General features: G+C 33.1%; 10 protein-coding genes across 17 annotated transcripts; 3 read left to right on the forward strand and 7 right to left on the reverse strand.

Annotated features, from left to right (window-relative positions):
* Positions 1-3,117: 3,117 nt before the first annotated feature.
* AHG2 (Polynucleotidyl transferase, ribonuclease H-like superfamily protein) lies at positions 3,118-7,184 on the reverse strand. Of its 3 annotated transcripts, XM_068639009.2 has the most exons (7): positions 6,689-7,184; positions 6,416-6,546; positions 5,605-5,924; positions 5,322-5,435; positions 4,756-4,882; positions 4,404-4,674; positions 3,118-4,263 (listed from the first exon to the last, which is right to left on the reverse strand). In XM_068639009.2, exons 1-7 carry the CDS (start codon positions 7,036-7,038, stop codon positions 3,438-3,440), a joined length of 2,139 nt encoding a protein of 712 aa, XP_068495110.1. In that variant the 5' UTR covers positions 7,039-7,184; the 3' UTR covers positions 3,118-3,437. The 3 variants fall into 3 exon arrangements, with proteins under 3 accessions (XP_068495110.1, XP_068495112.1, XP_068495111.1); XM_068639011.2 differs by lacking the exon at positions 5,605-5,924 and having other exon boundaries at positions 6,689-7,036; XM_068639010.2 differs by lacking the exon at positions 6,689-7,184 and having other exon boundaries at positions 5,605-5,905.
* A 5,629-nt stretch (positions 7,185-12,813) lies between these two features.
* LOC137831367 (protein NOI4) lies at positions 12,814-15,994 on the forward strand. The gene is made up of 3 exons (XM_068639016.1): positions 12,814-13,026; positions 14,704-14,892; positions 15,620-15,994. The coding sequence occupies exons 1-3, from the start codon at positions 13,021-13,023 to the stop codon at positions 15,656-15,658; spliced, it is 234 nt and encodes a 77-aa protein (XP_068495117.1). The 5' UTR covers positions 12,814-13,020; the 3' UTR covers positions 15,659-15,994.
* Positions 15,995-16,521: 527 nt separating this feature from the next.
* Positions 16,522-19,209, reverse strand: LOC150027302 (transmembrane emp24 domain-containing protein p24beta2-like). 2 transcript variants are annotated; one of them, XM_068639013.2, is made up of 5 exons: positions 19,002-19,209; positions 18,388-18,603; positions 17,771-17,957; positions 17,545-17,652; positions 16,522-16,777 (listed from the first exon to the last, which is right to left on the reverse strand). In XM_068639013.2, the coding sequence occupies exons 2-5, from the start codon at positions 18,589-18,591 to the stop codon at positions 16,653-16,655; spliced, it is 624 nt and encodes a 207-aa protein (XP_068495114.1). In that variant the 5' UTR covers positions 18,592-18,603; positions 19,002-19,209; the 3' UTR covers positions 16,522-16,652. The 2 variants fall into 2 exon arrangements, with proteins under 2 accessions (XP_068495114.1, XP_090159910.1); XM_090303784.1 differs by lacking the exon at positions 19,002-19,209 and having other exon boundaries at positions 18,388-18,609.
* Positions 19,210-20,065: 856 nt separating this feature from the next.
* Positions 20,066-25,132, reverse strand: LOC137831366 (cellulose synthase-like protein E1). Of its 2 annotated transcripts, none has more exons than XR_016521569.1 (8): positions 24,475-24,989; positions 24,026-24,347; positions 23,306-23,446; positions 22,959-23,090; positions 22,655-22,867; positions 22,304-22,534; positions 21,696-21,981; positions 20,066-20,791 (listed from the first exon to the last, which is right to left on the reverse strand). XR_016521569.1 is itself a non-coding variant. In XM_068639014.2 (8 exons), exons 1-8 carry the CDS (start codon positions 24,744-24,746, stop codon positions 20,234-20,236), a joined length of 2,217 nt encoding a protein of 738 aa, XP_068495115.2. In that variant the 5' UTR covers positions 24,747-25,132; the 3' UTR covers positions 20,066-20,233. The 2 variants fall into 2 exon arrangements, 1 of the variants encoding a protein (XP_068495115.2); XM_068639014.2 differs by having other exon boundaries at positions 21,696-22,043; positions 24,475-25,132.
* A 14,877-nt stretch (positions 25,133-40,009) lies between these two features.
* Positions 40,010-49,890, reverse strand: LOC137831365 (cellulose synthase-like protein E1). Its single transcript, XM_068639012.2, has 8 exons — positions 49,304-49,890; positions 48,855-49,176; positions 42,970-43,110; positions 42,583-42,714; positions 42,281-42,493; positions 41,966-42,160; positions 41,356-41,703; positions 40,010-40,770 (listed from the first exon to the last, which is right to left on the reverse strand). Exons 1-8 carry the CDS (start codon positions 49,567-49,569, stop codon positions 40,213-40,215), a joined length of 2,175 nt encoding a protein of 724 aa, XP_068495113.1. The 5' UTR covers positions 49,570-49,890; the 3' UTR covers positions 40,010-40,212.
* A 2,875-nt stretch (positions 49,891-52,765) lies between these two features.
* LOC137831368 (cellulose synthase-like protein E1) lies at positions 52,766-57,947 on the reverse strand. 3 transcript variants are annotated; one of them, XM_068639018.2, is made up of 9 exons: positions 57,624-57,947; positions 56,885-57,405; positions 56,078-56,405; positions 55,425-55,565; positions 55,167-55,301; positions 54,845-55,057; positions 54,344-54,571; positions 53,674-54,021; positions 52,766-53,454 (listed from the first exon to the last, which is right to left on the reverse strand). In XM_068639018.2, the coding sequence occupies exons 2-9, from the start codon at positions 57,157-57,159 to the stop codon at positions 52,864-52,866; spliced, it is 2,259 nt and encodes a 752-aa protein (XP_068495119.1). In that variant the 5' UTR covers positions 57,160-57,405; positions 57,624-57,947; the 3' UTR covers positions 52,766-52,863. The 3 variants fall into 3 exon arrangements, with proteins under 3 accessions (XP_068495119.1, XP_068495118.1, XP_090159801.1); XM_068639017.2 differs by lacking the exon at positions 57,624-57,947 and having other exon boundaries at positions 56,885-57,026; positions 57,095-57,377; XM_090303675.1 differs by lacking the exons at positions 56,885-57,405; positions 57,624-57,947 and having other exon boundaries at positions 55,425-55,587; positions 56,078-56,134.
* A 3,039-nt stretch (positions 57,948-60,986) lies between these two features.
* LOC137831373 (WEB family protein At5g55860) lies at positions 60,987-66,310 on the forward strand. 2 transcript variants are annotated; one of them, XM_068639025.1, is made up of 3 exons: positions 60,987-61,433; positions 62,525-62,735; positions 64,310-66,310. In XM_068639025.1, the coding sequence occupies exons 2-3, from the start codon at positions 62,559-62,561 to the stop codon at positions 66,092-66,094; spliced, it is 1,962 nt and encodes a 653-aa protein (XP_068495126.1). In that variant the 5' UTR covers positions 60,987-61,433; positions 62,525-62,558; the 3' UTR covers positions 66,095-66,310. The 2 variants fall into 2 exon arrangements, with proteins under 2 accessions (XP_068495126.1, XP_068495125.1); XM_068639024.1 differs by having other exon boundaries at positions 60,997-61,428.
* A 6,501-nt stretch (positions 66,311-72,811) lies between these two features.
* Positions 72,812-76,408, forward strand: LOC137831369 (altered inheritance of mitochondria protein 32). Its single transcript, XM_068639020.2, has 5 exons — positions 72,812-73,276; positions 74,209-74,294; positions 74,406-74,711; positions 74,868-74,951; positions 75,664-76,408. The coding sequence occupies exons 1-5, from the start codon at positions 73,103-73,105 to the stop codon at positions 76,034-76,036; spliced, it is 1,023 nt and encodes a 340-aa protein (XP_068495121.1). The 5' UTR covers positions 72,812-73,102; the 3' UTR covers positions 76,037-76,408.
* A 2,908-nt stretch (positions 76,409-79,316) lies between these two features.
* LOC137831370 (ER membrane protein complex subunit-like protein (Protein of unknown function DUF106, transmembrane)) lies at positions 79,317-82,599 on the reverse strand. The gene is made up of 9 exons (XM_068639021.2): positions 82,318-82,599; positions 82,032-82,202; positions 81,856-81,949; positions 81,430-81,549; positions 81,253-81,301; positions 80,533-80,632; positions 80,397-80,458; positions 80,169-80,227; positions 79,317-79,649 (listed from the first exon to the last, which is right to left on the reverse strand). Exons 2-9 carry the CDS (start codon positions 82,181-82,183, stop codon positions 79,545-79,547), a joined length of 741 nt encoding a protein of 246 aa, XP_068495122.1. The 5' UTR covers positions 82,184-82,202; positions 82,318-82,599; the 3' UTR covers positions 79,317-79,544.
* Positions 82,600-95,361: 12,762 nt separating this feature from the next.
* On the reverse strand, positions 95,362-100,834 carry LOC137831371 (SEC14 cytosolic factor). The gene is made up of 12 exons (XM_068639022.2): positions 100,545-100,834; positions 100,332-100,407; positions 100,204-100,232; positions 99,595-99,678; positions 99,402-99,455; positions 98,479-98,553; positions 98,222-98,275; positions 97,202-97,261; positions 97,029-97,124; positions 96,838-96,939; positions 96,629-96,709; positions 95,362-95,907 (listed from the first exon to the last, which is right to left on the reverse strand). Exons 2-12 carry the CDS (start codon positions 100,384-100,386, stop codon positions 95,566-95,568), a joined length of 1,032 nt encoding a protein of 343 aa, XP_068495123.1. The 5' UTR covers positions 100,387-100,407; positions 100,545-100,834; the 3' UTR covers positions 95,362-95,565.
* Positions 100,835-111,206: the final 10,372 nt, after the last annotated feature.

The following is a 111,206-nucleotide window of genomic DNA, read 5'->3' on the forward strand; positions in this document are numbered from 1 at the left end:
TTAGGACAAACAAATAAAGTCTCTTATATTAATTATTTTTAAGATTGAAATACGGTTAACTACAAAAAAAATTATACTGAAATAATTAGTAAAGAAGAATTTTAGTCACATAGATAGTTTAAAAGATAAATTTATTAACATCAATCAATTTTAATCTAATGAATTAGGTATTTGTGTTTCATATATAAGAATGGATGGAATAGTAATTCTACAGAGTTACAAGATAATGTTTTGTGTATAATAATTTTGAGAAAATATTTATTACTTTTTAATTGAAAATGAACAATTTTTTAGCTAATAATATAGAAAAATATAAAACGAAAGTGTAATAAAGGTAGGAAGTATTCAATATGATGTACAAAATTTGATATTAAAATAGTAAAATTTTAGTGTATTAGTTGGACAATACGAAAATGATAAAAAGAAAATAATGTGTATGGTTACTGTATATGAAATATATAGAAATTTCTCTCTTCAAATTACAATCTAAATCAAATTACAATCTAAATCATGAAATTCTATCATTATTAAATTAATTGCGTACAATATCGTACAATATTGCATACAATAATTACATATAATTTGATAATTATTATTTCTTTAATACATATGGACAGAACAAAAATAGACAATATTGAACTTTAGTTCTTATTCAAACTTGAAATGGAAGCTAATATATTTCTTTGCATTGAAACTTGAAAAATTACACAATTACACTGAGTTGGCTTTCACATCCATTTCATCATAATCGAAGTTTTTCTCTGGCTTTCCTTCCTCTATTTCACCTTATGTCGTCTGTGCCAAAGGTCATATAAACAACAAAAGTTATTAGAGTTTCATCAACACAGAAGGAAACCAATTTTTACAAAAAAAAAATCAAGTTAAAAAAATACAAGAACCCATAATCTTGCCAGAAATAGGCAAGAAGGTAGCCAATAACTACAATTAAAACGTAGCAAAATACTGTATAGTAATAGAAGTGTCATTTCTTTGGCAGCAAAATGTGAATAAACCTTTGGAAGGCAATCTGTCCAGATGCATGAAGTACGACCCTGACAAGAACGGATTTTTGCTTTACTGAAATTGCGATGCAGAAACCTATTATCCATCCTTTGGGAGATTCCATCTTCCATCTCCTTAACCGCTTGAGCGGAGTGTTGAATCTGCCATGGAAAGTAATGGAAGGTCCTCACTAATTGAATAAATGATAAAATCCTAATAAAATCCTAACTAATTAAATCTTAACAACCCAACAATAATATTAATCAAATCCCAAAACTTTAGGATATAACCATGCCCTTCCCTCAACAACATTCTTGCCCTCAAGAATAGAACAATGGGTACTTCGTCTTTAAATGAAATTATCCTTCTTAAGAATATCAGGGTGTAACAATGACGTCATACCCACGGACAAATCTATAATATCCAGCTAAGCCCAAAAACCCTCTTAACTGTTTTTAAGGTTTGTGGTAGAGCCCAGCTTACCATGACATTCAAATGGGCAATCGTATCAATTATGCACCCATATTTTTTTATCCATTTGGGTATCTAAGAAATTATGAGTGCTGCCACTATTAATGAGAATATGTAAAGGTCGTTTTTTATGATATCCAACTATTCTCATGGTTCTAAACCCAACCACTATGGTTAATGCGTTGACTGAGATTTGTGGCTCCTTCCTTTGCAATAATTCAGTCACATCACTGGGAGGACTATCATATGAGTCATCTTCCTTTGTCTCCATGACGTGAAGCTGTAATTTCTTGTGTATCCTACTATGCTCCATTGAGTAGGGTTCAACACAAAAATAACGAAGGTCAGGTCTTTGGTCCTACGTTCTGCTATGAACTCCGGTGGGAAGTGGTGTGTTGGTTTGGGTTTAGGGGCCACATTGATTGAAGCAGACGACGATATAGGCATTGGTGTTGGACCCAAGACTCCCCTGTGGAATTTGGCCATCGAATTGCTTGAATTAGCTCCTTTATACGTCCTGGCCAAGGTAAACGCATGTTGTAGAGACTGAGGTCGGAACATCCTTACCATCATCTGGATTTCTTTCTTTAATCCACCAAGGAAGCACCTTAGAATATGATCATCAGATAACTTCAATCTTGTAATGATTGAATTGAACTCTTCATGATAGGCATCAACTGAAGTCTTTTGTCGTATACGCAACAACTCAACCATGGGATCATCGCCAATTGCACCAAACCCCATGTTGTCATTGGAGAGGCCATGGGGTCCTTCTCCTTGAGATTGAGTAAGTAATGTCTTTTATAGAAAGAGTCAAGGTTTCCTTCAACGTATTCGCGAGTTCCAGAAACCTATTATCCATCCTTTGGGAAATTGATACCAATTGATAAGAAAAATAACGATGTGATCAACATAGAAGATTTGTAAAACAAGCCGCCTTTTGGAAGACAATCTGTCCGGATGCATGAAGTACGACGTGACAAGAACGGATTCTTGCTTTATTGAAATTGCGATGGATAAGAAAAATAACGATGTGATCAACATAGAAGATTTGTAAAACAAGCCGTAATGTACACACTGTAATGAAGGTCAAGTATCCCACGTATTCCTTCATTATGTAAGTAGAAAACGAAAAAGTTAAAATGCGGATTGGAGTTACATCTACTTATATCAAACTCGGGTTCACCGTTCGAGTTTACGAGATTTCAAGTCCTTTTGCTTTTCGGTAATATATTTCTTTGCATTAAAAGTTAACACAACAGGATATTTTGATATGCATTTCACAAGCATTTCAAAGCCATGTGATTGGATGACTCTAGTTTAGTTAAGTAGCATATTATAAGTTGCATTAACAATGTAAAATTAATCCTATATGACATTAGTAAAAGAAATTAATAAAAATAAGTTTATAGAAAAATAAAAATTACATTGGAATTCTTATACAAACTACTTATCAAACTAATTACCAGCATGAGAATATTTTTAACTAGCCATTTTCTTAGGGTGAAAAATTGTGCTAGAAATTGTTAAGCTTGATACTTTGACAACATTTATGAATAGGGGTGGTGACTGTATTAGAACAATTGTACTTGTTGAAAACAAAAATGAACATATGACGGGGATATTATACCTAGTTTTGAAAAATTTAAGTTAGAAAAAAATCATTTCTTTATAATTTGATGTTATTACGGACAAATTTAATGACTCTGAGACATGGGAGTCACCCTTCATTCGACAGAATAAGACCACTGACTACATTTATCCATCCAAGACACTGATGTGGAAATCTGAGGTGGAAATCTAAGCTGGGTTAAGGTATGGAATTTTCATCCTATGACTATCAATTTGTTAAATTTTCTGGTGATACAACACCAGTCCAAAGTATAGGTTGCTTTGTAAAAATTTAATTCGATATAATATTATATCTTCATTCTGACCTTGTACAAGAAGTCATTAGCCAGAAATCACAAGTTGGCTTCTGCAACACAAGAATCTTCAACCTCATGTGTGGAGACTTGTCTCCGAAATGGAGCATTTCTCAATTGATCAATTGTGTTTGGCTTGGTCATTTTCACAGTCTCCATAGCAATATTTACATTACCTACACTTGGATTTTCATGTTCTTCAACCCCCAATGCTATCTTGAATTCTGGCAATTTGGTCTTCCACTTTATACCAACTGCTTTTACCTGATCAGCAAACAGGCATTCTGATAAGGGTGAACCACAAATTTCTTTGTAAGTACCATAATTAGCAGCACATGTATTTCCACCTTCCAAAAGTTTTGACAGTGGATGCAAAACCAAGAGTGCACCATCACTTCCCTCTAAGGTGTTTTTCAATGAAAGAAAATCAGAAACTAGTTCTGTTTTGCTAAACTGAACGAATACTGCAGTTGCATCCAGGTGGAAGACAGAAACTACAGAAGTTGGTCCAAATACTTTAGATATGCACTCTCTTACTTCATTTGCCTTCAGCTTAGAAGGAAATCCCCAAATAATAACAATATTTTCAAACAAAATTTTTGGGTACCGCTTCCTGAGGCTATAGCTGGGTGAAGAATCTCCAACCTTATTACCAGTACTTAGATCAATAATGTCCCCATGCATCCAACTAAGATATAGACGATTAACATAATTCTGCAGTTTCTCATCAAGGGCTAATTGTTTTGAAGAATCGTGGAGTTTGTAATCGATACCTAAATCACTGCATAACTGGGCAAAGATGCATCCAGTCATGAAGGCATCATATCCTGCCTCATGCTTGCCTCCAGGGTTCCAGCTGGATGATCTGCAAATACACATCTAATGTTGGTATTGGAAGTACCTTTTATCTAAAGAGACAGGTCGGAGAACATATGAAATGCAAGAGAACAATACTTAAATCGCAATAACCAGGCCAGGACATATAAAAAGGGAACAGCGACAAACCTCACATCATCAACTTCAACTTCCACTTTCACATGTGAGAGTGAACCTGGATAACTGCTTGTGGAGCCAGCTGCAATTTGTGGGCAAAATGACGTGAATGCAGCTGCCAGTGATTTTCTGGATCTTTTCATTTTTTCGTGGAGCATAAAATTAGTGTTAAGAAGTATCTTGGTGTCAACAATGTGCGGAAAGCACTTGTTAACAGAGGTAACAAACTCTTCAGGAGTATCAGGAAGGGGGCCTATAAATTTGCTGTAGACATGAGCAAGATCTGTACCATGGAATGGTAAATAACATCTTAGGGTCGTGTGAAATTAAATAGCTTTTCAAGGATTCAGAATGTCGCTGTTACCTAGAAAACAATTGTGACCAACAATCAACTTCTGCTCCGATGAAAGGAGATCAATAACATGGCGAAGTCCCACAGCAGCTTGGATTTTCATTTTTTCTGCCCCATGATTTTCTTCTTTCACTTTTTTCTGTGAGATTAATTGAAAAGAATACTACAACTAAGAATTTAATGAGGTGGCTGTGGTATCAATGAAACTCTGCTACCACATTATATTTTAGTTCCTCTAATGTTAGATATAAACATAACATACCAAATTATATGCTAACAAAGCATAAACATTATATTTTAATATACATTAGCATAAACATATCATCTTTTAATATTAATTGTGTCCAATATCACTATAATTAGGGTTAAGCTTTGTTTTAAGAGAATGCTAAGCAAATTACAGTCAGAACTAGAAATGATGATAATATTAGGTCCATTCTTTCAATGGTAAACAAAAGACATAGATCACCACCATCATCATTTCTAAAGTGCAGAAGGAACAATTATATTCAATAAACTATTTCCAATGTAAAATCACACGTCACAATTTAAAGGGAAAAAATATCAAGATTTAGTACCAGAAGTGAGTTTAATTCATCCTTTGAGTCTGTATACACAACCAATTGCTGTAAATTAGAAGCCTCGCTATTCACACTGACATAAGAAAGATCTTTGAAGTGTTTTCTGATGACCTGAAAGTATTTAAGCTTATGGTGAGCAAAACTCAGTACAAACTCAATAGATGTAAAGTACTGCTATGTCTTGAGGCAAAGGATACTGATAAATTACACAATCAAATACCAACGAGAAGAAACAAAAACGTGAACATATCAGTTAGGGCACAAAATATATAAGCATTACCAACTGAATCAATTTAAGCTGGTGAGAGGTGAATCCATTAAGCCTAAGAGCAGGATGCATCTCAAAAAACATCTCTTGAAATTTTGAGTCTCCAGTATCTCCTTGAATTTGGTCTTCTAGATTTTGCTCATGTAATAACCCATCACGCCATTCACGGAATTTGTTTTTCATTCGTGCAGTAAACAAAATGTCTGCTGCACTGAGCAATGGCATGTCCCTAACATCTTTTAATTTACAAATGTCAGACCACTCACTATCATACGTAGAATTCAAACTCCTTAATGCTTTCCTTTCTTGTTCTCTGGATAAATAAGATATTCCTGACATTATCAAGGGTGAAAATTCTCAAACCACATAAACTATAAAAGTCAAGATGAGGTTACACGTGCAGTCAAATACCTATCCTAAGAGTCAGTGACCAAAATGGAACATCAACCAACACCAAAATGTCACCAGCAATTCAAACTATGGCTACTGGTTAAGGATCATAGGCCTTCAGCATCTTTGATGATCCCATAGTTCTATAATTTCCTATAACTCTATAAGCCATATATATATATATAGAGAGAGAGAGAGAGCGCCCTTCCAGTTTACAAATAAGCTAAAAAGTAAAATACACAGAGCTTTGTATATTACCTCTTTTTCCATTGAACTGCTAAACATCTAAGTTATATACCTAGAAGTGAAACATAGATATCTTACTTTTTGCATGTATAGAAATAAAACATGAAAAGGCCAAACTCCTTTCTTCTATTAGCTTAACAGTTAGAATAAAATGCAGTGGCAAGAAATAAAAGGAAAAGTAAGCAACCTTCGTGTATGCAAGCATTAAAATCAAACTGGTATTTAGCCAAGAAATCCATCGAAGTGGTCTGCCAGAGAAATTCATCGCACGGACCCAGACCTGCATGCTCCTGTCGAGGAAAAACATAGAAACTGTGCCTGCCACGGAGCAATTCTCTATTCAAACCAGCCTTAAAAATAATGTACAAATATACTTAGCCTAAAAATAATCCAAGAATCAACAACGGAACCGATAGTATAAACTATTCACAGTCCAAGTAGAATAAATGAAAGAACATACGGATACGCGACGAAGGAGTTGTTAGAGGAATCCCAACGGAAGGGGCAAACGCCAAATTGAACGACGGCGAACTTGGTGGCGGAGTCTCGGACCTTGAGGTAGCGCACGTCGGAGCGGTCGAACTCGAGTGACTCGCGCCAGGGAGCGCTGGTGATGCCGCTCATCTCGAGGTCGATGGCCACGAAGTCCGACGACCGGACGTGGCGCCGGAGCTCCGCCAGCGACGGTTCGAAGTTCGCGGTGGTGACCGTCTTCGAAGGAAACGCTGAATCACATTGCGTGGTGGTGGCGGGGCATAGGGCACGTGCGACCGCACGTGATAATGACGGAGTGGGAAGTTTGTGCTTCATTTTTTTGGTCAGAGGTTTAGAAGAGGGATAACGAGAAAGAATAGAGCCAGGCGCGGATCTAATAGGCGTTCGTTATTCTGTGTTACGATTTTGGGCTGCTTCTTCCTGCACCCCTAGGCTCATGCGGTAATTGAAATTGTGCAATTACCTTTTTGTTTTTCAGTTAAAAATAAATGATGAAATATGTGTTTCTTTTATGTACTTTCACTCAAAATTGATTTTCGTCTCTAATTTAAATTTTAGACCTCTTAGATACTTGTATTAAGAAAATTATTAGAATGGATCTTTGTTAGTTTTCTTTTACATAACAAACAGATTTTCAGTGTATTATATAATTATAACATTCACAACAACGATTAGTCAATATGAAAATATCTTCACATCCTAGTCCATATGAAATTTTGTATCTTGTTAATGTAAAAAAACATATTGGTAAGGATTCATTCCAATAGTTTTCTTACTACAAGTATCTAGAACATTTAAAGTTTGGACTGTGAACAAAAACTAATTTCATGTTAGAGTATACGACCCATTGATGGGGACCGAGACATGGTATCGGTCGATCCATTGATGAGGAGACGTATGGTCAGTGTACGAATCTCACCGGTACACTTGCTCCCTAAACTCGAGAATGGTTAATCCGAAGAGTCTTTGTTTAAGACTGATGTGACTGTCGGGCTTCCCGAGACCTAACGTGGCGGTTAGGTTTCTCGAGGTCTGACGTAACGTTTGGCAGCGCTTGTACGCATGACCTGACATGTATTGATGAGGGTTTTTTTGTGTCATTTGATGAGGGTCGTTGGATCTTGGGTGATCTAACGATTGAGACGACCCCAAGTGCCGAGGAGCAAGAGATTTATTCTCTTTTTGACCAACTCCCAAGAAAACTCCCTACACAAAAGTTGTAGGTCGTGTACACGTCATCACTCGGCCCCCCAAGGCAAAAGTAAGAAAAGACCGAGGGAGAAGGGTAACATAGCCACTACCAAAGTTATCAAACTTTAGGGTTAACTCGTAAACCCTTACGAGTTTAAGAGTGAGGTGAAGGTTGACGAGTCGAATCGGGAGTAAACTCATTTTTGAGTAAACTCGGAGTTGACTTGGTCAAACTCGCGAGTCGAAGGTCAGGTCAACGAGTTACAGAAAAAGGCTCCAAAACAGTGCGTTCCATTGTGATTAGGTTAGATTTTAGGGTTTCTTTACCTAGTTTCATTCTTCACACTCACGATGCCACCTTCTTCACTGCCGCTCATAGAACTGCACTGCGTCGCTCGTCGCACCACAACACTTCGCTCGTCGCACCATACCGCTGCTCGTTGCACCTCGCCTCGCATCCTCGTGGCACCGCTTTTCCTCACCGTCGGCCATTCGCGATGTTAGCATGCAATCTGAAAATCTTAGCATGCAATCTGAAAATAATGTTCATGATGTACTTGATAATACTGTTGAAAATAATGTTGACATAATGTTACTGCTTCTCCTAAAAGGTCAACTCGCAACAGAAGAATGCCTACTTATGACTTTGATGTATCCAATATCAGTAACAACAGTAAGTACTAAATACCCAATTCATTATTTTTTAAATTACAATTCTTTGTTTGATAGTTTCAAACATACAATCATGTTGATTTCTTTTGTTGAGGAACCTCAAAATTTTGAGGAAGTTGTTATGCACCCATCTCGAGTCCAAACAATGAAGGAAGAACTTAAGGCACTTGAAGACAACAAAACTTGGTCCATAACCGAGCTTCTTATAGGGAAAACTTCTATTGGATGTCGTTGGGTGTATAAAGTTAAACATAAAGTAGATGACTCTATTGAACATTACAAAGTCTGTTTGGTAGCAAAGGGTTACACTAAAATGAAGGACTTGATTTTTTGGATACTTTTGTTCCTGTAGCAAAGTTAACCACTCTATGGTTACTTCTTGCCTTGACAACAACTCAGAATTGGACACTGTAGCAACTTGATGTTAACAATGTTTTTTTGCATAGGGAATTAGATGAAGAAGTATACATGGTTTTGCCTCCAAGACTTCACTTTTCATCCACAAATATAGTTTTTCGTCTAAAAAAGTCGCTCTATGGCCTCAAATAAGTAGAAAAGCAATGGTATGCTAGCTTTCAAACTTTCTGCTTTCTCATAAATATAATATTTCCACTGTTGACAATTCTTTGTTTTTGAAACATGATGGCAATCACACCACAACAATTCTGGCATGTGTGGATGACATTGTCCTCATTGGGAACAACATCACAGAGATATCCAATATAACAGATTTGTTGAATAATTTCTTTTATATAAAAAAGCCTTGGTGATTTAACCTATTTTCTAGACATTGAAGTAGCACGCAATGCCACTGTGATGTGAGTTTATTTTAAGATTGCACATTTTATGGGTTGCATTTTGTTTATGATTTTTTTTAATTAAGTAGAATAAGGTGAGACTCAATGAAGATTTTCACTGAACACAAACTTAACCAAGTGGTTAAGTAAGTGTAAAAGTTCTCTTTAAGAGAACAAAAATAAAAACACAATATAAGGTGAAGATGACGATGAGATGTAGTATTTAAAGAACATAAAAGATGGAATGAAGCAATACGAAACCGAAATAAGGAAGAGATAAAGAACACCAATGAAAATGGAATAATGGAAAGGTGCAAATGAAGAAAAGGAAAAGATGAAGAGAAATGAAAACTTATGGATATGGAGCAAGGAATCACACCACTTGAAAGTGGTGAGGAATTCTAATATGAGTGTGAGGAGCTGCCACTTGAAGTGTACCACACTCAAGATAAGACCCAAAATAAGAGAGTTCTCAAGACTCATTAATCACTCAAGCAAAGTTCTTTTTTCTATATTCAAATTCAAGTGATTTACAAAAGGGGAGACACCCTATTTATAGATATGAGTGCCTTGGATAGGAAAAAAGGAAGGGTAGGGGGTGTAAATGACTACAAGCTTCTAGAAATTAGGTCAAATGTGAGCACATGGAGGAGTCTTCTAGAATCTAGGTCAAAGGTTAACACATGGATGAGTTTCTAGAAGCTAGGTTAAGGTGGGCTTTGACACAAGCCCAATTTACTAAGTACACCCTCTTCAAGCTTATTTTTCTAATTGAAGCTCAAAGGGAGTCCAATTTATTTACTTAACTTGTCTTGTAAGAAGACTAAAAGGAAGAACACCTGATATTCTGGTTCATGTCCGATTCTCCCTCTACTGAGGCTATTTTGAGATTTGGTGGGACATTGTCTTGTAAGTTGAGATGACTGACCTAGTTGTGAAGAGTCTATGATGTCCTTAGTCATTTGCTTGTCGAGTTGGTTTGTATCACACTAACATCCACTTAAGTCAAAGGAAGTACGCCTTGGATCTACTCAAAGACATTGGAATGCTTGGTTGTGCTCCTGTGCCTACACATATGCTTCACATCAAAACTACCAGCAACCAAAGGTGTCCCTCTTTGTGACAAGGAAGTCACTGCATATAGGCGTCTCATTGGACGTCTTATCTATCTAACAAATACTCGGCTTGACATATCTTTCTCTGTAAATCACCTCAGTCAGTTCGTCTCCAAACCTACAAGTGAGCATCATCAAGTAGCCATGCATGTTCTTCGATATCTGAAGAATGCTCTTGGAATTGGTATAATTTTTTATAGCCAAACTCCTATTCAATTAAAAGCCTATAGTGTTTCTGATTGGACAACTTGTCCTGAAACTAGAAAATCTACAACTGAATTTTTGTTTATTTGGAAGAATCTCTTATGTCTCGGAAATCCAAGAAACAACAAATATCAAGAATTTCATCTGAAGCTAAGTATCGTGCCTTAGCTGCCACTACCTGCGAAATCCAATGGATCACATATCTGCTAGCTAATCTTCACATCAAACATCTGCAACCAACCTTACTCTACTGTGATAATCAAGTTGCGATTCAAATTGCAAACAACCAAGTGTTTCACGAAAGGACAAAACATATTGAAATTGACTGTCACGTGGTGAGGGATAAACTCAACACTAGGCTTCTCAAACTTCTTCCAATATCATCCTCTCTTCAAGCTGCAAATTTCTTCACCAAACATCTTCCTACAACTCAATTCAACATTCCGCTTTTCAAGTTGGGAATGAGAAACACTTACTCCCAGCTTGAGGAAAGTTGATAAAATATTTACTTTTTCCCTTTCTATTATGTTACATCTTTGTTATATTTTTTGTTGGGTATATAATCAGTTTTGATTCATAGACTTAGTTATTTTCGTTTTCTCTTTCTTTACACCATTGAATAATATTCAGTTTTTCACACGAATGTTTTTTTTTCCCCTCTTCTCTATTCCTTTATTTTCTTTACACCATTAAATAATATTCAGTTTTTCACATGAATGTTTTCCTTTCCCTATTCTCTATTCCTCTATGCTTCCATGCTTCTTTCAAAATCATCAAAGATTTTTTTCTCTGCTTCTATAAATGCCACTCATACATGATGATTAAAACCTATTTGCTGTTCTATAATAATAGCCACACTATTTTTTTTATTATAAAAATATTAGTTTCTATATCAATTAATTTTATAGCTAACTTAAGAAAAGTAAGCAAAGAAAACAATTCTCATATAAACTAAATTTTTGGGAATTCTATAATCGTGACCGTCAAAATAATTTTATTACAGGAATATCTAATTTCACCAGTCGAGTACAAATATGATTTTTTTTTTCAAGGAAAAGTTTTGTGTAGCATTTTCAACATAATATTTTATTTCCCTTATTACTATATAACTTTGTTTCTTTAACTTGCTATAAATTTATTCGACAATTTTGATTGTACAATTTTCTTTTCATTGTATTTGCATAGTCAGGGGAAATCATGTAACTAGGACATAATTAATTGTCTATATTTTGTTTTATTGTATTTCTGTAATTAAAATAAATAAGAAATTGTGAATGCGGATCTTAATTACATTCTAACTAATTATTAGAAGTAATATTTAACTCTCTATATTTCAAGTATATAAGTTTAGATCCATTAACTTGTTTTAAGGCCTAAATATAAAGTACGGAAAAAATGTTTTCATTAGATAATTAAGTTTCACATATTTACCTTTTTTACACACGAATTTCACACACTTAAGAAGAAAGAAACACCTAAGATATATAATCTTACATTATAAACTACTACATCTAGAAATAGAATTCAAAATTTGATCATACTTAAAGTAATATATGCTTCAACAAGTAACATATAATAATTTAAATTTCCATTACATTTAATATTTAATTATATTTCAACTAAGATTTTCTTAATAAATCATAGACGTGAGAAACCCTCATAACATCCAAATAAAAAAGGCTGGCTTAATTATAAGAAAAATGAAATAAAACTACATAGGATGTATCTAATAATTATGATTAAAATGATCACATTTTCTTAAATTCAAATGCACTCATGAACATTAATGAAGCATAATGCATTAATTTTTTTTATACAAATAAATTTGCTTAATTGAAAAGGTATCTTTATACTATCATCATCAAAAAAGTGACCAACTCAGAACCAAGTCGCTCCCTTCCAAGAAAGAAACGCATCGAAAAAAAGAGAAGCCAACGGCACCTCACGCCGTCACCGTTTGCCAGCTCACTCTTCCGTCCCTTTCCCCACGCCACGTCACCACTGACGCTTATTCTAACGGCATTTGTTCTGTCCCCGCGGAACACGTAACGACGTTCCACCAATGCCGTTACGAACTCCGTAAGGCCCACTTTTCGGCCCAACCCCAAGTCACAACAAGGTCTTCTTCTTCTTCTACTGCTGTAGCTTCTTTCTCTCTTCTTCATCGTCATCGCGCACTTTCTCTCTCTAACGCTCTTTCTTTCTCTCTCTCATTCTCCTTTTCTCTCTCAGAATTTTCTTCTCTCTTCGATTCCTCTCATTAGTTCAACTTTTCTCGCTCCTTTACTCTTCCCTCAAAACACTTCCTCTTCGTATTGATGTCGGTACGTGTTGTTCTTTCTCTATTTTTGTTTTTTTGGTTGGTTTTACAATGATTTGTGTTTTCTCAATTGATTTGGTTTTCTCTCTGATCATTGTATTGAGCTGTTGTATGCGATTCTCCAGTCGTTGATTCGCGTTTCCGATTTTGTTTTTTTTTTTTTGTTAATTTTACCCCTTTTTCGCAATAGTTTTATTATTTATTCTCTCCTTTTTGTTTTACATTTCCGGATTTTGATGCTGTGATCCTTCTTCGATTATTTTAGTTTCGGTTTCGTGTCTTTGATTTATTCCGATTAGCAGGCTTTTGTTCTTTAGTGGAGCCTGTGTGCCTTTCTGATTTCGATCCTCGTCGGTTGTCTAAAAGAATTGAATAGTCTTGGGATGTTGCTGTTGTGTGGTGGTTAAGTAAATAATTTAGATGTTTTAATTTATGTTTTGGTTTTGCCTTAAATTGTGTGGTTAATCGAAGTTTGTTTAAATATGCCGTTTAACTGTTGTATTCTTTCTATATTTGGATCAACGCGTGCCTTGTTTGATTGGATTGTTACTGTTTGGAGTTTTGTTTGTTTTCAACTAACTTCTCAATTGTGAAGGCTGTTGTTGCTTATTATCAGTATAGGAATTGTTCGTAGATCGGATATGTTATAATTTCTAGTTGATTTCCTTTCTTCTTTTTGTGTGGGGGTGAAGTTATGTATTTTCAGTTGTTTTGTTCTGGTACAACATGGCCTTTTCTGAATTACTGACTCATGGTTTGTTGTATTTTTTCCCTTTTGTTTTATTCGTGAATTACGACATGTGAACTCTGTTATTGTTGCTTAAACAACTTGGCCAGGGGACTTTTTTTCCCTTTTCTTTTAGATTGAATTTTATTAGAAAGGGCGATAGGGAAGTTTATCACTTAAAAACAAGTAATCCGAGTAAAGAAAATCAGAGTGCTAAAAAACTAATCATAAAAAAGTGAAAATGAGCTAGGGAAAACTAGACAAATAACTAACAGATTGTACAATGTCATAGACCTCTATCCTGTTTGATGTCCCCATAATATTTGAGAAGGTATAGGTTATAGAAGTTGTTCCATTTTCCTAACTAGCAGGACAAATCCAATATTGTCCATAGATGCCGAGTGTGTAAACCATAGATATTAAATCAGTGGGCAGTGTGGGAGTGAATGACTGTTAGTAAGGGAATGGAAAAACCAGAAAGTCGAGGGAACATTGTGTGGTTTGTGGACGAGCTGAAAATCACATGTAATTAGTTATAGCAAAAAAGCTGTCCAAACTCAAAATGATGACTTGACCTTTGTGGGAATGGTATATCATGGATAAGCAAAAAAGGGTATTGTAATTAGAACCAAGCCTCTTTCTAGAGATTGAATAAGAATTCGGAAGAACAATTTGCACGAATAGACCTTAGAATTATCCACATGGCTTGTCTAGCATTTAGTTAAATTTCTCTGTTTTTATGTGTTATGTTTGGTCTTCGTTCTTCTATTCTTAATAGTCACCCATATAATCTATACTAGTATTCACGTCAAGCTTAAAGAGTATGTAGAAATCTTATTATATTATTAGCTTTCTGCCTAGAGCTTATAATTATCAAGTCCAAAAGAATCTTAAGGAATTAATTTAATTTATTTTAGTCTTTATTTTGCATTGGCTAATCTAATTATCACACAGGAAAAGGGTCGGCCACTACCAAAATTTGGTGAATGGGATGTCAATGATCCAGCCTCGGCTGAGGGGTTCACAGTGATATTTAATAAGGCCAGGGATGAAAAAAAGACAGGTGGCAATCCTGAGTCACCAGCAAAGACTGCCGCTGATCCTCATAGCAAACCTGCAGTAGATCCCGGCAAAACTCAGACTGTAAGATGTTGTTTACTAAACCTCTCTCATTAAACTGACACAAACTAGTTTTCTTATTCATAATCTAAACATGGCATATCTTTGCCCATCTACAAAAGTAAGTTTAAGCTTGCAAAAAAATGTTGATCGTGATGTGTGTGTACCATGAGTTAGACGTATGCTTCTTGTGTTTTTTGCATGAATTGAGAAAGTATTGGATGACATTTTAAGTAACTTAATATGTATGTTGACAAGATATGCTAGACTAAGAAAACAAAAAGCTCTGGCCTACTAAATCCAAGATGTATTGAAACCATGATTTTTTGTTTGAGTTATAACCTTGGCTGAGTTTTCTGCCCCCCTCTTTGTGGAATCAATCTCTGTCATTACTAGTATTTTATTCTTGCTTAAAATATATTTGATCCTTATATCAAACTGTGATTAAGATGAAGTTAAAAGGATTAGAGTGTCGAAATCCAAAACAAAAGAGGAAAAGATCCGCTTATATTCTATTTGATTTTATTTGGACTAATAATTTGTCCATGGTTGGCCAGCCTAGCACTGATTATTTGTGAACCTTTGAAATGAAGTATGTTTGAGCAGATTGCTCAGAAATTGATTTGCATTAGATTGTGGTAAGTTTATATTGTCATATTGAGATGTGATTAAGATGTGGAGCAGTAATATTCATCCAGTCAGTTTATATAGTTGTCATTTTCTTCTCATGAATGATTTTACGTGGTTTCAGAAAAAATGGTTTTGCTGCATGCAACCTTCTGCGGAATGATGCATAGTGGTTGCTCCTGTGAAAAGCCTGAACAGAAGAACAATGTTTATGTGTAACTAGCTTCACAGTATTTTCTCAAAGATAAGAGCTGTAGAGCCATAAGCGAATTCTACGGAATTTATATTATGTGCTGTAAAAGTGAGCTGCAATGGGGGAAAGAGAAGAAGACAGACTATTATTTGTGTGTGTGTATTAGTGTTGTGGTTTATTATTAGGAGCCGGGGTTGCTTCCTGTTTTGCCTTGTCTTGCGCTATGAGCTAGAGCGTTGCTTGTCACATTGTATTGCTTGTATTATCAAACAATTCCTATTTTATGAACTCATTTTATTCCTTTCATTTCGTTGCTCCCATTAAGTTTTTCAATTTCGCATGTCTTGCTATTTGTTCTTTTCCAGTGCGAACTCTTCTTCCAAGCTGGGAAAGACGAAATAAAAAATAAAAATGAATAAGACAAATCTGTGCCCATGAGACATGACATGTTCCTGCGTGCATGTTTATATTACATCCGAAGTTCCATATGCATTTGTTTTTAACGTTACTTTTATCTGTACTCTTTTTATGTTTTTTTGTTGTAAAAAAGATACAAAAAATGTTAGTATATTCTAAAATAGATTGCCAATAAGGAACCTGATCACCAAATGACAAATTACACGTAAAAAGTTGAGCATTATTTGTAGTTCAAACTTTTACAGAAATTCTTTTCAAAGAATTCAGCTGACTATTATTTATGATTTATTTGGTCCTCTTTTGATGCGAAAATGTGAAGAGGACTGGACTAACTAGTAAGGTCGGAGGCAGGAACGTCAACATGACTGTGTGCGGCATTAGTGGGACATGATTTCAAAGCATGCCCATGTGCCTAAATAGAAGAGCCAAGCTACTAAATAATCTTCAATTAGGTGGTTCTGTTCCAGCTTCCGATGCATGAAATGTAATTGTTGCCTATATAAAGGCCAAAAAATTTGATTATATTATTGGCAGTTCATACTTGATTCTATACTGTAAGCTTTCGTTCAAAGAGGCGACGAAGAAGATAAACTTGGAGAAAGCTGGCACCCATTAGTGCTGCTGATTCAAGTAGGGCCTTGTGAATTGTTCTCGTGCTCATTGCACTGCTTACTGTAATTGCAAATGAACAAATAAATTAAAATCTTAGATATGTTTTGTATCTTAGGTATTTTATATGAAACCTGTCACTCTGTAAAGGATATTCTTGGTGACATGAGTGAGCAAAAAATATTATCAACACATTGTTGGGAATACTTTATTCTAATCATCAAATCTGAAATGCCATGCTTAAAATACAATACCTGTTTTTGTGAGAAGATAGCATTACGACAGGTAAGATTATCTATTAAATAAATTCTGCACGAAGAAAAAAATGCTAAAGTTGTTTTAATTTCCTTTAAACCAAGTCCCACCTACAGGGTTTTATTCTCTTGCTAAGCAGCAAGACGCAAGGAGGCCATAAAGTCAAAATGAATGTCAGTTTCTGTGGAAATTTGAATGTTTCCAAAACCTAACTAGACTATTTGAGTTGAACATGAACATGAATGAATATTAGTTCAACCACACTCGGGTCAAGTTTAAAACAGTTTTTTCTAACATATAGTTCAAAGCTTTGAACTAACAATTGTTTTTTGCTTTTTCACAAATATCTTCCTTAAAACTCAATCCCCTTTAAAACTTGAATACTTGTTGGACAAAGTTAAAGTTCTAATCTTGATTACTAAGATTAATCCCTTCTATTAGACTCAATCCCGTCAGTAACTATATCAATTTATCACTATGCTTCCACACTTTTATTCAACTGTAAAAATTTGGAGTTCTTAGACAAGAATCCAAGAAATTAAAGCAATAGAACCTCATTATGATATGTGATGTACCTATTGCCTGGCGTTCTGTCTGAGCCTCAAGCCAATGCTGTTCATACTGAATGTTGAAAAGAGCATGTTCTAACTTTACTATCTGTTCTAACAAAGGAGTTACATGCTCTGCAAAGATGAACAACATGTAAACATTAACTCACCAATTCAGGAGGGTTCACAGTTGCAAAAAATGTACCAACATGGACTAAACTGTATGAAATTCATCAGTTCATGAATATCTCACCATCTTTTGCATGCTGCTCAGAAAAATCAACGTGGTCAGCATGGATATCAAAATCAATTGTTTCATGATAGGGAGACCTGTTGGTGAAGCAGAAGCGATAGGGTCCTGAGCTTCGAGCCACAAATTCGAATATTTCACTTGCCATGTCAACAAAATCTCGAATTGGTTCACCAGAAGGTCCCCTCACCTAAAGATCCAACAAAAACTATTCAGTCAATAGTTGATTTCTCAAGAACTATAATGTAACAAGACATGTAATAATTTCTTCTGACTTATAACTTTATTCTCACATGAAAAGCAACTTTAAAAAACATGTTACAATCCCACAAGAGTTTAACAATTTCTATGTGCTGTTCTGTGAAAGATTTTACCACCTTTTTACACCTTATATATACAGTTCTAGGCACCATTAGACAACTTAAGACTTGAAATTTTTAAACTTGGTTTATGGAGTAATACACAACATTCAAACATTATTCCTAGTCAAAGTGATGTTTGAGTTTTTCAAAATCATATATGATCCGAACAGTTGATTTTTGAAAAATGAGGAATTAATCTGTATGATCAGAAAATCAATTTCACACAAAAGGGTCCGAAATATCTTTCACAGTGCTTACCTCAAGGTCTACCCCATCATTAGTATATTGCCAAGATGTGTCAATCTTGATGACAACAAATGAAGCATGAACCTTATCTCCTTCGTACTCAACAAAATGAGAGAAGCAGTCATGTCTGTCAATCACAAATCTGATCCCAAGCACTGCATTCAGGCTGGAAAAGATTACCAATGCAGTGGCAAAATTTGACAGTCCTAGCTTCATCTCTATCACTACCTTCATTGACACATTCAACAAGACTCATGTGAGTATGCTTAAAACTTAAAGTGCTTTATGAGTTCTCCAATCCCATCAATTATATGTGCACCATTTTCCATCATGATTTTCCTTAACAATTCTTACAGTGCATGACCTTGATCCATTAGTTTTATAAGCTACATGATTTGATATGATAAAATGGTCCTTTGATTTCCATGGCTTTCACATTCAACATAGAGACTTTTAAAACACAAAACAAAACGTTAATTGCAAATATCAGACTGATTATAACTGGATTAAAGTATATCAAAATGAATTCCAAATTGAGAATTTAACCATTCAATGAACGGATCGCATAAGAATGAATCAACATGATTAGAAGCATACATGCAATAATGAAATTTGAAGAATGCTACCTTTTTTTATCAATATTTTGCTCCAAAACCAATTCGAAAATGAAAATGGAAAGGGTAGGATTCCACGAGGAAAAACTACAGAGGAACGTAAGATGGGTTTGTTTTGTGGAGCAGTTGTGGAAGTTTGAGGTATGTGAATCATGTGATCCACTGCTATTCGAATTTAGGACAACACGTGTTGGATCTATGATGTCTCAAATTGGTTTCTAAAAAAAATAAATATTCATTTACACTTTTTATCTGTTTTTAATTAACTATATAAACAAATTGTGTCAATAAGAATGAATCGTTTTCACAACTTAAATATTAAAGTTGAAATTACATTAAAATTGTGTTAGTGACATGATCTTATTTTTTTTAAAATTAATTAACATTATATTAAAGTCATGTCAACATACAGTAATTTCATTTTCGTGAAATAAAATTGTGCTAAGATAACACATTTTTTTACAATGAAACTATGTTACCAAGACAAAATTTACCTATTTGGATAGTTTTTGAAAAACCTATCTATTTTAATAACAAATATAAAAAATTATACCAACTTAAAATTAAAAGCTATTATCCATTTGACATACTAAAATAAAAGAAATAGGAGATAGTAAATTGTTGATATATGGTAAGAAAAAAAGAAAAATAGTGAATGTTAATATTTGGAGTGGAGATTGGTGGCATATTATTACTTGTTTTCAAAATTTAAATTATTTAGTAAATAATATTTGAAATGTACCGATAATAATATTTGATTAACAAGTGATCATCAATCTCTCTTTATCTATAATAATGAGTAAATTATGTTAAAATAAAATAAACGATACAAATTAAAAGTAACTCTTGTATCATTAATTTTGGAATAACTTTTATTATTGCTATAAAATTTTATGAGTTTCCATTATTATGTAATCTAATGGCTTTTTTTTTGTTTGACTACATTAATATCCCTCATAAATAAAATTAAATGGTGCAATATTTTCAAACAATTAAAGTAATGATTGGTAGGGTTTTTTAAACAATTAGGGTAAATATTGGGGAAAAAAGAAAATTTTGTATTTTCTAACACTGAATGACAAATACAAATACAAAAGGTAAAATTATTCAGCACTTTAATAAAAACACCACACTGTGGGTGAATTGTGATGATTAGGGTACACATTTTCTATATTATTTCACTAAAGAGTAGAACTTTGTAAAAATCAAGAACATTTAAACCAAAACTGAAAGTATAAAACATCTTAACTTATGGAAATAAAGAGTAAACATGCAGTTAGAGCTAATGCTGTGGATTTAGCTGCAACAGATATTGGTAATCTTCCTTTGTCTTTTCTTAGGAAGAGTCCTTGGTACACAGGTACGTTGATGAGAACCAAAACCCCACTTAGTAGAACTTGCAATGCCATTGTATCAAAGATTCTGAGACCATCTTCATTGATGAACACTTGCTTTAGGAGCATGCCAAGAAGGCAAAACAAATTGAGCAATGCAAGTGTTGCTAGCAAAGTGAGCATTGGGGATGAGTTTCCAAACTCCATGATTTCTTTCTCATATCGTTGGGAAACTTTTTCTTCAGCTACCTTTGAAGATACTATAAAGGTTGATTCTGAAAACCCAAAAAACTTGAAGATGGTATCAACAAATGCAAAAAGGTAAGAGGTTGTTCTTTTGTATAGGCATAACCGTAGGTCATTCCACCAACCCTTTACTGTGCCTCCTGACCACAAAAACTCCATCAGGCAGTAAGAGGAATCGCCAAGCATCACATATGCAAAAGGTATGAACCATGGACTTGACATCTGATGAATGCAACAGGGTGGTAAAAGTTAGAAGTTCCGAAGTAGATACTAAACAATTGAAACCAAATCACATGTTACATTTACTGTCTTCTTCCCCACTCCTCCAAAGTAATTAAAGCACATAATTTTGGTACAACTCCTTAGATGATTTTGGTGTTTTTTTTTTAACTAGGATCAGTATGTTGGTATAACACAAACATTGAAACCAATACTGATCATCAAAGTGAAATTCTAATTCTGATTGAAAAACACTATAAAAAAATACATGAGAAACTAATATAAGCTTTGTCTAATAAAAAGCAATTTCAACGAAAACTTTTCAAGTATAGGAAGAGTCTTACCTTCTTTTTTCAAGTTTTGTCATCTTTTAATTGGAGAGCAAATGGAAACAAGTAATTTCAATCTAAAATAGATCCCAAGTGGTAATAAACAAACTCTTAGTGCAATATATTTGTGTTTGGAAAAAAAGGGTGGTGTGCCACTTATAATTAACCAAGATGCTAAAGCACTGATATGGCCAATGGTAAGGGTAAAAAAAGGTTAAAGTATTTATCTTTTTGTTATGTCCCTGTATTAAACTGCCATGTGGTTGAAGAACAAAGATTGACTAAGTTTTTTGTTGTGTAATGACGACACTGAGCATCTTAAGCAATTTCCCCAATCATACCACTAGAATGACTTCTACTGGATTGAAACTTAATTAAGAATAATGACATGAATGATCAAACAACAAATAATAGAAAGAAAGAACTCAGAAGCATTGAAGTCATCAAATTTTTTATAGCATGTCAAAAAACTAAAAACACAAACATTCACATGATTTTATCTGATAGCTTAAAAGAGAGATTCAGTTCTTCTTGACAACCATACTTGTGTAGTGCTGACAAGAAGGTCAACTTCATACCTGAGGAAACAAGGGAATGCCTTTGAGGAGATAGAGTGAAGGGATGATGCAGCAATATAGAGTTGGCCAGGAAAGAAACACCCATAGGTTATAGTAACAATATGCCATTTGGAGGCCTGGACTGATGAATCCATAAGCATACCATGCAGGACTGTGCTTAGAAAGCAAAACTTGAAAGCCTCCTTCAGACCATCTCTTATGTTGAACTAGTGCTTGTGGCAAGGTGTTTGGAGCTACACCTAAGAAAGCTTTCCTTTGAGGATTATAGTACACTGATTTCCATCCTCTGCATTTAATAGACAATCCTGTTATAACATCCTCTACTGAACAACCATATTGCAGTCCCATCTGCAATCAAATATTCATATAGCTTCAATAGATTAGCCACTATACTATTATAATCACTTTTTTATTATTGTGAAAAAAAAACTATATATCTAAGTCATATCATCATACATGGAATATTAAAATTAAAAGCCAATTATTGATTGCATGACCACTTAAAGAAATTGCTTTCATTTATCTATTAATCTTGATCGTTTAAATATGACACAATCACTATCACAATAACAAGAGATGGAGAGAGGGACAATGAGAAAATTTGTGACCTCTTTCCCCCATAAAGTGTTTTTCTCAAAGGTACAACTAGCAAGAGCCTTTGATTTTTCTTCTAGTTCATGCAAGCTTGCTTCTTTCAAAAGACCAGTATTCTTGTATTCATTCCAATCTTTCTTGTATTGGTCATTGAACTTTTTTCCACACAGTATCTCTCTTCTGTGAAAACAGCCAGTTCCAATATACAAAGGCCCACCAAGTGAATCCAAACCAGGGAAATCCACCTTCACATGTTCAAAATTCAAACCATCACAAACTTTAATTAACGTAATCTATAAAGCAAAGTGCCTAATTAATCACGAACAACTTTGGTTTGATAAGAAAAAAATCATGAACTAATTTACCTCATAAATTACTTGTAGCGAACCACCATATAGATCATTCTTCGTGATATTCTCAAAACACTGTGGAGTCTGCACAAAAGCAATCTCTTGACCCTTATCTTCATCCATGAAGAAGCAAAGTGCATCCCTTAGAGATTGAGAATTGTTTGAGTACATATCACAATCTACATTAAGAATAATATCCCCATTGCTAATCATTGATGACACTCTTATCTGCATTTAGGACCAAGAATACATAAAACAACCAGTATGATTAATTTCACAACAACAAGCACAAACGTTATCATAAATGTATACACAATACCAATGAATTCATGGCTCCAGCTTTGAAGTTATGTGCAACATGAGGTCTCTTCTCACGAGCCAAATATACCAATATGGGCATAACATTCCCATCTACATCTTTGGCACTCGAGTCCTTTCCATCAAGTAATATCTATAAAGAAAATAATACATACTATATTAGGCATAAGTATAGCAATAAAAAGGAAAAAAAGAAAAGTAAAGTATCATGTTAGCCTCTATAAAGAAAAATTGAATATTACTTAATGAGAATAATGTGGAACTTTATTAAAAAAAAATATTGTTATTACATTAATCATCAGAATAGCTTGTTAATAAACCAAAAGGGCTTAGGAGAAAGTGTCATACTTGAATAATTGTGTCATGGTCTGATCGAGAAGAGTATGAATCCCACTGTGAAAACCCTTTATGCTTTGAGTGTACTTCTTCTGGGACTCTGCCCATATTGGCTGCATTTTCTATTCTACTTTCCATATCTTGGTACAATTTCTGCACTTTAATTCCATACATTAATGATTCATTTTATGGTGATATGACAAGGACAGAAACAATTGCAATCAATAATTAAACCAAAAGTGGATAAGGCTTATGGATGCCACAAGCTTTGGGATTCAATCTCACATGCATAGGTGTACAAATTATGGGCTTTTTCCTTTATTTGGTTTGAAGCATTGCTCAAAATTTATTCATCTATGAAAATTTCTTGCCATTCTTTAATCAAAAAATGATATTTTTTCAAACTTTCATGTATATTACTTATATAACTCAATAAAGTTGACCCAGTGATGAGGTAATAGCAATAGATTTAAAACTCACCATTAAAAAAAGTTGATATTATAAAAAGTATTTCCATATTTCATTTTTAGTATAAAAAAATATGTGTTTAATTATCTTAATTAAAGTAGTCAAAACAAAATTAACAAAATCTCTTACAAAGACAATAATTTTTTTTATTGTTTTTGAAAGATAATAACTTTTTTTATTGTTTTAGAAACAAAATGTGTGAACAGTAGCTGTATTCAACCGACTAAGATAAATTAGCAAATAAAATAGCAGATAAGAAGTGACCTTGATGGTGTGAAATTCTTTGGCAGGAGCATTTGGATGAGTGGATGAGACAATAGTTTTGAAATAAGCAGCTGGTGAGGTGGGGTCGACCTTGAATTTCCTGCAGAATGGAAGCCATTGTTTGGCAAAGATGGAAGCCTCTAAGAGAGCATAGAAGGTAATATCTGATGCAGCATCATCTGAAAGATACACACTCAGTTTCTCTGTTGGATACTCATAAGCCATAACTGATAGCACTGTGTTAATAACCATCACTGCTGGTTCAATTCCTGGATCTGCTGTACACACAAAGATGTCCACCTTTGGTAACACCTTCTCATATCTGTTTCAAAATCATACACTCATGTCATGAAGTTTGGATCTGTTTTGATAGTAGAGAAGTAAAAAAAGGTGCAGAAGAAGTGAGTGAATGAATGAAAGAAGAAAGTGATAAGATGAGTGCATGGTACCTTTGAGATAGTCTATGTCTGAAAGGTTCTCTGAAGAGGGGGTTCCATCTGAAGGGGTGTCTGAGGAGCCAGTAAAGACCAAACCATAGTTCAGCACAAAGCAAACCAATCCAACCCCATTTCCCATCTTCACTTTCTCTTGGTATATGACTCACTCTGAAAACCCAGATGAAGCAAATCGCCACAAACAATGACAAAGAAAACACCTTGTAAAACAACCTTCCTTTGGCTCTCTTTGTCTCAAACAATGGTGCACACTTCTCCTCTGCCATATCTTCTGCTACTTTCTTCTCTCTACTTTACTAATTCTTCTACTATTTATGTACAATACATAACACTCTGTTATGGTGAAGAAGAGCTGTGGTTGAGATTCAACTGCATAATATTCCTGTGTTGTTGATATTCATATACTGTATATAGTCAAATCAAAACAATTCTACACTTCATTCACCTCAAAAATGTCTCTTCCTAGCTAATGAGAGGACATCATCAAAGTTTGTATCCTTTTGATAAATGATAACAATGCTTGGTCCAAGAAAGAGATAAAAAAATCACTGGTGACCATTTTTATGAATATTTCCCTTTAATTCTCCTATTGTAAACATTCTCACTTGTTTGTTTTTTTCATTAATATTAGCAAAGGCTTAATCTTGTATATGTTTGTTTCTACTTTGTTATGTTTCTAATATAACACAATCTGGACCTACAAAAGGAAAAACGGCTACTGACAATGACATATTTGAAATTTTTAAATTTAGATATAAATTAGATTTATCAATGTATTTAATTCTTAAAATTTTAGAAAATGTAATTTTTTATTCAAAATTGAAAAATCAAACATTTTATTCCCTCAAACATTAAAATATTTATTAAGATGTTATTAATTAATGAAAATGGTTATGTGAGGTTGGAAAGTAAATAAACGTGTAATACAAGAACTTATCTGCATTTTTCCACACGACACTGCTGAGATAAGCACTTATTTTTCTACATAAGACCATTTTTTATTGGTTCTCATGCACCACCAGGTATACCAATTTCTAGGACTGGTTATGGTTAGTGCTTAGAGTCTTATTCAAACAATTCTTCTCATTACTTCAAAAATAACTTCAGATATTTTTAGACAATTATGCTCACAATTTTTTATTTTAAATAAATTATTTAAAAACAAGTCTTTGAAATATAAAATCAAATAAAAATGTCATTTTAAATAACAATTCAAATAAAATTGCATATTAAAATATTAGTACAAATAAATTTAATTTTTCTAAAAAAAATTAAATAAATTATACCAAAGTAAAAGTTTTAAAGAATTAATCTTTCAAAAACAACTTTAATTTCATAAATTTAAATAAAAATTATAAATATATAAAATTAAATTCTAATTTTTTTCAATGATTAATATTTATCAAATTAGTAAATTTATTTTAATCACTTAATTTAAAAAATATCTAAATATGATTAATTAATAATTACTAAGTTTTAAGTATTTATATCCTTGTCGTGAGTAATTAAAATATCTCTATCTATTTTACACAAGTATTCATTAAAAAATATCTATTTACTATCTATTACTATGGAAGATCAACTAATAAAGAATTATAAATATGTAACTTAAATTCAAATTCGTAAGTTATTTTGATAATAACTTTCAAGGATGTGTATGTGAGGTGAATGATTCAATTAATCTAAACTCCATTTCATTGGATGGATAGATAGACTTTCAAATGTGGTAATCCAAATCATATCCTACCATTGATTATTTTAGTATTTAGATTGCAGACTTTTTAGTTCAAAATCTATTCAAATCATTTCAAATTAAGACAAAGTGAACACTAGCACACTAATTGTCAGCTAATTTTTTTTTATTAATTAAGTTTAATTAAATATTGCCAAAAAATATTGTGGAAATATAGCATTTTTAATCATTCAAATAAATTCACATTAGAAAAACAGGGAACTCATATCAAAAGTGTCATGATTTTCTTACTAATATTTTTAAAAGAAAACAAAATTGTTTGGGTGAATTATTTGGTGGAAGCCAAATTACACTTCTGTGCAACCACTTTGCATGGTCTATTAGCAAAATTTAAAGTGTGATACCCTAACTTACAATATATAACTTTTTTTTTATGTAATGCATTGTATGAAATTGACATGTGATTCTCTTTTAATATTAATTATTATTATGAAGTAGATTATAAAATTAGCTTACAAGTGAGGTTTGTACTCATTAATATACTACGAAATGTTCTAATTTCTAGTTGATGTGAGTTATTCAACTCATCCTCATACCGAGGTTATCAACTCATGCATAAGACTATATATTTATGGGTGATTCAATAGCGACTCGATAGCGGGTGACCTGATAAGCCCAACAAACTCTCGATAAGATAGATTCTACATGACTGATATCATATTAAGAAATGAACTTTAAATCAATTTTATAAGGTTGAATTAGACTTAAAGTTCACTTTCTTAATAGTTATCTCAATCTATTTTCTATGAATTAGTAGGATAATAGCAATGATAGTAATAGTATGAATTAGTGGGATAATAACAATGATAGTAATAGTAATAATAGTTATAATGATGATAATAATAAAAGTGGTAATATTAATAAAAATAATAATGAAAATAGTAAATGTGATAATAGATTAATTAAATATTTGTAAAATTTATAATAATAATAATAATCTTTGGATGACAATTTAATGAATACTTTTGTCTTTTAAATATTTAGAAACAAAATTGCTTAATGATTTATTTAGTAATAATAAATTAAGTTTTTATATTTTTCTGAATGTGTAAGTGTACCGCCCGGGACTTTCTCGGGCCTATGGCCTAACAGACCGATCCAAAAAGTAGTCCGATAAACACTTGTATTATGGCCCTGACACGAAGGTCTGTCTCGGACCAGTATATGGTTGAACGAGGACTGTTTCTTCCTGCACCTCCATATCTTCTTCTGGCACCTCCATAAACAACATGAAAATACAATTTTATCCTTCTTCCGCCACCCCCATAAAATAGCTTCCGGATTATGTAATCCAGACACGCATTTGAAAAAAGACTTCCGGATTACATAATCCGGAAGTTAAAAAAAACTTCTGGATTATGTAATCCGGAAAGTAATCATGCATATGAAAAAAGACTTCCGGATTATATAATCCGGAAGCTAATTACAAATTTGAAAAATGACTTCCGGATTATGTAATCCGGAATCTTACAGAAGGGTATTTTAGGAAATACGAAAATGTATGGAGGTGAGAGAAGAATATGGAGGTGTAGGAAGAAGCAGCCTTGAACGAGCCCAAATACAGTAAGTTGTGTTTAAGCCCAATTTGCCAATTTGTCCAAGAAAAAAGGAAGAATACAAAAAATAATGATAAAACCAAACGTGGTATCTAGTAACTAAAATCTTTTCAAGACACAATTAACATTCTATTAACAAGGGCAATTAAAGTGATTTTATCTGCGTAATATCTCTTATTATATTACATAAATGTTTTGATTTATTTGCGCATTATCCCTTATTATATTACATAAATGTTTTGATTATATTATGAAATACTCCGATTTATATATAAAACCTGGAGAAACCAGTGTCAAAGATCCAAGCCCATAAAAACTTATAAATAGATAATCACTTAGATGGAGTAATCTCAACGCATATCTTGCACTATACTCACTACATATACAAAATTTTATGTACTTTAGTCGAAGTACTTTAGTGGAGCCCCCCTCATTCTTTAGAAGTTGAATCATTGGAGCTTGAAGGAAGATCACTCGAAACTCATTCGAATTCTAACCGATCTCATCTTGGTGAGAACCGTACATAGAAACGCTAAGTGTGGTAATGTAAAATTAAAGGAGATTACTACAAATAATACTTAGACATCTCTTTTATATATATATATATATTTATATATATTTATATATATTTTTTGATTTTACGAACGCTTTAAGAATATTTTATTAACAAGCTCCTTATACACTTTCCTATTTCAATTCAAAATTTAAATTTGTTCTTTCTACAAATTATATCCAAATTTTGGTTTTGAAATTCTTCTTGAAAATATTAATAATATCACTAGCTATTTTTAATTTCTCAATTTAAAGATTCATACATATTGTTTCAAGGTTAAATATTAGTGGAAAAAGAATGTTTAAGTGTATAACGTTCCAAAGTGAAAGCTTATAAATTTTCCAATTTATAGTTTGCTAAAGAAATTCAAACTAAGATGTAATGAATTAGACACAGTATATATCTCTATACTAATCTAAGCGTCTACTTATATAAGTTGTAGGGAGAGTCTACTGGTTTATGTATTTTATAAAGGAGAACGTCTAATGTATCATTTACTAAATATTAACAACAAAAATCAAATTTTAACTTTAGTAAACAATAACATTGGATGTTTGAAGAAATTAAAAGAATTTTAAGTATAATTTCCAACAAATAAATGCTCGAAAGAGGTTTAAAATTGACTGAGATATATTAGAAATATCAAATTGATAGAAAACTAAGACTACAAGAAAATCATGAAATAGAAACCAATTTTTAGAGACCAAAATAATTAGTTGCAATAGTAACTAAATTATAAACCATTTTAGAAACTAACAAAAAATTGATTTCTAAATTAGTTTCTATTATTGTTAAATAGTTTTTAAATTGGTATCTAATTAGCAACCAATGTTTTTGCTACCAAATTTAGAAACTAAATAATATCAACAAGATGTAAATGACAAACACTTATTAATGGTGTCACCAAAGATATGTACACACAATTGTGCATCACCTCCAACATTTATATACTTTACATCCGGACAATATCTAGATGATCATTTTGAAAATCTATTAATAGGTGTCTTTTGCTCTTCTATGTCTTTAAGATATAACCTAATAAATAATATTCCCTCTAATTCTATTTTGACTAGAAGATCACCAAATTGAAAATATTCATGGTAGAAATCATACATGTTTTTGTGTAAAATAGGTACTCCTTCAATATTCAAAGCATTATCAATATTGTATATAATATCCCTTAAAACTTCCAACATAAAAAAAGAAATTTTCGGTTGAAACTCAACTATAAAAATACAAAATAAGTTAAATATGAATGAAGTGTGGATGGAATAAGCACCAACTCAAGTCTAATAAAGCTTCTTCATATAAACACAACCTTGTATGTAATATTCTTAAACTCTTTCGTACTCATCAACCTCGTACATGCAAAAATCATCATTGGCTAAACCTTCAAGTTAAGATGAAATAAGCCCAATTAATGTCGATATAAGTTGAGTTGGACCCATGTTGGTCAGGTCGGGTAAAGTTTAGGAAAGGTTTAGTCAGGAAAAGCCTAAGTATGCCTGAGTCAGTTCTACGATGGTATGAGTAAGGTGTGACCCACCACTATAAGAAAATCTCCAATTACATACAAATATTTACATACGGATTTTATTCCATACGTAAATAGATATTACATACGAAAAAAATCGTATGTAACTTTGGCGCCATGAAGCGGGAATAATTACATACGGATAAATCCTCATATAACACGATTAATGTTAAAAGAAAACTACAATAGACAAGATTCAAAGCCAAATTCCTTCAATGACCAGAGAAGCATTAACCAATACTTATTATTATTATTAATAATATAAATAATATTAATATTATTAATAATATAAATAATATTAATATTATTAATAATATAAATAATATTAATATTTTTATATTACTATTATTACTAATAATATTAATATTATTATTGTTAATAATATTAATATTATTAATATCATTTATCTTATTTAAATTATTAACATTATTAATATTATTAGATATTTAAAATATTATAAATATTTTTAAACAATTTTTAATATTATTAACATTCTTAATATTATGAATATTATTAAATATTGTTAATGTTATTTAGTATAGTTAATAAATTTATTTATATTTAGCACAATAATATTTTCTATTATATTTTTTCATTTTTTTAATTGTTTTTACTTATATTTTTATGAATAATATTAATATTATTTATATTATTTATGTTATTTATATTATTTATATTGTTTATATTGTTTATATTATTTATATTAGTTATATTATTTATATTGTTTATATTAGTTATATTATTTATATTATTTATATTGTTTATATTAGTTATATTATTTATATTATTTATATTATTTATATTATTTATATTATTTATATTATTTATATTATTTATATTATTTATATTATTTATATTATTTATATTATTTATATTATTTATATTATTTATATTATTTATATTATTTATATTATTTATATTATTTATATTATTTATATTATTTATATTATTTATATTATTTATATTATTTATATTATTTATATTATTTATATTATTTATATTATTTATATTATTTATATTATTTATATTATTTATATTATTTATATTATTTATATTATTTATATTATTTATATTATTTATATTATTTATATTATTTATATTATTTATATTATTTATATTATTTATATTATTTATATTATTTATATTATTTATATTATTTATATTATTTATATTATTTATATTATTTATACGATTTATACTATTTATACTATTTATATTATTTATACGATTTATATTATTTATATTATTTATAAGATTTATACTATTTATATTATTTATAAGATTTATAATATTTATATTATTTATATTATTTATATTATTTATATTATTTATATTATTTATATTATTTATATTATTTATATTATTTATATTATTTATATTATTTATATTATTTATATTATTTATATTATTTATATTATTTATATTATTTATATTATTTATATTATTTATATTATTTATATTATTTATACTATTTATACTATTTATACTATTTATACTATTTATACTATTTATATTATTTATACGATTTATATTATTTATAAGATTTATACTATTTATATTATTTATAAGATTTATAAGATTTATAATATTTATATTATTTATATTATTTATATTATTTATATTATTTATATTATTTATATTATTTATATTATTTATATTATTTATATTATTTATATTATTTATATTATTTATATTATTTATATTATTTATATTATTTATATTATTTATATTATTTATATTATTTATATTATTTATATTATTTATATTATTTATATTATTTATATTATTTATATTATTTATATTATTTATATTATTTATATTATTTATATTATTTATATTATTTATATTATTTATATTATTTATATTATTTATATTATTTATATTATTTATATTATTTATATTATTTATACTATTTATATTATTTATACTATTTATACTATTTATACTATTTATACTATTTATATTATTTATATTATTTATATTATTTATATTATTTATATTATTTATATTATTTATATTATTTATATTATTTATATTATTTATATTATTTATATTATTTATATTATTTATATTATTTATATTATTTATATTATTTATACTATTTATACTATTTATACTATTTATAATTTATAATATTTATATTATTTATATTATTTATATTATTTATAATATTTATATTATTTATATTATTTATATTATTTATATTATTTATATTATTTATATTATTTATATTATTTATATTATTTATATTATTTATATTATTTATATTATTTATATTATTTATATTATTTATATTATTTATATTATTTATATTATTTATATTATTTATATTATTTATATTATTTATATTATTTATATTATTTCTATTATTTATATTATTTCTATTATTTATATTATTTATATTATTTATATTATTTATATTATTTATATTATTTATATTATTTATATTATTTATATTATTTATATTATTTATATTATTTATATTATTTATATTATTTATATTATTTATATTATTTATATTATTTATATTATTTATATTATTTATATTATTTATATTATTTATATTATTTATATTATTTATATTATTTATATTATTTATATTATTTATATTATTTATATTATTTATATTATTTATATTATTTATATTATTTATATTATTTATATTATTTATTATATTTATATTATTTATATTATTTATATTATTAATATTATTTATTATATTTATATTATTAATATTATTTATTATATTTATATTATTTATATTATTTATATTATTTATATTAATAATAATAATAAGTATATTAAAAATCAATATTAGAAAAATAATAATAAAGTTACGAAGTGTCAAATTATTTAACCCTATGAAATAATAATAAATTATAAAATATAAATTATTTTATGTTATTATATTTGATAAAATATAATTTGAATTAAATATATACTAATAGAATCGCTTAAATATAATTTAAAGATTTTTTTATTTTTATTATTCTTTAAAATGAATTTGATTGGATAAAATATGATTTGATAAGATATTTCATTAAATATAATCGAATCAAATATAACTGATTAAATTTAATAATAAAAATAATATAAAATTTGAATATCGGTTATTCTGTGTTATCAATGACATCTCTATAAATAAACTATTTAGTTGTATATCTTTTATGTCTACCATTTTCTATTTCCTAAATACCATCTACCTTGAAAACCTATCTTCTTAGGTCTTGAAAACCTATTTTCTTGGGTGGTAATCAAAAGGGAATAAAAGTGTCCTAAAAACGGTATGTTTTTAATCAAGAGTATCAAGTTTTATTATACAAAAATATAATATTTAAGTTTCAAATTCATATGAATGATTTACATTACAAGATATATGATTATTTTGATTACTTTTTTTAAATTTCACTCACAAATATTAATTTTTGTTTTCTATTATTTTTTTTATACATTTTCATTCTTTGAAAGGAAATATTATTTTGTTCTTTTACCAATTTTGTAATGACTTTTTAAAAAAAAAATTATGAAATACAACAAATATTTTCATTTTAGAAAGATGGTAATTTTACTTCATTTTCAAATTTAAATATCAAGATTTTTAAGTTATGGTGCTTACTTAAAATTTAAATTTATTTGTAGTTTACTCTTCTTCATTTGTTGAGATTTTTTTTAAAAAAATCCTTTAAATTTTTTGAGAAATTTTTACAAAATTATAGTGTAGAGACTAATTTTCTCTGTATTTATTTTGTGTTATCTTGGATTTAAGGTTGTGACAATGATGGAACTAGTTAGCAGAAATGAAACAATACCAACTTATCAGTATTGGTTAAATGATGGATGTAATAGACATCATCAAAGGTTTCCTTATAGCAAGACATCCAAAACGAGTGTTGTTAAGACTTGTTTGAAATCATCAATTACATGTAAATATTGGAAAAATGGGAACTGCATGTATGGTGATCAGTGTCGAAATTTACATTCATGGTCTGTTTCAGAGAAAACTTCTATTGGCATGAAAAACACTGTGAAGGTACATGATTTACCTTGTTATTATGAAGTATCATTTAACTCTTTTAAGTTATTAATTTATATTAAAATGTAAAAAATTTGATAGGAGAAAAATATAAGACCTTCAAGATTAATTTGGTGGAGACCACCTTTTGAAGGATTTGTCAAGATTAATTGTGATGGAGCATTTACAATGCACGGAAACAAAGCAGGCGCAGGAGGGGTTGTGAGAGATTGGAGAGGAAATTTTATCTTTGGTTTCTCTAGTGGTTTGGCAAATTGTTCAGTACTAACGGCTGAATTAGAGGCAATCAAGATTGGAATTGAAACAACAATCTCCAAGGGATACAAGAACTTGATGGTTGAAAGTGATTCTAAAGTTGCCGTCGATATCATTACTAGCTTGGTAGCCCAACAAAGCAATGACGATACAAGACAAAGTCAAGATGTTATCTCTTCAATTATGGAGATATGTAAGACGGCTAACATGATTTATTTGAATCATGTGTTCAGGGAGGTAAACGCAGCAGCTGATGGTCTTGCCAAACATGGGTTGTCATTGTGTCCCGAGCAAGGTGTTAAAGTTTTTGAAGATCCTCCCTATTTCATTGAGAGTCATTTGTATCTAGATAGAACTGGAAAAATATATCGTCGATGATATATTAATTGAATTTTGATGTATCTTACTTACAAAATAATAATAAAAAATCATGTGTTTAAAGAGTAATTCAATCAAATAATCATGTATCCTATTGATTTTGATGTTGCTTTATGTTGTTATTATTATATTATTTTATTTTCAATGATTAAAAAAATATAATAACTTTTTTTAATTTTTATATTTGTCGATAAAATTTGTTAATAATTATTGATGTACATAAATTTATCAGTAACATCTAAGTACTAACATACACAAATCTATCAATCAATATATTTTATAAAATAATATTCAATTATTCATGAAGAAAATTTGTTAACGAAACCAATTCATTATGTGAATTGTTTACATGGTTTATATTTCAATAGCTTATATTGGATAATAACATATTAAGTACAAGTAAAAATGTTTTCATGTTGAATTTTTTACTTAACCTTCCCATGCACTCTGAGATGTTAAAGTGAATTATTTTGTTTCTAAATTCACGAGTTGATCTCCGGAAAAAATAATTGGAATGATAGAAAATATAAAATATTTTTATATTAAGAAATTTTAATACATATAACATTATGATATAAAAGATGAAAATCTTAATATATTTTAGTTTCAACTCAATCAAAATTTATATTCTAAGATCAAAATTTAAAAGAATTTATAATGAGAATTTTGTAAGTGGAAGGGTATAATTCAAGGTTTTCAAAATAGAACTAAGTTTATTAATGGATGAAATTTGATTAACTTTAAAAATTGATTGAATTAATTAACTTTTCAAAGTGTGAAAACAAAGTTAAATAATTCAATAGTTATTGGAAGAAGTTATCAAAAACTAAAAACCACCTTATATTATAATTTAAAATGTAAAATAAATATAAAATAGAAATTTTTTATATAATATTATTTATTAATATGTGTATTATAGAAATATAATATTTATTATATAAAAAATAAACATTTTTTCTCATTAAGTATATAGATGTATCCTTCAAAATCGATCTATTGTTTTTTTTAAGTGATGATGAAATTATCTTTTTTTCAAAAACAATAAAAAAATTAAGAAAATTATTTTTAAGTGAAACATGCTATGCTTTTTCTCACTATAGAAATTATTTTAAATATGTTTAATTATTATAAAACAATGATAATAGGTGGAACAAAGTAGGGATGATAATGTAGAGCAGGTTATGTAGGCTGACCCGATGACCGCTACCAAAAAGCATGAGACGGGTTCACTAATCTAACTCGTTGATTCGCTTAGGTTCGTCCCGCATAACCTGAAGCATACATGGACCAACAATGGGGTGGGATAGTTTGACCTGCTGACCCGCATAAATATAAAAAAAAATTATTTTTTTAAATCAAAATCATACCACATTCATTCATTATTGTCATGTGACATTTATTTTATTTTAAAGAGTTTCTCTCTACAAATTACAAGTTAATAATGTAATAATCCACTAATTATGAGATTCTATGTTTATTTAATTAATTGCGTACAATAATTACGTATGTTGAAGCTCAACATTGTAGGAACTAATTGAAGAAAAGAAGAAAAGACAAAAGGTTATAGCAACTGATTAAACGTAATTGCATAAAATTGCAAAACTGATCTTATTCATTTTGATTCACTCAATCATATATATATATATAATAATTACAATTACTGGAAGCTATAAACTAGGAATATTAACAGACCTGTAAATTGACCATTAATGCAATATAACGGTAAAATAGTTTAAGGGTAATAAAATCTGAATTAATAATAATAAAATCTGAATTAATAACCAACATCCTCCTTTAATTCTGATTTGGAACAATCTTCCCAATTTGAGTCATGATATTGTTTTTCTCAATCGCCATCAATTCTTCATTCATAGCCTTTTGCCATTTGGGGTGTTGAATGGCATTGACAAGTCTCACAGGTTCTGAATTAGCAAGAAAAGCAAAGTGAACCAAATCTCCATTGTCATCAACTTCATCATCAAGATTTACTTCGCAATCTTGAAGATGTACAGGTTATCGTTGCTACCTTCTTGGTCGCTCCATCATAGTTGCAATTGGAGTTGCAATTTCAGGTTGAATTACATCTTCAGGTTGAACTGCAGGTGCTTCAGAAGTGACTCCATCTTCCACATCATTATTCAAAACATAAATATATCGTTTTTTTGAATCCATTTCAGTTGCTGCATTCCATTGTCATTCCTCATCTTCGGCAAATGTAACATCACGACTGATAATCACTTTCTTTGTCATTGGATTGTACAATTTGTATCCCCTATGCTTATATCCAATGAAAATGGTCTTCACTGCCTTATCATCCAACTTTGATCTTGTCCTCATCCTTGCTTTTCAATACATAAATCTAGGTTTTCCTTGAAAAATCATCAATAAAGGTTAAAAACTACTTATTACCTCCAACTAATGATATGTTCATCGGGCCACAAACATCTGTATGAACAAGCTCCAAAGGAAATTTTGCACGCCAAGGCTCCTTAACAAATGGTATCCTGTGATTCTTTCCAAAAATGCAAGTCTCACACAATTGATCAGGGTGATGAATATGGGGTAAACCATTCACTAAATTTCTTTTGGAAAGATTTTCCAAACTCTGAAAATTTAAGTGCCCAAAGCGTAAATGCCATAACCACGATTCATTATTCACTATTGCATTCAAGCACTTGAAATCACCCATATGAATATCTACTGGAAACATGCGGTTTTTTGATAAAAAAGGATTTAAGAATCAAACTACCTTTTTTTATCAAAAATTGATAATTTATTTTCAACTATGTGCATCACATAACCCTTCTCGGCCAGTTGCCCCATACTCAACAAATTACTTTTCATATCAGGTACATAGAAAACATCATAGATGTAACTGTGATCACCATTCTTCAATGTGATAAGAATTCGCCCTTTTTCAGTCACCGGAACGAACCTGCCATCACCGAATTTCACTTTTGTGCGAAATGAGTCATCCAAATCTGCAAACAACTCCTTCTTACCACACATGTGATTTGTGCAACCTGTATCCAAATACCAAGTATGATTGTTTGGAGTTTCATTTGATGTGGCTGCCATTAGTACTGCATGATCCTCTTCATCTTGTTCATGATTACTGTCTTCTTGAGCACAATTGGCAGCATGATTATCACCTTTTGATCTGCACTCATTTGCATAATGGTCACCTTTATGGCAATTATAACACTCAACATTTGATTTATTATAAATGCCTCCTCGTCCTCCGCGTCCACGTTCACCACACCAAGAGTTATTTGAACTTGGATTGTGATTGGAACCAATGTTGTTTTGCTCAGCGCCTCCATGATTCTGGTCACCACGACCTTTACTACAATAAGTACCATGTTTATGATAGGATCTACCAATTGAGACTTGTGCTTGTAAAGCCTGTTCAATTGGTTTTTCAATTTTATTGTCATTCATCCGCTGCTCATGCGCTCGTAGGGAACCAGACCATAACCTTACTGTCATTTTTGAAATGTCATTGGCCTTTTCAATTGCGACAACAACATGTTCAAATCTGGGAGTTAAAGATCTCAAAATCTTTTCCACCTTTGCCTGCTCCGAATGTGTTTCACCATTGCTCTTCATCTTATTTGTCAAGGCAAGAACTTTGTTTATATAGACATCAATAGTCTCTCTGTGGTTTCCATCTGCAGCAATTCATATTGGCATCTTAGGGTTTAAAGACGCACCCTCTTGATCTTATCATCACCTTTATAATTGGTTGACAAAATTGTCCAAGCCTCACTAGCAGTTGTTGCTCCTTCTATCTGTTCAAACGTCTCGTCATTCATCCCTTGATGGATGAGATACAAAGCCTTATTGTCTTTTTTCTTTTGATCACGATGCGCTACTCGTTGCGCCTCAGTTGCATTACCAACTAATGCAGATACTCCACTCTCAACGACATCCCATAACTCATGATAATCAAACAAAACTCTCATTTGCACACACCACCGATTGTAATTTTTTCCATCAAGGATAGAGACTGATAATTGGGTAGAGTTCATGATAACAACCTAGCTCTTGATACCAGTTGTAGGAACTAATTGAAAGAAATAAGAAAAGACAAAAGGTTATAGCAACTGATTAAACGTAATTGCATAAAATTGCAAAACTGATCTTATTCATTTTGATTCACTCAATCATAAATATAATAATTACAATTACTTGGAAACTATAAACTAGGAAATACTAACAGGCCCGGTAAATTGACCATTAATGCAATATAATGGTAAAATAGTTTAAGGGTAATAAAATCTGAATTAATAACCAACAAACATTTGTTAGATAAACGTGTACCATATGAACACTATGGAAAAAAAACTTGGAAATTCAGTACAGGGAAAGGCATACCAAATAACTATGATATTTATCAGTGTGTATGGCTCTACAAAGATATATTTATAAATGGTTTTCAAGCGTAGTCTCAGGACAAACACCCGACTATAAATATTATAATTTGAATAACTTTGTTCACCATTTGTTCAGCATGAAAATAAACCCCTTAATTCATTTCAAGCATTCGAATGGAAATTTTTCTTAATTTTTTTCTTGTCCCCAACCCTCTATGTCTTAATATTTTTTAAGAAAATAAGAAACAATTATCTTAAATGATGTATATTTTCCTATTCCAATTATACAAAACAGGAAATAACCACAAAAATGAACTTAGTTCCTAAAAACAAACTTCCATGTGAATGAAAAACATTTTCAATATAATTTGTGAATGAAAAACATTTTCGATATTTGTTTTAAATTTTTTTTTAATACAACAATTCTATTAGAATTAGATTTAAGATTATATTTTTTAATACACAGTGTTCAATGATATTTATTTTGTTCCATAAATTATCAAGGGACTTAAATACGTGAGTAAATTCGAAAGCTAAAATTTACATTTTCAACGTCAAATAGGCTATTACTATTTTGTTTAACTATACTTTTCAAATCAACTACCTCTTTTTATTCTATAGAAGACAATAACAAGTAAACTTAAATTTCATTCTTTAAAGTCTCATTTTCTGAATTGGTGGTTGTTTTTAGAAAATTCTCAGAATTGGGAAAATACTACTGATTTTATTTATTTATTTTTGAACAATTTAAAAGGACTTGATTGGAAAATAACGCGTACATACCTAAGGTCACATCTAATTATTACAAAGGACAATCTAAAGGACAATCTGAACATATCTTATTTGTAATTATAGATTGATTGGTGGTAGTTGAAACAACCAAATAATTATCTAGAGAGGGGATTGACAATGTCAATTATTTGACACAATCATTAGAAATGAATGAATTACGTCTGAATCATATAGTACATTTAAAGTCTTTCCTGTAATGTAATAAAACATGTACCTTGAATCAGATCATGATTCTGAGTGGTCTGTGGCCTTGTTTTGAGTGCAAAAGGATTGAATTGTGATTTATGCCATCCACACTCGGAAAAAAATAAAATTATGTATTTTCTAACAGAATGACAAATACAAATAAAAAAGGTGAAATTATTCAGCACTTGAATAAAAAGCACAATAGTGTTGGTGAATTGTGATGATTAGGGTACACATTTTCTAAATTATTACACTAAAGAGTAGAACTTTGTAAAAATAAAGAACATTTAAACTAAAACTAAAAATGAAAAACATCTTAACTTGTAGAAATAAAGAGGAAACATGCAGATAGAGCTAATGCTGTGGATTTAGCTGCAACAGATATTGGTAATCTTCCCTTGTCTTTTCTTAGGAAGAGTCCTTGGTACACAGGTACATTGATCAGAACCAAAACCCCACTTAGTAGAACTTGCAATGTCATTGTATAAAAAATTCTGAGACCCTCTTGATTGATGAACACTTGCTTTAGGAGCATGCCAAGAAGGCAAAACAAATTGAGCAATGCAAGTGTTGCTAGCAAAGTGAGCATTGGGGATGAGTTTCCAAACTCCATGATTTCTTTCTCATATCGTTGGGAAACTTTTTCTTCAGCTACCTTTGCAGATACTATAAAGGTTGATTCTGAAAACCCAAAAAACTTGAAGATGGTATCAACAAAAGCAAAGAGATAAGAGGTTGTTCTCTTGTATAGGCATAACCGTAGGTCATTCCACCAACCCTTTACTGTGCCTCCTGACCACAAAAACTCCATCAGGCAGTAAGAGGAATCGCCAAGCATCACATATGCAAAAGGGATGAACCATGGACTTGACATCTGATGAATGCAGCAGGGTGGTAAAAGTTAGAAGTTTAGAAGTAGATACCAAACAATTGAAATCAAATCACATGTTTTATTTACTGTCTTCTTCCCTACTCCTTTAACTTAATTAAAGCACATAATTTTCGTACAACTCTTTAGGTGATTTTGGTGTTGTTTTTTTAACTTGGATTGGATCAGTATGTTGGTATAATGCAAACATTAAAAATCAACATTGCTCATGAAAGTGAAATTCTAATTCTGATTGAAAAACACTATAAAAAAAATACACGAGAGACTAATATAAGTTTTGTCTAATAAAAAGAAATTTCAGCAAAATCTTTTCAAGTAGAGGAAGAGACATACATTTTTTTGCAATGTGTCACCTTTAATTGGAGAGCAAATGGAAATAAGTAATTTCAATCTAAAATAGCTCCCAAGTGGTAAGAGTTGAAGCATTGAAGTCATTCAAATTTTGATACCATGTCAAAAACTAAAAACACAAACATTCACATGATTTTATCTAATAGCTTAAAAGAGAGATTCAGTCCTTCATGACAACCATACTTGTTTTGTGTTGCCAAGAATGTCTCACATTCATACCTGAGGAAACAAGGGAATGCCTTTGAGAAGATAGAGTGAAGGGATAATGCAGTAATATAGAGTTGGCCAGGAAAGAAACACCCATAGGTTATAGTAACAATATGCCATTTGGAGGCCTGGACTGATGAATCCATAAGCATACCAAGCAGGACTATGCTTAGAAAGAAAAATTTGAAAGCATCCTTCAGACCATCTCTTATGTTGAACTAGTGCTTGTGGCAGAGTGTTTGGAGCTACACCTAAGAAAGCTTTCCTTTGAGGATTATAGTACACTGATTTCCATCCTTTGCATTTAATAGACAATCCTGTCATAACATCCTCCAGTGAACAACCATATTGCAGTCCCATCTGTAATCAAATATTCATATAGCTTCAACAAATTAGCCACTACACTATTATAGATAACTTTTTTAATATTGTGAAAAAAAAAGCTATATATCTAAGTCATATAATCATAGATGGAAGATTAAAATTAAAAGTCAGTTACTGATTACATGACCAGTTAAAGAAATTACTTTCATTTATCTATTAAACTTGATCGTTTAAATATGACACAATCACTATCACAATAACAAGAGCTCAAGATATGGACAATGAGAAAAATTGTGACCTCTTTTCCCCATAAAGTGTTTTTCTCAAAGGTACAACTAGCAAGAGCCTTTGATTTTTCTTCCAGTTCATGCAAGCTTGCTTCTTTCTTGATTTGGTCATTGAACTTTCTTCCACACAGTATCTCTCTTCTGTGAAAGCAACCAGTTCCAATATACAAAGGCCCACCAAGTGAATCCATACCATGGAAATCCATCTTCACATGTTTAAAATTCAAACCATCACAAACTTTAATTAAGGTAATCTACATAGCAGAGTGCCTAATTAATGATGAACAACTTTGGTTTGATAAGAAAAAGATCATCAACTAATTTACCTCAAAAATTACTCGTAGAGAACCAGCATATAGATCATTCTTCGTGATATTCTCAAAACACTGTGGAGTCTGCACAAAAGCAATTTCATGGCCCTTATCTTCATCCATGAAGAAGCAAAGTGCATCCCTTAGAGATTGAGAATTGTTTGAGTACATGTCACAATCTACATTAAGGATAATATCCCCATTGCTAATCATTGATGACACTCTTATCTGCATTTAGGACCAGGAATACGTAAGAAAACCGATGATTAATTTCACAGCAACATGCACAAACCTTATCATAAATGCATACACAATACCAACGAATTCATGGCTCCAGCTTTGAAGTTATGTGCGACATGAGGTCTCTTCTCACGAGCCAAATATACTAATATGGGCATAACATTCCCATCTACATCTTTGGCACTCGAGTCCTTTCCATCAAGTAATATCTATACAGAAAATAATACATATTATATTAGGCATGAGTATAGCAGTAAAAAGAAAAAAAAAGATTAATATTCAAACATTAGTTTTAATATTAGAACATTAAGTAAAGTATCATGTTAGCCTCTATAAAGAAAAAATGAATATTACTTAATGAGACTAGTGTGGTACTTTATTGAAAAAAATATTGTTAAAATTATACATTAATCATCAGAATAGCTTGTTAATAAACCAAAAGTGCTTAGGAGAAAGTGTCTTACTTGAAGAATTGTGTCATGGTCTGTTCGAGAAGAGTATGAATCCCACTGAGAAAACCCTTTATGCTTTGAGTGTACTTCTTCTGGGACTCTACCCATATTGGCTGCATTTTCTATTCTACTTTCCATATCTTGGTACAATTTCTGCACTTTAATTACATACATTAATGATTCGTTTAATGGTAATTTTTTTTGCATAGGACATGATTTTTTTAAAAATCTAAATCCTTAACTATTTCTTCAAGATTAATATATTATCATTATTTTTTTTAATAAAGATAAGTGACAATTACTAAACATAAAATGTGTATTCAATTATCTTAATCATTAAGGTAGTGAAAACAAAATTAATATAGTTAAAGTTTTTTTTAGAAAGATTGTTCTAAAAACCAAATATGTATTGATGTTAACATATTTATTTTTCCATTTTAAATTATTGGGCTTTGTTTGTTTGGCCCAACCTTCCTTTTCTGTTTCAGCTAAGTCTTAATCTTTCTCTTATATATACACCATGTATTTTACTCTATAATACACAAGTGAATAAAAGTTTATTTTATATTTAGTTTTCTCTACAATTAGGATTTATCAAAACCTTTTTTTTTTCTCCATTACGACTACGTGCGATTACGTTCGTTATATTAAAGCATCACATCAGGCAAGGAATATTCATCTTCATTTACTGTAATATGGTATCAGAGTCATTTCAAGCCTATCCTAGCGAGTGTTTGTGTTGGGCCTATCGTGCCACCCGCTATCGGGCCGCTATCGGATCACCCATAATATATAGTCCCACGCACGAGCTTCTATCTATCACTCTCGGCGTGAGGGGTGTGTTGGAGATCCCACATCGACTAGAGATGAGAGCCTTTCATAGTATATAAGTGGGTGCAGACCTCAACCTTATGAGCCGGTTTTATGGGGTTGAGTTAGGCTTAAAATCCACTTCGTAATAGGGTATCAGAGCTCTTCATTCGATGAAGAGCTCTGCTGCGCTTCTCTCTAATTTTTATTTCCCTCTTTGTTGTTCTTGGTTATTTTTTTTTTCTTTCTTTAAAACCTTGTAGGCGATGGCTGATGAAATCCCCACACCGACTTCCTCTTCAAATGGAAACCCTACACCGATGACCCTTTTGGAACAGCCGATGAACAACTTTCTATACTTACACCCAAGCGAGAACCCTGCAACCTCGTTGGTGTCACCTGTTCTTGATTCAACAAACTACCATTCGTGGAGTCGGTCCTTCATCACTGCTCTTAGTGCCAAGAACAAAGTGGAATTCATACTTGGCTCACACCCATGCCCACAAAGGAATGATCCCACTTTCTCGTCTTGGACACGCTGTAACAACATGGTTGTCTCTTGGTTAGTACACTCTGTTTCAATCCCTATTAGGCAAAGCATTGTTTGGATGGACATAGCCTTTGACATCTGGAATGATTTAAAAGTTAGATATTCACAAGGGGATTTATCTCGCATTTCTGATTTGCAATTTGAGGCTATTTCTTTAAACCAGGGGATATGTCTGTCACAGAGTATTTTACAAAATTGCGTATTATTTGGGATGAATTAGAGAATTTTAGACCTAATCCTATGTGCACATGCCCAGTAAAATGTTCTTGTTCTGTCATTTCTATTATAAATCAAAGAAAGTGTGAGGATCGTGCTATGCAATTTTTAAGAGGATTAAATGATCAGTATAAAAATATTTGTTCTCATGTTTTGCTCATGGATCCCATTCCTACCATATCCAAAAAAATTTCCTTGGTTGTTCAACAAGAGAGACAATTATCCACTGTTGTTCCTGCCCCTAGTCTTCATAGTCTTAACAGTAGTCGCACTACTACATGCAATTTTTGTGGTAAGTACGGTCATACTGAAGCTGTTTGTTTTCGAAAGGTGGGTTTTCCTTCTAATGATGTTAAAACCTCAAAGTTTTCTTCTACTAGAAAAATTTGCACTTTTTGTAACCGTCTTGGCCACACTGTCGACACCACTGTCGACACCTGTTATAAAAAACATGGGTTTCCTCCTGGCTACAAATCCATCAATAGGACATCCCAAGCCAACAATATGTTTACTACTAACCCTTCTTTTGAGTCTTTTTCTAAAGAGCAGGATGTAAAGGGGATTCAACTTACACCACAACAGTGTCAATTCCTGACCAACATTTTGCGTCAGCAAAACCTTGAGGATCCTGCCCCTCACGCTCAAATTAATCAAGTCAGAACCTTCTCGGCAGATAAAATCACCAATACCGAGCAATCTTCAACGGGTAAGTTTTTCTCTTCATTATCTGCTATAAAAGAATCTTGGCTTGTTGATTCTGGTGCCACTGATCATGTTTGCCACAATCTGAGCGCTTTTACTACTTGGACTAAAATCAAACCTGTCTTAATTAGTCTCCCAAATGGTCAAACTGTTTATGCCACATATTCTGGTTTAGTACATTTTTCGGCCAAGTTTTATTTGTCTGATGTGTTATATGTGCCTCATTTTCAATTAAACTTAATATCTGTTTCTAAACTCACACACCAACTTAAATGCACTTTAACTTTCACTTTAACTCACTGCATTATACAGGACAATCTCACCCAAGAGAGGATTGGTACAGTTGAAGCCACTGGTGGCTTGTACCCTGTCACTACCTTGCCTGCTTCTAATCGCTCTAAACCACATAATTTTGCTCCTCTTATTAATTGTAATATCACGGACAAAACATTGTGGCACTATAGACTGGGGCACCCTTCACATGAAAGATTACATGTCTTACGCAAACAATACCCTTTTATTACTATTGATACTCATCATGTATGTGACACTTGTAGTCGTGCAAAACAGAAGAAACTTCCTTTCACTTTAAGTACTACTGCTACCTCTGCTATTTTTGATCTTGTACACTTTGATATTTGGGGACCCTGTTCCATAACTTCTATGCAAGGTTTTCGTTATTTCTTAACTATTGTTGATGATTACTCGCGCTATACTTGGGTTATTTTGTTGCATAATAAATCTGAAGTGCGTCCGCACATCATTAACTTCACTCTTTTTGTTCAAAATCATTTTCAAACTAATATCAAAATGATTCGTACTGACAATGGTGTTGAGTTTGCTATGTCAAGTTTTTATGCTTCAAAGGGAATTATACATCAAACATCTTGTGTTGAAACACCACAACAAAATAGCATTGTGGAACGTAAACATCAACACATACTAAATGTAACCAGGGTCTTACTTTTTCAAGCAAATCTTCCTTCTATCTTTTGGGAATTTGCTGTAAATCATGTTGTTTTCTTAATAAATTCTATTCCTACTCCATTACTTAATAACATCACTCCTCATGAACAATTGTTTGGAAAACCGTATGACATTTCTTTTTTAAAAGTGTTTGATTGCCTATGCTATGCTAGTACCATTACTGCACATAGGAAGAAATTAGATGATAGATCTATCAAAGGTATTTTTCTTGGTTTCCCGCAAAATACAAAAGGTTATATTGTCTTAAATTTAAAGTTTCATCGCATAGAGATATCAAGACATGTAATCTTTCATGAAACCCATTTTCCATATAAATTGGACAGTGGCTTGCCTAGGGACCCCAACACTTTATCTCTCCCTATTTCTAACGCATATAATTCTGCTCTTGATTTTTTTTCTGATACTGCACCTCCTGCCGAGCCGTGTGCCTCTACTCCTGCACCTTCTGCCGAGCCGTGTGCCTTTACTCCTGCACCCAATACTGCCCCTCCACCAGCCTTATTATCCTCTGATTTTCCGGCAAATAATGTCTCTGCTCCTGCATCCAACACTGCACCTCCACCAGCATCATCACCTCCTGCACCTCCAGGAAGCACCTCACCCCAATTTCCAAGAAGATCAACTTGTCCTCACTGACAACCTGCCTATCTTGCCGATTTCCACACAGCAACCAACACTGTAAGTAGTCGATATCCTATTCATAATTACTTGTCTTACAATTCCTTATCTTCTAATTTTAGAAATATTATTTCCTCTATCAACTCTCATCCTGAACCTCGCACCTATACTGAAGCCTCCAAACATGCTTCTTGGCAATCTGCCATGCAAGCTGAGCTTCAAGCTCTTGCTGCTAACAATACTTGGCAACTTACCCCTCTCCCTCCAGGAAAGAAAACTATTGGTTGTAAATGGGTATATAAAATTAAATATCATTCTGATGGCACTGTTGAGCGCCACAAAGCTAGAGTTGTTGCCAAAGGGTTCACCCAACTTGAAGGACTTGATTTCTTAGACACTTTTGCACCTGTTGCTAAACTCACTACCGTCCGCCTTCTCCTTGCTGTTGCCACTACCAAAAATTGGGTTTTAAAACAACTTGATGTCAATAATGCCTTTCTTCACGGTGATCTCCATGAAGAGGTATACATGACCCCCCCACCTGGTCTCTCTCTTCCTTCTCCCCAGCATGTCTGCAAGCTTCAACGGTCTTTGTATGGTCTTCGTCAAGCTGGTCGTCAATGGTACGCAAAACTTTCTACTTTTCTTTTATCAAATAATTACTCTATCTCTGTTGCTGACCATTCTCTTTTTCTTAAATATAATAATGATAAACTCACTGTTATTCTTGTTTATGTTGATGACTTGCTCTTAACTGGTGATGACACGGAGGAAATCAATACAATTACTGCATCCCTCCACCATCACTTCAAGATAAAAAAATTTAGGTAATCTCACCTACTTTTTGGGACTGGAAATTGCTCGCAATAGTACTGGTCTTCATTTAAGTCAACGCAAGTATACTCTTGATCTCCTTCAAAAAACTGGCATGCTTGACTCTGCACCTGTGGCCACTCCTATGACTCACACCTCCCGTCTCTCTCCCGACCAAGGCTCACCTCTCGATGCTGATGCCACTTCCCAATACAGAAGACTCCTTGGACGTCTCATTTACTTAATCAACACGCGACCAGACATCACCTTCGCTGTTCACAATTTAAGCCAATTCATATCTGCACCCACAACTCATCATCAGCAAGCTGTCTCCCGTCTTTTGCGTTACCTCAAGGGCACCCCTGGTGAAGGACTATATTTTTCTCACACTAGTTCAGTTTTAGTGACTATGACTGGGCAACATGCCCTACCACACGCAAATCTGTCACTGGATATTCCATCTACTTAGGCGACTCCCTAATATCATGGAAATCAAAAAAGCAGCCAACTATCTCCCGCAGCTCCTCTCTGAAGCCGAGTATAGAGCACTTGCCACCACCACATGTGTCCTACCTCCTTCAGGATTTACATCTTCCTCTCTCCCAGCCTGCAAACCTATATTGTGACAACAAATCTGCCCTTCAAATAGCTTCCAATCAAGTTTTTCATGAACGAACCAAGCACATCGAAATTGATTGTCACCTAGTTCGTGAAAAACTTAACTCTGGTCTCCTCAAATTGCTGCCCATTACTTCTGCAATGCAAGTTGCTGACATATTCACCAAGCCCCTTGCTTCCGCACAGTTTTCTACTCTCAAATCCAAGCTGGGCCTGACAAATATCTACTCCCCAGCTTGAGGGGTGTTAACATATTTATTTTTCCATTTTAAATTATTGGGCTTTGTTTGTTTGACCCAACCTTCCTTTTCTGTTTCAGCTAGGTCTTAATCTTTCTCTTATATATACACCATGTATTTTACTCTATAATACACAAGTGAATAAAAGTTTATTTTATATTTAGTTTTCTCTACAATTAGGGTTTATCAAAACCTTTTTTTTTTCTCCATTACGACTACGTGCGATTACGTTCGTTATATTAAAGCATCACATCAGGCAAGGAATATTCATCTTCGTAATAATTGAAACAACTATTTAACAATGAAGATAAAATGAGCAAATAAAATAGCAGATAAGAAGTGACCTTGATGGTGACAAAGTCTGTGCCAGGAGCATTTGGAGGAGTGGATGAGACAATAGTTTTGAAATAAGCAGCTGGTGAGGTGGGGTCGACCTTGAATTTCCTGCAGAATGGAAGCCATTGTTTGGCAAAGATGGAAGCCTCTAAGAGAGCATAGAAGGTAATATCTGATGCAGCATCATCTGAAAGATACACACTCAGTTTCTCTGTTGGATAATCATAAGCCATAACTGATAGCACTGTGTTAATAACCATCACTGCTGGCTCAATTCCTGGATCTGCTGTACACACAAAGATGTCCACCTTTGGTAGCACCTTCTCATATCTGTTTCAAAATCATACACTCATGTCATGAAGTTTGGATCTGTTTTGATAGTAGAGAAGTGAAAAAAGGTGCAGAAGAAGTGAGTGAATGAATGAAAGAAGAAAGTGATAAGATGAGTGCATGGTACCTTTGAGATAGTCTATGTCTGAAAGGTTGTCTGAAGAGAGGGTTCCATCTGAAGGGGTGTCTGAGGAGCCAGTAAAGACCAAACCATAGTTCAGCACAAAGCAAACCAATCCAACCCCATTTCCCATCTTCTCTTGGTATATGACTCACTCTGAAAACCCAGATGAAGCAAATCCCCACAAACAATGACAAAGAAAACACCTTGTAAAACAACCTTCCTTTGGCTCTCTTTGTCTCAAACAATGGTGCACACTTCTCCTCTGCCATATCTTCTGCTACTTTCTTCTCTCTACTTTACTAATTCTTCTACTATTTATATACAATACATAACACTCTGTTATGGTGAACAGTTAAAGTAATTCTTCTACTATTTATGTACAATACATAACAGTGTTATGGTGAACAGTAGTGGTTGAGATTTAAATGATAACAAAGTTTGGTCCAAGAAAGATAACAAAAAAATCACTGATGACCATTTTTATGAATATTTCTTCTTTAATTTTCTCCTATAGTTAACACCCTTACTTGTCTACTTTTTGTCATTAATACTTTTTTTTGGCTTAATCTTGTATATTTCTACTTTTTGATGTTTCTAATATAACATAATCTGGACCTATTAAAGGAAAAAGGCTACTGACAATGACATATTTGAGATTTTTAAATTTTAGATATAAATTAGATTTATCTATATGTACTTAACTCTTAAAATTTTAGACAAATGTAATTTTTCATTCAAAATTGAAAAGTCAAACATTTTATTCCCTCAAACATTAAAATCTTTATTAAGATGTTATTAATTAATGAAAATAGTTATGTGAGGTTGGAAAGTAAATAAACTAATACATAAAAATTTTAAATAGACAAAAAGTAGAAAGTTTAAATTTACTCTTTATTTTATTAAAAAAGTTATTCCTAAACTCTAGTTTCTCTGAACTTGTTTGAAATATAATGGTAATCTAAATAGTGTTGTACTGAGAGACAATACATAATAAGATAAAGTACTTATTAGATCATTGATATGGTGATAAATTTGATTAAATTCTTCTTAGTGATGATACCTTTTATGATGGTATGTTTGGTTTGGTCAATAGAGTACAACTTGAAGAACTTATCTGCATTTCCACACGACACTGCTACCACTCATTATTTGCACAGAAGATTCTTCAAGGATTTGTATGTGAGGTGAATGATTCAATTAATCTAAACTCCATTTCAGTGGAAGGATAGACTTTCAAATGTACTAATCCAAATCATATCCTACCATTCATTATTTTAATATATTAGATTGCAGACTTTTTAGTTCAAAATCATTCCAAATTAAGACAAAGTGAACACTAGCACACTAATTGTCAGCTAATTTTTTTTAATTAATTAAGTTTAATTAAATATTGCCAAACAGTATTGTGAAAATATAGTTTTTTTAATCATTCAAATAAATTTACAGTACTTATTGAGATAAATTATACATTTCGAGGTGTGGGTGTAAGTAAATATCATAAAAATCTTTGAATTATTTGTATTTATAAAAAATTCTCCGACCACCAAATCAATAAGAATAAAGGTAATTTCGTAGGCGAGTAAATGAATAATAAAATAAATCTACAAATGAAGATATTTAAAATTCTTATCAAAAGTGTCACGATTTTCTTTCTGATATTCCCATTACTTGGGTGAATTATTTGGTGGAAGCCAAATTGCACTTCTCTTCAACCACTTTGCATGGTCCCATTAGCAAAATTTAAAGTTGTGCATGTGATACCTACTTTTGATGTAATACATAGGACGAAATTGACTGTGATACTTACTTTTGATGTAATACATAGTACGAAAATGAGAAATACTCTTTTAATATTAGTTATCTCAATCTATTCTATACTCTTTTAATATTAGTTATCTCAATCTATTCTATATGAATCAATTGGATAATTCACTATTAAAAAATCATCACATAAAAATTTTAAATACTAAAATAATTAGTTGTTATAATAATTAAATAAATAAAAAAATTAGTTTCTAAATTAGTTTTTATTATTGTTAAATAATTTTTAAATTAGTATTTAATTAGCTATCAATGTTTTAACTACCATTTTTTTTTAATTTTTAAAATGATATCTGATTTAGTAATTATAACAACTAATTATTTTTTTCTCTAAAATTGGTTTCTATTCATATTTTTCTGCTAGTGATTGTAATGATAGTAATAATAATAATTATAATAATGACAATAATAAAAATGGTTTACTAATAAAAAAATAATAATGAAAATAGTAAATGTGATAAAATAATAATAATAATAATAATAATAATAATAATCTTTGGATGACAATTTAATGAAAATACTTTTGTTTTTTAAATATTTATATTTGAAAACAATATCATGATTGATTTAGTAATAACAAATTAAGTTTTTACATTTTTTTCCTCTTCATTTTTTTTTAAAATTAAAGATAGGATAATTATTTCTTCTTCTTTTTTAGTTCAATGTTTCTTTAGCAAATCAAACAAACATGTAAACTAGAAATAGATATATAAACTAGAAACAGAGTATAAGTAGTGAGGGAACTTCATCTCATAAATTTGTTTTGTAGATGAAGTTAAATACAACTAAAAAAGAGTTTAAACATATTAAAGAGAGATGAAAGTTATCAAGTCAATTCTTTGCAAATGAATGTTGATGAGGAAAAGAATACTTACATTGTTACATGGATTTGCTGCTAATCATCTTATAAGCAAGAATTTCTTTCTCCTAACAAAATTTTGGAATAGTCGACAAATCCAATAGAATCTGTAAAAGGAAAATCACGTGATCATGTAAAGTTAATGCTGTGATTGTTTTTAGGTATGTGGAGGAAAGAGAGAATGTGTTTCTTATGTTTGTTTTCGTGGTTTGTGAGGAAGTGGGTAGGAGAGAGAGTGAGAATGTGAAAGTACTTTTTTAATTTTTCATACTGAAGATATTTGTACTCATTTCATTTACAAATAATGTATTTTAACAAAATACCTTATTTTATTATAATATACAATATATAAATTAAATATTACATAAATTTATTTAATAATTTTAAAACTATTTATTATCCTATTACTAATAACAACATATAATTATAAATAATTAAAATAATAAAATAAAATTACAAATATCAAAACACGTAAATTGTTATGTAGAATAACAAATGTATATAATAATAAATATTATTTTTATAATTTTTAATATATTTAATAAATTTATTTCAATTTAACACAAATATTTTCTATTATATTTTTAATTTTTTTATTAAAAAATACAAATAATTATGGATATTATATATTAAAAAAAATTAATTAATTCAAATCTACAAAAAAAATATCATAATACATCATTTAAATATTTTTAATAACAAATATTTTTAATAACAAAGATAAATATATAAGTTTACATTTTATATCTTTCAAATAATTTTTAAATTTTCTTTCAACTATCACATCACAAATTTCAAATTTTAATATTTCATTCTCGCAAATCCACTCTATCATCATTCAATCAAAAACACATCTTCAATATTCTCTATAAATCTCACAAATCTACTTTGTCCTGTACCCACAAATCCCCCCCTCCCAATCCAAATAGAGGCTAAAGGAGATGAATACACATAGTGCTAGTAATATTGATTTGATGGCAACAGAACCAGGCAATCTTCCATTGTCCTTCCTTAAGAAAAGTCCTTGGTATATAGGTAAATTGATGATAACCAAAAATCCACACAATAGAAATTGCAAGGCCATTGTCTCACAAATTTCAAAGCCACCTTCCCTTAGGGCTGCATCCTTCAACACACTCAGAAAACAGAACAAATTGAGCAATGCAAAAGTTGCTAATAAAGTGAGCATTGGAGAGGAGGTTCCAAACTCCATTATTTCCTTCTCATGGCGTTTGGAAGCTTCTTCTTCAGTAACCTTAGTTGTGATTATAAAAGTTGAATCTGAGAATCCAAAATGCTTCAAGATGGTGTCAATGCAGGCAAATAAGTAAGAGCTTGTTCTCTTGTACAGCCATATCCGTTGGTCATTCCACCAACCTTGGAATGTGCCCCCACAGAAGAAAAACTCCAACAAACTATAGGTGCCTTCCCCAACAATGATATATGCAAAAGGTATGAACCATGGACTTGACATCTGATAAATCCACCAACAATTAGTTAAGCACATGCATGCTCAATTATGATGATGTATTTGTTTAGAAAAAGGACATGCATAATCACAAATGGCATGTTTTTCCATTTTTGTTTTGCATTTTCTATTCCCAAAAGGCCAAAGTAAGCATATTGATATCCCAAAGTGTGAAAAAAATGAAATGAAATGAATTTATATGTAACAAGGACTATTGTTTGTTACCTTTGGAAACAAGGGAATGCCTTTAAGGAGGTACAATGAAGGGATGATAGAATAATATAGTGTTGCAAAACAGTTAGGTGCCCATAAGCAATAAACACTATATCCCATTTGTTGTGCCAAACTAATCCTTCCAAAACCATACCATGCAGGGCTATACTTAGAAAGCAAAATTTGCAAGTCTCCTTCAGACCATCTCTTGTGTTGAACAAGTGTTTGAGGCAAGGTTGTTGGAGCTAAACCTAAGAAAGCCTTCCTTGGTGGATTATAGTACACTGATTTCCATCCTTGGCACTGAATAGCCAATCCTGTTATCACATCCTCTACTGGACACCCATACCTTAAACCCATCTGCAATTGAAGAAACAACAATATATAGGGTCTCTTCAGAGAAATCCTCCACAAACACTTTTACAAGAGAAAGCTAAAACAGAATGTAAAATACATCAATTAGAACTTATATTTTGAAGAAGCTGGTAGGAAATAGTTTCTATAACTACTTCATGCATAAACAAAGTTATGTTTATAAAGAAGTTAATCTTACCATTTATTCTTATTTTTCTCTGCTGAAAATATTTATGAAAAGTTTCTCCAAATATATCTTATTCTTGACATCTCTCAAGTAACATTATAAGAAGTGTATATGTTTGTGTGAGTGAGAGAGGGAGAGAACCTCTTTTCCCCATAGTGTATTTTCCTCATAGGTGCAACTTGCAAGAGCCTTTGATTCTTCTTCCAGTTCCTTCAGGCTTGCTTCTTTAAACTGATAATCTTCACTGGTATTCCAGTCATTCCTATATTGATCACTGAACTTCAATCCACAAAGAGACTCTCTCTTGTGAAAGCAGCCACTTCCTATATACAAAGGACCACCACAACCGTCTGCACCAGGGAACTCCACCTATTTTTGCATAAGAAAATTAATTGTGCATACAAAGGGTGCATAACTAATTGATCATCATCAATAATAGCTTAAAATTAGGCTCTGCAGTAGTTTTATGTGAGATACATTTGTCTTTTGAAACAAAATTGAATACAAATAAGAAAAAATAAGTAGTTGCTTTCACTAGAACAAAATTATATGTAGATGTTAAAACATAACATGACAGAATAAACGTCACTTAAAACTGTTTTAATAAAAGATAATATCTTAATCAATCCACAAGATACTCACCTCAGATATTGCTAGTAGACTACTCCCATATAAATCATTCTTAGTGACATTCTCAAAAATCTGAGGGAACTGCACATAAGCAATTTTGTGACCTTTTTCTTCATCCATGAAAAAGCAGAGAGCGTCTCTCACAGACTGTGAATGGTTTGAGTACATGTCACAGTCTACATTTAGAACGATTTTCCCATTACTGATATTCGAAGACACCCTTAACTGCATGCATTCATACCAAAGAATTATATAAATTTACACAAGTATACAGATGAAAGATTGACCAAAATACATAAACTAACACCATGCAAGAATTGTATATATTTTATACCAATGAATTCATAGCTCCAGCTTTGAAGTTGTGGAAGTATTGGGGTCTCTTCTCGCGAGCCAAATACACTAGAGTTGGTAAAAGGAATCCATCTACATCTTTTGAATTCTCAGGATCCCTTTTATGAACCAGTATCTATTAAGAAAAACAAAACTTGAGCAATAAGGGGTGTGTGATGATGACAAATGTCAAAAGCTAATGCACTCAATTATTTGAACTCGTCATGGTTAAGAAATAAATTGATGTTAATTAACTTACTTCAAGAATTGTGCCATGATCACGTCGAGAAGAATATGAATCCCACTGAGAAAATCCCTTGTGCTTTAGACGTACTTCTTTGGGTACTTCACCAAACTTGGTTGCATCTTCAATATGTCTTTTCATTTCGTGGTACAATTTCTACATCATTAAATTTAGGGGACTATAACAGTAATACCAAAAAAAAAAAAATTATATCTTATTCATACAGCAAAAGTTTTCAGAAAATAAACTTCTTTTAAGAGATCAACCTATAAGAAACTAATCAAACTAATTCATATTGTGAATCAAACTCTGAAAATCATAACCATTAATGACTATGACTGTGGCCTCTTTAAATGGATCAATGATTCATGTTGAATTTTCACCTATGAAAATTTTGTGACTATTTCCTTCCTCGAAAATTTTAAATAAGTGAGATCTATGTATATTCAAGAAGAGAGGAATAAATACAAATATTTTACAATGTATGATCATATAAAAATTAAATAAGACCAGACACATAATCAATTGATTAGTGGTCACATTAAGGATGTCTAACTCAATTTGGTTCAAGAGTTTACATGACCTGTGACTTGAGATAAATACTTTATATCTGTATTAAATTGCTATGTATTAAATAATTGAGATGGAATACTCAACTAATTTTGTACCTTGATAGTTGTTAGCTCTTTGACTTGATCAGAATCACTAGAGTAACCTGATGAGTCTATACTCTTAAAATATGCAGCAGGTGACCTTGGCTCCACTTTGAATCTTTTGCTAAATGGAATCCAATATTTTGCAAAGTTTGATGCTTCCAATAGAGCATAGAACGTGATTTGAGATCCAGCATCATCAGAGAGATACACATTCAATTTCTCAGTTGGATAGTCATAAGACATAACAGATAGCACTGTATTAATCACCATCATTGGTGGCTCAATATCAGGGTCTGCTGTGCACACAAATATGTCCACTCCTGGCAACTTTTTCTCATATCTGTTCCAAAAAAACACACAAATTTTCCAATTGTGTTGCATATCAATGTAAAACTTTGCCATACCTATTACCCAGATAGATTTTAGTATATTTCAATGCAAGAAAGCTAAAAAGGTAAATGAGAGTAATATAGCATAACATTAATATATGGTTTATATGAAGTATATATATGAGCAAAAAAACGTTACCAAACATATTCTGTCTTTTCATTTTTGAACAACATATAAGTTCTAAGAATTGATGAGCCTTAAACCAATCCTTAAGTATAAATTCATCCATCTACTAACTGATCAATAGCACTGTTAGTTCATTCTTAACTCATAACTTGCTATCATCATAAGATAAACTCTCATGTTGATGTCACTAACAGTGAGTGGATCTAGATTGTTTAATTAGTTTGATCAACATAGAATCTCAACCAGAAACATTTATAAAAATAGAAAGTGATGGAAAATAAATAAAATAAAAGTAGGTGGCACCTCTGAGTGAGTCTGTTTCTGAATGGTTGTCTGAACACAAGGTTCCATCTGAAGGCCTGAGTGAGAAGCCAGTAAAAGCCAAACCACAATTCAGCACCAAGCATACCAAGCCATGCCCATTTGCCATCTTCACCCTTTGAATCTATTATATGGCTAAATCTGTAAATCCATATGAAGCATATGCACACAGATAATGAAACTGCAAAGGACCTGTAGAGGAGTCTTCCTCTGCCCTTTTTTGTATCAAACAGTGGAGTTTGCTCAATGATTTCCATAACTCTGATGATTCTGTATCTCTTGTTCTACTCTTTGTTCTCCGTACTATATATGAATTGCATTGCACGTTTACACTGCATTCACACTTTACAACCATTGTCAATGAATTAAAATTTGGATGTTGAAAGTTGGTACATTATTGACTTGTTGTCGCGCGGGCCATATTTTTTAAGGATAAATTTGATGCAGGAGTCGAAGTGGCGGCTGGAATGACCATAAAATGAGCTTGCATCATCAAGAATGACCTGATCAATACTGAAGAATTAATTTTGATATTTAATTTAGTTTTATTCATGATAATTAAATATTAAATACAAGATAGGACGTGTAGCTGAGATGTTAAAATCATCAGCACTAAGATATCATACGCATATCTAAACTATATAATCTTATTTAAATGAGAAAAGAATGGTAGTGGAATAAGAAAAAAGTGGATCTAGTTGAAAAAGAAAGTGGTTCCCACATGTAAATGGTTGGCACAGAGTGTGTATTGAAATGAGGAATTTCCGTAAACAAAAGCTGCATGCAAACAATATAGTAGTGCCAAAAGAGTCTCAAAGCTCAACATTAAAGCAGATGCAGTAACAGAACACGTTGGGAGCAAAGGTGAGGGATCTTGCTGGTGGCGACTGTTGTGGAAGGTGGAGGAGACTCGTGTCGGTGGAGAGAGTGACCGGAGATGATGATGGCAGAGGAGTAAGAAGAGGTTGGCGGCGGTTATGATGGTGATGGCGTTGTCGGAGTGGTGGCAGGTGAGAGAGTGATGGAAGTGAGGATGGTTGTGCTGGCGACGTGTGTCGTGTGTACGTGTTGACTGGATGTGTTTTGTTCGGCCAGGTGTTAAGATATCATCATCATTTTCCAACTCTGATGATACCTTCATACTGCATGCAATAAAAATACACTTTTAATAAACAAATAAATTAACATTTTAATTATGTTCATTTTAATTTTAAATATTATAAATTGTTGTTGAATAGGATTATTTATTGTGTACAGTTTTAATAAAAATATTATATTTAAAATAAAAATAAAAAATAATAATAATAATATATTTGATTATGAATATAATTAATTTATCATTACTTTTACTCTCTTTTAATAGTTTAAGTGTATAATTCTACAATAATAATATAATAATATTTTTAATTAAAATAATATATATATATATATATATATAATTAAAACAATAATTTATTAGGTTGTGAAATAATGTGTTTTAATTTGTAGGGTGTTAAATCATCACCGCCATTTTTTTTTCTTGTTATGATTAAGCCTTAAATTTATTTATTTATTTAAAAAAAAATAATAATAAAAATATAACATACTGTTTTTTATTAAAAAGAAACAAAAAAATATTATTCTTCTGATTTCAAAATATTTATCAAAACGATTTTATTATTTAAAGATTTTTATATTTAATTTTTCTAAATTTTCATTTTTTTGATTTAATTTATTTGTAAAACATTATTTCCATTTTTATTTTTCTTAAATTAATTAAACACATTTTTTAATTTTATTTAATACAGATTTTATTTATCGGATAAATTAAGTGTTGAAAATAATATATTAATTATTAATTATGTTGTGGCAAAGTCAAATCACAGAACACGCAAATTGACTTGAGGAACTTATCAAATTTGGTGACAATCACCATAAAATCATTTTTTATATCCACAAGAACTCGAAAGAAAACACTTACATAGTTTTCTTATTTAGAAATAATTTTGAACCGTGCATGTATTCAAAATTAGCAATGAATTTATATGGTCCATAATTTTTCATTGGTTTAATATTATTTTTTTCTAATATTTTTAACAAATTCTTATATAGTCTCAATTTTGTTTAAATAACTTAATTTGATTATTTTATAATTATAGAGTGATCCATGACACGGTATGTGATAAGTTGAGGTGAATATTGTGTGACTTCAGTTATTTTTTGAGTTGGAAAGTACATTATTTTTTTGAAGATTGAAGACAAAAAAAACATAGTAAGGTTTTTCTTGGTCCAATGTTTATGAGATTTGGAGACAGGATTATTGTAGTTTATTGGTGTTAACAAAAGTGATTACTACACTACAATTGTAGTTTTGACCTTGATTTGTTCAGTTGCGATTTTTCATCTAGTTCCTAAAAGTGAGAGTTAATATTGTCATATTTGGTTTATGATTTTACGGTGGAATTAAAATATTGTTTTGTTTTGTTTTAGTTGTTTTATACACTTAATTATATAGTGTTTTTTTTTTAAATTTTATTGCACTTTGTAATTTATCAGGTTTAGGGTCTCACCACAAGTAAATGTTTGCTTCATGCGATCCACCGTTTCTTTGCACATGTGAACCAATCCATAGTGACTCCTTTAAGAGATGTTGAAAACATTAGACATATAAATTATTTCATTTTTCATTGTGTACAAGGTGTTATGGTACCTATCAATATGAGGTTTTTCTAATTTATTGGGATTAATGTTTTGGAAATTTTTATTTTAAAAATAATATATTTTATTTTATTTTATTTAAGATAATTCATATATATATATATATATATATATATATATATATATATAATGCAAGAATGAGTAGAACATTGTTTCCCAAAAATACCTTTTCGAGACAACCAAACGAAGAATATGCGAAGCTATGCTATTGAGCATAGCTCAATCTGAAGATATGCTTGGCTGTTATTAATGAGGATAACTGAATATGTTATTGAGCTTTTTTTTTATGTGAGGTTGTTTGAATATATATTTATTTTTTGTTTTTACATACTTCATCGAGGTGCACGAAAAAAATCATGGAAGTGCAAAAAGCAATTATCTTTTGTAAATATCTTAAAGTCCATATCATGAATTGGGCTTACTAATCAACCCACGTGTTGACCCACGACTTTAGACGTTGAATTAAGGTGTAATATGTGAATACTTCAAAACAAAGTCATTCTCAAGATATATTAAAATGTACTATTATTGATCTTAAAAAAAAGCCTTGAGTCTCGTGTACGAGAATTCAGCACAGACAATTCCAATAAACACTAATAACCTCATTCATTGTATAAAAATAAAGATATATTGAGAATCTATTTTTTATATATAATTATATTACAATTTTTAATATTATTTAATTATAAATTTTTCTTTATTATATATATTTATATCTAAATCAATCATATTAAAATTATATACAACTCTTATAGTTGTGAAATTATCATTTCATGTAAAAACATTTTACATCATGAAAATATACTTTTTGTTCTTCACTTGTTTTTGGAGTGGTACTTAGAGACAAAAGCAATAGGAAAATGAATAAGCATAATAACAAAATCATGGGACATAGTAATTAATTTTGGAGGGCATGGTGATGATGATAAGGAGATGGAGGAAAGAAACAACAATAATAAAGGAAGTGTGAATAGAGTTTAGGATTGAAGGTCCTCTAAAATCCAATTGTAGGTCAAAATGGCACTATCCAAACCCCACAAATAGCTTCATCAAAGATCAGAAAGCGATGTATGAATACTATAATATCATGTTATCATGCAAAGGTTTCACCTTTCGGCACCCAAAGAACCCTAATTCAAAAAGAATACAAAACAAAATGCTTGCAAGTACTTCACCAACAACTACCCAATAACCCTAACATTAAGATATCACATGTCACACACAAATGAGCTATTCAGGTTAAAAGAAATTAAACTTATGAGATTAACATGTGTAAGAATTTGCGGCTTTATTTCATCCATTTTCTTGTACTTTTTTTCTTTCTTTCTTTTTTACTTTAATCTATTTTCTCTCAATTATTGGAGACAAACTCAGAAAAACAAGGAATGAAAAAAAAAGATATTTATTTTTTGCCTTTTTGCTGTCTAAAACATTTCTTTCTCTCACCATCTCTTTCGTTTTTCCTATTGGGGTCATCGTCGTCACCTTAGGGTGTTTTCTTGGACGGTGCCACCGGTGACGTGGCGAACCCTCGAGCCTTGTCACAAGGACAAAAGAGTCATTTCGCCAAAAAGGAAGAAGGGTACAACGCTCTGAAACGAGAAGGGAGAGAGTCTTAAAATACGAACGGGTGCACGCGATTCCGCACTCTCATCTCTTTGAACTTGACTACAGCTGAAACAAAAAATTTGTCTCGAACAGCTTTCGGATTTTTCAAACCCACCCATCACTTTCTCTCTCTAATACTTTTCACTTTCTCTCTCTGGAGAGATTCAATATCGGAGCTTGTCAAAATTTTCAGAGTCAGCTTTGTGAAGAGGCCGTGAAGGGTGAGGTTTTATTTCTTCTCTTTTGCTTTTTTTTTTGCGAATTTCGTTTGGGATTTAGTTAAGGTGGAGGCTTTGATGGTTTTGCGATTCTGGGTTTTGTTGAATTGTTTGGAGAAGTCGCTTTCGGTTTTCCGTTTGTTTTTGTCGTTCGTCGGTTTTTTGCTTCGTTGGCTGTCGTTCAATTCATGCTCTGTTTGCGGCGTTTGATGATGCTTTTCTGTCGTTTTCGGGTCGTTTTGACCGACTTGAGGGGCTTTTCTATTGCAATGTTCGCCAGTCTGCCGTGTAGGTCGGACAAATTTCTGTTCATGTTTTGGAAAATAAATTTTCAAAAGTTTTTATTTTTTTGGTGGTCTTTTTATTCTGAAGGGGGTTGTTTGGACTGGAAAACCCTTTGGAAAGAAAAAAGGTTGTGGAATTTGAAGTGTTTCGGTAGTGTTTTTTTGCATGTAAAGTTTGGATTGCCTGAAATCTTTGCATTTTGTATTTGGCCTATTTGCACTGCGGACTCCTAAATTCATTCTGGCTCTGTGAATGGACTCTTAACATGCATTGTGCAATATGCTTGATTCTTTGGTTTGTTTATACTTATGCATTGAGGGGGGTTGTCGTGTGGATACAAGTTGGTTGCTGTGTGAGTGAGGAGTATTTTTTTTAAGGTTCTTATTCGATGGAACTGGGATGTATTCTGGAATCTTGTAGGCTGTTGGAGTTTAATCCAAAATAAGCTATTGATAATGACAGTTCAAAACTCAAAAGTATGTTTGAGAGGGAATCTTACTGTTTCAATATACCCAATTTCCGTTGTATTACTGATTTTAGGGTTCTATCATGTCTCCTGATTCTTGACACTACACAACATTAAGTATTTTACTTTTTCCACTTGGTGGGAGAATGATCATGTGTCCATCACAAAGTCGTTGTGATAGACTTTTGGTATATGGAGTTTTGCCTTTTTAACTTGGTTTTCTTTTGTCTGTGTGCTTAGAATTTCTTCAAATAAGGAGTTTTTTTTTTTTGACGTTTCTAATTTACTAGTTCATGATGATGATTCTTTTATTTTAATATCTTTCTGCTAACTTGTTGTTTGCAACAGGTTGGTTTCAAACTACTTAATATTATAAGTCACAATGGTAGCAAAAGTCCGGCAAAGTGCAACTGAGTCTCCTAATCCAAAACCTGAGGTTGGAGAGATTGACACCAGCCCACCTATTCAGTCTGTTAAAGATGCTGTCTCTCTATTTGGTGAAGGTGCTTTCTCTGGTGAAAAACCAATTATTAAGAAGGCAAAACCTTATTCTGCTGAGGTAATTGTTGTTTTTGTACTTGTGTGTGTTCATAACCATGTTACATTGGAAGTTGCATGGTGTTGCATAAACATTGTATGATTTTCAAGGTAGTCTTTTTAGCCCTTTAACTAATAAAAGGAGATTTTTTTTTTATGAAAGATTGATTATATGCATTTGATGGAGCAGATAGTTACCCAGTTTACTTAATAAAAACTTTTTACACTATTATATTGTCCTGAGTTTCTCTCCGTTGCAAGGAGGAACTTCACTCTAGAACAATGCCAGACTAGTTATCCTTATTATATAGGACATGAAAATGCAGACTCAATTTTATTGAGGACCTCTGGAAATTTTCTCTGCACTGATAAAAGTATGGTATGAATTTCAGTTCTGCGTACAAGGGTATCCTCCCTCTTTCTCTCTATAAAAAACTTGAACGGAATAAGTCATGGAACCTAAGGAAACCTTTATGACCAGAGGCCCCAAAACCATACTCATATCATGATTAACGCTCTATTTCTTCCCCTTACTCAAATCCTTCATCTCCTTCTATCAGTGCCATCATCATTCTGTAATGCTGTGGCTTGATAGAATCAACGTTGTGAATGTGTAAACGATCAGTTTGGTCCTAAACTTGTAGCGTGTGATTACATTTTTCCCTGAACTGAATGAAATGAAAAGAAAGTTCTTGAAAGTGTAACTCACAATCACATTTGTCCAAAATTCAAAAAATTGTGTTATTAAACTGATAAAATTAAATGTATTTAAGAACTAAAATGACGTTAAATAGTTAAATTTAGGGACTTATTTAACATTTTTTTGTCAGGACTAATATGACAGTGCCTACCACTTTTCAGGACTGAAGTTGTTTTTTCATGGTGTCACTCTTATGTTCACGGGTCTAGCAGTAGACTTTCAAAATCTAGAATATATTAAGTCATTGAATTTCCCTTTTTCTCATCACCTTTTTCCCCTGGAAGTGAAGACCCTGTTCTTCTTTTTACAAATTGAACCTTTTGTTTTAACTACTTTGCATTTTGTGATAGCATTTTCATTAGTTTTAGCTTTTATTTAAACAATGATTATTCTGAGTTTGACTACATAAATGGTTTGGTGGATAAATAAGGTTCCTAAAATGGTTCTACTCAAAATTGTGTGTACATGTATATAACATATGGGTATCTGAAACAAGAATTCCGGGTGTCTCAACAATGTTAATGGTTGAAAGATATTAAAACTACAAAATTATAAGTTTTTGTCCAGTTTTTTTTAAAGATCTGAATACAGGAAGATGTTTTGTTTATCATTTAAGAGGGAATCTCTTGTGCTAGAATGAATTGGTGCAAGTTTCAATATACTCAAGTGCAACATTACATTTTCAACGTAACATTATGCAAATCTATATCCCCCATTTTAGATAATCAATTACCATAGCAATCTGTTTTAGTTGTACACCACTTTGTTCTAGTAACACCAGCTGACCACTAAATTAGGTTATCCAATAATAGTTTTCTATCTCCTTCTTTCAAGATTAGATTTCATTGAACATTGTCCTTTTCAATTTGCAATTTACAAGTTTGTTCTTTCTCTAGAGAGTATTGGCCAAGGAGACAGAACTTCATGTAGCCCAAAAACAGCTGAACAAGTTAAGGGAACAAGTAAAGAATGCTGAAACTACCAAGGCTCAAGCTCTTGTGGAGCTTGAAAGGGCTAAAAGGACAGTTGAGGATCTGACACAGAAGATAAAAGTTATTAGTGATTCTAGGGAGTTAGCAATTAAGACTACCGAAGCTGCAAAGAGTCAGGCAAAACTACTTACAGAAGAAAAGTATGGTATCCCTGACGGGACAGATGGTGCTTGGAAGGAAGAATTAGATTCTGCAGTAAAAAGGTATGCATCTGTCATGACAGAACTTGATGCAGCAAAGCAAGTATTGAGTAAGACTCGACAAGAGTATGATTCATCCTTGGATGCAAGAAAGTCTGCTTTCAAGCGAGCAGTAGAAGCTGGAGATGCATTGAAGGAAAACACAGAAAGAGCATCTGAGCTTTCTAAAGAAATTTTATCTGTAAAGGAGTCAATTGAGCAAGCAAAGCTTGCATCTATCTTAGCACAACAACAACAAGCAATGATTTTGGCCGAGAAAGATGTTCTAAGACAATCCTATAAAGCTACTCTGGAACAATCTGAAACAAAATTGCTTGCTTTAAAGAAGGATTTCAGTCCTGAGCTTTCCAAGAATCTTGAAATGCAGCTGGAGGAGAGAATGAGTGAAATTGGGGCTCTGCAAAAGGAAATGGAAAATAAAAGGACATCGGACTTGGACTCTGTGAAAAGCGTCACTTTGGATCTTGATGATGCCAAGGACTCACTTCAGAAAGTAGCAGATGAGGAAAGCTCTCTTAAAAGCTTAGTAGAATCTCTCAAGGTGGAACTGGAGAATGTAAAGAAAGAACATTCTGAGTTGAAGGAGAAGGAATCTGAAACTGAATCTATTGTTGGAAATCTGCATGTCAAGCTCCGCAAAAGCAAGTCTGAGCTTGAAGCCTGCATGTTAGAAGAATCTAAAGTTAGAGGTGTATCTGAGGAAATGATCTTGACGCTTAGCCAGCTGACATCTGAAACTGAAAATGCAAGGCGGGAAGCAGAAGATATGAAGAAAAAAACAGCAGATTTGAAGAAGGAAGCTGAAGTTACCGTACTTGCATTAGCAGAAGCAGAGAAAAAGCTTAAAGTGGCACTGGAAGAAGCAGAAGCAGCAAAAGCAGCCGAGAAAAGTGCTCTTGACCAGATTACAGTTTTAACAGAAAGAACTACTGCTGCTCGTGCATCCACATCTGAATCTGGGGCTGTGATTACAATCTCAAAAGAGGAGTTTGACTCCTTAAGCCATAAAGTTGAGGAGTCTGACAAATTAGCAGACATGAAAGTGGCTGCTGCCAAGGCACAGGTGGAAGCTGTGAAGGCTAGTGAAAATGAGGCTCTCAAAAGGTTAGAGACAACTCAGAAGGAGATTGAGGATATAAAGGCTGCAACACAAGAGGCTCTGAAAAAGGCTGAAATGGCTGAAGCAGCAAAAAGGGCAGTGGAGAATGAGCTCCGAAGATGGCGTGAGAGGGACCAGAAAAAGGCTGCAGAAGCCGCATCCCGAATTTTGGCTGAAACACAGGTGTCAACAGAATCATCTCCTCAGCACTACAGGATTCAAAAGCAGAATCCTCCTCATACAACAGTGGAGGTGAGGAAGTTTGAAAAGGAGAAGGTTCCAGTTTCAAAAAAGGCCCTCTTGCCTAATATTAGTGGCATCTTCCAAAGGAAGAAAAATCAGGTTGAGGGTGGCTCTCCTTCTTATCTGCCTGGTGAGAACCCTCTATGAAATATGTAATGTGTAGCAGTTTGTGCAGCTCTTGAATGTGAGAGAAACATTTATTTGTGTGTAGTTGAGGAATTTGATCAGATTTTGTCGTTGTAGTCGGTTTGAAGGAAAGGATTGTGTAGTGTTTATAGTTTGGTGATAAATTTGGAGATGCATAATGTAAATGGAACCAGAAGTAAGATTAAAATCTATTGTTTTTTTCCCTTTTTCTGTTAATACTAAGCTTTCATGTCTGGTAGTTTGAACTATATTTGAAGTATTGTGTAATGTATATAGTTTGGTTACAATTCTAGGAAATGCATAATGAAAATGGAACCACCAAAAGTAAGATCAAGATCTGTTTCTTTTTTTGTCCCAATATGGAAAGTTTAGTAAATAAGTTTGTTGACATTTTTTTATGCGATTTTTTTTCATTCCAAGTTTTAACATCGTGAGAGCAAGTTTAACGTGATTATTAGTAGATTGTTTTTGTCTAATTCACGTTTTAATCCTTTTTTTTTTCTTAAACACTATACTTCATTTCAGTTTGGGGCTTTTGCTTCCTGCACCCCTTGTTTGCTAACTGCAGTCTCATAGGTTATGCAAAAGGTCATAAATGTCGTTGTGATTTCATCGCTTACCAGAATGGTTATTCCGAAACAATTCTCCAGAACGTCTATTATGGAACAGGAATCCAGAAATACAGTTCTAGAAACATGTTTCAGAACGATTTTTTACGAAGCTGTTCTAGAATCACCATTCCAGAATCATGTTTTGTTAAACTCTATCTTAGAATGAGTTAGATAATTAACAATTTAAAACATTTATTTTATGTTTTGTTGTTATTTTAATTTTTGAACTTGAAATTTGTGGTGTTTTGATTTGTTGTTATTATTATTTAAATGTTTAGACATAATATTATTATTAGTTATGATTTTCTTTTTCATTATTTTTGCATTAAAATTATAGTTTTGGATTTTCAATATTTTTTTGTTATCCGATATCGATAACATTGTTCTCAATATGATTGTGTACAACCAATAACGTCTATACGACTAAGAGAGTGAAGGTCCGAGTGACATTGGTGAAGATGACTACACATAAAATAATATTGTAATTATGAAGTCTCATGGAGGAGTATTATGATTATCCAAAAGGGTCAATAGATACGTCATTACTCCTTAATTATGAGGGAGATGTAGCTCGTCATTTGTGGGATGGAGTGATAAATAATTATGTTGATATATATGTATTTTAAATGCTAAAATAATATTTATTGACAATTGTAGGATCATGGCGAGTTGAAATTGATATTTATGGTAGGAAAATGAATAAGTTAGGACTTCAAAATAATCGAATAAAAAAAGTTGTGGTTGAGTTATTGGGGTTTAAGGTCTTATTCGGGCTAGCTACGAGACTGCAAATAAAGGATTATTGTCTATCTTTGTTAAAAGGTGGCATGATGATACAATTTCTTTCCATTTACCCACTGGTGAGATGACCATCATACTTGATGATGTGTCTAGTTTGTTGTACCTACCTATCGGTGTACATTTATGTAACTGTAGATGTGGTTGGAGCGACAAAGTTGTTGGTAGAGGCCCTCCATGTTAATCGTGTTGCGGCAACTACAACAAAAGTCAGGGGTGATCACATGTACTTGAATTGGTTTAGAAAGGTTTATGAGAATGCTTGTAGTAAAAGGTAATGGACCATCGTTCGAGCTTATTTGTTGAACTTGGCGGGTTGCACCATATTTGTAGATAAAAGTGACACCTTAACCATTGTGTCATACATAAGGCTATTTATAGGTTTACGCTTGACTGAAGGATATGTTTGGGCGACAGTTGCTCTGACCACATGTATGAACAATTGGATGACGCCAACTATGCAAACACGAAGTAACATGCATGGTACGCAACTTTGCTGTAAGTTAATGTAAGTTCATTCTTATGGATGTTTTACTATATGAAACATGATTATATTTTTATACGAACATAGTTATACTACATTGAATCTTTAGAACACAATATCTTGTAAGTGTAGATTTATAAACATTTTTCAACCATAGGCTTGAGACAGGTGGTTTTTTATTATACAAAGGATGCCCAATGATGCATGAGGTAAGACTGTTTGCAATTGTAATAGTCTAATTTCAATTATATAATCTTGTATTGGTCGTTGTTCAATTTAGCACATACGATGGTCACAAAGAGGCTCACCCATTTGAGTGAATCTTGTTTTAAGGGTATGTTTTGTTGGACACATGAACACAATTGCACTTGCCTGAATGTGTCATACTACAATATAGATATGTTCAAATTGTAGCACTCCTTATGTAGTTAGTGATAGGAATTCGTCAACAACAGAAGTAGATTGTTAGTGGTTATATTTCCAAGAGTATGTTGTGCAAGAGCTTGCATTACAGGATATACCAATTGGTTTCATCGTGTCTCACATCCATATATCTTTCAATTGGATGAGGATGAGTGTCCAAGAGTGATACCACCAGATGGATGTGCAAATGTTTAAGGTGACGTTGATGAAGATGACAATCAGACAAAGTATCATGTTGTGATAAAAACATGTCATTTATTATTTACATGTTTAATATAATTTTAATTTACTTTTATTTTGTAGGATATGTGTCATAGGATCATGGAGACACTATAGTTGATGGTACGAATGGCAACGGAGCAGGGGCAGGACAAGTGCAATTTTGACTATCTCATCCCCATCTTCATTTGAAAATGAGTATACTCGTATTTGTCCTTTTACAATTTCAAATATTAATTAAATAGTTTTTGAACAAAAAATAAAAATCACGACAAATGAAACGTGATATTATCAAGTATTCAATTTAAAAATGATATACATTTTCATTTTTCAATGTGAAATATATAAAAAAAATATAATTGTATCAATATCAAATGAGAGTATCAAATAACAACTGAGTATAGGTCAAATAATTATAGAAAAAGTAAAAGTAATCAAATGTATGACTAATAAATAAGTTAGTAAACTAAGGATCAAGGAAAAGTTAATATAAGTCTTTTAGGATACTTAATAAATTAAAAATGTTTTAATAATTTAAAACAGGGACGAAGATAAGTATTAGGACGGGTATGGGGACTCATGGGGATGAGTTCCCATACCCAATTTAAAAAGTTGGATATTATCCATACCCATATCTGTACGCAGTCAATGTGAAGATTTTTTGTCAAAATTGGGACACGTTCGGACATAACTTCCTAATTGTTTTGTTTGCACAAAACAAATATCCTTCAATTGATCGTATATATGAGTGAGTGTTACAACTCTCCATGCATACCCAACACACATCGTCAGCTGTCTAGCTTACACTTAAATAAAGATTCACCTCTAGTCATGGATATATCTCTAACAATAATAATAACAAACAATCAATCAATATTTTCTTTTAAATTAGTATATACATTCTGAATTGTTAAATCAAAAATATATTTTTTTTATCTAAATACATATATACATTTTGAAATATATAGACATTTTGAATTATGCACTTTGTAATATATTTTCCCAAAACCAGATTACAAATAAAACCACAAAGAAAAAAAATACATCTTAAAAAACTTACATTTTCAACAGGAGTGTAATAATGATGTGACGAGAACCTCTCCCATTCACAAATGGAGGAAGAAAATTGTGAAGTGGTACAAGAGATATAACATATAGGATAGAAGAAGAATATGTGGGAGAGAAGAATAGAGAAATAGGTTAAATATAAATATAAGGAGTATTTTCATCTTTTCACAAAAAAAAGTACTAAGTGCTGTTGAGTTTTATGAAGTTGCAGCTAGGTAAGTCTTATGGGAGTGCAGAATGCAAAATCCCAAAAATGATGATGATTTTAATGCACCCTTCAACCAAAAATGAAAGAGTTACTTTACATTCTCTCAGTTAAATTTTCCATAAGGAGTAAAACTAAATACTTTTGTGCCCAACCCTTCTCTAGCTTGTCATAAATAACTCAAACAACAAAGCAAAGCTACTTCTAACCTAACCTTTCTCCATTTATAGCCATCTTGCACCACTTAACATTAACTACTCATTTTTTTATATAACACATCATTTTTTCTTTAATTTCTCTACCACACACCCTCTTTGTAAATGGAGTAATTAGACCACCTACCACTACACAATCTTCAGAAAAAGCTGTAGCATCCTAATCAAAATCTAAGAAAATAACAGAAGATTTATTGATTGATATATATTGAATGTTTAGCTACATGAATATTAACCCAGCAAAGTTCTGATTATGAAAAATGCTTTATTAAAAATGTAAAGTTTGCAATGATGTTGACATTTGGAAGAGATTATACTTGTTCAACTAATATGAATGTTAATGATGTAAAATGTGAAGATCATTGAAAGCATAAGAACATCCATGGCTTCCTTTCACCCTATTTTCATCCTTCATTAAGTGTATAATCTTCATTACTCTCATGGTTTTAATATATAATAATCACACACCTACCTTAAGAAATACAACAAATATTAAGCAAAAATTAAATATTATATTTCAATACTTTTCACCAAACTTATACATTACACATGTTAAATATGTTAAATTAGTTGTCACCTTTATTGAGATACCAACTCAAACCAAATTTGATACCATTTTAGCTTTAGAGAACAAAAAATAACAAAATATCTTTTAGAGACCAAAAGTGATTAAGAAGGATAAAAAAAACATATATTATTGTAAATGTTTTTTATACTTCTAATTTTGCTCATCAAATACTTCACTTGTTTAAGAAAGTAACTGACTAAGATTAAATTTGACACATTTTACTTCTGTAAGGAGAAAAATACATTATTTTTTTAAATGAATTAAAGGTGACTAGAAAAACAAAACCATGTTTCACCCATCAAAATAAACAATTGAAAATTTATAAGAATGTTTTAAAGTTTATTTTGCATGACATAATATAACTATTAGTTACAGAGAAAAGTAAAGTATTAATTCGTTTAAAAAATATAGAATTTAACTTAATATATAACAATAATTTCAATTACAATTACTTCAAAGAACTTAATTAAAATATTTTTTATAACAATTCTGTTAATATTTATCACAATTAATTTAAAGGTTTCATAAGATAATTTTTTTTATCAATTAATAATAGAAAATATTCTATACTGATAATAAATAAAAAATAAACTATTTTTATTTTATTTTTATAGGTGGACGAAAGAAAAAACTAAAAAAAATGTAATCTTGCTGTTAGAAATCCCACATCGACTAGAGATTAGAGTCTTTCATTGTATATAAGTGGGTGCAAACCTCAACCCTATAAGCCGGTTTTATGGAGTTGAGTTAGGCTTAAAATCCATTTCGTAATATGGTATCAGAGTCATTTCGAGCCTATCCTAGCTAGCGAGTGTTTGTGTTGGGCCTATCGTGCCACCCAAAAGAGAGAATAATCATAGTTTATTAATGAAAAATATAGTAAAAATAAAAGTTAAATAAAAATATGTCGGTAATATCTATCATTATACATATTTTTTTTAACTTAAATTTGTGGCAAAATAAAAAAATATCATATTAAATATATAATTAATTGTTTTGATATTTTTTTCAAAGTTTTGTAAAATAAATGCAACTTCAACATTTGCGACTTCAACTTTCTATTCCAAAGGACACCAGATTTTGAAAATCTTATCCTTAGTTCAGTTTTTTCATTCTTTTAATTATTTCATACAAGTCATTAAAATTTTAAATTTTAAGGATTTCAAATATAATAATAAAATATTCCACGCTCACTCATTCACTCCTTCGCCGTCATTCTCTTTTTTGTCACAAAAGATTCAAACTTTAGCATTTAGACGAAGATACTTTAACATTTAGACGAAGATGGGATGGCAAAGCGGAACAGGCCGTGCGGCTCGCTGGTAAAAAACGTGGGGCAGACTGACCTTTTCAACCCGCTAATCCGCATTAGCCCGCAACCCGCGCGGGCCAGTAACGGGACGGGCTGGTCCGCTAACGCGCAAGAAAAAAAAAATTGGCACTTAGTAGCAGCAGGGCAACGTACAAAAAGTCTACCACTAAAAAATTCGTACAAACTCAAAACAAAGCCGTACAAACTCAAAACAAATCCAATACAAACTCACTGCAACCATAACAAGGGGCAAAAAGAACAACAACCTTTATCCACCAACCCAACATCCCACAAAAACCAACAACCATCGAAATAGAGATACCTATCATCCTAAACTGGGTCATGCCAATTAAATCGATTTCAAACACGATAAAAGGATCAAGACACCAGTCAGAAAAGGAGAAGCAAACAGAGGGTATTTTAAGAGTTACCCATGACCAAGCCAAAAGTTATCTTATTTTTATTGTATTATTTTTATGAAAAATTAATTAATTAATTGTCATTGTTTTAATATATGCAGATAACGGGGAAGATTATAATTATGAAAAAATGGATGAAAGTTCTTTGCATCCAATGTTATTGAAATGGAAGAATGTCAATAATGGTTTATGTTTAATGTTTTTGAATTAATATTTATGTTTAATGCTTTGGAATTAGGTATTTTTAATGTTTTGAAAGTAGAAGAATAGTGATATTTAATATTTATCTTAATGTTTAATGTTTTGATGTTTAACTATATTTGAAAATTGAAGAAAAAAATAAATGAAAAAAAATACAGACTGACCTGCAAACCTGCGACCAGCTCTTATGTTCTAACCCACAATAACTTTACGGGACGGACTAACCCGTCCCGCATCTTTGCGGACCAAGCGCGGGGTGGCCCGCTTTGCCATCCCTAATTTCATTATAAAGACAGTAGACCCGACCTCACAGGAAAAGAACTTCTCTACCAAAAACAAAACATCACCAAAGAGAAAGCTTTGCACAGACATTCACAGTGCACACTCTTGCAAGTTGCAATCACTTCCACACTCACTCATTCACTTCTTCGCCGTCATTCTCCTTTTTTGTCACAAAAGATTCAAACTTTAGCATTTAGACGAAGATGGGTAGTAGCAGCAACGCCTCCTCCTCGGATTTCTTCTACCGCCGGCACGTGTTCCTATGCTACAAGAACCCCGCCGTGTGGCCGCCGCGCATTGAGGCTGCGGAGTTTGATCGCTTGCCCAGGTTGCTTCACGCGGCCATCAATGCAAGAAAGCCTCATATTAAGAAAGAGGTTCACTTTTGTTTTTCTTCTCATCATTCTTGGTTTGCTTTGGTGTCTTTTTGGTTATTATTTGTGATTAATTTTCTGTTTAAAAATGTTTTTTTCTTTCTTTTCTTGTTTTTTTTTTTGGGATGGAGTGTAGGGTGTCAGGGAAAGAAGGAGAATGCTAAAGGTTGTGATTCTTGTTCTAGCAAGGGATAATGTACTAGTTTAGTTTTGGGATCTTTTGTTAAGCTCTTGTTGAGATGGGTTTGGTGTTTTTATATTTGTGCTTTTTTGCCTAGGACTGTGAAGGGATGAATGTATGTCTGTGAGAGGAATAAAATAAAGTGTGTTGTTGGAAAGTAATGGAAGCAGCTTGAAATCAAGTCCACATTCTGTTGTTTAATTATTTTTTATGATAGAATGACGAAATGGAATGGGAAGGGTTTCCATCCCATATTTGGATAAAACAGAAGCATAGTATGGAGTGGCTTGTATTTTTGTTTTAAAATATCCAAATCATGTGATCAAGGCCATGTTTGGATAGGCATTTCCATAACTGAATTAAGTTTGTAAGATAAACTGGAATCAGCTTTTGCATTTAACATTTTAGAAGCTTTCTTCATTGCTTCCCTGAAAGCTAATACATGTAAGTTGATTCTAGTTTATGGAGAAGTTCAATGTATTTTATCTTCTTCTATAAATACTTGCGAATTTTTTTTATCCAAGTAGGTCCTGCAAAAATGTTACCTTATATTTGTTCTGTCTGGTTCCTATTTTTGATTCCTTGTTTTCACCATTTCATTCACAATTCTAGAAGCAGGAAATTGAACAAAACAAAGTAACATTGGTGTAATTATTAATGAAAACTTACACAGAAAGTGAATGTTAAAAGTGAACCGAAATCCCCTTAGATTGTACTGACTATGGCTAATTGTCTTGGGTTCATCATTTACTAGACCTGCTTAACAATATGTGAGGGGCATGATGGGACTGAAACATCAAATGGAGATGTATTAATCTTTCCTGACATGATCAGATATAGGTTAGTACTTATAGTTTGAGTTCTGTTTCACAACTTCTATTTCCCCTATAAATGTTCTCTCTTGTTTTCCTTTATTCCTTATCTGCAGTAGTAATTTTATTGAAATTGCAGGAGATTAACCCATTTTGATGTTGAGACATTTGTTGAAGAAGTTCTTGTCAAGGAAAGAGAATGGCTTCCTGGAAATCCTGAATCCTTAAAAGCTTCATATGTTTTCGTGTGCTCGCATGGATCACGCGATCGTAGGTGTGGGGTTTTTGGACCTGTCTTGGTCAGTAGATTCAGGGAAGAGATAGGGTTACATGGACTTCAAGGCAAAGTGTTGATCAGCTCCTGCTCTCACATTGGGGGGAATAAGTATGCAGGAAATGTTGTTATAATTGGATCGAGCATCAATGGCGAAGTCACAGGCCACTTGTAAGGAGGAGATTTCCCCTGGTTATTAACATATCGTTTTTTGCCCACAGAACTTCCATTTCTTCTTTAAACTTAGGAAAGGAAATACCTTTATAACATTGTTTCTTTATCTTTTATATTAATCTGATCAGAATTGTTATTAATTAAACTATGTAGGTATGGATATGTTACTCCAGATGATGTGCCTTTATTGTTTCGCCAGCATATCGTAGCAGGGGAGATTTTTGACTCACTATGGAGGTAATATTTTTCTATGACATTGTTTAGTATTAAATTTTAAAGGTTATTTTTCTATAACTCTTGCTTGATTTTTGGAGCAGAGGCTGAGTCTGTGCAGTTAGAAGTTAATTTTAACTTAAAAAAACTGATTTTAATTCTTTTCAATTTTTCTCTTCTAAAAGAGTTGATGGAAAAGTTTCTCCAAACAGTCCAATAAAGATTGTTGTCATTCTCAAGTTTGAAAGTCTAAACTAATGAAATGTAAGGTTAAAAGGAGTGCAGTGGCAAATTTCATTGACTTTTCAGGAATCAGTTTTCCGAGATTGTTTGTGGCATTTCTTGGGTTTTAGTACTTTATTTAGTTTTTATAGCTTTGTAAGTTAGGAATTTTTTTGTTTGAGATTATTTGCGATTCAGAAATTTAGCGTGTTTGGTTCAACTTATTTTAGTTTTGGGTTAGAAGAAGTATATTGACTTGTATTAGAGTTTACTGTCTGTAAGATAACTATTTTATGAGTCCTGTAAAAGTATACTGAAGAACATTCTTGGTGTTTCTTAAATAATAGACCTGCATCAAAGGCTTACAATTTTGTAAGGAGTAATAATATTAGGGACTAATAATCCTAAAACAAAATCTTTCAGGAACCAAAATGAACACAAAATTTAAATGGCCCTAAAGTATAAAATGGATATAGTATAATGATCAGCAACATGTTTTTCATTTTGTCATCAGGGGTCAAATAGGTTTATCAGAAGATGAACAGATGAAAAAGCAAGAACAAAGGCTTCAGCTAAATGGTGCAAGAAATTTAGAAGGAAGCAAAGTCGCCGGCCGCTGTCAAACAGATGGAGAGAGCTGTTGCCAGGACAATGAAGACTCTTGTTGCTGTCAGAATGATGTATTAGAGGAGGTTTCAGCTGATCATAAGAGCAAGGAGAATCTGAATGTGCTTTGTCGGATCAACAAGGGCAAAGGAGTGTCGCGCAAGTTTAGTTCCACACCAACATGGCTTGACAGCTGGGAGCAAGAGGATACTTATGCTGCTCTTGCTGTTGTCTGCGCTGCCGTGTCTGTCGCCATAGCCTACAGCTGCTACAAGCAGTGAGTTGAGAAGAATGAGGTCAAGAATTTGATGGCAATGTTGTTTAGCAGTGGATGAGATAAGTTCATCTTTGTTTTATGTCTTGATGTTTTATGTTGCATGTTCAGTTTCTGCCTTGTTTCAGACATGCAGGGAAACGAGTATCTGAAATGTAGACTGCTCCTGGAACATAAAATATTGTAGGCTCAGACTTGGAATTCACCTCTTAGCTTCTTCATCTGTACATACATGAAATCTTAGCCTGGGAATGTTTAAGCTAAATATTAGTAGTTTATTTAGGTGGAATTGGACTGTAACATTAATATTAACTTGATGTAAAGCTAATCAACTTTGGTGTTTGATATCAGTTTATAGGTAACATTAACTTTTCTAAAATCTGGTTTTGAAGTTATGTACAATAGAGAAGTCTATGTTGTTTTCTTTAAAAAAACATTATTTGTATGTATTTATGAAGATATTTACTTAAACAAATCCTTATTTTCTTTTATACTTAATTTCATGGTTGCATCTGTGTAATGGTGAAATGTGGTGTACCAACAATGGTGCTACAATTTCTGTAGCATGCTTCAGAGTTCCAATTATATTCTCTCACTCAATGAACCAGTGAACTGGTAAGGTAAACCAGTTTAAAGAAACTACAGAATCAGTCTGATTTTTTTTTTGGAAAATCAGTTCAAATTAGTCTAAAACTGGTTTAGTTAAAAAGTATATATACTAACTTATTTTAATATTTTCTTCAAAAATAAAAAGTAAATGTAAAATGTTATTTTTTTTTATTTCTTATATAAGTTCATTATTATTATTAATAATGTATATTGATAAATGTTATTGAAATTTTAATTTAATAACCATAACATATCTTATTTTATTTGTATATGTATTTTAAAATTTTATGAATTTGTTTTTTATTTCAGTTTTTAATATTATAGAATAATGATGTTATATTTTCTTATTATTTAATCGCTATAATAATTTTATTAATACGTTTGAACAATTAAATTTTAAACTATTATCTTAAACAGTTTATTGATTCATCCAGTTTTAAAAATATAGGTTTTTTTCTATCTATTCTTTAAATGCTAAATAACAGTGAATACCAAAAGGAAAAAAAGAAAAAGAAATGACAAATCTACATTAATAATAATAAAATTTATACATGGACTGAAACATTCTTTCTGAGAAGATAGAGTCACAGTTTTAGTGTGAGAAGACTATTTTATTTGATAAGGTTATTGTCATCTTGTTTTTCAAACTTCTAAGATTTTAATAACAAAACTTTGACTTCTTAATTAAATATGTAATCAAATAGAATTATATCTCAGTAATTTTAAAAACATATTCTGTTTCTACCCATCATTTTCCTTTTCTTATAAAAAATTTACTCCATATCTTCATAACTCTTTTCTTAATCTAATAAAAATTAGTTTAAAAGAATTAGTTCTTATCATCATAATTTTTTTTTTTTTATGTTTTGTTTGAATTAGGAATGAATTTGAGAGACTGAACTTGAGATGAGATGATAGTAAGAAAAGTAAAGTTATTTAAATTAAGGTAAATATTAAAAAATAATTTATGAAAATTTGTAAGTGATGTAGGATTGAATTTTTTATTATTATTATTATTTTGTAAATTTATTATTAATATTAATATTTTATATATTTATTAGTATTTATTATTATTATTTATATTATATTATATAATTAATTCTATTATTTTTTTATAATATAAATATGAATATCAATGAATTAATAACATAAAAATATAATATATATTAAATATAATATTATAATCATATATTTAATAGTAACTTTCTTGCAAATCTTCCATAGTTATGAAGAAGGGGCGCTCACATTTTTTTGGGTCGTTTTCTATTTTTAATTAATTTTTATTTATTGATTTTTGAGCTTTTTTTCAGTTTTTCTTGCACAAATATGGTTCAATTGGTGTAGTACAGATTTTGCTATTTTAATAATAACTGAAAATAAATCTAGAAAGCAATTTTGGGATTGTCCCATCATAAACTCATAAAGCCTCAATCCAAAAAGAAGTGAAAATAAAAAATAATTAAACTTACAAAAACAATAGTTAACACACCTAAATGTGTCAACAACAACACAGCAATGAACACAATGAAAATTCCTAATACAACACATAAATTGCACAATCACTGTTTGCACTACATTCTTTAATCTCTTTTTTCTATAGTTTTGTTTTCTTTAAAAGTTCATTGAAAGCACAAATTTTCCACACCAGAAAATTACATGATATATCCCATTTGTACCTACATAGTCCATATGTCCATTTGTATGTCACATCATTACTATTTTTCCTTATTCATGTGAATTTAACACAATTATATACTTTAAAAAAAAATTAGGACAACATTGATCTTTTTGAAAAGCCTATCAAATCGACTTTTGGTCCTTAATATAAAAACCAAAAAAATAATCTAAGTCTAAGAAAAATTGTTTATAAAAAAAAATTAATGTAAAAATATTAATAAAATTAAAATTTAATTATTTATAATAATAGAGCTAATTTAATTATTTGTAAATATGTTACTTTAAAATAATAGTAAAAATTTAAAATAATAGTAAAATCTTAAATAATTATTATGATAAATAAAATATTAAAAATAAATAAAATTATAGAATAATAAGTGTTTTAACTAAATGTGAATAATAAATATAAATAATTTATCATCTCTCTTTAATATTTATTATATGCTAAATTTTTGTACTAATTTCTTTTCACTGTATTAAATTTAACTAAATTTACAATTTTTGTTAAATATGTTAAAATCATTCCTATTCAAATTTTATTTAATTTTATCAAAATCTATTTTTAACATTTTTTATACTTATCCACAATATCTACGGAATTCACCGACCATTATAGAAACAATGACAAATTACATATATAAATAACTAAGCTTATTTCATTTGTAATCTTACAATTTTATGAATTAAAAAACATTTTTCTATCAATCACACTCAACATATCACTCAGAAACTTTCATAATTTTTTATTTTATTTTTCTTTGATTTTCATCTCTTTAAACAAACCTCATTTTCCGCTTTTTTTCCCCTCAAATCTATTATTTTCCTCTTCCTCAGATCCACTCCTAAAAACAAACACATCCTAAGAGAGTAACATGATCTCCCTCCCTACAAATATAAGGAGACAAAAGATCAAGTTACTCCATTAGAATTGGACTTGACACACATTACAGGAGTCAACCATTCCAGGAAGCCTTCAAGCTTCTTACTTATAGCTAAGAGCATTAAGAAAAATAAACAAGAATTAATCATTTCAGTTCTAGCTTCAACAAAATCGTGACAAGGTTTTCTGATACTAAAATGAAAAATGTTCGGATTCAAAACTACACTCATTGTCTCAACATGATCTTTTAAATCTTTTGCTGTAAAAGGAGCAGCTCCTACAGCAATAATAGAATGTAAGTGTGCCCTGCTAATGCAAGCAATTAAGCTTTTCCTATTCAATAACACAGTTAACTAATGACTTTCCTCAACACAGCCTCGGCACGATGCTCAAAATTCAGTAAGGCCCAGTCATGCTGTGTTATGTCGAGATTGTCTTTCTCAGCACTCAGACCCTGAAAACAAGATTAAAAATAGACAAAAGAAGATTGAGATTAGTTTGTTAGAGACTAGACTATGATTCATTTGAGTCTCACAGACTCAGTAACATTCATGTCTGAACATAGATGGTATATCTCATTTACTGTATTTTCCAATTTTCCCATTTTCATGGTCCAAAACTAGTGCAAATACCACAAATCCAGCGGAAAGTGTATCCTATCCCAACTTTGTACATATAATAAGTACTTATTTAACAAGTTCTTATCAAAGGAGTTTATTCATAAGCTTGACTGAGAAACTTTCTAAAATAAGCTAAAAAGACTTTACATAAGGTTATAAGCTCAAGTAAGCTTTCTCAAAGGCTTGGCGAAAAGTCATCTAAATCATAGGTCCTCACTAAAATAAATGATCATTTTTACCTTGTGGTATGGACAAAAAGGGAAAGGTGTGAATAAGTCATGGATACACGATAATTTTCAATGATTGATCTTCAAAATTATGAAAAATCAAGAGTGAACCACTCATATTTGTACCTTTGAAGGATCAAATCCAAATCCACCCATTTGCATCATACGTTGTGTATCATCTACAGCTGCATAAAAAATAGACATCATAACTTTGGACTACTGTCAACCAAAATCCAAGGCTATAATGGAGAAATGATAACATACTGAGAGGTGGTAAAAATTTATATTCATGAAATAAATAAATTAAAGAAAAGTATACATATAAAGGTGCTCAGCTTTCAAGTCATAACTAACCATTTTCTTCACCCAATATGAGACTAAACAATCCTCTTAGTCCAAACAAATTGAGGAAGTACCTGAAAAACAATCTTTTGACAGTTAAACCAGAGTAAGAGTGAAACATGCAAAGATCCATAAAAATGAAGATTACCAAGAGCGACTGCTGACATAGCTGACGTCTACTGTGCTAAGGTCTATTCCATTCTGTAACATCGACCTAAACCTCTGTGTCAATGGAAAGGGTATCTTGGCTGCAGGGATGTTTTAAACATTTTCAAAGAGGTAAATAATAAAAGTAATGAAACCAAGGCTACTTCAAGCAGCAGATGACCATCTTAAACACATGCATGTGCTAATAAAAGATTCAAGTTGTATAATTATTCACAGAATAGAGCCTGCATCTTGGCACTTTAAAATGATAGATAAAAAAGAGGCTTAAATATATTTTTGGACCCTGAAATATGGTCAAATTTTGCTCTGAGTTCCCTACAATTTTGTACTTTCAGTCCCTGCAAAGTTTTTTCTTTTGGTTTTGGTCCTTGTTATTTTATCTTATTCCATCTAAAATATTCATTTTTTAATCTTTTGTCCTAGTACTATGTAGATTATTTGCTTTTAGTCCCTATCAAATATTTGTAATATGCGTGTATATATATTACAGGGACTGAAACAAAATAACAAGAAGCAAAGAAAAAAACTACAGGGATCAAAAGTAAAAAAAAAAACTGTAGGTTTCAAAAACAAAATATGACTATATTCATAAACTAAAAACATATTTAAGCAAAAAATATCAAAGGCATTTGGAAGAATATGAATTCACGCAAAGAAATATTCTATAAACTATACGAAACAACTACAAGTATAAAATTACCTGCTACAAATCCAGAAAAGAAGAAGTTCACCCAAGCAAATGTAAGAGTCTGTCAAAAAATAGGAAACAACACAAGTAAAAGCCAGTGAGGCGTCTTCTAATATTTAGAATAGAGTACAAGAAAGAACATGATCTGAAATCTAAAGCTAGAGACTGTCAAACTCCAATTGTACACACCTGGGGAATAATCATTGAAAGGTTTTTCTTCATCATATCCATGGCCATGTTCGGATCAGAGAACATCTGTGCTTGTGGATTCTGGCCCTGGCCCTTTGGAACAAACAACAGACCATTTTCCTTCAATGAAAATGCACAAACAATCAATTCACTGTTGATTTGGTCAGGTACATGCAAATATCATTTAAAATACCACGCAAGGCTCGTGACACAGTTATTAACTTCTAACTAGCGAGTTCTAGAACTGATTCAGAATCATCAAGTTTGAAATTCATTCATCAACTAACTTGTAAATTACCCACTGAAACAAGATTTGAGTATAGGAATAAGTACGATGAAATATCAATATTCTCCCAATCAAGAAACACATCCTTAAACCAAAAAACCTTCTGGAAAACCGAACATAGACTAAATAAGCAAACAAACCTCGTTACAGAAATAAATCTTGCGTGCGCGAAAAGCCTTGGAAGGAATAAAATTCGCTCCAGCACGTAAATTCCGAGCTCTAACGATCACTTGCCTAAATTTATTAACATCCCTTAGATATCAAAATTAGAAAAATAGAAACACATAATCGAGCAATGAACAAAGCTAAAGCATACCCCTCCTTAACAATTTTGGCATCTGGGGTTTGTGAAGAGTGCATAAGCTTAGAAACGAAATAGCGCAACACACCAATGAGAACCATAACCACAGAGAGAGGGATCAACACCCAGTCTCTGATTGCAGTATCCAGTACCAGATCTTCTGCCATTGATCTAATTCCTAGTTTCCTGCAACCCCATATGATATAAAAGCTGCTTACGACTCCAAAATCATTTTTTTTTCATTTCCAAGATAAAAATACTTGTATTATTCGGATTTGCCCATTGAATTTGAAGAACTCACCGTGTCGCACTATATGATTCGGTTCGCAGCTTACCAAAACGAAACTGCTGAAGAATTGCGATGCGTCTCAGGGAAAATTCGGTCAATATGGCACGTACTGGGTAGATTTGGGAAATTGAAGACAAGTCCCGAACCCTAATTTCGCGAGTGAAGAACAAAGAGAACTTTACACAGTACACTTTGTTTTCATCGCAAAAACAATAACTGCGTTTTCCCTTTTTTAAGATAAAACCCTTAGCCTAATCACGTTACATATTATCCATAAATTACTGAAATATAGTCATTTGTGCATTTCATTGTTTTTTTTTATATATTTTATCACTATAGCTTTTTATATATTTTATCGATTCATTAAATACAAAACCACGTATTTTATCATGAGAAAAAAAAAACATGAAATCAATATCGTTTATTCTTAAACTTTGTTTATTTTCGTAGTCAAAAAAATTGTTTCACATTTCATAAAGTTTTATAGCACACAAAGATTAAAAATATAATAATGAAAACATATATTATAGCACACACCTTGTACAACTAAATAATAGTTAGATATTTTTAACATTAAAAATAATATTTTGATGTTATGAATTAGTATGCCTGTGAAATTTTTTCTAATTAACTATTATCACAATATGGTAGATGAAATGAGTATTTGACATGATGAAATTTGTACCGGTACCGGGCGAGACTGGGACCCATCTGGCTGCCCGATGCCCAGTCAATCTGCCCGAGTGACCGAAGGTCAAGACCCCTTGAGGACTTGGCAAGACTATCCGTCCGAGTGACCGAAGGTCAAGACCCCTTGAGGACTTGGCCGAGAGACCGAAGGTCAAGACCCCTTGAGGACTTGGCCGAGAGACCGAAGGTCAAGACCCCTTGAGGACTTGGCCGAGAGACCGAAGGTCAAGACCCCTTGGAGACTTGGCCGAGGGACCGAGACCGTTGAAGACTCAACCAAGACGGCCGAAGGCCACGGATATTTGGCCGGTGGCCGATCCTCACTCTGAGAATTTGGCCGATGGCCGAGCCCCATTACAATTAACGCTCAAACCAAGATCAGTGAAGCTAATCCATCACCAAGAATTAGGTAATGCAACCCTAAGCGGTATCCACCTCGATAAACGGGCCCAACAAGGTAGGCCCACTAGAATAATATAAATAGCACGCATTTCAAGGAGTAAGGTATGTCATTATTACTGTTCACCTACCTGAGAGCTAACCACCCGCTTTACTGACTTGAGCGTCGGAGTGCCTTCGCAGGTACCCCCACCATCCGGTGTTCACCCGACGACCGAGTCCCGAGTGCCGAAGGATAAGCAGAAAGAAGAGAAGGATCCCAGTCCATCACCCAGCCACCTGCCCGACTGAAGGAAGGAGAAGAAGACTTCAACAGTTCTCTAGGTCCCATCTCCCTAGCAGGAACAATTGGCGCCCACCGTGGGGCCGAGGGAAACTAGCTGAAGGAAAAAAGTAGATGGTTTCGACAAGAAGCATGGAAAGAATGACTGAAGCCGACCAGACAATGCTGCTGCTGTCTCTCCAGAGGGAGATGGCTGAGATGCGAAGAAAGGCCGAGGAGGCCGCTCAGAAAAATGAGCAAGAGCTGCAGGTTCTCCGCAGGGAGAACGAAGATATGAGAAAGAAGCTGGGGGAGGGAGGACCCTCTGTCATACCGACGAACGTGGTCGGCAAGTCCTACACCTCTCCCCCAACCCGGATGTGGCCGAGGGGACAAGAGGCCGACCCCCTCCCCGCGAGACTGAAACGGGCGACGAGTCGTGCCTAATCAGATCCACCCGGACGACCCTGACGGCCGACCCGAACCGCCGTCACCCCTTTACAAACAACATCATCGAAGTCCCACTTCCTGAGAAGTGGAAGGGTTTCAACCGAGACCGATACGACGGGTCGACCGACCCGGACGAGCATATGGACGCCTACACCACCCATATGAGTCTCTACACCTCGGACGACGCCGTCTTGTGCCGTGTTCCCCACATCCTTGAAGGGTGCAGCCCTTAGTTGGTTCACCAAGCTCTCACCCAACTCCATAGATAGCTTTGTCACGCTCATCGCAAAGTTCGAAACACAGTTTGCGACCAGCCGGCCGCACCACCTGACCTCAATCGCCCTGGTAGGCATCCGCCAGGAGAAGGGAGAGTCGCTGAGAACCTTCGTAGATAGGTTCAGTAAAGTGGCAATGAGCATCCGAAATCTGAGTCTGGATGTCGCCATGCACCACATGCTGACGGCCCTGCGCCCGGGGCCCTTTGCCGACAACCTATGCATGCAGTCGGCCGACAGCCTGGACGAACTGAGAAAGAGAGCCGCTAAGTACATGCAGCTGGAGGAGCTAAGAGAGTTCCGCAACCAGGCCCGTGCCGAGGCCGGTGGAGAGAGGAAGGAAGAAAAAGACCGACAGGCTCGGCCGATACAGAGAACGGACCGGCACCGGGAAAACCGAGACCGACCGATCCGTTTCTCGAGGTATACACCCCTAACGGCCGAGCGGGGAAGGATTCTGGACGAAGCCCTTAACGCCGAGCTGATCCCTCCCCCAAGGAAGGTGGCCAGCCCAAATAACGCCGACCGGAGGAAGCAGTGTCGGTACCACCAGAACACCGGACACTCAACCGACGAGTGTCAGGCCCTTAAGGACAAGATAGAGGAACTTATCCAGGCTGGGCATCTCCGCCGGTTCGTCAGGAATGGCCGAGACCCACCAGGCCGGGCGGATCCTCCCAGGCGGACGAGGTCACCTCAGCGCGGCCGAGGAAACCAAAACAACAGAGGCGACCGACAACCCGCAAGGGCCGATCCTTCTCGAAGAGACGACCCCCCCAGGGAGGTCGATAGGAGAGGTAACCGAGAGGTTATCAACACTATAGTCGGCGGCTTCGCCGGGGGAGGAAGCACGAACAACGCCCGAAAGAAGCACCTTCAGGCAGTACATCAGGTAAACGCTGTGGCATTCCGACCGAGAATGCCACCCATCACATTCACGGACGATGACTTCAAGGGCGTAGACTACCGCCAGCAGGACGACCCGATGGTGATAGCGGTCGACATAGATCGATTCACCATAAGGAAGACCCTCGTAGACCAAGGAAGTTCGGTAGATATCCTCTACTGGAAAACTTTCAAAGCCATGAGAATGACCGAGGCCGAGATGATGTCATACGACGACCACGTGGTAGGATTCTCGGGCGAAAGGGTGGGTACCAAGGGGTATATCGACCTGTACACCACCTTCGGAGAGGGGAAGAACACCAGGACCATCAAAATTCGGTACCTGGTCATCGACGCCAACACCTCCTACAACATCCTCCTCGGCCGACCATCCATCAACCGGCTGATGGCCATAGTATCAACCCCTCATCTCGCAATGAAATTCCCTTCGAAGACAGGAGACATTCTCACGGTCCACGTGGACCAGAAAGAAGCATGGGAGTGCTACGCCGAGAGCCTCCGGGTGGAGCCTCTAAGGGCAGACACCTCTCCCCTTCGGGCGAGAAAGTCCTCCCGAAAGGACCGCTCCCCCAGGAAGGACCGGCCTAGGGAGACCCAGCCAACCGTGGCACTAGTAGACCTTGATTCCCGGGCAACCGAGGACAGGCTAGAGGCAAGAGAAGAGCTGAGGAGAGTCCCCCTCCTCGACGAAGAGCACAGCACGGCTGTAGGGACAGCCTTGGCGGCGGCCGAGGCCGAGGTCATGCACGCCGCGCTAAAAAAGAATGTCGACATGTTCGCATGGACGCCGGCCGACATGCCGGGAGTAAGTCCGGATGTCATCACCCATCGGCTGTCCATATTTAAGGAAGCCCGTCCGATCTCCCAAAAGAAGAGGGACTTGGGCGACGAAAAACGACTCGCAGCGAAGGAGGAGGCCGGCAAGCTCCTGTCGGCCGGATTCATAAGGGAGGCCCGATACACGACATGGCTGGCCAACATCGTCATGGTTACCAAGCCTAACGGTAACTAGAGGATGTGCGTCGACTACAGAAACATCAACAGCGCATGCCCGAAGGACACCTACCCCCTCCCGAACATTGACCGACTGGTGGATGGGGCGGCCGGCCACAAAATTATGAGCTTCCTGGACGCTTACTCTGGCTATAACCAGATAAGCATGCACCCGCGGGACAAGGAGAAGACGGCCTTCATGACGGCCGATGCCAACTACTACTACGAGGTCATGCCGTTCGGCCTCAAGAACGCCGGGGCGACCTACCAGCGTCTCATGGACAAAATTTTCAAGGGTCTGATAGGCCGGGCGGTAGAAGTCTATGTGGACGACATAGTCGTGAAGTCCGACTCCTTCGGACGAGGTCTTCAAGGCTCTAAGGGGAGTCAACATGAAACTCAACCCCGAAAAATGTACTTTCGGGGTAGAGGGAGGAAAGTTCCTAGGTTTCATGCTCACCCACCGAGGGATAGAGGCAAACCCCGACAAATGTCAGGTCATACTCAGCATGAGAAGCCCGAACACCGTGAAGGAGGTACAACAACTCCTTGGGCGGCTGACCGCCCTCTCTCGATTTGTACCCCGTCTGGCCGAGAGGACGAGGCCGATCGTTCGGTTGCTCCGAAAAGGCAAAAAATTCATCTGGGACGACCAATGCGAGGAAATCTTCAAAAAATTTAAGGAGTTCCTCACATCCCCGGCCGTCATCCAGAAGCCGAGACCCGACATCCCAATCCTGGTATATCTAGCAGTCTCGGAAGAAGCAGTCAGCGCTGCCTTAGTGCAGGAAGCCGAGGGCGAGGAGCGACCCATATACTTTGTGAGTCGAACCCTCCACTCGGCCGAGACCCGATATCAGATGATAGAGAAGGTGGCTCTCGCACTCGTCCTCACGGCAAGACGGATGCGCCCCTACTTCCAAAATCACTCCATAACTGTAAGAACCGACTACCCTATTTTTAAAATTTTATCTAAACCGGACCTTGCAGGGAGGATGATAGGATGGTCGGTCGAACTCTCCAAGTTCGACATACGTTATGAGCCGAGGGGTGTCATCAAATCTCAATGCTTGGCCGACTTCTCGGCCGAGCTGACACCACTGCCCACCCTCTCAGCCGGTTGGACCCTCTACGTGGACGGCTCCTCAAACAAAACAGCGTGTGGAGCGGGAGTTGTCCTGGAGGGGCCGGGCGACCTCCTCCTGGAACAAGCTCTCCAGTTCGGATTTCGGGCGACCAACAACCAGGCTGAGTACGAGGCCTTGCTGGCCGGGCTAAACCTAGCCTACGACATGGGAGCGCGCGAGGTTACATGCAAAAGCGACTCCCAGGTAATGGTCGGCCAAGTCAATGGAGACTTCGAGGTTAAAGAACCTTTGCTGCAGCGATACTACCACGCGGCCAAAAACAGTATCGCCCGCTTTAGCAAAGCACCCTTGCAACACATACCGAGGGAGGACAACAAGAGGGCCGACATCCTGTCCAAACTCTCGGTCACCAAAAAGAAGAGCCATCAGAGGCCGGTCATACAAACATGGCTAAGACACCCAAGTGTGACGGAGGCCGAGGCCGAGTGTCTAGCTGTAGAAGAAGAAGAGGCTGAGGCCGACAGTTGGATGACACTCGTCATCCGATACCTGACGGACGGCACGTGCTCGGCCGACCAAGAGAAGGCGATGAAGCAACAATGCGCCCGGTACACCTTGATCAACGAAGATTTGTATCGGAGAGGCTACTCAACCCCCCTGCTGAAATGCATAACCAGCAAAAGGGCCGAGTACATCCTGGCCGAAATCCATGAAGGAGTCTGCGGAAATCACACCGGGGCGAGGACTATGGCCGCCAAGGTCTTGAGAGTCGGCTACTACTGGCCGACCGTACAGGGCGACTGTGCCGAATACGTAAAGAAATGTGCCAAGTGCCAAGAATTCGGCCCCCTCCTCCACACCAGGCCGGAAGAACTGCACAGCATCATCTCCCCATGGCCGTTCGTCATGTGGGGGATGGACATTATCGGTCCATTCTTTCCAGGGAAAGGGCATACCAAATTCCTCCTGGTGGGAGTCGACTACTTCACAAAATGGATCGAGGCCGAGCCTCTCGCCTCCATCTCAGCGAAGAATGTACAAAACTTCGTATGGAGGAGCATTGTTTGCCGATTCGGCGTCCCACACACAATAGTGACTGACAATGGCCGACAGTTCATCGACCGAGACCTACAGTCCTTTTATGACGACCTGGGCATCAAGTCCATCACGGCCTCGGTAGAACACCCACAAACAAATGGGCAGGCCGAGGCCGCCAACAAGGTCATACTCAACGAGCTGAAGAAGCGGTTGGGCAAGGCAAAAGGACGATGGACCGAGGAACTAATCGAGGTACTTTGGGCGTACAGGTGCACTCCCCAAACTACCACACAAGAAACGCCCTACAGCCTGACATACGGAATCGAGGCCATGATCCTGGTAGAGGTGGCCGAGCCCACCATACGACGGCAGATGTTCGATCTCACCCTAAACGAGGAAAGCCTAGCGGTCAACCTCGACCTGGTAAGTGAGCTTCGTGACAAAAGCAAGATTCGGGAGGCTGCCTGCAAAGCCCGGGCGTCCAGACGGTACAACACCAAAGTCCGGCCTAGAGGTTTCCAGAAGGGCGATCTTGTCTGGAGAATGCGCAGCGATGCAAGAAAAAACGAAGGGAAGTTCTCATCCAACTGGGAGGGGCCTTTCCGAGTCCGAGAAGTCGCACAAGGAGGGGCCTATCATCTAGAATGGCTTTCAGGAAAAATTGTACCGAGGACGTGGAATGCCACGCACCTCAAATTCTATTACAGCTAAAATCAATAAAATCACGCACTCTTTCCTCACCCAATCAGGGAGGTTTTAACGAGGCGTTTTCATCAAAAGTGTTGGAAATATTCTACCGAGAGTACCGGCCGACTGCCCACTTGCTCGATTAACATCGCGAGTGCCGGCCTGCCGAACGCCCTCTCGCTCGATTAACATCGCGAGTGCCGGCCTGCCGAACGCCCGCTCGCTCGATTAACATCGCGAGTGCCGGCCCACCGACTGCCCACTTGCTCGATTAACATCGCAAGTGCCGGCCTGCCGAACGCCCGCTCGCTCGATTAACATTGCGAGTGCCGGCCCACCGAACGCCCACTTGCTCGATTAACATCGCGAGTGCCGGCCTGCCGAACGCCCTCTCGCTCGATTAACATCGCGAGTGCCGGCCCACCGAACGCCCTCTCGCTCGATTAACATCGCGAGTGCCGGCCCACCGAACGCCCACTTGCTCGATTAACATCGCAAGTGCCGGCCCACCGAACGCCGTCCCACCGAACGCCCACTTGCTCGATTAACATCGCAAGTGTCGGCCCACCGAACGCCCACTTGCTCGATTAACATCGCAAGTGACGTCCCACCGAACGCCCACTTGCTCGAATAACATCGCAAGTGTCGGCCTGCCGATCGCCCACATTTCACGCGCTCGAATCCAACATTCGATAATAGTGGCCGATCGCCCACCCTTCACGCGCTCGAATCCAACATTCGATAATAGTGGCCGATCGCCTACACTTCACGCGCTCGAACTCAACATTCGCAAGTTTATGGCCGATCGCCCTTATCTTAATTGCTCGAATTTAACATTCGCAATTTTATGGCCGATCGCCCTTATTTTACTTGCTCGAATTTCAACATTCGCAATTTTATGGCCGATCGCCCTTATCCTAATTGCTCGAACTCAACATTCGCAAGTTTATGGCCGATCGCCCTTATCTTAATTGCTCGAATTTAACATTCGCAATTTTATGGCCGATCGCCCTTATTTTACTTGCTCGAATTTCAACATTCGCAATTTTATGGCCGATCGCCCTTATCTTAATTGCTCGAATTTTAACATTCGCAATTTTATGGCCGATCGCCCTTATCTTAACTGCTCGAATTTTAACATTCGCAATTTTATGGCCGATCGCCCTTATCTTAATTGCTCGAATTTTAACATTCGCAATTTCACGGTCGATGGCCCTTATCTTAATTGCTCGAATTTAACATTCGCAATTTTATGGCCGATCGCCCATATTTTGACTGCTCGAATTTAACATTCCCAATTTTATGGCCGATCGCCCACATTTTACTTGCTAGAATTTAACAAAAATTTATGGCCGACGCCCGAACGAATGGCTGACCGACTGTTTAAACTTCTCAAATTTCATGCCAAACTCTGATAAAAGAAAAGATGGACGATGTGTTGATAAAAATGAAAAAAGCACCGGGCGATACATCAAAAACAAAATAAGAAGGCCACGCCCCAGCCTCGGAAGATGCTAAAAAAGGAAAAGGCCACAACCCGGCCAAAGGCAAACCTAATCCTAAATATTAATGCATCCATCCTCCTCAGCCTCGACCTCCTTACCCCGAACCTCGGCCTCCCCCTCCTCGGTCGCGGCCGGTTCAGTTTCTTGAGCAATTAAGGCGGCCACTTCAGCACTTGGCATCAATCGACCCTGGTAGACCTCACAGTCAAGGTCAAACTCACCAGTGGCCGGCGGTCCGCCATAAAGCACATGCGCTTGACGCACGGCCTTTTCAAAGCACTGTTTCAGCAATTCCTCGGCCTCTTCATAGTTTTCATCAAGCTCGGCCTCGGCTTGCTCCTTGGCATGTTGAAGGGCGGCCATCTCAGTGGCCGAGGCAGAGAGCTGCTTATCCCTCTCCTCGACCAGCTCCTTCAATTTGGCAATTTCAGCAGCCGCCCTCAACCTCTCGGCCTCCAACTGCCGCTTCGCCTCGGCCGCCTCCTTATGCGCCAACTCCTTCTCGGCCGCCTCCGTAGCAATCAGGGCCGATAGGTTGGTGTTGGCAGCCAAAGATTGCTCCAAGTCATGGTTGACCTCGGACAGCTTGTGCTCCAAGGCCGACACCTCCTCGGCCTGACGCTCTCGGCCAACAAGCCCACTCTGAAAGAGGACGACCGAGCGGCACATCAATTCAAAGCCACTCTTTAGGAGGTCCGAGGGGGAGACGTCTTGAAGGGAGTCTCGGGCCTCATCTGGAAGAGCGACGCGAACTCTTCGAGAAAATCGGTACCCACCCCCCAAGAGGTCGAAAGGGGTGGGCGCCGCCCGAGCGTCGACTTCCGATGGCCCGGCTGCCCCGCGCACCAAAGGACCGGGCGAGCTTGTCACTGCCTCGGCTGTCACTCGCCGAGAGGGAGGGGGCGTCGGCATTGACCCGGGAGATCGAGTGGTGGTGGCAATGTTGCTAACGTCCCTCGGACGTTTCTTGGACCTGTGGGTGGGGCCGGCCAGCCCCTTGGACTTGTGAGAGGAACCAGCCACCCCTGTATCGCTTGGCGGAGGGATCACCTCTAAACTCCGACGGCCCTTGCGTTCGGCCGCTTTTTGGCGGTGCTTGTCAAGTACACTAACGGCCGCCGGTCGTTCGTTAACCATGATTTCTGCAAAACAAAATTAATAAACAAGTTAGACCACACGCAAGTCAAAAGAGACCGACCGCCCTAGACAAGCCTAAACACATACCCCTCACGGCCGCCCATCACGCAGACTTGGTATACGCGCCAATCAGCCCCCGGCATGGAAGCTTCCTCGGTAAGGCGTCAAAAAGGGCAAGAACCCCCAACTCGTCCTCACCCTCGGTCGGCCTCGGCCACTCCTTCAAATCACAGGGATTCCGAGTCCAGTACAGGGGGAACCTCGACCGACCGGCTGAGTCAAAAAAGAAGGGGGTCGCCTCGGGACGAATGACGACCTTCACAAACCTCCCTTTGAAACGTTTATACGAGAGGGCGAAGGAGTCAAACAACACCAAACCCGGCCGCCCGGCCAAAGAATGCCAAGCAGCCTTTTGGGCGGGGTGAGACTTATAATAAGAAAGGAAACAAGAGGGGGAGGGATGAAGGCGCATAACATCACACAACAGGCGGAAGGCCTGAAGGGACGCCTAGGTATTCGGGTGAACCTGGGTAGGAGCCACGTTAAGCGTCCGAAGGACGCCCATCGTAAACTCATCGAAAGGGAGAGAAACATAAAGGTCTTTGAAAAAACAGGCATACATATAAAAAAATGGGGGACCAACACCTGGCCGCCCCATACACACGCTTTCGGCCACCCCACAAGGCAAGACGTCGAAGTAACTCGAGTACTCTTCCGCCTTTAAGACCGGATGACGGGCCAAGAACTTGGCCACAGACAACTCGGTCCCGTAGAGGGACGAGATCTCGACTACTCGAGGATCCACCCAGCTAAGGTCCTCCAAAGGAATAGCCGCCAGGGGAGAGCCCGACCGACCAACAACATCAGCCGAGATATCCATCAGAAGAGAATCTGATCGATCAATAGCGTTGGCCGAGACATCCCCCCTTACAACCTCTACCCGGGGCGACACCTCGACCACCCCAACCGAGGTAGGCTCGGCAGAGGAGGTGGAAGAAGAAGAAAAAGAGGAAGAGGAAGATGACGACGACTTTTCAAAACGGGGAGGGCGACCGAGAGAAGGAGAAGAATGGCCGGACGAAGAAGACGTTGGCCGAGACACGGTCGACATCACTAACCTTGTAAATAAATGGACGAGACCGAACCTAGTAAGAATGGGCGAGAAGTCGCTCGGATCTCAGCAGTGGGCGAAGGATCACTCGGCTGCCAAGAAAAAACTCACGAATGCAAATGAGGGACCTCGACGCTGGTAGATCCCTATTTATAGGGCCCATGGGCCTCGGAATGCGAAACGTCAAACAGATCTCAACCGTTAGATCTTGTAAATCTAACGGTCCATGAACTCCCCCGCCCAAAAAACCCCTCATCAATGCACGTCACGTCGCGCCGTCTGAAGTCACGTCACGCCGCCTAGTCAAGTCGTACCTCGAGAAATGAAACGCCCGCACGACCAAGGGAGACCGACCGACTCCCATTATCAAAGACTCATCGGACATATCTGACACATCTGCCCTTGAGCCTGGGGGGCAAGTGTACCGGTACCGGGCGAGACTGGGACCCATCTGGCTGCCCGATGCCCAGTCAATCTGCCCGAGTGACCGAAGGTCAAGACCCCTTGAGGACTTGGCCGAGAGACTATCCGCCCGAGTGACCGAAGGTCAAGACCCCTTGAGGACTTGGCCGAGAGACCGAAGGTCAAGACCCCTTGAGAACTTGGCCGAGAGACCGAAGGTCAAGACCCCTTGGAGACTTGGCCGAGGGACCGAGACCGTTGAAGACTCAACCAAGACGGCCGAAGGCCACGGATATTTGGCCGGTGGCCGATCCTCACTCTGAGAATTTGGCCGATGGCCGAGCCCCATTACAATTAACGCTCAAACCAAGATCAGTGAAGCTAATCCATCACCAAGAATTAGGTAATGCAACCCTAAGCGGTATCCACCTCGATAAACGGGCCCAACAAGGTAGGCTCACTAGAATAATATAAATAGCACGCATTTCAAGGAGTAAGGTATGTCATTATTACTGTTCACCTACCTGAGAGCTAACCACCCGCTTTACTGACTTGAGCGTCGGAGTGCCTTCGCAGGTACCCCCACCATCCGGTGTTCACCCGACGACCGAGTCCCGAGTGCCGAAGGATAAGCAGAAAGAAGAGAAGGATCCCAGTCCATCACCCAGCCACCTGCCCGACTGAAGGAAGGAGAAGAAGACTTCAACAGTTCTCTAGGTCCCATCTCCCTAGCAGGAACAAAATTATAAAAAAAAAACATGACGAAAAAATAGAATGTTTTTGACATTGCAAGTGATATAAAAATATTATATAGCCATCAAATTCAAAGTTGTTAGTTTGACTAAAAAGTTTTATGTCATATTTTAAAAAAATAATATTAGATTAAGTAATTAGTTTATGAATTTCAAACTCAAATAACCGACTACATTTTATATAAATATATATATATATATATATATAATAACTTTATTAAACAGTTCATATTTTATTCTATAAATATTATTTTATATATGTTATTGTTGTTGTTACGTTATAATTATCAGAGAATATCTATTTTGAGATATTTTTTAAATACTTATAATATTTTAAATTATTTAATCTAATAACCGAACTTAATCTAATTAAATTTAATTAGATTTAGATGAAAGTTATATTAAAATTAACCTTTTGAATGGTTTGTTATTATATTAACTATTTATCAAACTTGTGGATATGATTTTAATCACTAGGAATTTAATTTAAATTTAACTATCTATGTGATAAGAAGTTACCTAAGTTTGCTAGCAAATTGATCCATTCAATTACAAAGTCATTAAAAAACATTCCATTTTAATATTAGTTTTTAAAAATTAGTTTTTTTATAAAAAATTCAATAAAAATGCTTGTTACTGAAAAATCGAATATAAAATAATTAAATTAAAATATTTGTTACTTTTTCATTGATACTGAAAAATTGAATAAAAAAAATAATATAAATTAATTATAATTAAATAAAAAGTTGAACATATGTTTGTTACTGGTATAAAACATCAAACATCAATATTTATTTTCTTTCATTTCAAACATAGTCAAATATCAAACATCAAACTGTAACTATAATATGATAAATCAAATACATATAATTATATTTGCAAAGATTAGTAAGTCATAGATATGTATTACAAAATTAACATAAATACCCTAGTTTTCTAATTATGAATTTCACTATTTATTTTTATTAATCAAGTCAAATTTTGAATTATTTTACTTCACATCTCACATTAAAAGATGAAGATTTAGAACATCCTTGTATATGCAAAAGTAAGATTGTTCAGAGTTCTTATCACTAGTACTTTCAGAGTTCTTATCACTAGTACTTTCACACAGTTCTCACACCATGGCTCATTAGTTTCTAATAAATAAAATAAAAGTCTTACAAAAAATAATTTAGAATCTATTGACAATACAACTATTTAGTTATAACACATCTCGTGGTATGATTATTTCCTTTCCTTTTAACACTTCTAACAACCTTCATAATGGTTTTGAAGATGGTTCTGTACCTTCAATAATGATGACAGGTAACAATGTAGCAAGCATGAAGCCATCTTTTCTAGATTGAACACATATCAAATGTTCATCATCCCAAGGTGGTTATAGAAATTAGATTAAGGTTTGTCTGATGAATTTTGCATCGAGTGATGCATACTTTCCAACATTACATCTTCAATAACCAGGTGTAAGTATAAGGATAAAGAACAAGTATAACCCTCTTTATCCAAAAGTGATCATAAAGCAATCAAGAAATAAAAATGGCTGAGAGGCCAAAAACACCAATTTAATAGCTTGTATTTCGATGGCCATTGACTGTAACACCATTTCGTGTGTTGGTAAAGCCATTTTTCTGATTCTCCAATTTGTGGAACTCAGTTTCTATGGTTTTGGCTATTTTGGCATCATCCGGGTCTGGCTCTGGAATGTCCACATAGAACGACCCTTGTCTGATTGGAGGTGAGATTGACTCCATGATGATAGCTTGATGCTTAATATGATTGTAGAGTTGCTGGTGGAAAACATGATTGAAGGAGAAACAATTTTCAGTGTTTCCTGATGCATTATGTTTGGATGACTTGGAATCTTCTTTTCTGCAGAAGTGTGGGAGGGATGCATAGTCCATTACCTACAAGTTTCAAAAGAACTTGAGTTGGACAAAATCTTCTAGTTGTAACAAATCTAGGAACACAGGATGAATTTGATTTGGTTATGTTAGTTTGCAACTCTCAAGATGAAATTCAAACAGCACCATGAGAGAGGGAAGATTACTAATGACAAGATTAATTACAAGGATGGAGCAATGTAAAATATTTGATACACCACAGCCTCCATAATGCAGTGGTGGAACATAAGAACACTATGCATATTGTTGGAGATCTCACATTGATAAAAGATAAAATCATATTATAGTATACAAGTCACCTTATAAACCAATTTTATAGGACTGAGCTAGGACTAAACTCACTTTCTAAGACACATCTTCCAATTTTAATCTTGCCTAACCAAACAGATACAAATTGATGAAATCTTGTTTCTTATGACTTAAAATGACAAGTTAAAATTAAACATTAGCATCATTAGAATAGTAATTGAAAAATTGAATTGGAAACTAGAAAACAAATCCACAAGCATGATGATACTGTTTTCAAGACTAGTGTGAAGTGACAACATTAAAATAACAAGTGAAGTAAGTTAGACCTAGACCTGCAGCAAAATGTACCTGTTGCACTTATTTTCATTAATGTTACTTTAATTAGTCAAGAGAACCAACAAGCAAAGTCATATACATGGCACAGATGATACTATGAGAGGCCAAGCAGAGACTTGAAGGTAATGTTGATGTTTACCTTCAGTAATTCCTCCTTCCCACAACCTTGCAGTACCTGGATTTTCCTCCTTGTTCTTTCTTGCAAAAGAGGCTTTACAACCTAATAAATATTATCGAAGGAAAAAGATTTCCAGCTGTTAATCTTTGGAGTTTGAATTATGTTTTAAGAAAAATTAAGGATGAAAGTGAAGCATTCCAAACTCTTCAAACATTAAGACATTCACAAACCTTCCAACATGCAGAGAATACATATGGTGCATTAACAATATAGTATGTGTCTGTCTTTTCCGGGTAGTTTAAGTCATCTATTGTGGATATAGCAGTCAACAACTGCAGAAAGTGATTGAACAGAAACTGTCAACTATGAAGAGAAGTGAAGAAAGGGGATAAAACTTTTTTTCCCCAAATTATTGGCATACCCTCAATTGGCTCAGAGCTGAAAACTTTAAACCAGTCATATCCAAGACTTTCAAACAAGTGCCAATGTATCGTTCATGCTTCCTCGTAGCTGTTGGCTAAATTAAAATTTTCAAATCAGCAAGCACAGAATCAGAGAACTTGTAAGATTAACTAAACAGTCCAAGATACTCACCAAGATCACTCGATCCCTATATTCATTGATTTGAATGTGTGACTGTATATAATATTTGTCCTGAAAAAAATAGAATTGGCAATTTAATATCAAATAGACAATCCAAAGGAGTTTAGATGCCACATTGAGAAATATAGGCAGATACTGAAGAGTGAAGCATTCATGTAGAGTAGTGCAATAATTAATATCTGATGAACAAATAGGAGTCAAGAGTTTCTAAGAAATTGAAAAATTATCAGGAGAAAAAAAGGACCTCTTTTCAAGGAATTGGTGCATTTTATGTATCAAATTGTAAAGCTTTACTTACGTTTAGATAGGACACTCTACAATTTCCAAGACATTCAAATATATTGAATTTAAATTGATCTCATTTCAAATTGTTTCATTTCTCAAATGTCTGTTAGGATAAGGCAAGCCAAATGTATTGAATTTCAATTTTTTTGTTTAGATAAAGTATTTCAATTACCACCAAAATGTAAAAAAATATTTAAATATCAAGCAATTGTTAATAGTTAAGAAGTATCAATTACTGATGATCTTTGTTAGTTGATCTGGTTGATTTTATTTTTCGGTCAAAGTTCGTCAAGACTTTTTCAACTGACATTGACAAAGTTTTCTCTCAATTGAGATCAACTGAGATTTTTTCCAGCTGATGTCGATCATAATTATTTAGATTGATATGAATTGGAGTTATTTTTACGACATTGTTGTTTTTTTTTTCATGCCAACTTTTCGGTCGATGTCGGCTGAAAAAATCCTTTAGCTAACATATGCAAAAAAAAATTCTAGTTAATGTTGGCTGAAGAAAGTTTTCCTCGTCAACATTAGAGACAAAAAAAATCCTAACAAACTATTGACAAAGAATGACATGGTGTGGATGATAAAAAAAGAATCACTACAAAAACATTTCAAATTTTGTTATAAAACATTTCAAATTTTCTATATAAATGAACTAGGCTCCTAAAATTGTCTATCCAAACACAGTCTTGATATGGACAAAAGATGGTGTATGATTCTTACAGAAGCTTTATCATATGTACTGAGCCCAACACCAACAGCAATGACCGGTAGACCCTGAAAAATTTCAACCAAAAAAGAAAGAAAATATAAATAGCTTTTCAGATTGTTTAGAAAGATGCCTATTCTGATTTCTTATAATAATAATAATAATAAAAACATTGACAACAACGTAGGGAGAAGGAAGGGAAGGGTGAAAATAAACTTAAAATCATATCATAGATCAAAAGCTCTTAATGATCTAACTAAAAAATTAGTACCTCCTTTGAGTAACCAGACATTCCTATGAGTTGAGAATCCCGTATGTCTCTATACAAATCCGCAGGAATAGGCTTCTGTTACACAAAAAGAACAAATATAACAATGCAGCACCATTGTGATCTGATTGAAGAAATGTAATAAATAGTTTCTTATGATAAAAGTTAATGGATGGATATGACTATGAACAAGAAAGAATGTTAAATCATCCTGCTGAAGTGACAGTCCTTTGTTCAAGTTATTCATCCATGTTAAAGATGAATTAAAATTGATTTAGAAGCTTAATTCGTTCAATACCAATGTTAAAGGTTGTATACACACTTGATAAAGTAAATTTTCTCTCAGAACCAACTTATGGCTCGTATCAGACTATTCGCAGGTTCACAAGAGACTGAACATTAGGGGAATGGAGAGTGTGAAAACCATGAAGGTTAGTTCATCTATTTGCTGACATGAATTGATGCATTTAGTATTCATATACCTCCAAAATAAATAAATAAATAAATCAGTAAATGCTAATGACCTCTCTTAAGGTACTTGTTAGGATTTAAAAGTAGAAAGTATTGAATGAAACATTTTTACCTATTGTCTACTGTCCTTTTTTAGCACTAATAAGTAAAAGCCACTAAATAAACAAAGCACATGTCTAAGGAATGTTCCAAAATATCAGATATCTTCAAATAGAGTCTACATCTATATTGGTCATTTCAATATTTTCACCATCCCCTCCCATTATTTGTCTTACAATTAGCCCAAATGACCAAACTCGACATAAATGGTAAATGACGTTTTTGTCGAATATTTGGACTTCCATAAATCTTGGATGCAAGAGTTTCCATAAACATGAGATGTAGCAAAGAAGGCTTGTCAAAAGATAACCAGAAAACAGAAATTCAGGAAATAATTGCCAAATCAAGGAACTCACCGTTAAAACTTTGTCAATCTCATTTTCCACTCTCCAGTTCAAACAATCAATTAACTGTAACAGTTTAACTTGTCAGCACAGTGTATATACATCTAAAAAGCCAAGATCAAAACTGAAGTGTAATGCTAAGAGCAATCAACAAGGCTAAAATTCCAACTAATTTTCTTAACAAAACATAATAGATCTTACTCACCATTTTATGGGCTTTGGCAACATTCAAATCCCTTGCTTTGAGAAACCGTAGTAATGTTTCAGCTGGATAATCTTGGTGCATGTTCTGAACCATAAAGAGAAAGATTTCAGAAAAAAAATCACCGACTCTCACAAGTTAGCACAAAACCACACAACCAAGATAGTCAAATAGCATAAAAAAATGTTGAGAATTAGCAAATAATAGGCCGAGAATACACTCAATTAGTTATTTTTGGTTGGATAATTACTAATCCAGTATGATTCTCTTGAAGACTGTTCTTCAAATATGAAAAGACCAATTTTACTGAGTTTTCAAGTTAATCTAAAACCACCCTAAACACTAAGGTATAAGCTAGCCCGATTAAAATTCCTAACAACCGCAAGGTAGCAGTGATCCAGATCATTTTGGAAGCAAAGTTTAACTTGTGTTATAAAAAGTTATTTATCTTGTTCCCTCAAAATCTACGATGAATTAAGAAAAAAAGTGTTGATTCTTTTATTATCAAATCAGGTTTCAGATCACAAATCACAACTTCTATTCATTATTCTTTTTCAGGGACCATTCCCAACACCCAAGATCAAGCAAAACAAAGCAAATCAAAAGCCAAACCTGGAATGCGTTCTTCAGCTGTTCATCCACTGCAAAGAGTCACACACATAGAAAAAAATGAACCTCTGTGAGTGATCAGAAAAGATCAAGGAAGAATGCAATCTGAGTTTCAAGCAATTGATGCACACCATTTTCCATCAGGGACTGCAACTGCTTGACAGCCTCTTGATTTCCACCACCCATCTTCTTGTTCAGCTCTCAGCACTGCAAAACCAAAATTCAAAAGCCAATCCAAAGTGACTGAGAAATTTGCAAGGAAAATCTGCTAACCGCAGATCCTTTTAAGACACCCCAAGAAGGTATAATTATTGCTACCCCACAAAAAATTTAAACTGATTTACCTATCGTGGCTTAAAGACAGAAAAGGTGGGTGTGATTTGGCAGAAGTGAGGGTAGTGATCCCCCTAAAAATTATAGCTTTTTTTGTCCACCTCCTCTTGCCCCTGTGCAAAGCACAAAAGCATGGAACTTGGAGGTGGGTTTGTACTATGTATGTATGTTGCAGCTTCCTATGTAGGAAAGGAACTCAGTGGTCAACAAAACAAAGAAAAAAAAAGTGACAAAACTGTTAAAATCAAATAACCAACAACCGAAAGATGGGGTTTTTCAAATTGTTGCTCAAATTAAAAATACTTTTCTTTCCAAATAACTTCTCACTTTATATTACAAAACTTTTTGGAATTAAAAAAACTAAAATAATAATTTGAGGGACACCTCAGATTTTCAAATTTGGGGGTAAATGGAAGAATAACAGAGACAAATATTAGGTTTTCTCATACCGTTACAGGTCTACGGTTTAATTAATTTTTATGTTATAATAATAAAAAAATATTTAATTACTTGACCTGTAAATATTAGCGGGGACTATTATAGTTATAAACTATGTAATAATTTTCCAGAAACATAGATAAAGAAACTTTATAAATGTAATAAATGAAATGATGAAAAGTGATAACAAAATTATAAATATAATAATTTACGTGATGAAAATGACAAATAAAATAATAAATAAATGAAGATGAAAAGAAATAGGAAAAATTTAATGTAAGAATATAATGAATTTTTTTTATATAAATTGGCATTGAATAAATGTAGGATGTAATATAAGAGGTTAGTTTTTTGCAATCTATTAAAATTTTACTTCAACCAATGTTAAAATAATTTGTAATACTGTGTAACTGTAACTCCTCGTTAACACAACTTTTTGGAAACATATGCTTTTAAGATTTATATTTCATATCTTTTTTTATAAAAGATAATACTATTTCAATATGAACAATAAATTCCAAATATTTAAAAGTAAATGTTTATTCAAGGTTTGATTAGAATTAAATAATATTTAATGAGTCAACCCACACACTTAATAATTCAAAAAAGTTATGATTGAAATCAATTCTTTTTTATTAAGTTAGGAAAATGTGTGCAAAATAGGGAAGCAATAAGTAATTAAACTTAAATTGATTAATTTGAATGTAATTTTTAAGTTTGCATGAGGACTTTTTACTCTTAATTAAATAAAGCGTGCACCTTATTCTCATTTATTTTTCATGTGATACTTTTGAAGAATATTTAATGTGTTTAGTTGAGGTTATTTATAGAAATTAATAAGTTACTTATTTCTATCAGTTTCATAAATGTTTTAAAAGTAATTAAAATAATAATAAAATATTAAATATGTCATTGTATATTGACCTCTTTTTTCTTTGAATTTGAATACCACTTAATTTGTATTGCTCATTATTAAATGTGAGATTGACCAATTATAAAACTATTTTAATCTTTTGTGAAATTCATCAATTACGGAAAATTGTAGATCCATTTATTAGGGAGCATATAATTTGGGTTAGTTCATGTTTAAATTAAGTTTGAACTATTTTTTTTAAGATTATTACAGTGTGATTAAATTAAGTAGGACGATTTCTCTTGTAAGGAACCCAACTATTATCATTACCATATATGTATAAAAGCATATATCATAAAATATCTATATTTATTATTTTGCATTATAGAATTATTTATCTATGTACGATTATAAAAAATAATTATAAAATACAATAGAAAACAAGTTTTATCTAATTATTTAATTGAACATATAGGGAACAATAATAGTATATGAAAATTTTGCATGTCAAGTCTTTTAAAGATTATCCAAAATTTCATTAAATATTTAAAAAATTATCAGAATTTCATTTAATATTTAAAAGATTATCTAAAATTTCATTGAATATTTATATAATGACTAAATGCTTCCACAATATTAATATTAACTTTGAATTCAAAGGTTACCATTTGTCTTAATATTTTATTTGTATTACAATTTACTCTTTTTAATATAAATTTGTTTAACAACCTCTTATAACAAGATAATTTGGATAAATTTTCACTTTTACTTTGATTTCAAAAAAATTCATCGATTTTTACCTATTAATTCTTTCATTTATATGACTTAATGTATTAGTAGAGCATGAAGTATCATTTAATTTCCTAACTTAGTACTCACAACAACTACATCAATCACTTAGTAATATCACTTTCGTCATTACTTATAAACATCTTTCACTTATTACAAAATTAATTTCATATGGAATCCACTAATCACTCCTGGTGATTATACCTTGGTAATTGAAAACACTTCACACCACAATTATAAAGAGAAATGTTGCTTAAGCATTGACTACATCGCTGGAGAGACAATACTCTCATTTGAGCAATAATATGTATCACTTGAGTGCATCTAATTACTTGAACAATGGAACAAGGGAGGAAGGAGAAATGATATGACGTCTTTCTCGCTTGAGCTACCAACTAATGTTTGAGTGTCTAAGCTTTTGGAAGAAAGAGAGCTAACATTGATTCCCTCGTTGCTCAAGTGTCCAAACAGTGTTTGAGTGACCTAACTTAGTGAAACAACACGCTAAGTTATAGAATTTACTATAAAACCTAATCTCATCATCGCTTGACAACCGCACATTGCTTAAGTGATAAAATTTACTTGAGAGAGAAAATTGATTCAACATCTCTCTCACTCAAACCTCAACTTATGGCTTGAATGAGGAGTATTATCCCTTAGACAATAATGCTTTGCACATTTACTTAAGTTTCGCTCAAGCAACCAACTCGGTCCTTAAGTGACATATGAAAAAACAACAAAAGCAACAAAATAGCATAAATTTGACTTTATAAATCCCAAATCCATTCAAATTAATTTCATGCATTCCATTTTATTTCAAATGTTAAATGGAACCTACACTACTAGAAAATCATTAAATAGAAACTAATTTTAGAGACAAAAAATAATTACTTGCTATATTAACTAAATTAGATACTATTTTAGAGACTAACAAAATTATTGGTTTCTAAATTAGTTTCTATTATTGATAAATAGTTTCTAAATTGATATTTAATTAGCTATCAAGGTTTTAACTACCAACAATTAATTATTTTTGGTCTCTAAAATTAATTTCTATTTAATAATTTTCTTGTAATGTTACAATTAATTGAACTAAATTGTCATTTCAATCAAATTAGGTCCATTCAACACTTCAATGAGTTAAAATAACACTTCAACATATGTGTGTGCATATGAATTGACAACCAATTTCAAGAATATCAATCCAGTCATTCACTTAACAATTTAAAATCACACATCAAATCTAAATACTTTCAAAATATAGTTCAACTCCCTTTACACAACTATTGTTTCTTCACCAAGCAATATCAATCATATGATATCAAAAGTGTTTAAAGTGCACCAAAATTCTCTAATAACCTAAGAAAACACCACCTAATAAACTAAAACTTAGAAATTGAACCAATTGAAACTTAGAAGTTGTACCAATTGAGATGAATTTGTTCCTCTTATGCTTCACTTGATATTCTTCAATCATAGTATGTCAAAATTCAAAAGAAAATTTGTCTTTGATCTGAACTTCATCATACTCAAGAATGTCACTTGGATCTGATATGTATTTTCTCAACTAAGATATGTGAAGGACATTATGCAAGTTAGCCAACAACGATATGTTAATTCATAAGCCATTCGCCAAGATGTTTAATGATATTGTATGTTCCAATAAACTTGGGAATTAACTTATTCGATTTGATGGTGTTGTAATTCTTAGAAATACATGATCTCTAGGTGAAAGTTTCAAGAATATTTTTCTTTGATCAATAGAAGATTTCCCGTGACTTGAAAATGTTCTCTTCTCCTTTGAATCAATTTAGCCTTAGTTGTAATTTATTTCAACATTGAAGTCCTATTAGCGCACATTCTCTTTGTCATGATGTTGACAAAGAAAAGTTATACATTTTCTTCCATAAAAAGACTTCCTACGTTGTCATATCAATACTAGAATAATATTTGTTAAATATAAATTTTACTATAGATAAAATCTAATTTCAATTACTTAACTAATCTAAAATAAAGTCCTTAACAAATATTTTAAGAACCAAATTATTCTCAAAGTTTATTATAATCTTTACCAAAATTTCTAAGTATATCTAGAATATTTATTTAAGACTATATTAAAAGATATTTCATATAATTTTACAATTTATCGTATCTAATTCAACAAATTGTTTACAATATTATAACATTCATCAATAAGAAGTTGACCATCAACCAAATTATAATAATTTCCCCTGAATTGTGAATTCTAAAAATTCTAAATAAATAAGTGATAATAATTCATCATTATGTTTTGACACATAAATTTATATTTATAAATTATACATGTTGCATATGTGTTTATATTCTATGTATTAAATACTATTGAAATACATATATTATGGTTTATTTTGTGAACTATATTAAAAGAAATGGTTTCTTTTTAGTATACTTTCATTTGTGCAGTTTTCTATTTTCAAAGTTTTAACTGTTTATATTTAACTTTCTTAAAAAAATTAAATTGCTTAACCTTGGTTTTCCGTTTTAATTTTTTATTCAAAATAGATTATATATATAACAAAAATGTAATACATTTTTTATTTACAGAATTCACAAAGAAAAAAAAAACATCAAACTTTTAAACAAAACATATCAAAAGTACCAAACTTTTTTTTTTGTATTTTTTACTTTTATCTGATTTTTGTGCTATATTTTCCTTTGTAAGTATATACTAACCGATAATGGATTGCCCCTCTTGACATTTTTATTAATTATTGGATGATGAACATCAACAATTCGAATAATTTAAAAATCACAAGAACAAAATGCCCCGTAATTAAAAATTAAATTTAAGATAATAAGTTGAAGTATAGAGGCTAAAAGTATAACTAAATTTATATACATTTTTAAAAAATATATGAAAAAAATAAAAATAAAAAGTGTTTAAAAGGTATTGTTATTAGTTAGTAGTATTGAATTGGAAAAAACATTATGGTGTGACATGTGTCCACCAAAGTGGCACCTTAACCATCTTTCTTATTCATCTCAAACACATTTTCATTGTCATGTCACTAAGATTGTGACAAATTTTCTTTTTCTTTTGTGGCCAAGACTCTTCCACCTATGTGCCAATAAAATTAATGTCACAACCCCAAATGTCAAATTTCATTGATAGCTCAACCACACCATATGCAAACTTTAAAACTCCACACATCTTTATCAATGTGTTAAGTGAATAACATGTTCATAGCTTTAATATATATTCATGAAAAAAAATTAAAACTAATAGATTCACAAGTGTTTTTACATAGTGTTAATTTATAATTTAAATAGTAATTTAGTATATAGGTTTTTTTAAAACAAACTTTATATATATTTTTTGTATAATTGAAATTTGTAATCAATAAATTGTTTTGAATATATGAATAGTAAATGTGAGTGGTTAGAAATTATTTTTTATTTTGGTTTGATTTGTTTATACGTGTACCTGAACTTTTAATAATAGAAAATATTTTTTTCTTAATGTGAATTAATATGTACTCACATATTGTAGCATAAAACCTAGGCAATAATTACCAATGTAAATTGATGGAGTGGGTTAAATTTAAATTATTTAGAAGAAAAATTAATAGATTCTCCGTTACTTCGGATCTTTTTCTTTGACTAAACATAATGATTCAACCATACAAAACAAAAAACAAAAAAATATTTTCTAATTTAAGACTCTTTGGTTTTAAATTTAAAGCTCACTAGAAAAAATTTCTGTTTTTTTTTTCTTCTTCTTCAAATTTTAAAGGAAAAAAATGTCGACGGAAAAAATATATATCGCTAATAACATTTCAAATTTTATAAAGAAGTTGTTAGTATATATTCCGTGTAAACAAAGATTAATTTAAAAGAAAAATACTAATAATAATTAGTGTTATCTCTTATATGCAACTTATTTAAAGTTGGTTATATTATTTATTAATCATTAATATGAAATTCAATAAAATTATTCAAAATCAAGAATTAAAAGACATCTACTAGTATAATTACCCAAATTCATAAACAAGAATAAAGAGATATCTATGAACTAAGTGAGTCGATTTAAATGTTTTTATTTGAAATCATTTAAATTTTGAACAAGAATAATTTTAACTTTAAAACTCAATAAAAAAAAAAAATTTCTTCTTCTAAATATTATTTTTTCCTTTCAAATTTTATAAGGAAAAAATATCATACTGAAAACAACGATATATATATATATATGGATATAACATTTCAATTTTTATAAAAAAATTGTTAATATATATTGTTTTAAAAAGATTAATTTTAAAAGGAAAAAGGTTTTAATATAGTTTTAATTTTATTTTGGAAAACTTTTCAATAGGTATATGATGTTGTATGAGGGTTATGTAATGGTTCTTTAAACTATATTAGAAAAACTTTTATAAAGTTGTTTAAAGAGACAAGGTAATGTAATGTGTATTAGAAAAGAATATTAATAACACAAGAATATGAAGTTATTTGAGTATACAATGTCTATCTAAGTTTCGTGTTAAAGTGTTAAACTATCATTGAATTTAAATACAAGTATATATGTCTCTCAAGACTATATTGTGTTAAACTTTTCTTGAGTTTAAACATGAGAACACAATGTCTCTCTAGACAAAATAATGGAATCTCTTTGGATTATACAACAAGAAGTTGTTTGATATAAGATTCATACTCAAATAAGTGGTTATGAAATCTAGGTTTGTCCTAAAAAAACTTACTTCAGAATAGAGAAAAATATAAAAATATGATTAACTTTATTTCTAAGTTGTCTAAAAGAGAAACTATATAACTTAAGTACTTGAAAGCTTTCCCAAACTATTCTCAAGGAGGTGAGACTCACTTGTTGTCTCTTGGAACCTTAGTCTTTTCTTTGCATAAGATAACATCCTTATATATGCATCTATAAAAGACGGTTGTAAATTGTGTGTTTTAAGAAATCTTGCTACATAACTTTTCAAAAGGACAAGACTTTCTACTTGCATGTACTATGAAGTACGAGGAGATGTTTCTTCATTCTCTTTATAGTTGTTCTATTTATGCTTTAGTTAACAATACCCAAATGAGCATACACACATTGATGTATGATACTTTACATTAACATCTTCTTGGAGAGCGTTCTTAGTCAACTATCGTAGATATTAGATGATGTTATATCATACTTATGTGTCTAGTGTCGGACACTTGTCTAGCATACCTGTCTTGCATTTATATCTTCATCTAGTGCTTATGTGAGATTTTGTTGGTATTGTGTACATTAACCAGTGAAACATGTATTTGTTGCTTAAGAAAGACACATCTAGTAAAACTTGTGTATAGTGTTTACATTAGATGTGTCTAAATTTCAAAGACATCTAACACCTATACTTGTTTAGTGTTTTTCCTTTGTTTGATGCTTTTATAGAACACTTGTATCTAAGTCACTTGAGGTCCATTACACTTGCATTTGGTAAACCTTCCATCTAGTGTCAAATGTATTTATCATCTTATAGTGCATTTTGTCTTTATAAGTTTGTGACTTTATGTCTTTATAAGTTTGTGAGTTTATGATTAGAACTTTGTTTAGAATTTGACATAATGTTGCTTTATTTATCGTGACTTCTTTTCAAATGTGATCATTTTGATCATAACATGCATTTAAAAGAATGAGTGTGTCTTTGTATAATCATCATTATGACCATCTCAAAAAATTCATAGATAATTTTTTCCGTTTTGTTAAGTATCTAACATTTATTATATACTAAATAATTTTGTTATTTTTTTTATTTGTTTCCAAATATAGGTTCTTTAGTTTTGAGATAAAAAAAACTATTATCTTATTATAATTAAACTCATTTTTGTCTCAACAAAGTGTTTGAAATAAAAATAAAAACATTTTACATTTTATGCATAAAATAATTTGTAAAATAAATTATATAACCTCCTTAAATTCGTATTTTGAACTAATATACAAACTATTTTTATCTCAAAAAAACAATTTTTATACTTTCTTGTCTTTTAAAATTACTTATTCAAACACGTTTAAACTATACATAAGCAACACGAGGTTTAACCCTAAATCCTATAAAGTAATTTATAAACAGTGGTTGATAGAATATATGCAAGATTTTAAGATAAATCATCAGGAATAACATTAACGATTTCTTTTTTCTTTTGTTAATAGTGATTTATATAAAGATTCCAACGCAAGAATAATTTATGGAACATTTTGAAACTTACCTCACTCGTGAATCACACACGTGCATAATTATTATTTATATGAAGAAATTTGACAGAAATAAAATAAAATAATATATATAAGCAGTAATAATGTAATGCATACAATTCTAGTGGTGCAAATAAATATCAAGAAACACAAGCTTTTATAGTTTTAAAAATAAATAGAAACTTTCACGAGATATACGAGTTTTCTTTATTTAATGTTAGACTTTTTTTTTCAATATAATTATTATAAAATTACTTTTTTAACATACAAATTCAAAAACGTAAATCACTATCATTCATATAAACCAAATTGTAAAAAGCCCTTACATTATTATTTAGTTATAAATAATGGTAATATAATTATTAAGAACGTCATTCTAAAATTTAATAAACTTAATAATTTGTGATTAAATAACATGCCTGCTTTTATGTCATAAAATACTAAATCTATGAATGTTCTAAAATTCAATATACATAATTATCAAAATAGCATGACATGATTCAACTATTGAATCCAAATTCCAAAGAAATATTAATCAAAGAAGTGTGTAAATACGTAGTCTTAAAATAAGCAATTCCATTGAGAAAAGAAGTATTATTATATTTGAATAGGTAACTAGATAGCTAGTGCATCACATCAATTAGCAAAGGTTGTTAGACACAATTCTATTTTGTATGATATAAAAAGTTTACAAAGTCATAGTCACAGAAAATATTAATCAAAAAGCTTGAAAGCTGAAACAATTTGATATTAACAGCTAGGAAGCTATCTGTGGCTATAACCAACCAATAAACTCAACTTTTATGGCAGAGATTTGACTTTGGTCGAACCATTTTCAATAAAAAAAAATTACAAAATTTAATGTTTAATATTTTATTTAATAAATATTAAGAAATGAATTTTAAGTTTAACTCAATTTTGTCAAATCAGCTAATATTATGAAATATCTTTATCTTCCTTGACGTCGAATCTTCAACACACCCTCTCAAGTTAGGGTCCTCTAACTCGTGCATATGATTATATATTTATGGGTGGTTCAATAGTGGATAACCTGATAAATCCAACAAATTTCCATATTAAGAAGTGCACTTTAAGCCTAATTAAATCATATAAATTCAGTTTATAAGATGAAATTTACATTTACTAATATATTATGAAATGTTTTTATTTCAAATCGATGTGAGATCTTTAATAATAAATTCTATGTACAATTTTATACTTTTAATAAATAATGTAAGTATGTAAAAATATAAGCTTAATGACGAAGAGTATTAATGTAAGAAGTTGACTAGTAAAAAAATATTATTAGTACTATGTTTAAGGAACTTCTTATGAAAGTTAACAATTTTATTTTATATATGCGAGTGAATTAACATGTGATTTATATGTAATAAAAAAAAATTATATAACACACATTACTCTCCCATGTGTTTCATCTTTATGACTTTTTCCCTTTGCTTATGCGTATTGGTTTTAACTCTTATGGCCATCAAATGCTTAGAGATGTGACTTCACGTGTTTGTCTTTCGATAACAATATTCAAAGCATGCCAACCTTATGAAATTTTTGTCACTTGTCCCCATTTTGGCACAAAGCATCCATGGTAAGTTTATTACATTTTTTGGTCGATTTTTGCACCTAAATGGTGTAATTTGACTTTCTAATTATGAAAAAGAGTAAAATAAAATTTATTATGAGATTAAATCGTGTATGCATGTATGATTTATAAAGTTGTGCATGATTGAGACGATTTTAGTTGTTTTAAAACTATATTGAAATCGTATCACACATGCACAACTTTAATCATTTGGATTTAACTGTAATAAAATTATGTTATTTATGCACGATTTCAATATAATTTTTTAATTAAATTCGTTCTATCGTTATACGACTTTGACTTCGAATCTCACCAATACTGAAGTTATCTTCGTTGATAATGACTTCTTCACACAAATTTGTGCTCTCAATATACGACTTATCTAATTTCATAATAATTTATTTTAACCCATTCTCATAATTATAAAAGTGAAATTGCACCATTTAGTGAAAAAATAAAAAAGATGGCCTCTTCAAATTGAATGTGCAATTTAGGGTGGACCAAATTTTGGGTCACACTTATTGTGGTATATATTATACAAAAAGAAGGGCACGCGAATGAAAGTTGATATCTATAAGCCACAAAGAAATCTTATCTCTTGTGCAATTTTATGATTTTGGTTTCTTACAAGTGTTTCTTTTTTGGTATCTTTCCCTTAGCAAATTCTTAGAAAAACAAAAGTTTGGGAGTTGCCTTTAGAATCTTTGAAAAAAGATGTAAGAAGAATTAGATGAAGGAATTAAAGTTAAAGACACTCACACCTTTTCCCAATTGTAAGA

Source organism: Phaseolus vulgaris, chromosome 6 (genome assembly GCF_051622355.1).
Source record: "Phaseolus vulgaris cultivar YP4 chromosome 6, ASM5162235v1, whole genome shotgun sequence".
Taxonomy (NCBI): domain Eukaryota; kingdom Viridiplantae; phylum Streptophyta; class Magnoliopsida; order Fabales; family Fabaceae; genus Phaseolus; species Phaseolus vulgaris.

What these genes read in the sequence shown, in the direction of transcription:
- AHG2 (XM_068639009.2), bottom strand. Translation starts at nt 7,038, where the DNA reads ATGAAGCACAAACTTCCCACTCCGTCATTATCACGTGCGGTCGCACGT. An exon ending in AACTCCTTCGTCGCGTATCC is followed by an intron (nt 6,547 to 6,688) that starts GTATGTTCTTTC and finishes GCTCCGTGGCAG; the next exon opens with GCACAGTTTCTATGTTTTTC. An exon ending in TGGTCACAATTGTTTTCTAG is followed by an intron (nt 4,675 to 4,755) that starts GTAACAGCGACA and finishes TCCATGGTACAG; the next exon opens with ATCTTGCTCATGTCTACAGC.
- LOC137831367 (XM_068639016.1), top strand. An exon ending in ATCCCGGCAAAACTCAGACT is followed by an intron (nt 14,893 to 15,619) that starts GTAAGATGTTGT and finishes ACGTGGTTTCAG; the next exon opens with AAAAAATGGTTTTGCTGCAT.
- LOC150027302 (XM_090303784.1), bottom strand. Translation starts at nt 18,609, where the DNA reads ATGAAGGTAGTGATAGAGATGAAGCTAGGACTGTCAAATTTTGCCACT. An exon ending in ATGATGGGGTAGACCTTGAG is followed by an intron (nt 17,958 to 18,387) that starts GTAAGCACTGTG and finishes TTGGATCTTTAG; the next exon opens with GTGAGGGGACCTTCTGGTGA. An exon ending in TGAGCAGCATGCAAAAGATG is followed by an intron (nt 17,653 to 17,770) that starts GTGAGATATTCA and finishes TCATCTTTGCAG; the next exon opens with AGCATGTAACTCCTTTGTTA.
- LOC137831366 (XM_068639014.2), bottom strand. Translation starts at nt 24,746, where the DNA reads ATGGCAGAGGAGAAGTGTGCACCATTGTTTGAGACAAAGAGAGCCAAA. An exon ending in ACACTTTATGGGGGAAAGAG is followed by an intron (nt 22,044 to 22,303) that starts GTCACAAATTTT and finishes ATTTGATTGCAG; the next exon opens with ATGGGACTGCAATATGGTTG. An exon ending in GCATTCCCTTGTTTCCTCAG is followed by an intron (nt 20,792 to 21,695) that starts GTATGAAGTTGA and finishes TGCATTCATCAG; the next exon opens with ATGTCAAGTCCATGGTTCAT.
- LOC137831365 (XM_068639012.2), bottom strand. Translation starts at nt 49,569, where the DNA reads ATGGCAGAGGAGAAGTGTGCACCATTGTTTGAGACAAAGAGAGCCAAA. An exon ending in AGACATAGACTATCTCAAAG is followed by an intron (nt 49,177 to 49,303) that starts GTACCATGCACT and finishes ATTTTGAAACAG; the next exon opens with ATATGAGAAGGTGCTACCAA. An exon ending in CTCTACGAGTAATTTTTGAG is followed by an intron (nt 42,161 to 42,280) that starts GTAAATTAGTTG and finishes AAACATGTGAAG; the next exon opens with ATGGATTTCCATGGTATGGA.
- LOC137831368 (XM_068639017.2), bottom strand. Translation starts at nt 57,257, where the DNA reads ATGGTTGTAAAGTGTGAATGCAGTGTAAACGTGCAATGCAATTCATAT. An exon ending in CTGGAGCTATGAATTCATTG is followed by an intron (nt 55,058 to 55,166) that starts GTATAAAATATA and finishes GAATGCATGCAG; the next exon opens with TTAAGGGTGTCTTCGAATAT. An exon ending in GTCTACTAGCAATATCTGAG is followed by an intron (nt 54,572 to 54,844) that starts GTGAGTATCTTG and finishes ATGCAAAAATAG; the next exon opens with GTGGAGTTCCCTGGTGCAGA.
- LOC137831373 (XM_068639025.1), top strand. Translation starts at nt 62,559, where the DNA reads ATGGTAGCAAAAGTCCGGCAAAGTGCAACTGAGTCTCCTAATCCAAAA. An exon ending in CAAAACCTTATTCTGCTGAG is followed by an intron (nt 62,736 to 64,309) that starts GTAATTGTTGTT and finishes TTCTTTCTCTAG; the next exon opens with AGAGTATTGGCCAAGGAGAC.
- LOC137831369 (XM_068639020.2), top strand. Translation starts at nt 73,103, where the DNA reads ATGGGTAGTAGCAGCAACGCCTCCTCCTCGGATTTCTTCTACCGCCGG. An exon ending in GGCGAAGTCACAGGCCACTT is followed by an intron (nt 74,712 to 74,867) that starts GTAAGGAGGAGA and finishes TAAACTATGTAG; the next exon opens with GTATGGATATGTTACTCCAG. An exon ending in ATTTTTGACTCACTATGGAG is followed by an intron (nt 74,952 to 75,663) that starts GTAATATTTTTC and finishes TTTTGTCATCAG; the next exon opens with GGGTCAAATAGGTTTATCAG.
- LOC137831370 (XM_068639021.2), bottom strand. Translation starts at nt 82,183, where the DNA reads ATGGCAGAAGATCTGGTACTGGATACTGCAATCAGAGACTGGGTGTTG. An exon ending in CTTTTCTGGATTTGTAGCAG is followed by an intron (nt 80,633 to 81,252) that starts GTAATTTTATAC and finishes ACATCCCTGCAG; the next exon opens with CCAAGATACCCTTTCCATTG. An exon ending in CATATTGGGTGAAGAAAATG is followed by an intron (nt 80,228 to 80,396) that starts GTTAGTTATGAC and finishes TTTTTTATGCAG; the next exon opens with CTGTAGATGATACACAACGT.
- LOC137831371 (XM_068639022.2), bottom strand. Translation starts at nt 100,386, where the DNA reads ATGGGTGGTGGAAATCAAGAGGCTGTCAAGCAGTTGCAGTCCCTGATG. An exon ending in AGCTGAAGAACGCATTCCAG is followed by an intron (nt 99,679 to 100,203) that starts GTTTGGCTTTTG and finishes TTTATGGTTCAG; the next exon opens with AACATGCACCAAGATTATCC. An exon ending in AGATTGACAAAGTTTTAACG is followed by an intron (nt 98,554 to 99,401) that starts GTGAGTTCCTTG and finishes TTTGTGTAACAG; the next exon opens with AAGCCTATTCCTGCGGATTT.